Source organism: Rutilus rutilus, assembly GCF_951802725.1.
Source record: "Rutilus rutilus genome assembly, chromosome: 7".
In the NCBI taxonomy this organism is placed as follows: domain Eukaryota; kingdom Metazoa; phylum Chordata; class Actinopteri; order Cypriniformes; family Leuciscidae; genus Rutilus; species Rutilus rutilus.
In genome coordinates, this window is record NC_140221.1 from 37,116,138 (window position 1) to 37,234,909 (window position 118,772).

Genomic DNA, 118,772 nt, shown 5'->3' on the forward strand with positions numbered 1-118,772 from the left:
GTGGCTCGCTGCCTCTCCCATGCATGCAGAATCGAAAAGGACTGAACAACAACTATATGAAACATCTCTTCGCTGTCTCAGAAAGTTTTATTGTTTTAATAAACAAGTGTTTAAATCAAAACCCAAGCAACTTGTCCAGCTCAATGGACGGCACACCATGGAATCAACTTCTATGGGAACAATTTGTCTCAAGTAAAGAAGTGGATACTCACCGATACTCCTGTGACTGCACCGTAACTCCAGGACAAGACCACTCTTTGTTGGATGGATGGATGTTCTGGCTGAGTTCTGCTGGCAAATGGGCTTTTATTACTCTCATGATGTCACAGATACATTTGCCTAATGCAGTAAGTCAGTCCTGTCCCAGTAGAAGCACAACAACTTTCAGATTCAGGAAGATATTCAAAGAATAGTTCACCCAGAAATGACATTTTTGTCATCATTTACTTACCCTGTATGATCTCCTTTCTACTGCGCAACACAAAAGGAGATGTTTAGCAGAATGTTCACACTGCTATTTTCCATACCATGAAAATGGATGGAGACCAGGGAGGCGAAAAATGAGGAAAAGCACCATAAGACATGACTTGAAAATAAGAAATGAGAGTCATTCCAACACTGTAATGAAGTTCTTTTTCGAAGATGTAAATAAAACAGATACTAGTTTTTCTACTTCGAAATTTCTTTGTAATTGTGTAATTTGTAATTTGGTAATGTGACTTTACTTTACTTTTCATTTATTACTTATAGCCCACTTTAAGTTCTTTGATACCACAGAAAAAAATCTTGCTTTTAATAATTAAACATTATTAAAATCAAGTGAACAGTCAGTAATAACATAATAACAAATACACAAATTACAAGCATAGATAAATACAACATAAAGTTACAAAAAGGTCTAACAGTAGTAATCGGGTACAGAAATGTAAGATATAAAATAACTCTTAAGTGTTCACTGTATAAATTAAATATAGATTAGTCTTTGTTAAAGATGTTTTGTTGTTTGATTAAGATTAATGACAGCAGCAGATATTTATACGCTGCTGTCACTTTAAGACCTAAAGAACGGATCCAATAAAATGATATACATCCGATTTACTTAAGACATAACCGACTGTGTTTACGTGAATACTTGCCGAGATGGGTATTTATTTTAACATAATTTTGTGTGTTGGAGGAGACGCAAATGAGGAATCAATTCGGTGTTCGTGCGCTATCTAAAACGCGCCTCTGTGTTTGCGCGTGCTTCGGGCACGTGTGGCTATACTCTCAGATAACAGTGCACGAATTTGGCTCTCTTTTTGCGCTTTAATGGTTTAAAATCGCTTGAAAGTGTAAAATTGTCAAGAAAAAACACGTGCAAATGATAAACTTTCACTAAACTTAAATGATGGTTAAACGAACCGTGAGGCCTGGACCTGTACCGATCATCCTGCAATCCGTTATACAGTTTGAAATGACATGAGGGTGAGTCAATTATGACAGAATTTTCAATTTCAGGTAAACTGTGCCTTTAAAGAAATGTATGACTTATTAGTACTATTATTAACAACAGATCTGCCACCGTCCTAAGGCCTTCATTTCATTTTTTCTCAAAGCAAAGGCCTTTATTCAGCACCAAAACATGACATCACCATACTCCTCTTTTATCCCAAAGCAGGTTAACTGAGCTGTTATCTGAACAGTTTATATCCTCTTACAGTTAATGTGTCAACTTCGTAGGCATTCTCAGTTTAATGTCCTTAAGAATCGCTCCCTCTGTGTTTAATTTAGTTCTTTGTATTTACAGATTAAATTGTTCAGGGAGCTTTTTTAAGCTACGCTCCTTTGATCAAAACCTACACACATTCCACCAAGGGTGCAATGATACAAAGTAATAGTGTGACTGTCTTGCGGCTCTGTGCTTTTCTCAAAATAGCAGTGAACGTAAAGACAACTGGACCTCTAGTGTAAACTGAGACACTGACTGATAGTCATGGTAACAGAGATACAGGACGTGAGGAGAGCATGGTATCAGTATGGTACCACTTTATCAGTTTTACAGCTGTGTACCAGTCTCCATGGCCAAAGTTTAGAAGTTTCCTGATATAATTCACAGAAGGGGAGTAGAAACTGTGATCGCATAGAGAGATACCGACTAAAGTTTGCACGAAAAGAAGCTGCAAATACATGGGAACAAAGCCTTATAAATCTTCCTGTTATGCGACTGGTCACCATGGCAATGATCATAACAGGATGCTCTCGTTTTCTCTTAGATAATAAAGGAGAAATGACTTCAGCACACAGTTCACCAGACATTGAGACTGAAGAGAGAAAACAGGCCACACAGAGGTGGAATCGGAGGCTTCTGTGGAAGAACTTGGTGACTCCTTCTGAAAGACCATCAGGAGGACATATTTATTTCACAGGTCCCAAAAAATATTTGGTCATTTCAGCCACATGTCACTATACATTATATAACTAAATATCAAACCAAGTGGAAATTATAATAAGTTAATAAATTATTTATTTATTTATTTCTAGAACTAGAAAAAAGATCTAGAACCCTAAAAAAATTTATCATGGTTTTCACGAAAATATAGAGCACCAAATCAGCATATTATAATGATTTCTGAAGATACACGATACACTGAAGACTGGAGTAATGATGCTGAAAATTTTGCTTTGCCAACACAAAGTACATTTTAAAATATATTATAATAGAAAATATTTAATATTTAAATTTGCAATATTTTACAATATTACTTTTTTTTATTTACAATATGTATTTTTTTTTTTTTTTTACTGTATTTTTGGTCAAATAAATGCAGCCTTTGTGAGCACAAGCACACATTTGAATCAAAATAGGTTTTGTTACTGTAGGTTTTAAAAGATAAACACATACATTATTGTTGGATATTTTCTGTGTCATCAGACATTTTTTAATTGTGACAAAAGTGTCCATGTACTTGTTAGGGACACTTAATTACCTTATCAATAACTAGGGCATCAATACAAAATAAAATCATGATCATTTATCTCCATCTTTTGATCATAAAGGATCATGCATTTTCTGCTTCCTCACTGATATGTCCACTTGCATAACTTTATTTCTTTACAAAAGACCAGTTGTAAAGTACCAGCTGCATTTCACCCCTATATTAGCGAGAAAATTTTATTCACAGACCGATCATATGCACTTATTCTGAGAAGACTTGAAGGCCATTAACCACCCTCTTACAACCTCAAAGCCTGCAATAAAACCTCTGACGTCATGCGAGCAAGGAGGTCTAGCCTGTAGTTGCATAAGCTGGCTGATCTAACTGCACAACCATGCCAGAATATACTGAGCACAGATGGCACACTATGATGTCATAATACTATACTAGAGTGCATTAACCAATCAAAAAAGAGTCTAAAATGGCCTAGATTAAAGTATTTTGCCAGTAAATGTAGCAAACATGACAAGAAAAACAAACAAAGATTGCATGAAAAAGTTTATTCCCATAATAAACACATACAGTACATCAACAAAATGTACAAAGTGCAATATGCATTGAAACTACAGCAAATCTGCAGTACAAAAAAAGAAGAAAAAAAATTACTGCATACTTAATAATGAAAACAATGGTGACCTGGTGAGGAGAAGCGAGCGCTCCTATTTTGTGAGCATCGCAATTAATCAGCATCGCTAATTCACAAAATGACGCTCAATATCCAACTAGAGGAAAGTCTACGGATGATTTGGGAACAGAACCAATGTAACATTCTCAACAAAAACAAAGCCACTGTCTCTCCCATGCAAATAGCTTGAATCTATGGTGGTTCCATAAGCAACAGCATCAACAAATGTGGTATTTAATATTGATTCTCAACACAAAACTTTGGTTATCACTTCATACTTAAAAAAGCATAAAATCCTTCCTTGCTCCTTTGGAAAGGATAACCTCCCCAAACTTGACAACTCTAACGGCTTTCATGAGTTTGCAGTGTCTTCATCTTTAATTAAAATGAAATAATACCAAATGTCAATGATCTGTTTCTATTTTCTCTTATACAACAATCAAATTTAGGAGTGTACAGTAGGAAAATGTCTGCCAGCTTTAAAATGTGCCCATGTAACCCATTGGCCTCAACATTATCAAATGGGAGTCAACACAGAACAATGCCTCTAGTGCTTCTGGGTAAGGCACTTGATGTTGATGACACAAAACAATGCAGGCAACCAATAACATTTCATTTGTAATCTCTGACTCACATTTGACCTCAATATGGCATCAGACACAAAATGGCAAAGACTTCGGTGAGAAGAGGAGGGTTCAGGGCACATTCAAGAAGGATGCATGTAACGGTTCATGACAGAAAACTGCTTTCTAGCTTATTTTTCCTCTTAGATTTTATATTCAGGCCCCAGAAGGAACATTAAATAGTGTTGATACTTGTCCAATCAACCAAAAATCATTCAGGCAGCCATCTACAGGATAGAGAAACTGATTCAAGTTGACTTTCAGATGGGAAGTACCATGAGCAATTCTCTGTTATATGACCAACATACATATTTACATACAGTGTACTGCTGTGTATATGTGAGGAAGCGGAGACGTGTGCATGTACTATGAGCCTGCTCATGTTTTTAACATTAAAACGCACACACATTTTCTCTGAAAGGGTTTTGTGTTCATAAATAGTTCACAGTAATGGTGTAGCCGCTGTTCAAGGCACCGCTCACACGCACACACTCGCAAACTTCACATTTCTGTTGCTCAAACTCAATGTGATAGCATAGATACATGTACAAAATCAGTTTAAAAAATATTGGAAAAGTATGCTGCATAATAATGAACCTCAAGTACTTTAACTCAAGCTGTAATCAGCCGACTGATTGGTAAATAAAGGGCTGTTGACACCAGGATATGAACAAACAGTTGGATTGATTCATTGGTGGGTTTATCATCAAAGCTTGTGTGATCACAACAACTGGTATGGCAAGTGTCCTCAGACACAGAGGTGGTTATCACTATCAAGAACATGTCTGGTACTTTTTTTTTTTTTTTTTACCCCAAATATCACATAAAATCTATAAAATCAAAAACAAGGAATTATATTTTGCTTAAATGCTTCAAATGAATCCTATTTTTTAAATTACCATTACTGTAATGCTTAAAAATATATATACATATATTTTGTTACTTTATTGCAAAGCAGTATATTCTTGATGTATTATTTAGATAATATTTGTTGTATGGCTTTTATTTTATGCCAATTCAAGTAGTAGTACTATAAGCAGTATTTGTATTACACTGCATTAGTATGAATTTAAAGGGAATTTCCATTGAGAGCAATGAGAATAAAAAAGACAAGTTATTTGTATGTTCATAGTCATAAAAATGGGGTTCAGTTCCTAAATGCACAATATAATTTAATATAGTTTAAAATGTATTTTTTCTCTTCTGATTTTTTGGGGCGAAATGTGACCTGGACATGCTTTTGTGAGACTCACCCACACAGACACACACTCACAGTTTAACAGTTATTGAAACCCATGCCACACCTTTGCCTTGTAATTGTTGTCTGATCTTGTACCAGAGCGACCATCTTCAGTTCTACCTATGTATAGATCTGGTTCAAAAGGCCAATCTACCTTACTTTGATTTCATTATGGAAAACTGACAGCGAGTACAAACAGGAAAAAGAGTTAGAACAGTAAAGCCATAACATGGTGGGAATCATCAGCAAACTGCAAACGCTTCAGTTCAGGTTGGCATAAACAAGCCACTGCCTCAGGAACAAGTCTTTAAAAATAACAGTCACTCTTTACATGGGTAAATGATTCATTTGTATCACATTTGGAAACATGGAGCAGCTCTTCTGCTAGAGAAACTACTATGGAGGAGTTTGCAATGATATAAAATCTCTACAAGAACAAGTATGTGCTATTAGAGACTGTAACAGTAATAGTGACCCAAACATTTCCCCAAAACCCTACCGCTATTTTGACAGCAACATGGACAGTCACATTCGTAAGAACAGAAACCGTATGAGCGTTTCAGTGGATTGAAAACAGCAGCTTGAAGTTGCCTCCGATTTTCTGATTGTCTTTCAACACCATCATCAAGTATTAAAAAGATGGAAGAATCCCAAACAAATCTCCTTTTGGTGGTCCTCCATCAGCTTTCCCAATGAGCCTCCACACACACTGCGATGTGTGTGAAGACTGAAGTGTTTACGAACAACAGTACTGTACTGGTATGAGGTACTACTTTGAAACCTGTGAGTGAATCATCAGTGCTCTGTGAATGATAAAAAGAGTCAATCAACATAGTAAAAAAAAAGAAAAAAAACCTTTCCTAGTCACGGCAAAAAGTCCATTTCCTTTCACCATCCAGCCAGGAAGCATGAGCACAGCAGGGTGTATGATTTAAAAAAAAATCCTTTTCAAATGTGTGACCATGTCCGAAGGAATCTGTGACTCATACCGGGCGACAATTAAGTGATTTATGGTGCGATAAATGGGTGGGCTGATGGAAACATTACACAATAGTCTATTTTGACGCTTTCAAGTAATGGCCTCTGGGATGGCGAGTGCTTATTTTGCTTCAGAACAGCAGAGAGGAAGAGCAGTGAAAACCTCATGAACTGTTCGTCACTCAGTGCAATACACATCTATTGAGCCTGTCCAGAAGGTTTTGGATTCATTGAATATTATTTTTATATTCATAACAGAAAGCAATTCTTTTGTAGAAGACACTGTTTACCCAACTTGTTAGATCTGTTCACCTCAAGAACTTCTGTGAATGGCCAATTTTCCCCATGTGGCTGAAATGTTTAAAAAATATATAAATATAAATATCTCAGTAACATCGCTGCAGAACTGGTACTGTTGCTCTAAAACTGTTGCCCGCTGTCAGCTCTTGGACTCTTCAGGTCCAGCTTCGCCTTGGTTGAAGACCTCCATGTTGGTGGAGGTCGAGGACGAGGAAGAGGGCCACGGTCTGGCCCACTCTGGGCTGAGTGAGTGCTCAGGTTCTGGGGACAATGATAGCATGAGAAGGGTCCCTGCATCAGAGGAGCATGCGGAGCACAAGTCCTCAGATGAGAAGGTGAGGCTGCCTAGTTTGGCGAGAGAGTTGGAACGCTTTAGTCGAGAAGGTACAGTAAGTCCTGCAAGTCGCATTCGGGCTTCAATTTCTTGGGTACGTTGACGCACAAGGCCTGGTTTGCCGCGTACGCTGCGGAGGCTGTCGCTGCTGGAGCTGCGGGTGAGCGTGGAACCATGCGGGGAGGAGACCGGTGTCTGGCCACCTGACCCGAGGACCGCCAACAAGACTTCATTCGTCAGTGGCACTTCTGCTTCGGTAGCGAACTCTGCCCGTGTTCCAAAAGGCCTGTGGAAAGGGTCGGTTGGATCACTGGAATTGTTTGTTGCATCCTCGGTTTTGCTTGAACCTGCTCCCCGTTGCTCATTTGCACGTGCACGCTCCTGGAAGAGACCGGAGAGTTTTTCCAAGCGCTCTTTTCGGCGACGAACAAGGCCAGAGCGTTGCAGCTGCATCAGAGCCTCTTGTTGTTGTGGAGAACAAGCGGCCTCCGCATTTTCCAAGCCCTTCATCTCTCTCTCGTTCCTGGGTAGTGCAGAGGAACCTTGTGCATCAGTCTCTTTCTCTCTGAAATCTCCTTCCCCTTTGGCCTCAAGCATCGGAGTCCGGTTCTCAGTTTCTTTGTCAAGAGATTTGCCATCTGGCTTATCTTTATGCCCCGAGGGCATTGCATTGGCATCAAGGCACAGATCTGAGGCAAGCTTACCACACTTGGCTGTCATTGGCAAGTTGGCACAGGGTGGCGTCTGAATAGAGATATTGGGCACACTATTGAGGGGTAAAGGGGTAAGGCCTTGTCTGTTAGTCTCCAACAGAGCACTCTGGGTGGGCTTGGAAGCGAACAACAAACCAGGAGCAAGCCTCGGCTTAGCATGCTGCTTCAGATGGGCACTTTCCTGAACAAGAAAAGACAAGAAAAAACTATGTAAAGCAAATAATATGTGATGCAAATGGTGCAAGGTGCTAATACTTGGTGCGATCATGCGAGAAACTTACAGTGAGCTTTTGTTGCGTTCTGAGGTGGTTATTGTTGTTGGAGTTCTCATTGCACAGATGGTTCAGGCTTGCAAGATCAATCCCCTTTTCATTTGACAACTCCTCACTATCCTTCCTTTCTCCCTCATTTCCATCTCCTCTCTTCGCTCCCTCTGCTAACGCCTCCATTTCTGCTTGCTCTTTCTGAGCCTCCTCTTCATCCTCCTCCTCCACCGTGCTGAACTCCAAGCGTAGACGTAGTTCCTCCAAAGGCTCCGCCCCTCGAGAACAAGTTCGAGCGGTCGTACCCTCTTCTGGGACACCGAAATGGGGTAAATTAAGGCCGTCGCGCCCCTCGATGGTTTCATCGTCAAGAAGCGCATCTTTCTCCACATCGGCAACCTCGATGAAGACCCGATCTACATCCACCAGAGGCGGTGCATGGACAGGCGTGGAAGGGTTGCTGTCGAGGGCCGAGTCAGACAGGCGGCGGAAGTAATAGTGGTAGTTTTGTGGGTGGCCGGGGTCAAGATCTAGGCTAATTGGAGAGGAGTGGGCGGTAGGCTCACAGCATACGGTGACCCTGGGGTTTGTAGGGTCAGGGGTGACGTGATCCACAGTCTCAGCATTCACACAGCAAGGGGAAGCAGCTTGCTCACAGTCAGGGTGATCGCAATCTGAATCAGGACGCCACAGGCGGTTATGACGCTGCTTACTGAAAGGAAAAAAGACAAAGCTTTAAAACCTATGTCGTTTCAAACCTGTGTGACTTACTTGATTCTCCACAACTAAAAAAGAAGATAGTTTCAGGAAAGAATGTTTCTTTGATTCTTTTTTTTTGGGATTATTTTATATAAATATTTTATTTATTTATTTACAATTACTTCTTCTTTTCTTTCGTTATTTATAAATGATGTGTCTTGTCTATACAGTGAAAGTCAATGTGGTCCAAAAGCAACACTGGGCCCTAACTTTTATTGTAAAAAAGAAAAAAGAAACAGACATCTTTAATATCTGGTACACAGAAGAAAGAAATGTGTACAAAAAAATGTTTACATGTGTACAAGAAATACACATAGCAGATTACAATAAAAAAGGAAATTTCTCTTGTACCTGGCATCCAGTATGCCCTCATACTCCGCCAGCTGTCTCATGAAGCTGGCATTGGGACGGGTGATACTGCGCTTCTGTTTGACGAAGTTATATGCTTTCTCCAGAGTCCAGCCGTTCTCTTTCATTGCATATGCTATTACAGTAGAGGCCGAGCGGCTTACACCCATCTTACAGTGAACCAAGCATTTGGATTGATTCTTTCTGTAGAGTACAGAACAAAACAGCAAGGAGGGTGTGAAAAATGATAAGGAAAGAGAAAAGTCTGTTGCTTATTTTTTAAGATAAGTGGCTTACTTTGCTTTGACAATAAAGTTGTAGGTTTCGTTCCAGTGAGCCAGTAAGTCTGTGGCCTCGTCGTCGTACACTCGGATATTGTGGTAGCAGAATGTTCCTGGGAAAAAGTTGTCTATTTCCCTTGTAACATTTAAGATGTAGCCCACCCTAAAAATAGCAATGAATTTAAATGAGGAGATGCCAGAAATTACATCTGGACAACAATAGAAATCCATACTGCATGCAAGTTTATTCTTGTTCCTTACATAAGGTACTAAAAATACACCCTTCTTCTTGCTGTGCAAGAAACAGCTTTGATTGCTTTACTCTGAACTTTAGCTGAAATGGGAGAAAATGTTGCCCTTTAAGAGGTGATATGATACATACTCACCTTAAACTTTCACATTTACCAAACATTAACCCATTTACAGAAGAAGTCTCTTGAAAAAACAGCATGGGAGGAAAACAAACTGTGGATGCCAGTAAAAGGTAAAACTCACCCAGTTTCCTGAAGTTCCTCTAGATTAGAAGCATTCCATTCAGAACCCTGAAAAATGAACGATGCAAATCACTGGCTTTTTAGGGAAATTGGCATCTAGTGCCTCATATATGACAAATATCATCTGCTCTTCTACAGAACTAACAAGCTTTACATTAATACATTAATACTAACTTCCATGTCAAACTTCTTATCAAACAAGTGCTTCAAAAAAAGCTTTTATTTGCATTTTATTTTGTATGTATTTAACCAATTGGTTATTTGATGTCATTTGTTATCATTTTTATATTTTGGATAATTAATTACCTTATTTTTAAAGATTATTTTTAATTCTGGGGTAGGGTCTGCTGGGGGGTGATGCGATTTGCTCATCATTATATGATAAAACCAATAAAAAGAGGTGGAAACGGTGGTGGTAGGGTTATTAGTGGCTTTCTGATAAAAGCAGCACTAACCAGATAAAGGTGGTCAAAGATGAGAGTGGCTTTGTCCATCTGCCCAAGGATAAGCAGCATCTCATTGTCTATGAACTCTTTGTACTCTTTCAGGTTGCGGTTCATCTGTTGTTCCAGCTCACTACGAATCTAAGGAAAAACACACATCATTATTGACTTGCAGACTCAACAACTGTTATGTCATAGATCCTATTTACAACTGTAGTTAAGATCAGTCTCCTGAAATCTGATCACAAGAGTTCAGCCGAGACACATTGCTGGATCCTGGTAGCAACGTGTCTCAAATGTTTCTCCTGTGACCACTTATGATTTTGAGCCTGTCGTGAAATATATCACTCAGTATGTAACTGCGTTTTTATGCACTCTGCATTTCCCGCTGACCTCTTTGGACGTGACATTTTCAAAGTCCTGGTACATCATGATACTCCTGAGTCTGGATTTGATTAAACATTCTGTCCTCTCCCTCTCTGTTGGCCTGAGAAACAGAAACAGAAACAGAACACAATGTAGATCAAGGGTTCAAGAAAGAGCATAATTTCAAGGTGAAGGTTGTTGTTTCATTTGTTTGACTTTTTTATTAATATTATTACTGTTTGGGGGAAATCATCATCTTTAAAAAATTCTAAACAATAAACATATAAGCCGTAGTGCAAAAAAACTACCCACACAATATATGTTTAATTTGACAAAGAAATCACATGTTTGTTTGACCATCATGATTAGCTCAACACAACAACACTAGCTCAACCAATTGCATTGCACCCTTTACTCAACTTTACTCAAAGTGCATCTCCTCAGTTCCTACAGATACATTCAATTGTGACAACCCTCAACAAATATGTCTGGTTTTGCTCATGGTCTCAGTTGGTCACAAAAGGACAATGCAAAAAAAAAGAAAAAAGTCACTTCCAAAAAAACAAATCAAAATGTAGAATTAAATCTGCCTGTGGTTTTCACAAGTGCCAAGGACTCTGCACTCACTTGTCAACAAAGACTGCAGGAGAGTCTGGTCGCAGTGTTTCCAGGTCCTGCATGGCATTCCACTCGTTGATGCAGCTCTGTTCAGAGCCGATACAGCTCTCATAGTACCCCGTCCACGTCAGCGCCATGCCGCCGGGGAAGTAGTTGTACCTTCGTGACACCTCACATGCCTTGTGTAAAATCTGCAGTGCAGACCTGAAGGAAGAGCAGGTTAAAGGTGAGCAAGATGGAGAGGCCTGTGCAAATGTGTAAATGATCACGATGCGAGTTGCTCTTTTTGGGGTCCATATGCTATGACTTCACAATCAAGAAAGTATAATCTTAAAAAGGATCAAACGGTGTCTCAAATTGAGTTAAAAATGACACTGGTGAAACAAAACACTAATCTCAGTTGATTAAGGGCATTTTCCCACCAGGCTCATTTGTTTCGGGACCTTGTGAGTTTTCTCCCTTAGATTCAGTTTGCTTAGGGATATATGAACAGCAATTGCGCTCAGATCTGCACCAAAATAATTGCAACATTGCATTCCCAGCTTCAGAACAAGCAAAAGATCTACAGGTCTAAATGCTATAAAATTGCATTGGAATCAGCACTCATAACTTCTGTTCACTAAAAAGTACCATGGTATTACTGTGTTTTTTGGACAGTATGTTGGAGATCCATGCAGTGCGTGGTGGATATGGTAATCGTTCAGTAATCATTGTTATAGTTTAATTTATTGGTATATCAAGGTGTCATGTTAAACATGGTTTATCTGATATTCACTACCATAGTACTACCACAGTACTTGTTTGAAAGTCACCAGATGGCAGTGTGGCGCTCTATTATATTTAAAGATGTCAAACTCCCAAAGCACCTGTGGTCCATTTGAAAAACAGTCCACTCGTGTCATCTCCAACCCCCTGAGGAGATGTTTTTTTCTACCCCAGTAACAAACAAGTGAATAAATTCACCCAGCCAACTAGACAGCGGCTCTTGGTGAAAAAAACTATTTAACTTCACCTGATTAAGAGAGTTGATTGTAAGAAAAATGTGGGTGCTTTAGGGTGAATTAAGCACTTAAATGACCTCTTACAGTTTTAAGAAGTAAAACTGTTAAAAGGAGACCCATTGTTGAACATGACCACAAAATCCTTCTAATAGGTCAGCATGTACTACAGACTGAAATTTCTAAAATGTGAATTTAAATTGCTCTAGTACATTAATTATTGACTTTATTTTCTCACCACATGGCCTGGACTGACACCGGCTTGAAGATGTGCGTGCGCCCGACGGTAGTCATACTGAAGCCTCTGGAGACAGGAGAAGAGAGGTTAACTAAGGCCATCACACGTCATAAAAGAACTACAACATTTCTAAATAACAAATGTAAATAATGAATGCTTGTTAATATTGTCATAGTCTTCATTTTCAGTGGGCAAATCAAATCAAAATTGTTTTTAATTAATGCCATCTAGATCTGTGCATTCAATGCTGAAGTGGCCAGCAGCAGCATTTCCTCTCCATTCCCAGAGGGGGCAGTACTCACCCATCACCATCTAAATGAATCTTGGTGTCACTCCACAGTGGCAGTACCATCCCAATAGAGCAGTTCTTACTGTGAATGAAAGAAAAACAGCCTTATTTTATGTCCTGTAATGTCCCTGCAGGAGGAAACAAAACTCCTAAACGGGTCTGTTTGATTTAAGTCACCTGTCTTTGTTGCTAAAGTCCATCCCCAGCAAGATGTTTTCCTCAGTGTCTTGACGGCCATTTGTGTAGACTACCACCATGTACCGCACGCGGTCTGACCACGCACTCTCTAACCGCACCGCCTGCACATAACAGTTGACGTAAGTTTTTTTTAGTGCAAAAACAGAGCCCACAAACACAATATATTAAAATATATTAAACATTTTAACGAACTGAATTGTCTTACAAAAATAGATCACCTGAAAATGAAAACTCAGTCTTTATTCACTCACCCTCATGTCTTTCCAAACCCGTATGGTTTTATTTCTCTGAGTAACACACCTTGTGAAGAATCTTCACGCAGCTTTTTTCCCCATACGACTGTCAAGCTCGTAAAGAGCTATAAAACTATATTTAATTCTTCTAAAGCAGTGGTTCTCAACCTTTTTGAGAGCTATCAAAGCTATCAAAAAGACGTATAGACTGTAAAAATGACATCATTTGACACCAAACGCCATAGGTTTTTGTGATCAAAATCATTGAAGGGAAAATGTTCAATATAGAATAATGATATAACTGTCACGCAAAGCTATTTTATGGTTTCAGAAAACTTCTTGATCGCAGATATTTGAAAATTGAAACTTTTGTGTTGGGTTTGGAATGTCATGAGGTTTAGTTAACAATGACAGAACTTTCATTTTAAAGACGGATGCAGATGCACGCACAGAAATCGACACGTCACACGTGATTGACACTTGTATTAGTATATTTCACCATTGAACCCTCAGTAACAGCTAGTAAGACATTTAAACGTGCCTTTACACACACAGCAAAAGAAAACAAGCTTCAGGCAACACGTTGACAATAAAACCCATTCAGCCTGACTGCACGTAACTCACTGCCAAAGTGTTAGTCATTGACAGCGTGTGTGTTCTCTCACCAGTTTGATGCGGTCTTCAGATCGAAGAATGTTGATCATCACCTGTAGATGCTGAGGTAAGTCACCTGTTGAGTGAAACCATTGTTACAATCCAAACAAAACCATGACGACTATTTTCTTTACATTGACACCAGTGGCGTCTCAAACCCATATCGGAAATCTATTGAAGAAAAACAACCATAACAGTAAACGAGTTGATTTAAAAGTGATGTCATGAAAGTCAGAAGTGAATTAAGGTTTATAAGAGCAAGCGTGCCAAGAACGCCTGCTGAGTGATGCGAATCAGTCTTTAAGTGTTGGGTGGGAGGACAACGGTATGCTTTTGATTAACGTTCTTATAGCGCTGCTGATTTTACGAGAATCCAGAGTACAAGTGTCCAAATGCAAGGTAATGTGCTTTGTAATAAGAAAAATGTGTTGCTTCTTGCGTTTACATGTCTCATATAATCCTATTTCATTAAACGATAAACTTTGACATGAATAAGCAACTTTCGGCTGCATTGTGACCAGGTATGTGTAAATAAGTTCCACCCTTTGTGCCAAAGGTATCAATAATTATAAATCTGACAACCTGAAAGTCATCTTATTCTAGCCCCGCCCCTTTTGATGCAAGTCAATAAGAGATTCCAGTCTTGAATACACACAATCTGTTTACATTTCATTCTCCTCCTGAACACAGACAGACTAACTCCTCTGACCTCTGACTGTGGTGTGTTCCTACCCAAACAAACCTCCTCCTACTCTTGTAGGCTTTGGCAGAATCAATGAAGCTATGATGTAACTGCTGTGGGACATGTGAGAGGCCAATCAAAGTGTACGAGGAGGTTAAGAACAAAGCCAGAAATGTGAAAACCAAATAAACTCAGATGAAAAGACAAATCTTGTCATGTATACTTAACAAAACAGATGATGTTCTCTATGGTTTATTGGCTGCTTTGCATTTGGGACATGTATGAAAAGAAGGGGTATGTTTTCTCCTCCAACAGAACAAGCCTCTTGGTCTTCTGGGTCTCTGTGACAATAATTTACATAACTTTACATGCTTATCTGATAAAAACTGATATGTAAAAGGAATCACTAAGGCAGCACAGGATCCCAGGGCACAGCTTTGATCAAAAAGCATGCAAGACTGAGAATCATCGTTAAAGGAGTAGTTTACTCCAAAAATTACATTTCATCATCTTTTACTCACATTCATGTCGTTACAAACATGTTTGAGTTCCAAGAAACACAAAACAAGGAATTCTGTAGAGGTCCTTTTCCCTCCATGCAATTATAATGAATAGGGATTTAACCTTCAAAAGTACCATGAAGGTTATATTAAAATGATCCATATGATTTGTGTGTTATAATGAAAGTCTTCTGAAATCATATGCAGCACAAACAGAGGGACACTGTTAACTGAAGAATCATTGTGATCAAATCATTGAGTCAGGATTCAAGAGCCAGATCAACCAACTCATGAACAAACAGACTGCTTTTGTGAAGCAACTCAAGTTTGATTCATTCACAAACTGTTGACATTGCAAGTCATACGGATCACTTTTGTTACATTCTTTTTCAAGCTTAAAAAGTCCAGTCCCAATTCACATTACGAGCACGGAAAAAAAGCGACCAGTACATCGTTTACAAAAAGAATTGCTTCTTTTTCTTTACTGAAGAAAGTCATGCAAGTTTGGAGCAACATTATGATGAGGAAATCTGGACAGAATTTGCATTTCTGCATGAGCTATTAGTTAAATAATTATTCTGACTGATTGAGCACAGTTTGACACGCAGCTTTCTCCAACAGTTATGATTTTGACAGTGATTCATCGTTTTAATTTCACGTTTTTTTGTCATGATCTGTCAATATGACCGAAACTGAAATGGGATGTGTTTAAAATGAAAGTAGCCAAGACCTTATACTAAAACAAATCTGCTCACAACAACGATTTAAACAAGAGGCCAAACAGACACAACACTTTGTTTAATAATGCACAGTCATTTAAAACAGTACAAACTCTTAGTAAAGGGGTTTGAGTACTGAAATTTATAGTATACACTACCATTCAAAATTTGAAGTCATGAAGATTAAAAAAAAAAAAAGCAAGGATGCATTAAATTGATCAAAAGTGACAATAAAGACTTTGATACAAAATGTTCTATTTCAAATAAATGCTGTTCATTTGAGCTTTCTATTCACCAAAGAATCCTGAAAAAGAATGTATCTTAGTTTACTCAAAAATATTAGAAGCACAACTGTTTTCAACACTGATAATAATAAGAAATATTGGTAACACTTAGTATTGGGAACACATATTCACTATTAACCATGACTTTTGCCTCAATAAACTCTTAATTTATTGCTTTTTAAGGTAGATTTTGTAGCATTTAAGTTTACGTATTGGGTAGGATTAAGAGATGTAGAATAAGGTCATGCAGAATAAGGCATTAATATGAGCTTTACAAGTACTAATAAACAGCCAATGTATAAAATGTTTCTTAAGCACCAAATCAGCGTATTAGAATGATCATGAGTCATGACCCCAACCTTTTGAACAGTAGTGTCTTTTTTTAAGCACATTGAACTATTTCATCTCAAAAGGTTAGGAGAAATCTAATTCCTCATAATACGACCCCTTTAAATTTGCCTTTGTGCTTTACTTGGACCTCTAAAGAACCTTTCCTTTATCTCATTATTTCACTCTGTCTGCATTTATGGCACAGTTGCAAATATTTATGGTGTGTCTTGCTTTAGGAAGTTGGACAGTGTTTAATACAATCACACAACTGATACTATTTTAGACTGTCTGGCTCCTGGCACCATAAGAATGCAAATAGAGGTGACTGATGACGTCAAAAAAAAAAAAAAAAACCTGACAGGACCTAACATCTAAAAGCAAGGATATTTAAAGAGAAGATATTTTAGAGCTTAATTTACCTTCAGAATGAGTACCAAGGATTTGCCTCATGAATAAATGATAAACCGTGACAAGGTCTTACTGAGAAAAAAGCAGAGCTATTCTTACTGTCAGAGAACATTTTGTACCCAGACTGCAACAGAGGAAGAGAAACCGTGCATCGTCTAGTCTAACACAGACATCCGCTGTTTCTCAATGGAGACAGCTGACTTCTCTACCTTTGAGTGCTGTGATGCAATTGTATTTTTTCAAATGATCTAATTCTTGTAATCTAATTCCAGATCTTCTAGACTGTCTGCATAAGTCACTTTATAGGAAGTGTTTGTCATGTTCATCTTGTGATTGATGGGCAGTTAATTATTCGTACATTTCACAAAAAGCTCATGACTCAAACAAACCCTACGTGCCCCGAGACAATGTAAAAACAAAACCACTCGTCCAACCTGTGGATTAGCACTATACCTGACACATCAAATCGAAACCTCACATCCCAACAAGACGACAGCGTAATGCTAGCCAACTGACAAAACAGATGCTTGATAATATCAGATGATATGAGGGGCCATTAAAAAAAAATCAGTCTAAACCTGCTGTGATATGAAAAGCTGTCTGAAAGCGCGGCGAGATAGTCAACGCATAAAGCCTGAGGGTTTTTTGTGTCTGCATGGTGTTTAGTTTCTCTCATAACAGATTCAATTCACCCGAAGCAACACCCTTCTGTTTAGCAGTAAACATGTTTAATAAATTCAACGTGTCACACGTGTTGGAAGGTGCTGGACGGGTGGCAGCTGGGACATCTGTTGTCATGCATTTGTGTTTGCGTTGTTGCCGAGTCTTTGATCGACTGATTAAACGTGTCAGATGAATGGCACAAATGCTTGTTTTTCTAGCAGTGGTTTTGTATTGTAGTTTTAAACTACTGTAAATAAAAATGGTTTGTGAGTTCTGTCTTCCAAACTAAAATCCCAAATATCATTCGATTTTTTTATAACTGTATTACTATTTGTTGACATTTACCCACAATAGGTTGTTTAACAGGCAACCACCACAGATAATGAGAAAACAAGCTCCACTTTTGGTATGCATATCTAAAATATTTAATGTAAAGTATGTGTCTATACAGACAGCCTCTCTACAAATGCGTTCAACTGTGTCAACTGTCCCATAAATTAGATTAACTGTATGAACATACATTTATGCAGAGTTAACAGTTAACTGTGCATCATAAACCACATAAAAGAGAGATGTCCCATTCTGTGTGCCCTGTCAATAAGAAGTGATGTTCTCACAGTCCCAACTGCTAATCTGGCTAATCCACATACAAACACACACACTTGTCTGGGACACGCTTAGCCAGACAGCATCTGCTGCAGAATTTCGGAATTTCTCTCTCAGGACAGACGGTATGATTTTGTCAAAGGTTTAATAGACATAGCCGAATCGTTGTCATTTAGGAATAAGATTGTGTGGGTTTTTGAATCGAGAACTTTTAACGATTAATCGTGCTGCTTTAAAAGTCACCCTTACAAAAATTACTATAGTAACCATTATTTCCACCAAAACACCATAATTCAAACTGTTATTGTCTGTAATGTAAAATGACATAAACTTCCTATCTTAATTATTGACTTAACATTTATTCCTAAGTGAAATTACCACAGTAATACAGGCCTTAAAGTACAGTTAATACAGGATCGTATTGACTCAAATAACAGTGAGCATTCAAAAACGTCACCTGTACTTTGGCTGCTTATATAAATTGAGGGACACACTGACGTGTGATGCAAGGGAGGAGACAAGATTGTATACAAACCCCTCAATCCCATTCAAGTGCATGCATGGACTGACCTGCATGCTTGTGGTGAGGATGACCTCTCGGACCCTGTGGACAACTGCCCTGCTGCAAAAACAGAGCGGCCCCCTTGACCATGAAGAAGCTCTCACTTAAACTGTAAAAGATGGAGGGAAAGAGAGGGTAGAGAGGAGACCATGTGAGAAACGACAGCAACAATCGACCAAAACATGCCTCCATGACAGTTTAGACAACAAAACCCCAGAAACTAAAAGTTGTGGAGTTGGGTTTAGCGCAAGCATGTGGGTTTTTCTTTCTCCACTTTTATTAAAAAAAAACAAAAAAACATTGAGTCCTGTTCACTGGTTCATATATTCATATACTCTCATTCAGCTCTTTGCTGAAGAGAAAGTTGAAAAGAATAGCATTTAAATGAAATAGAAATATTATGTAACATTATAAATGTCTTTACTGTCACTTTTGATCAATTTAATGCATCCTTGCTGGATAAAAAGTATTAATTTCTTTTAAATAAATCTCACTGACCCCAAACTTTTCAACGGTTGTCTACAAATATACATACATTTCATTATGCGTGCATAAATGTAGGATGATGTCAATAATCTAAGAAGTTGTCAGTGTGTTTATGATAAATACTTATGGCTATGTGTCCATTCTTTCCATATGAAAACAAAACACTTTGAGTCCATCTTTAATCCTCTGGGATTGAATTTTGCATATTATACTACCCATCTCACCATCAGTCACCTGACCCGTATGCTCACGACATGTGCTTTAGGTCTGTGATTTTAGGTGGGGCTATAATTAGCCTTACATGCAGTTAAACACACTTATAGAAATGTGAACCACCTGAGGCTTATTATTATTCTAATGCACTGTGGCAAAAGTAAGTCTTAATGGAAACTCAGTGCTGGGAAAACCAGGACTATAGCTGGTAAGGTGAGAAATGTGCTCAATATCTTGCCGAGAAGCTACTGAGCTGTAATGAAAACACACTCGTCTGTTATCCTACTGTCATAACAGGGTAGGGATGGTTCACATCAATTAGTCTAAACATGGTGTTGTACATGACTTTGGTTGACAGTTTAATGAACTGTGTGTGTGTGTGTGTGTGTGTGTGTGTGTGTGTGTGTGTGTGTGTGTGTGTGTGTGTGTGTGCGCGTGTGTGTGTGTGTGTGTTTGTGTTTGTGTGTGTGTGTCTATGTGTGTGTGTGTGTGTGTGTGAGAGAGAGAGAGAATGGCCTCTTCCTTGCATGTGGATTTATTGTGTCTATATATACACTTACAAACAATACATCAGAGACAGAAAGAGTGAGCAAAAAACATTTTGTGACGAATGCAATACTCTTATACTACTATATTGTAAACTACTGTACAACTGGGCACTTGAAAGCAGTTGTAGAAACTACTAGCCACTGCTAACAAAAATAACTAACCCATAGAACCAGTTTAAATAACACCAAGGCTGCAATTATTTGATCAAAAATACAGTAAAACAGTAATTTTGTGAAAGATTATTTCAATTTAAAATAACTGTTTTCTATTTTAATATATTTTAAAATGTAATTTATTACTAATTTTCAGTCTTCAGAGTCACATGATCACTCAAAAATCATTCTAACATGGTGATTTGGTGCGCAAGAAACTTTTTTTTAACTGTTGAAGACAGTTCTGCTGATTCATATTTTTTGTGGAAACTGTGAGATCTTTTTCATGATTCTTTGATGATTAAAAAGTTCAAATAGAAATGTAACATTATAAATGCCTTTACAGAATCAATTTAAAGCGCACTTGCTGAATAAAATCATTCTTTTTCTTAAAAAAATTTTGCATTTCATAACCTGAAAATTGATGCGCGTAACATTAGTGCTTGACAAGAACAACGAGAACAAGAACAAGAACACACGTGCATGATGTCATACGACTTGTCAGGCAACTAGTTGTTGACTGTGGCTTCATTCATGCAGCACACTTCATCTAAATATACTCTCTAAATCACTCTCACTGTCTTGAAAATGAGAACATTACAGAATGAGGTTGTCAATCTCTTTTATAAGTGAACTGTTTGTGAACAGAACTGTAATCAACTGACAACTGTATTCTGCTTTTGTGTGAATACAGCCCAATTACAGTGCAGTATGTAGGCCACTGGGCATTGTTCTCTCTAGTTACCATTATTGAACCTTTAAAAAGATATCAGTGGACCACTACGGAGAACACAGAATTCATGCTAAATAGGCAATAAGACCATCATTTTTCTGAGCTTCCTTAAGACTAACTAGTTGACTAATTCAGACAACACAAAGGGTTTGACAATTTCTAAAATAAGTAGTTTTTCACAACTCTACACTAATCTGGAATCTCATTTTCAATTAAATGGTTCACGTAAAAAAAGAAAACGGTGTCAAACTTCATAAAAGTAAAGTAAAATAATCCCTTTCTCAAACCCACAGATGCAACACAAAGTATGGCATGTACAGCATAGACTGGCTATTTAGGACAGGCTCCTCAAAACCATCATGCTCTAGTCAGGACAAATATTTCAGGGTCAGATTGTTTTCTCGCCCTGCTATGGCTGTGACCCTCTGCTGACTCATCCCTCTCATTTTCCCTGACTGGACTTCCAGTGTCTCAGCATTCAGAGAAACAACCATCACATGATTAGCAACCAGCAACAAAACTCGCATTGTGCCCCCACCCAACCCTTCTCTTTATTTCTCTCCTACTTCCTCCTCCTCCCTTTCTCTTATTCCCCTCTTCAACTTTCTCACCCTCCCTCCAAAGGCCTCGAGGGTGTCAGCGGATCACAGCGCCTTTTGTTTCCATCCTCCTCTCTTTTGTTTCTCCTCTCCCTGCTGCGCTCTCTCTCTGTCCGCCCCTCTGAGCGATTTATGTGAAGGCTGGAAGCAGCTCAGCACCGTTGGGCTGATGGATTGAGTCATGACTGAGAGACAGACAGCTGAAAATGACGATACACAAGCCTTGAGCAGAATACGCTCATCTCCAAGGGTGTAATTATGATGTGAGTAAGAGTTTTGAGAAGAAACCGCTCTAAAACGTCTCTGTCCACGTTTCAATTGTATGTTTAGAGTCGCCCCAGATGGATACTTGGCACCTGGTGTTGGATGAGCAGCCCTTTGGTAGAAATTCTGGAATCAAAACTACAGCAAAAATATAAACTTGTCAACTTATTTTCCTGATGAATGTCACAGAAATTAACTTAGGTATACACTTTTCTGTAACAGAAAAAGAGTAAAAACCTGTTAATTGGTTAGCTATAAAAGTTACATGGTTTAATATTGCATTACATGTCATTTTACTGTAAAATAATGGACGGATAATGGATTTTGGAAGTAAAAACTTAATTTACAGTAAAAAAAAAACGGTAAAAGGACATTCCCAGAATTCACTGCATGACAATATATAATTATATTTACATCTTTAATGAACATGTTGCATTTTATGTTATTTAGTTAATGTTCACTGCATCATTTAGTGTCACTTAATTAATAGACATAAAGAGAGCAGGCAACATATGTTTGGCAAAGACTGAATAAATCACAACTGAATAATATGTAGGCCAAAAAGAGACAGCAAAAACTAATATTTTTCAGCTTTCTGATATTCAAGATACATCCAGTATAAATCAATCAATGTGTATGCATTTGCTCTTAATAGCTTATTTCCAATTAGAGGATCAATCACTTCGACCAAAAAAACTTAGTAAAGTACATTCAAATTGTTCAAAAGCAAGTAGTAGGCTAAAAATGTAAAAAAATATATAAGGTAATAAACGGCAATACGTGAGCGATGATGCTAAAAATATAATATATTAATTGAATCCGAATGATTCTTGGATTCAAACAGACAGTTTGAACTGAATAATGAAATTAAATGAATTTATCTACTAATACTGTTTTTGCTACTAAAGTTTAAACTATACATTTTAATGCTCATATACTCCTGAGTCAGAAGACAAGGAACGAACTACAAATTAGTATACCAATAAGGGCAATTGTGACCAAATAAAGTTCATTTAAAAGTTGCAATATATGCACACCCCAAAGGGACAACTTTTGAATAAACTCTTACTCATTTTCTCCAAAAAATACTTTTCATATCACAGCAAAGCACAGTATTAAGCACACAGGCCGAACAACTCCACATGACAGTCAGTAAATTTATCTGAAGGTCATATTTCATTTGGCACAGCATCATCTCCATCTGATAGTATTTTGATAATGGCCATCTGCAGGAGTGGTATGTCCACTCTTACATAATGCACACAACCTAAGGCAAATACAAAACACAAAATCGGACAACCGCATGCCAATCATTCAAATATGCAAACATCACTACCTCTCAGGTAACACTAAGAGCAATAATAAAAAGAAAGTTTCTGATGTGGCAAGACCAGATTTTACAGGTCAAAGCAAATCAATAGTATGTGACCATGACCAACATAAAGAGCAAACACACATGTAAGCTGAAAATTATACTCATCTTCAGGCCTCAGATAAATATGCCAGCCGCTATAACTGGGTCAAACATCACCTGTAGTCCAGTGTATCATGAAAAAAAAGTGTATCATGGTTTCCACAAGCAGAACAACTGGTTTCAACAATTATAATAAGAGGAAATGTGTCTTGAGCATCAAATCAGCATATTAGAATGATTTCTGAAGGATCATGTGACACTGAAGACTGGAGTAACGATGCTGAAAATTCAGCCTTGTCATCACAGGAATACATTACATTTTAAAACGCATAAAAAAAACTGCATGTTTATACTGCATATTTGATCACAGACCCCAAACTGTACATTATTAGCAACAATGTGAGCAAAAATTGACCATTTCCAGATTAATTAGCAATTAACATAATGCCTTAGTAGTTGGTTCGTCTACTTTTTACTTTAATGACAGCAGCACACAAGACGGAAATTCAATTTACACAATGAATTCCATTAGTTTGTGTAAAACCTGATGATCACGTTTTCCAGATCGGTTTAAGAATGACCCATGTGACCTGGACCATGTGTCTGTCCAAAGAACTGATTATCAAAGTCACAAATATGCCTAATTATTGACTAGAAACAGTACAGAATATTAAATACTTCATATTCACTTCACTTTCAAAATCCTAAAACAATCTGTTCACTTCCAGACCGCAAACTAGAATCGCAACCTGTGATTTTCAGACTTCTGGATCTTACTGTACAAGCCATGCGTCACAATCAAAGATATAAACGGCACTGCAATCCACATCAGCTCTGATTTGACTTAAGACTCCTGCGCCAATTCATTGATTCACTCACATGTGGTAGATCTGGCTCTGCGTGACGAATGCATTATCCACAAAGTACGGTAGCATCTTCAGCACAACTTCCTGACAGGAGTCTAAGACCAGATGCATCCTGCTGCTGGCTACAGGGAGCTCTCCCTCGCCCGGTCTGCAGGACGCTTCGGGCAGATCGGGAGAAAAACAGCATGCAGAGGAGAGGAGGAGAGTCTGCAGCCCCTACCTCAGTCTGACGCTGTCCGCGAGTGTGTGAGCGAGTTCCTACTGACGCACTCCCTCCCTCTCTGTGTGTGTGTGTGTGTGTGTGTGTGTGTGTGTGTGTGTGTGTGGGTAAATAGAGAGAGGAGGAAAAACCTGTTCCCTTCTCTTGCAGTTACAGGGAGGGACGAGGCGCTCTGTGTGTGCGCATGATGAGATCTCGCCTCTGAAATTACACTGACAAAAGCTTATTGGAGTAAGTTTCACAAGAAAATTCACTTTTAATTAAATGTGTAACTTGCTGTTTCTTTGTAATTGTTTGTGAAATCAACTTGCAATTAAAAATGTAGTGCACTCCAAATCGCTATGACACTGCAAAAAGCCCGGCAGGCCACAGAGATCCTGGTGGCTCTCTTGGAGAAACAAAAGTGCTTTACACCAGCAAATCTGACAGAAAAAAATAGAAAGGATTCCAGCAGTAAAAAGAGTATCTTGTTCTGGTTCAGTACTACAAAAACTACTGGCTACTAACAGCTGGAACAAATGTGTTGATCTTCTTAGTTGGGGCTCCTGAATGCTTGCCACACCCTAAAATGATCTGTCCCAGAATCCTCTGTGCCATCCTCACAACACTGTCAGACGAATCAGGGAAGCTTCTTTAAAATCTCATTATATATGGGGGATGAGTAGAATGCAGTAAGTGTAGGGACTGGATGACCGTCTGTTGCCTGTCAACACCTTGACTGAGGAGGGCTGACTCTTTCTGTCTAAAAGCTGATAAAACAGGACAAAGAGAAAACTGAGACACCAAGGAACAGAAATAGCTGGGGGGAATCTGCAAAAAAGGGGGAGGGGGAGATATTTAAGAAGGAAGGAAGGATGAACAGAAAGGGAGATGAAGAGAGCCGTCTTAAATAACTAAAGAAGCCAAGTGAACGGGACTTACTAAAGGGCATTTGGAATTTTTACTAGCGAGACCCATGGAAAAACAAAAACAGGAAACAAACAAAATGCTGCCAGGTTACACTTTTTAAAAGGAATTTTCTGGGTTCAATACAAGTGGAATGCTGTCAGTTACCACTAAAATAACTTTGACTTGTCCCTCAGTTCATAAAAATAAGCAGAAACCATGTCTACAGTAAACAACTTACGATGGAAGCAATATATGGGACGAGGAATTGCAGAGGGTTTCCTCATAAATGAGAGCAGAAGAATATTTTTGTTTATTATTATTAAAACTATAAGCTATACTGCAAATCATCTTTTGGTGGGACAATTGTTCTAGGCAGATAAACGTATTTAAAAATATATATATTTTACTAGGACATATTTTTCCCCTGTTTTTCAGTAAATTTATCAAAACATCTCTTGAATTAAGTTTATTTTTCATTTTAAAAAAAAACTTTTTTTGAAGCATAAATCAAATAAATTTGATTGAGGTTTAGGTTTAAAACAAACAAACAAAACAACCATGGGGTGATAAAAAAATTAATTGAAGATATACACTATCGTTCAAAGGTTTGGGGTGAGTAAGATTTATTAAAGAAATTAATACTTTTATTTAGAGAGAATGCATTAAATTGATCAAAAGGGACAGTCTAGAGTTGAGCTGTTGAAAATTCTGCTTTGCCATAAAAGGGATAAATACAATTTTAAAATATATTAAAAAAGAGAAGTTATTTTAAATTGTAATAATATTGCAATATTACGGTTTTACTGTATTTTGATTTTATGTTGATGAACATAAGACACAAAATTTCTAAATCTTACCGAATCTTACCTCAAACATTAGTGTTAGTGTAAAGTATTCTTTGAAAACAAGTCCCAAGCAACAATTTACTTAAGTAAATTTTACTTTTTTTTTTTTTTAAAGGTGCAGTGTGCGATTTTTAGCGGCATCTAAGAGAAGTTACGGTGGCCGACAGGAAAATATGTCGTCGTCTGCGACATCAGAGAGTGGCCAGTTAACCTGAGGCATTCCTCAACTATTCATTGGTTCGATCAAATGATTGGGTTATGTTCGTAACTTCTCGCAGATCTTTCTTAAAGGTCCCGTTTTCCCTGTGTTTTTGAAGCTTTGATTGTGTTTACAGTGTGCAATATAACATATGTTTCGCGTGTAAAAAAAACAGTATTTTTCACACAATTTACTTATCTGTATACCGCTGTTTTCACTGTCCTAAAAACGGGCTGATGACTTCCTTGTTCTATGAAGTCCCTCCTTCAGAAATACGTAACGAGTTCTGATTGTGCCAGCGGTTCCTGTGTTGTGATTCGACAGCAGCTTAGCGCACGTTGCCCGGAAAGGTCACGCCTCTTACCATAACGCGGAGATGCATGCGCTCAATGTTATTGTAAACACGTCTTTAATATTACCTTATCAGTTTGAGCCGGAATCAGACCCGGAGAACATAGATGAAGAGGATCGATTAGAACCTTTCACAATGGTAAGCTGTTTATTTAGTAGTTGTCATACTTTTACGTTTGGCTGTTACCTTGCATTGGTTAAATTGTAATGTTAAATGTTCCAAACTGTTATAAAAGCTTGTGGTATATGGTTTTGTCCGTCAGTCGAATTAACGACGGTGTTGTTGAATTTTTTAAATAAGTGCATTGTTTATTCCTACCTTAGTTACACGTGAGCACGAGTTTTGATTAGTAATATATGTTTTATATTTTCGGGAACCAAGTTAAACATAAATTGTAACCATTGATATCTAAGTACAGCGTCCCTGGGAAGGCCAAACAAAGGTGATTTGACTCCGGGATGAAAATAACAACGTCTCGACGACATGGCGACAAACACACTCTACAAACGCAACTCTTCCTCTTCTCCGTGGGAGCGCAACAAGACCACGCCCCTTTTTTTTGTGTATTCCTGTGGGCGGAGGTTAGTCAAAAAACTGTTCTAGTGACGTCATTAAAGCAGGAAGTAGAGGGATGTAGTCCAAACCGGCCGTTCGCTGTAGGCTTTGAAAGGGGACTTCTGTTAAATAAAATATCTCGCTTGGCATTGAACTTTGAGCTTTATAATTTTACAGGTATTATTTATGCTCTAACAGCAACATTACACACTAACTAAAGTTTGAAAAATGGGATCACGAAGAACAGGACCTTTAATCTGGAACGATTTACCATAAAAACATTAAATTGAATGCTAATGACTTCCTTTGATAACAATCAAACAGTTTTTCAGAAGATCACTCTTGCTTTTTTCTTATCACAAATGTACATATCCTTTAAAGTTTACTGAACAGCAGTTCTGTTAAGCAAAAATATCCCCTACTTCTTTACAAAATCCTCTTGTAGATCACCACAGATGGGCCTGTGCTACTCAAACAGACCTCCTTTCTTGGGCATATGTGCTACTGCAATATATATGACAGGTGTGTGAACATTTAAACGCATTCATGATGTATATCCTAGACAGATCAGCCTTACGTGCTCACACTTTGACATGCCAAGCCATGGAGCACATGACTACACTTACAGAGCTTCCCATGTGACTCAGCATAACCATGGCAATGCGATCAGGCAACCTCCAGAACACCTGACAGGTGTCCCGATTCAGGACGCCTGCATGTGGAGCTCTAAGCAGATCAGGCGTGTGTGTGTGTGTAACGTAAGGCGTGCGTTTACTGGATTATTCCAGTGTGCTGAGACTGCACTGGTACACAATAGTGCTACGGTTGTTTTTTGCACGCACAGGCACAAAAAGATTAAAAGCTTCTTTTCTGGGAGCAAATGTTACATAACATTTCCATTATATCTTCGCCGAGCAACGAAGGAAAAAAGAGGGACAAAAGGAGGGAGGGGGGCAAACAGCGCACCAATCTTTTCTCGGGTGTCGAGGCGAGAATGATGAATCGCAGATTACATCAGTGTTCTTCAATCTATTGGCCACATGCCTGTATTTGCTCCACCTCTCTATTAATCATACGAATTGCCACATGTACCGGTCTTGGTCTGAATGATGTTGAACGTACTCTCAAGAATACATACATGTTCATGCATCTTGTGCACTTGTAATAGAACTTGTGATTCTAAGAAGAGAGTTATTGTTATCCAAACTAAAACAGACAGCAAAAGACTTGAGAATGGTTGTTTTGTGACCGGTGAAATGAAATTAAAGGCACACTATGCAAGATTTGTACCTTAATATAACTGCTTCGAAATCATTTCGATGGTGAACAAACTCGTAGTAGGGCGAATCATCCCGATAGCAAAGGGGGGGGGGGGGGGGGGGACACCGCTGGCAAAACCAGCAATGCAAGTTTGAGAGGTGGCTCCCGACAAATCTCGCGAGAATCACGACTTGCTTTACGGCACGACGTCACATACATCAACAACATATGAAGCAGCCTCTATGGAAGACACTAGCACGCATTTCAGACGTGAATCATGGCAGAGTCGACAAAGACTCTGCTTGAGTGGCATTTACGACAGTAACGTTAAATACAAGTACTCCACAGCGACTCTAGGGGTCGCTGTTTGAGAAAGACGGAAACTACATAGTGTGCCTTTAAAAAGTCAGCAGCCATATCACCCTGTAGCCCAAGTCCACTGAAGCTAAGCAGGGTTGAGGATGGGAGAGCTCCTGAGAAAACTAGGTTGCTACTGGAAGAGGTGTTAGTGAGGCCAGCAGGGGGCGCTCACCCTGTGGTCTGTGTGGGTCCTAACGCCCCAGTATAGTGATGGGGACACTATACTGTCAAAGAGCACCTACCTTTGGATGAGACGTTAAACCGAGGTCCTGACTCTCTGTGGTCATTAAAAATCCCATGGCACTTCTCGTAAAGAGTAGGGGTGTAACCCCGGTGTCCTGGCCAAATTCCCTCCATTGGCCCTTGCCAATCATGGCCTCCTAATAATCCCCTTTTACTGAATCACTCGCTCTCCTCTCTCCACCTTCAAAAAGACTTACAAAAAAATAGCAGCATCATTATTTTATTTTTTCTAATGTAATTTTTGCCAAGCTGTAATTTGGTTCTAAATCTCAGGTGAAAATTGGTATTTTGACACCCCTCCACAAAATAGTGGATAACTCTATAAACTATAACTCCAAACTCCAAACAACGATAAACTCTATAACTCCAAAATAGTGGATAGCATTCAATTTATTTTTGGCTTTAATCACTATTAATGTTTGTCTTTCTTCAAAATAAAATATTTACAAAATCAAAAATTGTATCCAAGGAAGTTTCCAAATTTTGGTTGATTTGACACGGAATGACCCGCATGATCATTTTATCTTTGCTCAATTATGCAGATGCAACTGGAAATATGATGTACTATCAAGTTCTTCCTGCTAAAAAACAGCCTAAGCTGGTTTGCTGGTTTCAAGTCAACATGAAATAAACATTCACTCTATTTTCTAAATGCATGTTAGAGATCTTATTGTGACTAATCATCCATGCATAGGTTTCATTTTTAAAAACGTTTGACCTCATCATTTTTCATCAAAATAATGTCATAAAAGGACCTTCTGGTGAAAATGCAGGACTTCTCCAATCATTTAATCCACAAAAAGCCAATTTTATTATTTTTTTTGTTCCACTCGAATGTACGTCACAATACGGAAGAAAAGATCTGCTGCTGCTTCTGTTTCATTGCAACTTTAAAGAATGTCTTCCGGACTGACCAGCTAAAAAGTGTCCAAAACTGCTCTGAGACCAGAAATGTTTTTTTTTCAGCAGGGTTGGTAGCCAGTTATAAACCTTATCGTTGGCTGAAAGAACACCTGAATATATTTTAGGTGATCCATCCCTTTAAACTTTATGTTTAAACTAAAGCACCAATATAGACTAAATTATTAGAGATGCACCGATTGATCGGCTGGTGACCGGAATTGGCCGATTTTCACGTGATCGGCCATGACCGGCGACCGGCCGGTCAGTCTGACATATGCCGATTTTATGCCGGTCAAATGCACTTGCACTCGGGCGCCGCATGATTAACCTTTTGAGCGGTACGGTCTCATATATGGGATTTTATTTCTGTGCCCCGAGAGTACGGTGCTACATTTAGAATGATCAGTGACGTCGCATAACTGCCAGATTCAAACTGTGCTTTCGCGCGTTGGCTGGCGCTGAGCCAGAGTCGGACGCGTTCAGCGCTGTCATATATCACAACTACCGTTAGCAGTGTTTTCAACCTCATAATGTTTATTTTAAGTTTCAGATATTTAAATACACATAAGCATGATTAAAACAATACATTTGGAGTTTGTAAAATACACACTGATGTCTGTGGAAGCAGCAATAACAATCTATTCAAATATAATTAGCCGACATGTGTTATTCATATCAGACAAACATAGTGGAAGTAACTATAAAGTTTACTCTATTCTTCTCAGTTCACCGGCCACTTTCTTGCATTTATTTCGGGAGAAACTGATGAATTCACGTGCTGTAAATCTGACTGACAGGACAACATTGCGGCGCCCATCTCATGTTATAGATCAAGATTATTTATAAAGGTTTTTAAACGACCAAGCACACTCACTTACATGTATTAGAGGATCGGAATATCAGATATATCAGAAGCAAGTTTGTGAATATTTTGAATAAAAAAGGAAAAGCGAAATAAAAGCGACACATCTGTCATACAGTATTATTGTGGCTGCGGTGTATCGCGTGACGCGTCGCCATGGAAACATTAAAGGGAACGTTCGCCTTGAAAAAACTCACTCTGGGAGTGGGGGTGTCAATTAGAATATTTTAAACTTACGTGTGAAAGGGTTAAAGAAAAGATCGAAAATAAATATTTGTGTGTGCTGTAAAGTGGTTAGAAAAAAATAAAATCGGAATCGGCTAAAATCGGTATCGGCAGGTCAAACTCAATGAAAAATCGGAAATCGGAATCGGCCTAGAAAATTGTAATCGGTGCATCTCTATAAATTATGCTTTTTTATTCAGGACAATATTGCATAATTTTAACTTGTGTGTTCTCTAATGGATCTGAGATGTTCACACACCCAAATACTCAAACCCTGATATGCACTACCACTACCACTACACCTAAACATAAACACAGATTGCTGTGCTTGGCTGCTCCTGCCTCTGTTTCTGTTTGGTGAAATCACCAACTGGCTCACCGCTGTGCCACCTGGTTGATTTCACAGGGAAATATTTAGGCCGGTTCAGCAGGCATTCCAGAGTGCATCTCGAAAAGGCTAAGGTTAGGGTTACAGTTATTAGAGGGGTCCTGTTCTGTCTCTGATAAGGCAAATATGAACATTTGCGGGGTTAAAACTCCTCTAACTAGCGTGTTTATTCCTACAGATCGCACAAATGGCATTCTTATCCAGCTATGCATGTTTCAAAATTCCTAAAGAGATAGTTCACAGTAGGGCTGCACAATTTGCGGGGGGGGTCTAATTGTGATTTTTCTAATTGTAAAAAAAAAAGATGAAGAAGAAAACAGAGGAAAAGGTTTGCTCTGCTTGTTTGTATAAAGGCACAATTTTGTGATTACATTTCAATGTGACTAAATAATAATAATAATACATTTTTTTTTTTACTATTGTAATATTTCACTCAGAAAATTCTAATAACAATACTAAGATTTTGCAGTAAACCTATAACAATACTAATATTTATTAATTATCCAATTTCAACAAATATTGTAAATAAATGTAAAAAAAATCTAACAATAGACAGTAATTGATATGATATGCATCCCTAAAAGTAAAAATGTTCATATACAAACTGGGCTATTTAAGCTAAACATGCCTGTAACAGTATGAATATAAAAATCGCAATAAATACAAAGAAACTGTGCTCTCTTTTGTATGAACATGCTATAAACTTACAAATAAAACAAAAACATTCAACATTCATAAAACATTCAAAGCTATTATATACCATATTATACCAGCTATAATCCTCTAGATAGAAAGGTCATCTTGGACTTAAATTGAAGCTTATAAACTTGGGAAGTTTTTCATGTACATTTGAGGCAGAGATATATATAACAAAATGCTTGAAAATGATCACTTTTGACGACAATTTGTCAGGCGGACAGCCATTTTTTTGTCTTTTGGGGTATGTTGAGGGTGATATTTGACAGAAAAAAGGCAGCAATGCCCAGAATCTTTTTCTGCTAGTTTCCCCTATGTGTCAGGATACACTATGCAAAATTTTAGGGTTATATGGCCATTTATGTAGCTGCAGTACCTTTATATTCACAATTACATCATTCCGCCAAAAGCTTTTCCCAAAAAGGGTGTTTTTTGGCCCCTGAGACCAAAACGGGGCCGGGTTGGGGGTGGTCATTATCAACTTGTGATGGCCCAAGGTATAAGATAATAGGAAATAATAGTGAAAAAAAGGTAGCAAAAACATCCTGAGGAGTGGACCTGGCTCCCGGCCTATATGGCATTCATTAGCACTTTCCACACAAAACGACCAACTGCACGTAACAGTATTGCAGATTCTGCAATAGCACATATTTCAACATGATTTCAGGAAAATGCATGGCAACAAGTCAGCCTTAGGTAAGAGAAAAGGAATCTGTCAGGTTCAAACAGTTTCTAGCAACAGGTGTTACTTCACGAATCAATGAGCTCAGGCAAAAGGACAGGTCTTTACACGTGTGCATCAACAAATTAAATCAAACACTGGGAGTCTAAACATGACATATCACATTCTGATAATTGCACAACGACAGACAGAACAAGCTGGAATGCTCAGTCCAGGATTTCTTTAACAACTAGTAGTTCATATCTTTAAAACAGTAGCTAGCTTAGATGATCCCACTTTATCTATCTGAGTCTCTAACTACTATGTCCTAACATTAAAATTAATCGTTTGATACAATGTTTTTATATTGTAATTATATTTTTTTTAAATACCTGCATGTAATTAATTTTTGTAAATACATCTAAAATTACACTGTTGACCTTCCCTTCCCTTTTAATCCACCCTTAAACATACCCATACCAGCAAACCTGTCCCTAACCTGACCCGTATCCCACCAAGTGTTTTGCAGAACAATATGAACACAATAAGTTCTATGTAGGTCTATGTAAGTAAACAGTAGTTAAGGACACCTATAAAGTGTGACCGCTCAGACTCTTAACTTACCTACTCTAAAAACTGGTGTGGTTTTTTGGTTCATTCTCTCGTCTAAAATGTCTGTTTGTGAGGAAGTCGTATTCTGTTTTGCTGATGTTGCTGTTCTGATTGTGTTTAGCTCCGTGCATCTATTGCACTAGTGACTTTATCCTAACCTTGTTTTTCCTCATTAAAAGAGGATTTGTTTCACATGAGCCTCTAGGACATCCTGTTCCCAACACACACAACTTTTCTGTCAGTTTTCTGCAGTCAGTCTTTAGAATAAGGGTCAAACATAACATGTACATTCAATTGGAATTGCTGACTTGTAGGATACAGTGGCCTCAAGATGTATTTGGGCAATTAAGCAACATAAATATGTTTGAATGTCATTGCATTAGATCAGGGATTCCTCAACTTGTTTTGTCAGCTGAACCCCTTTGACATAATAATTTAACAACATATTTACATGTTGGTTATGGTCACATGACATGCAGGTAAACAAGTAAAATATTTAATCTTTTTAGTACACATTTATTTTGTTTTGTTTATATAATTTAATTAATTAATTATAAGAACCCACAGCAGTTCCCTTGCAAACATCCAGGGGTTTTCAAATCCCAGATTGGGAGATCCTGCATTAGATAAAATTATCAAACCAAGCATGCATTTTTCAGAACAAACTTCACTTTTCTCAGTAACTTTTGCAATGACTTTTAACCAACTGATCTCCAAGTGATTTTTAAGTGTGGCTGAAGTGCACAAATACTTTTTGGGGCCACTGTATGTTCTTTCTAACTGGTATTTGAAGGAAACTGTTTGGTGCTGAGGGACAAGAGTCTTATCTATGAGTCACAGGAAGATACAAAAATCAGACACAGCCTCCATTGTGTTTGCAATCGCTAAAGCTGGAATCTCAGACTCCTTTTCTCATATCCTGTTTTTACAGAAACACTGAGCACTGCCTTCTGAAACGATCACAGGGACAACAGAGCGGGATAGAGACGGAGATGGACAGAAAATACTAAAAGCACTTTAAATGAGCTGAGGGAACAACTGCTCTTTCCCTTATCAGATGACCTTATGTAGGTCACACACGCCACATGTGCTTCCATCCAGCAGAAAACAGACAGACGGCATTAGTGGGTTCATTCGGGTAACTGGAACAGTAGTTCCTCAGTCCACACCCTATTCTAAGCTCGATCTGAAAAAAAATAAACAACCCGTTTCCTTTTACTCTGTAACAAAGTACTCATTATCGCGGCGTTCACACGTTCTAGGGATTAGCTTGTTTGAATGTGCTTACTGGAAGCCATTCATTTGGAGATACTTTTACCAAAAGCCCAAAACAAACACTTCATTATAATACTCTACTGTCATTTAGACAGAAAATGCTACATGAAAAACAGAAAATGCTGTTGATTCAACTTGTGTTGAGTTATAGTCAACACGAGAGCGATTTCCTGAGAAATGTGACCTTTGAGGATGTCATGTGACCTTTGCGATGACAAATATTCCTCTGTACACATCCCCTTCCTCTAGCTCCTCAATCTGTAGCGTACATAATATTTCCGACTGTCCTCACGAGTTGTTATTCGACCATGTTTGGCCATTACCTAGATGGCAACACTGAAATACACAGCAAGAGCGAACAACTTGTCTCTTAAGAACTTTTCTTTTGCTCTTACTGGTGACCTAGATTCAAAGTTTGAAAAGGACTGGGACATGAGTCCAATCCCAGTAGACACAAGCCCTAGTTTAATACGTCCTCTAAAAGACTGAATGAAAAAGTGCTGAATCTAAAAACAGTCTGGACAAATGTCCTCTCTACTTGAAAAGCATTTGGCCTTACTAGTAAATACTAAGGCTGTGATGACGGTACAATTATATTATATATATATATATATATATATGGTAACACTTTAGTTTAGGGTCCAATTCTCACTATTAACTAGTTGCGTATTAGCATGTATATTACTATGATATTGGCTGTTTATTAGTACTTATAAAGCAAATATTAATGCCTTATTCTGCACGACTTTTTTCTACATACCTTAACTCTACCCAATACCTAAACTTAACAACTACCTTACTAAGTATTAATAAGCAGTAATTAGGAGCTCATTGAGGCAAAAGTCGTAGTTAATAGTGAGAATTGGACCTTAATCTAAAGTATGACCATAGATATTGCATTGATACTTTAAATACTTGCATCAACATATACATTTATTGGTCAATTATAGCTGAAGTGTGTCATTTCTCCAGAGATTTAAAACTATTTCCTCTCTTTTATGTGTTTGCTGCAGTTTTAGTCATGATCCAAGTATGATATCCTGATGAATCACAAAGTACTGAATCGACATGAATCATGTCATAACATATCAGGGCTTCGGAGTGTGAGTGAAATGGTTGCAAATGCGACAGAAAAAATACAAATTGACAAAAAATCTAGTCGGCATTAATGACAGACAGGATTCACAAACAAATGAACCGGTTGTCAGTCAAAAAGATTCACAAAGCATCCACATACTTCCTTGCAATTTCGCAACTAAAAAACCAAACAAGGTTGACAACATTTCTGCAAAAATGGTATTGCGTTGCTTCTTGCATGTGTTCAGTTTTATCCGAAACTACCACCTGAACTAAGCCCTACCCTAAACCTAACCAACAGCGTTAACAAAAGCAAAGTGAGATGACAGTGCATTTGCTGATTTAACTTTGCCATTTCAGCTTGCATACAAGTCTTTGAGCTCTGTTTGTTATAGTCAAAGTGTCTTACTTTTCAAATAATACACTATGCTAAAAGTGTTTTGAGGTCACAGCATTGTGCAAGGAACCATGTGAAAATAAATCAATCTGCCAATGTAATCATAATTTGTGGGAAAAGGAATAAAAGTTGTTGGTGTTTTACTGCCACTAATGTTCATTTCAGTTAGAAATCGCAGTGAATTGTATGTACAGGTAAGTTTTACAAATATGTAGGTAGAGGCACATAAGGTAGCTCTACTAAACACCACTTCATCCATCTGTCTTCTACAGTCATTGAATTACAAGGAACCAGATAACGCTAATAAGAATATTCATTAGGAGCGATACAGTGTCCAATAGGTGAAAGCCAGCAAGATGTTTGCATCAAATGAAACTCACTTGACCTCTCTTCAGTCGAGGAGGAACTGAAACTGTAATAAAAAGCCACTCTGGTGTTAAAGCTGTCGTGAAAGTAGTGATCAGACGCCTGGCCTCAGATAGCCTTGATTATATGTGTTAGAACAGTGGAAAAGAACCATCTCTCAAACTACAGGGTGCGATGAAGACTCCTCCCATCATGGAACTGACACACTCTTCATCATCTGCTTCTGACAGATTGGACCTTGAGAACACACTCACACACACCAACAATATACAAAAACTTGCATTCAAAAGCCAGTTGTTACCTCTGATTTAGCCGGCGCTCATCGTCACTTCCAAAGTCCTGGGAAAAGAAAAAGAAATGAAAACAGAAGTTAGTTATCTAAAACAAAAGAGCACTAAGACATGTCCACACTATTCTATTTTAAATTGTATTGCTTTGAGCCTTAAGATAAAGAACAGAGCAGGATGCATCTTTTCTGATGTGATAAATCAAATGACGTCTTCACACATCTTCTACCAAACCAAATTATAAGTTAGAAATTCAGCATCTGTTTGAAAATGTCAGCACAATACCGGAATAAATAACGGAGAGGCCAAAATCCCTCAGGCCTCGGAACTTTTCCAAATTCCACAACCTCACCCGACTCAAACCCAGCGCAACGCACAACAATCTGGCCTAAACATGTTTCTTTTTTCCCTTCACATGATCTATCGCTCTCTCTCTCTGCTTAATGTGTAACATTTAAATACAATACAAGACCTATGTGTCCTAAATAACAAAAAAAGCTTTGATATTTCACTATTCACAGCAGCGTAATATGACAAAGGAGAAATGTTCTCTCAAAGCTGAAACGTGAACAACGGGGCCTCTCCTTGAGATAATGTTTCATCATAACAAAGAGTTTTTTTTTTAAATAGTTCCTCACTGTATGTGAAAGTGACGGCCCTGGTTATTAGGTTACTGATAGTGGTATGTAGCACTTAATGGAGGCAGGGCAGTGTGCCATGGTCAGATGTGACAGATGCCTGCAGGGGAAGAAACCGTGACAGGGGAATTGGTTGCGCCAGGGTTTCTGTCACGTACCAAAATCTGTCCCTTCAAGCAGAAGCTGGGCTTGTAAAACTTTATAAGCAGGGCAGAATGAGGAGAGGAAATACTGGGATTTGTGAACAGAAACAGACTTTATGGAGGCATGAGGGTTTTCTGTGATTTACTAAGTGGAAGAACAGACAGCGTGGGGCGAACGCTGAAAAATAAGAATGTAGAAATCAATATTGCGCTCCTGAAGATTCGCAAACCTATTTTAATTCTGTAATTCAAATATGCACAATAAGAACGTGAATTAAAGGACTAGTTCGAATGTTGCTCCAAATCTGTAAGAATTTAGGAAATTCCTGGTCTTTCCAATATACTGAAAGTGAATGAAGACTGGGGCTGTCAAACTTCACATAAAGCCCCATAAAACATAGGGGTGTAACGATACATTGATAAAGATCTAATTATGACAAATGATGTGATGTATTGATAGAGCGTTTAAGAAAAAAATCAATATACCTTTTTAAGATGCACCTATATTTTGACACACTTATGTAAGCCACATCTGCATTGTCACTGAGCTCAATATTTGATGAGTTTTAACAACTTTGTTTTGTAACATTTCTTTTTCGTATATATTTTTCTGTATAAACTTTTTTCCACAACTGGAATACCTATTTTTTTGGTGCATGTCTTAAAGGGATACTCCACTTTTTTTGGAAATAGGCTCATTTTACAACTCCCCCAGAGTTAAACAGTTGAGTTTTACCGTTTTTTGAATCCATTCAGCCGATCTCCGGGTCTGGCGGTACCACTTTTAGCATAGCTTAGCATACATCATTGAAGTGGACAAGACCATTAGCATTTCTCTCAAAAAAATGACCAAAGAGTTTCGATATTTTTCCTATTTAAAACTTGACTCTTCTGTAGTTACATCGTGTACTAAGACCGACGGAAAATGTAAAGTTGCGATTTTCTAGGCTGATATGGCTAGGAACTATACTCTCATTCCTGCGTAATAATCAAGAAACTTTACTGCCGTACCATGAGTGCAGCAGGCGTAATGATATGACGCAGCGCCTGAAAATAGTCCCCAGCTCGGTAACTTCCAACGCTCCCTGTGCAAGCAGGTTGTCACATTGGTTATGTTGACGGAAGGTAGCCTATTTTCAGGCGCTGCGTCATATCATTACGCCTGCTGGACTCATGGTACGGCAGTAAAGTTTCTTGATTATTACGCAGGAATGAGAGTATAGTTCCTAGCCATATCAGCCTAGAAAATCGCAACTTTACATTTTCCGTCGGTCTTAGTGCACGATGTAACTACAGAAGAGTCAAGTTTTAAATAGGAAAAATATCGAAACTCTTTGGTCATTTTTTTGAGAGAAATGCTAATGGTCTTGTCCACTTCAATGATGTATGCTAAACATATATATGATATAAATATATGATAAAAGGCCTTGTTCATTAAGCATCTGACTAACCGTAAGTATTCCATAGTCATACCAAGTCTAATTAAAGATAGACTTTTTTTTTAACAAGATATCTCTATTATTCCATATAAAGTACCGATGTGGTGAAAAGCTATGTTTATAGATTAATTGTCAAGCCAGCAGTGCCTGCTTATGGATTTTTGCCAGTTTATTTGGGGTTTCTTCAATAGCAAAATTACATTTTTAAAAGAACATTGATGCCACCGCCATTTTTCACTTTCTCTTGTCAACTAGTAAGAGATATGACGTCATGTATTACTCACCGATACAACACATATCACCCTGCTGAAATAAAAGAGGTAACTTTTCTCCGCCTTGTCTATAAGCAAGGACTAAAATAAAGCAAATTAATATGACTTAATATAGATTCTGTAATAAAAATTTACATTTAAATTTAAATCATTTTTTAAAAATAAATCACGATAGTTAGGTGAATTGATTTTTCCCCCCAGCCCAAGTAGACTCCCGGTCACTTTTTCTTTTAGAATCATCATTAGTTCAGTAAATTTTTGCTATTAAAATAAAGTAATGTACAGCGTCATCAAGAGCACTCCAAGCCCCCCAAAACCCTGTGTAATTTTCAGCAAGTTCTGTAGTGTTGGCAAAAATATTGATATTTTAATATGCATCAACACTGAAATATCTGAAACTGTTCCAATACTCCTTTTCTGCAGTATCGATCCAACGATACCAGCTGCACGTTCTCACTCTCTCTACGGTGAAGTGCATAAGCTCTTAAAGTGACAGCAGCCCAATAAACCTGCTGCAGTTTGTCATGTTAAATAAAGAACAAAAGACAGAAAGAAAATCATTCGCTGCTCTTGACCGAATAACTTTTGTAACTTTAATTGTAAGCATTAATGTGTTTGCAATGAGAACTATCCAGTTTTATTTAACATTTGATTACTTTCATTTCTGTAGTATTTGTTACCTGAAAACTACTGATAGACCCGCCTAGAAGATTTAAAGCCATGTTTATTGTCTCTATATTCTATTGAATTTTTTTTTTTTTTTTTATTCATCAGAAATTTGCCTTAAGTGTTTTCGTGAAAAAAGATGCTCATACGACATAAAGAATGTTTTGATTTCATGTTGAATTTAACCTGAATCACACAAAGCTTGCACAGATTTTTACCCTTGGAACATTAAAACCAAACTTACATCACCGTAATTATTCCTCAAAAAATGAGTTCTCTACACCTTCTTTCTATTTAGCCTATCCCTCTATCCCTCTCTCTCTCTCTCTCTCTCTATCCCTCTCTCTCTCTGCATGAGATGACATCACTGCAGCTGCATGTTCCCAGTCCTCATGTTTGAGGTTGTGCTGTGAATTCTAAATAGTGTGTGTCCTCACTAGCGTAGCGCATTATGCAATCATTCTTAGATTTAAGACTATATATATCTAAAGATTAAAGATAGGAACAATCGGGGGGAAAAACGAAGGTCTGGTCCAACTAAGAAGAAAAAGACCACATTTGCTAAGAGGTTCAAGAATGTTGTTAATCTGACCCTGGTACTGCGACAGAAACCGAATTAAAGCATGATTTATGCCCTGAACTGTGTGTATATAATAAAAATAGTACACAAATATCAATAATTCATAAAGCAAGAGTTAGTACTCTCATAATACAACAGTATCTGATGGAAGTGTTTTGTGCTCTATCATTCAAATGTGTAGAGCTAGCGCCTCCTACTGGTTATAACTAGTACAATGGTTTTTCTAAGACAACTGTGATGTCAGAGGAACTATTAATTTATGAAGGTGGGGTGCTCATGTAGGAAAGACTATTTAAAACCTACAAGACCATTCCTAAAAAAAGCAGGGTTTTCCTGACACTTTTCAGAACCACCTCCTGAGAAGCACTAACTAATAAAGGCCATTCAGCTCTCCTAGTGAGACCGGCTAAAAGGGTCCCGCTCCTAATGAAAAGGTAAAAACAGGAGGCCTTTCATTGCATGAGAGGAGCTTAGCTGTGCCACGACACAATGACTTAGATTTAAATTTCTGTTGAGAAGAAATGCAGTCATCGGGGAGGGGAGACCTTTAACTTTCACACAAAGAACAGCAGCTCATGAAGGGCTAGTGTAACAAAAATTGACCGCCTGCAGATTAGCACCACACAGATACGGTAGCGAACTATAACACTAATTTGTGGAAGCACAAATTAGGAACTATGGGGAACAGGGAAGGCAGTGTTCAGTATTTCTGTTGTTGGACAGTTTCATTGTATACAGGAGAGACCATGACCAAAAAGCTCCCCCCTTTTTGACAGTTCCCCTGTTAAAATGGCTTGACCAAATGAATGGAAGCACACAGTCCAACACAATACCATGAGATAAAAAACAAACTCCTCCATTTACTAATACATACAATGACAAGAGCAACAAGCCATTAGCCTATATTTTCAATAAAAATATAACCACAGAATGCAGTGGCATAACCTGTGTGCTTATGTTTGTATCTTGCTATCTAATCTGTCCCATTAATTCCAACTGTTATGACATGTCTGTATATATAAAATGTGTTTTGTTAAGATGTGCATGTTTTATTAAGATAGTGGTATTAAGATGGTATTTTTATTATTTAACTATTCCAAATAGTTGCAATACCATTTGGAACATGGTCCATGAAATATCTCATCATAGCCCAAAATTAAAAAGACATACATAATTAGTAAGTATAATCAAAGAACATAGCTTATATTACTTTTATGTTTATGCGTTGCAAAGCACTTTGCACGCTGACTCACTCAATAGCATGACATGGTCGGTCATGTGATGTCAACAGCGGCACCCATAAAGTGACGACCCGCTTCATAACAGCTTTTTATAGGCTGATATGTCTGAAGTTTACATCTTTTGTGGGTGTAAATAGTTTCAATGATTTATTCCCAAAAGTGTCATTCATTTGTATAAAGTTGTAGTAAAACATACTGAGTGCCCCTTTAAGACTTGGCATGGTCTCCACGATTAATCCTTAGTTAAACCAGTCTGTACTCTGTACCAAACAAAACGCAGTGTTTTGTGGTTCGTTTACTAAAATTAGACGCATTCTTTCACAATCGTTGAACAACAAATCGCAGGACAGCCTGGAAGCAAGCCATTAGCTCAATAAAGTACAACAGCCCTGTCAAACTCTCTCTCCTGGTGACAGAATTGATCAGGATCCAAATCAAGAGCATCACACCTCATCTAACCACTACCATAACACCAGCAGAGATTAAGCAAAACCACAAAACACACAAGATGAAGGTGATTGATCAAGAACAACTCAACAACGTATATGTAAGTTATGTATGTGTGACTAGTTTATGTATATAATATACATAAGTATGTAGGCTATAGTGCATAAAAAGCCCCCAAGGCGAATCGTGTCATCTCACAACAGAGTGACACAGCGTTCAATCCTCCATCAACCCTGATGGCATCCCGCTAGTTAACGTTAGCTCTACAGCCTGAGCTGTATTAGCATTGGGCCTACGTGACTAAATTATATGCGTCCCTTTATGGATTTTATAAAACATTACATCATCTCTTCTCAGCGTGTTTATTTCCGCTTACCTCCCCCGCGTTGGTGGTGGCGGTGCTGGAAGTGGACGCCGCGCTGGGAGTGGGCGAGCGCTGCAGGGTTACCAGAGCCATGGATGGAAATCTCCCAGCACAACGGCCAGTCTAACTGTCACAAGCTAAACCGACTAGCGGATTTTCCCCTAGCAGCAGCAGCGCCAGATACACGGGGACTGTGCTGCAACTCCACGCGCTCGGTGGGGCCACTGACTGTTAAAAGGCCATATGGCTGAGCCGCTGATCGGCGTTGTTTGTGTCGGTGAATCCGCTTTGACATGAGCTGGATGATGTTTGGTGCCTCTCTCTCTCTTACTCACCTCTCTCTCGCTTACTCACCCCCACCTCTCTCTCTCTCTCTCTCTCTCTCTCTCTCTATTACTCACTGCCGCATGTGGCTGAAACACGGACTACTACTGCTGCTGCCTGTAGTGGAGTTTGCGATTCAATGTTTTTGAATGAATCTTTTATGTGAACGAATCATTCTTGTTCACCGAATCTATCTCTCTTTCGAAGCGAGAGCCTGCTTTCAAGACTTCAAAGACTGACTTCTACATGGACCAATAGCATTCGAGTATGGGCTGAGAATGGAGCAAATCATTGGTTGGACTGAACGAACACGCCTTTACTGAACGAGTCAGTGTTTTGAATCTGAATCTCTTTGGATATATTGAATTAACTGGGTGCACCTCTTGTTTGTGGGAATGTAAGGGCAAGGAGGAGGTTACTGAAACTCAGTTTAATTAGGCGATCTTTGTTTTGTTTTTTGCCTGATAAAAGCCATGTCATGCAGTAAGACAGATAGGCATAATCCACCGCGATATTTTTTTTCCCAGGATGGTAGGGGAAGACTCATCATGAATATTCATTGGGGAAGTCATCCCTGATTGGTCTTAACCCCAGTGACGGGTAGGTTTAGGGCGGGGTTAGGGGTAGGTCATCAGACCCCCAGTGGCGGGTATGTTTAGGGGTGGGGTTAGGGGTAGGTCATCAGACCAATCAGGGATGACTTCCCTAATGAATATTCATGAGTCTTCCCCTACCATCCTGAGGAAAAAAATATCGCCCACCGCCCCAACCCTAATGCACTGTTTCATGTATGTTTAAAGTAATTTTGCAGTCGTAAATCACTCGGTCCAATTACAAATCGGTTGAATGGGTGATTCAATGACGTTTTGTTACCCTGGCAACTTATTTGTGTCTGTGTATATATTTTTTTTCTTTCTTTCTTTTCTCTCTCTCATGTTTATCTGTATTGCTTTAATGCTTTGTAACGTTTAATAAAAAATAAAAGATTCAAAATATTGGAGCCCCTGAACTGAATTAAAACACTCACCATAAAGCATAAAATCCACTCAAGCCAAACATCCGGGTGGTATGGGGGAGGAAAGAAATTTTAGTTGACAATAAGGTGTTGTATATGTTTATGTGCATCATTTTGTAAATGACCAAATAAAGCTAACAGAAATATTGTTACATGCATTTAATATATGTATATATATATATATATATATATACACACACACACATATATATATATATATATACATATATACATATATATACCGGTATACCGTATACGTGTCTGTGTATATATAGCCTATATAATTCCTTTATTGTATGCATTATTTATCTTGTTCTGTGTGTGTTTTTATGTTAACATAACATTAATATTAGGCTAACTGGTAATATTTACCAAGTTTTACCAAAGATGATCTATGAATTTAATTCAAAAACGGATTTGCTCAAGTGTAATAATTAACAGACATCAAGAAGTGGCCACTAGAGGCTGGTTCTAACATAACCCAGTGGACTTTACCCCGTCCTCCAAGATTTGTGCAAAGTCTTAACGAATTAAAGCAGTTAAAATTCTGGTTTCTGCTTAAATCGATCGGTCATAAGGCAGTGCATGTGAGAGAGAGGCAATAAGAGCATATGGGACTTTTCCTAATAGTTTTTTTGAGAAAACTTCTGGCCAACTTAATTCAGGTGAGTGAAACTGTGTTTCTGTGCAATGGATTTTTACATAAAGGTGACCAATAAGGAAAACAGTTTGCATATATGTATACATTTGCATGTGCAGATTTCTTCAAGATTAGTCACATGGCAGCATTGGTGATAATGTTTAAAATGGAAAGGGATACATTTTATTTGCACATAAGATACAAAGACAAAGCCGAAATTAATTGTAGAAATAAAAAGAACTGTTGTACAAAGAACTTTCCAACATTTGTAATCGAAATTATTCAACCCCCATTGCAAATCAGGTTTATCTGCAAAATGTACAGACTTTCAGCTGTTTTCAATATACAAATCAAACAAAAGTAATTGAAATAGCTCAACACAATGGTTCATCAAGTGGTTTCTAAAATTTCAACTGAAAATGCAACTTTTAAAGGTGTCCGCAGTCTCAAAATGATTCAACCTTCTAAATGGAATGCCTCACAACAGCACAAATCTGCAAAACAAGTGTTGTCTCTAGCACACCTGATGCAACTAATCAAGGGCTTCATTAGTTGCACCAAGTGTGCTTGAGCTAAAACACATGAAATATCTAAACTGGCTAGGTTTGTTGAGTGTCACGTTTGACTGCATGTTAGAAATATGGCTAAGTCAAAAGAATGGTCCAAAAAGTTAAGAGAAGATATTATCACCCTTCACAAACAAGGAACAAGATACAAAAAGGTATAGCGAAGGCACTAAATGTTCCTAGAGACACTGCTGGGAGCATAATTCGCAATTTCAAAGTTAAAGGAACAGTGGTTACACTACCTGGACGGGGCAGAAAAAGGAAGCTATCAGCGGCTGCAACCAGATTTCTGAGAAGTAAAAAAAAAACCCAGAGTGACTACAAAAGACCTGCAGCAAGATAAAAAAAATGAAGTGTTCAAAGCAGCACAAAGAGTTACAAAAAAAGGTATTCGCCTGTTATGGCATTTTTTTTCTGCAGACATGAAGGTGTGCATCATTGGAGCGGGGGTCATCGGCCTCTCCACGGCTCAGAGCATCTACCAGCACTTCCACGGCCGGGTCACCCCCCTCACCATAGAGGTGTATGCTGATGTCTTAACTCCACTCACCACCAGTGACGGGGCAGCTGGACTCTGGCAGCCGTATCTATATGACAAGGGGAACGTGCAAGAGACGTGAGCTTTCATTTGAGTGAATCCAAAAGTGCATATGAAACAGTTGAAGCTTCAGAGATGCTGTATAATCTAGTAGAGAATAAAATGTTTTTATTTTATTTTTTACAGTAAATGGAACAAAGAGACATTTGATTATCTACAAAGTTTCCTCAGCTCTCCCGATTCAGTGAAAATGGGAATCTTCCTCCAGTCTGGCTACGACCTGTGCACTGAAACTGTACCAGTGAGAAGCTTCTCATTTCCCTCCTTAAAATGCTTGATAGTAGTGTGAAATTTAATGTAGCTCATATAGCATGCAGATGGTATGTCATTGAACGGAAACAATGCTAAATTTTCAGGCATATTTTGTAGCTGTCTCTCTGCTCCTCTCAAACAGGACCCCTCATATAAAGACGCTGTGTTGGGCTTTCGCCAGCTAACTAAACGTGAACTTGATATGTTCCCGGGATACAGGTACATATCACCTGCATGATCTAATCACAAGTTTAATGATACTGCTGATCATATCAACTGATATTGCTGACATTGTTTTAAGTGTCAAAGTCCCGTACAAGACATGGAGTAATATTCAGCTTAATTGGACATTCAAATTGAGTCAGGGCAGACCTACTGTATTATACATTTTTAAGTGCTGATGTTTAAGGTTCGGTTTGATTGATTTAAGTTCAGTTCAACTGAAATGTAATTGATCTCAGTGTCGTATATGTCCATTTCCCAGCTATGGATGGTTCTACACCACTACCATGATTGAAGGAAAGACATACCTGCCATGGCTTATGGATTGGTGAGAGATCTTAACAGTAACCTGAAGTTGGATGAAGTTGCATACTGTATGCATATACATATAGATGTCTAACATATACATTTTAATAATTTTCTGGTGTTCTCTATACAGGTTAAAACAAAGAAATGTCAAGTTTCATCAGAGAAAGATTGGTTCATTTAAAGAGGTTTGTGCATGTTTTTGGACTACTTTCAATCATTTCAATAATTGAAAAGCTTTAATATAGATGTTCAATTCAAGAAATTATAAATCAATATTAAATCCACAAGAAAAGCTACATTTGATTTATTTAAAATAATTCATATTATACTACGGGGCTGTTGAATGCTTGAATCTGATTGGTTGACGAATTGTTCTAAGGTGTGCAATTATTTTCAAGGAAACGCACGGCTAAAGTAGTTCCAGGCAAGTCTTAACTGCATTACTGCATTATTGTCTAATAATTCACCGGCCCGTTGTCAATTATTCCTTACTTAAACAGTTATAATATCATAATATAACAGTTATAGTTTTCTGTATCACTCATACTAGATGCAGTGGAACTTCATAGTTTAGTAAGACAAGAATAGCAACCAGTTTTTGACCCACTTATAACTGAGAACCTCATCTATCCAGTTGTAAAGTGATTGTGCTCAAAGTTTGCAAAAAATTGTCCTCCAGCTGGCAGATAGTGGTGCTGATGTTATCATCAACTGCTCTGGTGTCCGATCAGGAGATCTACAGCCTGATCCTGAGCTCAAACCAGGAAGAGGACAGATCATTAAGGTGAGGTTTAGTGGATAAAATTCAATCAGGGTTTGAGTTTTAGACAAAACAGTGTCATCTCAGATTCTGTGCTATATGTCAACAGGTAGATGCTCCCTGGATAAAACACTGGATCTGCACAAATAATTTCTCGTCTGGAGATAATTCGTCGTACATCATACCTGGGTGAGTTTCTTTATGGTCACAGTCAATGTATATTTGTATTAAGACATACATAGATAAAGGCAAACATGCTGTGTTTGTTTACCTAATCTCTGAGTTATTTTTATTATGAAATGCAAAATTTGTCCTAGGTCTGATTCACTCAGTTTGTTTCTGCAGGAGTCGTTTAGTCACTGTGGGTGGAGTTTTCCAAGTAGGAAACTGGAATCTGCAGAACAGTTCTGTTGACCATAAAAGAATCTGGGAAGATGCCTGCAAGCTTGACCCCAGTCTACAGGTAGGAGAGTTGTCTAGATTTGTTATCTAAGGAGTGTTTTTTTTATACAGATCTGCTAAATATTTTCTCTGTAGCATGCCCGGATAGTAGAGGACTGGACTGGTCTTAGGCCCGCACGCAGTAAAGTTAGACTGGAGACAGAGACCATGCGATCTGGACCACACACATTTGAGGTGAGCTTGTAGTGAAGAGAGCACTATTTTATTGTCTTAACTCTTTTCACACATGCTGTTTTCATTCACCTCAGGTCATCCATAACTACGGACATGGAGGTTTTGGACTGACCATCCATCGTGGATGTGCTGAGGAAGCTGCTCGACTCTTTGGACAGATCCTGGAGCAGAAAGGCTTGCTAGCACACTCTAAATCACGCCTGTAATAGATCTGGGTTTCTGGATAGTGTAATCCATAATCTCATCAGACATCAGCAATGTTATTCTTAATCTCAACTTTGTCATACTTCTGTCACGGGGACACACAGGAAAATAGGTAGATCCAAAAGCAGTGTGATGGTAATGATTTATTAAAGCGTAATCCAATTCGTCGTCATCAGGCAAGGTTCAAAATCCATGTTAGCAATCCACCAGAACCAGAACCAGAACCAGAACCAGAACCAGAACCAGAACCAGAACCAGAACCAGAACCAGAACAGAACCAGAACCAGAACTCAGAAGTGTAGTGACAATATATGATGACTCCATGACATGGACTGAAACAGACAGGGCATTTATACACAGAAACTAAACACAGAAACTAAACAATGTAATGGGAAACAGCTGCGTGCAATGATGAGTGATGAGAACAGACAAAGGATCGTGGGAAATGCAGTTCCAGAATGAATGGTGACAGTAAGGGAGAGAGACCTCTAGTGGACACCTGGGGAAACACAAACCAGACACTGTGACAACTGATTCTAAAAAGTTTAAGAATCCTAAACTACAATGGAATAAATGTTCATATACACGTTTTATATTTTTTATAAAAAATTTTTTTGATTGTTTTAAAAATATGACACATCATAACAGAAGCGAATTGTCAAAACTTTTTTTATGTTAATTAGGGGTGTAACAATATATCGTGTCACAATATATCGCAATACAAAAATGCTAGTTTTCAGAGTTTTAGTGTCAGTCCTACAAGTAACTGCTAAATATAATGTTGAATAATATAATGTACAATAATGCAATGGGGGAATATTTGTGGGTCCTGATAATGCCAAATGTCTTATGTTAGCAGTAAAAAGTGACAACATTGTTTTGTTATACATCTAGTCAGACAAAATTATTTAGACAACATTATTTATACATCTAGTCAGCTAAAATTATTCTGTATTTTCATCTTTAGAATCATGAATATTTTTATTCTGGTGTCACTATTGGGTTTCCAGGACCAAGTCCAAGCCTATTCATTTACACCCACAATGTAAAACCAAATGTAACATTTTGATCAACAGTACATTTTTGTTAACCTTTTACCATATGTCTTGGAGTATCGCAATAATATTGTATCGTGAGTTCAGTATTGTGATATGTATCGAATCATGACGTGGGAATCGTTACTCCCTTACTGCTAATGTATAATAAAGAATCAGATGCAAGCATGATTTATTTAATGCTTTTATTTGAATGCTTTTTCTAATTTATTTTAAGCATTATTGTTTACATATTTACATTACCTGTAGTGGCAACACTGGCAAGGGCTCTCAGGGTTCCCACTTTGAACAAACTTTTTTTTTTTTGCTCAAAAGAAATCTGCACAACCTTTGAATCAACTACCTATGAATTTAAATGTGTGCTCACACTTTTTTAATTATTCAAATAAATTAGCAGTTTTATAAATTCATAAATATTACACAAATGCATGAAAGGAGATACATGATGCATGTACAACCTGAAGGCAAGACTGATTCAATATAATGTATTATTTAAAAAAAAGCATGGTTTCTTTCCTGTGGATTAGCATTTAAGGATATAGAATTTAGCCATCAAAATAAAAAGTTAATCAAATATGATAAATAAAGATGCCAATAAAAAAGTAAAGTAAATAATAATAATAATAGGCTAAGACAGTCAGTAAAAGTTATTTTATTTTTTTCACCAACAATATCATATAGCTACCTCCAGACAACTGCTCAACTACAACTAACTAAGCAGAGCTGGTATCTGTGTGAAAGTGTCGTGTTCTGAGAAGAGTTTTTTTTTTTTTTTTTTTTTTTACCACTTAATGCAATGCAAACCACAAACATTTCATGTCAGTAAGAATCACTATCTTGTCGCCATCTAATGGAGTAACGAGGTCTGAACAAATCATTGAACGAATATGAACAAAACTTTTTAGTGAGCAGATTCAAAAGATTCGAAGTCACTGAAGTGAGTGACTCAAAACCAAAACCAAAACTATGGCTGACTTGGAAAAAGCATGAGGCTATTTCTTCCGTGTAAGACTATTTCGAATGCAGCCCATACTGAACATTTTCTGAAGGCGAACACTAATAGCGCTCAACGTGACAGTTGACGTTATGTAATGTGAGATAAAAGTTAATTTTTAAATTTTGCGTCATGTCATTACGTTGCTTAAGACTTGTGCATACACAAAAGAAGATAAGGACCTGTTTAGGACAACGTCGACTTCTTTTTGGAAGTAACAAGAAGTTTGGTGAGTGAAGCTGTTCTTTTTATAAAATAAACTAATAAAGTGCAGTAGGCCTAACGTTATACCGCGAATTCAATGTAAAACCGTCTTCCAAATGCACATGTAAATGTTGCTATTTCCAGGCTTGACATTACATGCAATGCATTACTTTTTTAAGCTATAGAAAGCCCACAAGAAGGCAACCAATAAGAACAACTCAAGCTCTCTAACCCTGTTAGTTAGTTGTCGTTGTCGTTGTCCATGTTTAATCGTGTCCATATGGGTTTTTATAGACATAAGACTTATTAATCAAATAAAAGAAGCCCTTCACAAACATATGGCAGCATTGGACACATGTTTGCATTGAAAATGTTTTCAAATCAAATTGCAACATTTTATGAAACCGTGCATTAATATTTACACTTGAATTTAGAGGGTTTTTTTTGCATAGAACATACAGACATCAAATAGTTTAAGAGCATACAGCATATCATTATTAAAATAGAAAAAAAAAAGGTATTTATGCATTTTTCTGCAGACATGAAGGTGTGCATCATTGGAGCGGGGGTCATCGGCCTCTCCACGGCTCAGAGCATCTACCAGCACTTCCACGGCCGGGTCACCCCCCTCACCATAGAGGTGTATGCTGATGTCTTAACTCCACTCACCACCAGTGACGGGGCAGCTGGACTCTGGCAGCCATATCTATATGACAAGGGGAATGTGCAAGAAACGTGAGCTTTCATTTGTTTCGATTCAATTCTGTGGCATAAAAATAGGAAATATATATCAGTTGAAGCACATCTTTGTTCGTTATTCATTCACAGTAAATGGAACAAAGAAACATTTGACTATCTACTAAGCTTCCTCAGCTCTCCAGATTCAGTTCAAATGGGAATCTTTCTCCAGTCTGGCTACAACCTGTGCACTGAACCTATGGCGGTGAGAAAATTATCTTTCGTTTGCATGTAATGTCTTTTTTTTTTTTTTTTTTTTTCAGTGTACAGAATGTTATATAAACTGCAAGTATTAATTGATTGAACATACTTCAGGTCTCTGCCTGTGGGCCCTTAACTATTGCAGGGCATGATCAAAATGGCAGAACAGAACATAATGAACCTTATTGTATAGCTGAACAAAAGAAAAAGTGGTCAGAATCAAATAAACTTAAGCATCCACTTGATCCAACTGCTGAGCCCCCTCTCTCTGGCATGGGTTAAAACCAGCATGAAATTAGAGTGAAAATAACTAACCGATCTCACTTATCCATGAGAGATAATTTTGAAAATGACTGCAATCTCTCTGCTCCCCTCAAACAGGACCCCTCATTTAAAGACGCTGTGTTGGGCTTTCGCCAGCTGACTAAACGTGAACTAGATATGTTCCCGGGATACAGGTACAGTACTTGTTAGCTGTATCTAATCATAAGTTATTTCTATAATTTGATGCTGCTGACTTGTTTTCAAAATCAATTTGGTTGGTCTACCCCTTAAATTGGATTTGTGAATGTAGTGTGTTGTGTCACCTTTCCTTTTTTCCACAATCCTTTTCAGTTTTGGGTGGTTCAACACTGCTCTCATGATTGAAGGAAAGACATACCTGCCCTGGCTTATGGACTGGTGAGAGACTTCTGTTATCTTATCAGTAACCCAAATTAGAATGGGAATGAAATAAAGTAGGGTTCAAAAGTCCACAATAAAATATGAGATTCAAGGTCTGGTTTAACTCAGAAATAAACAGGTTTCGCATTTTGAAAAATTTAAAACAAATAAACATTATGACGTAAAATGAATAATTAGTGTTTCAGATTTCTAGATTTTCTCTATAAGTTATAAGATATTTTGTATCTACACATCTAACACATGCATATGTGTGTGTTTAATTTTTATATGAATGTACTTTTTCTTCTATTTTATATGCACTGTTATGCATTTATATAATTATGTAAAATCTGTAGTGGATGTGTTACTCATTTACAGCATTTTAACTTTTTCAGATCTAACAATGATTAACACAGTCTTTGGCAAGTTGGTCATGTTTCTTTGTTTTTTACAGGTTAGGACAAAGAAAGGTTCAATTTTATCAGAGGAAGATTGGTTCATTTCAAGAGGTTTGAAGAATTCCATTGTCATTCTCACACTTTATAAATGAAAATCTCAAGATCTTAAAATTTACATTACCTTTAAGAAGTTTGTGGTTAGTGTGATTTTAAAAAAATTTTTTTTAAAGAAATTAATACTTTTAGTCAGAAATTATACTTTAAATTGATCAAAAGTGACAGTAAAACAGTTTCCACAAAAATACTAAACAGCACAGTATTTTTAACATTGATAATATAAAGAAATTTCTTGAGCAGCAAATCAGCATATCAGAATGATTTCTGAAAGATCATGTGACACTGAAGACTGGAGTAATGATGCTAAAAATTCAGCTTTGTATGAATAGGGATAAATACAGGAATAAATTACATTTTAAAATATGTGAAAACAGAAAACCCAAATTTTTCTGTTAAATTCATGCTGAGAGTCTGTCTCTGTACTGTTGCAAAATGGTTTCAGTCATAGAATGTGTGCATTTGTAATGACCTCAAAATTGTCCTCCAGCTGGCAGATAGTGGTGCTGATGTTATCATCAACTGCTCTGGTGTCCGATCAGGAGACCTACAGCCTGATCCTGAGCTCAAACCAGGAAGAGGACAGATCATTAAGGTGAGGTTTAGTGGATAAAAGTCAATCATACTTAGAGTTTTTGCATAGAACTATGTTGATCTCATGCCTTTTATATCAACAGGTAGACGCTCCCTGGTTAAAGCACTGGATCCTCACACATGATTCCTCATCAGGAGTCTACAACTCACCATACATCATTCCTGGGTCAGACTCACTGAAATAAAAGTTGAAGTTGAAGTACAAAAACTTAAACTTAAATAAAAATAAATTAATAATCTAATAATTAATAATAATAAAAATGACAAACCACATAACAAAATAATTAAAACTAAAAAGAGTCTAAATGACTTCATGACTAAAATGAAGTCTTGTCTTAGCAGTTGCACATGACCTCAGGTCCTCAGTTTGTTTCTGCAGGAGTCGTTTAGTCACTGTGGGTGGAGTTTTCCAATTAGGAAACTGGAATCTGCAGAACAGTTCTGTTGACCATAGAGAAATTTGGGAAGCCGCCTGCAAGCTTGAGCCCAGTCTACAGGTAGCTTTCAGGCATTTTAGCCTTGCTGAATTATTGTTTGCTTGACTGGCATGAGGGGATTTAATCTTCTTTCTCTCTCTAGCATGCCCGGATTGTAGAGGACTGGACTGGTCTCAGGCCCGCACGCAGCAAAGTTAGACTGGAGAGAGAGACCTTGCGATCTGGACCACACGCATTTGAGGTGAGCTCTTAGTGATCATTGAACTGAAGATCTTATGGCATCTTCCATTGAAGAGGGGTCGCTATAAACAGCTAGATGATGTATGAGTTAATGCAGAGCCCCTAATGGGACATGGTAATAGAAAACATATATATATGAGATGGGAGAAAAAAAAACATTCCCCCAAAAACCATTGCATTCGCTTGCAAAACATTTGCTCACAAAACTGGTGATGGAAATAATATGAAATAGGAGGGAAAACAATTTTCATGCTTTTGCTAGTTTCTTGGGGGAACAGAATGCAAATGTTTTGCAAGCAAATGCAAAGTTTCTTAGAGGAACGCAAAAGTCTCGCATTAGAACGCAAAAGATTTCTAAGCACACGGTAAAGTTTCGCAAGAGATCACAAAAGTTTTATGCAAAAGAAAATGCAAATGTTTTGCGAGTGTATTCTTCCCATCTTATATAGTTTTTCCATCACCCTGTGCCTTTAGGGCTTTGTAGATTCTCCTCTTTTCACACATGCTGTTTTCATTCACCTCAGGTCATCCATAACTACGGACATGGAGGTTTTGGACTGACCATCCATCGTGGATGTGCTGAGGAAGCTGCTCGGCTCTTTGGACAGATCCTGGAGCAGAAAGGCTTGCTAGCACACTCTAAATCACGCCTGTAATAATAGATTTGGGCCTCTGGACAGTGTTATCCATCTCTTGAATTGTCGCTAATCTATTAACCGTTGTCAAATTGAGATGCATAATACATTTGACTACATTTATCTGCACTAATCTACAATAAAGACACATACTATTTTTCTTTTTTCGAATCATAATTTATTGTTATCATACATGTACATCCAGTGCAGTGGCAAGAGATCTGTGCACAGAGACACAAAACGCGGCACTAAATCGCAAAAGGCAGGCATAGGAGACAACTCTCTGGATTCACAGGAACAACTGCACACTTCCCATCATGCCACACACATACCCACTGTACGGTTGAAAAGGCATAAATACAAATGACCGAATATATCATTGAGAAGTCGAGCTGAAGAAACAAAGACAGTATGACAGTAATAAAAAATATACTTGATCTACAGACCTGTTCAGATGAAAGCCACTTGCTATTGTTTTATTGTTACTGAGCTGTCTCTTAGGACTCAGTAACCTTTGATATGCCAGATTATAAGGGAACAACTGGAGTTTTGTACATGAATGAGAATTTTACATGAGTGATTGCAGTTGGCAGCCAGTGAGAGGACAAAGAGAGGTGCTGAGTGGTACAAAATGAAGACTTTGATGCCCACTAGATAACGTCACTGGTGTCAGCGAAAGTCTAACACTATCAATGGCTAACATTTAACCAACTTAAAGTATGGTATATGGTTGAGAGAGAAAAAGGAAGATAACAGAGACCACAAACTGGTGCAATGTCTGATTTATAGCAGCATCCGGTCTCTGCTTCGATGAATAGATAAAAGTTGTCATGACCTACCCAATGGAATGCTGGGAGTGGAGTGTAAGGCCCTCTTAAAGAAATAAAAAATTAAATAAATCTTTCTACTCGCTCTCATACTAAACCTGTCACAAACACACAAACCCTTGTGCTATCTATCAAGTTCAAATCTTTCGTTCTTCTCCTAAACACCCCCAAATGCTCTTCAAATCCTTTGAACATATGAGAGTGATGATGGTTTTCATGTGTTAAACTGCATAATGCAATTATAGATATATTTTCAACCCATTTACTGTTGTATTACCTGAAAATGAGGCAAAAGGGGAGTTTTATGTGATGGAAATCTATTCCCCTTTATTTTTCTGGTCCGGAGGTTCATAAAGAGAAACCTTGCAACCTTTGGTGGAGGAACGTGTCATTAATGGACTGATTTAAATCAAAACCAAGCAGTTCTTAAAACAATTAAAACTGCGATTCCTTTGTGGACACACATTTTATTTTACAGATAATATTCCCCACTTCCATCTAAGACCAATTTCTTCTACAAAGTCTTTCCAAACCCCTCTGTGGTGTTCCCTCAGTCCTGTGATCCAGAGCTCGAATGTGGAATCCCTCCCGGGCTGTGGTCTGAGGCCCGTCCCATCATCTCCTGACCCCACTCTCTGTGACTGGACTCCTGGAGGCCCCGTCCTGTGGTCTCTATGGGCAGTGCACAGGAAGCAATAGCAGCCAGCAAACAGCAGCAACAGTACACTGACAGAGTCAGATACACTGATGATTCCAGCATCACCTTCAGGAAGGAAGCAGAGATGGATAGAATGTCAAAGAATCTCACATTTGGGTTAGTAAGAGTTTTTTACTGTTTTGAAGGAAGTTTCTTATGCTCACCAAGCCTGCATTTACTTGATACAGTGTAAAAACAGTAATAGTGTGAAATATTATTACAATAAAAAATTCCTGTGATGACAAAGCTGGTGTCACATGATCCTTCAGAAATCATTATAATACGCTGATTTGCTGCTCAAGAAACATTTCTTATTATTATTATCGCAGTATTTTGTGGAAAATCAGGATTCCTTGATGAAAAGAAAGTTTAAAAAAGATGACAGTATCTAATAGTTCTGTATAGACAAAAATGTGAACTAAAACTTGTGCTTTAAGTTGGCTATAGTTTTCTTCATACACTTAGTAATGAAGTAAACATTTACACACATATGCACACTTAGGGAATGAGACTCTTCTCTCTTTTTTTAAGTAAAATTTCTGGTAAGAATCTCTTTGAACTGTTGTTGTTCGTAGAGTTTTTGCGAGCTGGACTCCCGAATCATATTGCCCACATGAGCAGCACAGATCAACATATCAGAGCAGGTGCCCTAACGGATTTACAATAAATTAAGACAAAGTAAAGAAAGTAAGTATATTGGATCTCCAACATTAGGGTTAGAGTATTCTGTATTTTTAAGTCTTTTATCATTTTCTAGATAGTCTTTCCACACCTGTGCCACAAATGGTGTGATGAGAGCTCCAACTCGGGCCATCCCACTACTGGTGCCCAGACCCAGTGCCCTTGTCGCTGTGGGATACACCTGTAAAAGACACCAAGAGGGAGATAACCATTATCTTCTCATTTAAAATTGAACTATTACTTAACCACTGAGTGAATGGACTTACATGATCTACATGGATTCATTGTTTCCCTAAAGTTTCTTCAGCATGATTTTATGCTATAAACACTTTCAAACCCAGTTAAATATCCCAGACAAAGTTTAATGTAGTTAAGAAAAATGCCTCTCTCCTTTAGGTAATATACAGTGTAACTACGCAATAAAATGACCTCAATGACAGTAATGTCAAAGTCAACATACAGACACTGTGTGTAATATTCAACCCTCCAATCATTTATCTGGAGATGAACTCCAGTAGTTTATGAAAAAACGTAGGATGACAAAGTGGCCTGTTTTATTTCAGGTGAGTTGTTGCAATTGCTGCCAAGTGGTGGGAGTGAGACAGGAATTGGACATTTCCCAAGGTCAAAATCCTTCTCTAGTGCAGCTGTTGCCTTGAGAGAAACATTTAACACCACATTGACAGTCTACAGGCTTTACTCTCCTTACAATTTATCTGCCAAGAGTGTCACATTTAGCTGTGTTTCTATTTCACATTCTTTTGACATGGCAAAGAAGGATAGAGCTTTGCCTTTGAGCCTCAGTTCTTCCAAGAAATAGAAATGATATATTAACTGAGTTCTCACCTCAGGAGTATACACATATGCAGCCTGGAAACCTCCAGCGATGAAGGCCCTCGCAATGAATATAAATACAGTCAAAGAAGTCCTGCAATAAAGGGAATAGTTAGGCTATATGGCATAATGTATCAAAGATGTCACATTAGAAAGAAATACTAGTTTGATTTTCCATGACATGTAGATGTAGATGTATGTTCACATTTGAGATTAACACAGGCTCGAGTGCTCTAGAAAAATGTCCATAATGGATGTGCTTTCTGACCTTCCCACACAGCCGTAGAGCGGCACAATGCAGAGGGAGAAGACAAAGAAACACAGTGCCATAGTCTTCCTCCTTCCTAAGCGATCAATTGCCCACAGGGTCACCAGCAGGCCTGTGATGCATCAATCAATACGTTCATCACATTTTCTTTTTTGCCTGCCATACATGTTAATGGTGTTATAATTCAAAGATGTACCTGGAAACTCAGAAAGTGTGGTCCATAGAAGGTCTTTGTAATCATCTGAATTCAGATATTTGCACTCCAAACTACATCCTGGGTCCCTTTTTCTGCCCTTCCCCCCTAGGGAGTGATACAAGACCAATACATGCATACAGAATACATTGGTTGTATTGAGTTAGTTTTCTACCACACTATAGTTTGAAATGTATTACACATACTGATTTATACTGATATAGTATATACAGTATATTAAATATGGTATTCTATTCCATACTTGGCCTTTACATTCTCACTATGCTGCTCCAGTCTGTTTTAAAACACACAATATCTGTCACTCACCACCACAGGCGCCTCCCTCCTGGAAAAGCTCGGTGGTCAGCAAAACCACACCATAATACGAGAATGCGTTAGAGAACCTGCAACAGGAAGCGCATAATAATGTAATAAAATAAACAGAATATGAATGCAAGCAGCAAGAACTAAACATTGTGAAATATTTGAGTAAAATTGTGAAATAAAAGAGTGAGATCAGACAAATCTCAAGGAACAAAAAGTCCTTTTAAGGATTAGTGGACATCTACATTCGTGATTTAATGACTGTTTACACAGTAATTTATAGAAATCAGTATTGTTGGGACTCTTTTACCATATGAACCAGAGCAGAATAGTAGTCCAGCGCAACGGTGGAGAGAAAAGATCCCGAAGTTTTCCCCTGTCCTCCTAAACACAGAAAACAACAATTATACTCAAAATAAGGAGAGATGACATATAAATAACAATATTTATCACTATAAATTGTGTAAACATTTTTTGTATATATTTTTAAAATGTAATTTATTTCTGTGATGGCAACGCTGAATTTTTAGCATCATTACTCCAGTCTTCAGTGTCACATGATACTTGATTTGCTGCTCAAGAAAAAAATCTTATAATAATCATTGTTGAAAACAGTTAATATTTTTGTGGAAACAATGATGCATTTTTTTTCAGGATTCTTTGAAGTATAGATAGTTGTAAAAGTGTAATAGTATATATAACAGTATATAATAGTTCTGTATAGACAAAAACATGAACACATGTGTGGTTTAAGGTAGTTCTAGTTTTTTTTTTTTTCATTTAGAATAATTTTATGTACAAATATGTTAATGAATCATAATTTATGCATGAAAACATTTAAACACATATGCAGTTGTCTATTCTTTCTCTTTTTTTTAATCATATTTTTGGTAGGAAACTCTTTCAATTATTGTTGTTCGTAGAGATAGTTTTTGCGAGCTGGACTCAAAATCATATTGTCCACCTGAGCATATGGGCAATCATATCAGAGCAGTAGCCCCCAACTGCCACAGATTCAACTGCATTGTATTATAGGAAGTGTTTAACTGTTTTCCATTAAAGAAAGCCATACTGATATACATAAAGTAATATACAAATATATAAGTGTATTTAACTAGTACCTTACCTGTCTGGCCACTATGAGTTTCCCCAGTGGCATTGGGACATTATTCTCTGTAGCAATGCGTTTGAGTGTGTTCAAAGCCTTCTCCTGATTTCCTGTCAGGACGTCGTAACGAGCACTTTCTGGCAGCCACTGATGATGTGCATATGACATTTAGTTTACTCTATTGTTCAGACAATATATTGCTCACACCACACACACACACACACAAAAAAAGCTTTTCATATCTAGCTCTAAGAGAGAGAACTAACTGATATTTGAGAACTTCATACTTACAAAGCAAAAAAAAGCAAAAATGAAGAGTGGAATAGTGGAGAGGGCCAGCAGCCAGCGCCAGCCCAAAGTTGGCATCACCAAAATAGCCAGCAGCACTTCAAATACTGTACCCAAAGCCCAGAAAATCTACAGCAGATCAGAGGGAAAGAGATTTTTAGACTAAATCCACAAGTTATCCTAGTTATGATGACTTTTGAAACAGTTTAATAGAATAGAATAGAATAGAATAGAATAGAATAGAATAGAATAAAACAGAATAGAATAGAATAGAATAGAATAAAACAGAACAGAACAGAATAGAATAGAATAGAATAGAATAGAATAGAATAAAACAGAACAGAACAGAATAGAATAGAATAGAATAGAATAGAATAGAATAGAATAGAATAGAATAGAATAGAATAGAATAGAATATACCTCTATCAACAGAATGCAAGTGGCTCGGGACCGCATAGGGAGAAACTCAGCATACAATGTTACTCTTAGAGGAGAGAGCAAAGGTTTCTTTAAGTTTCTAAATATTTAATGATGTTGTTAGATGAAGGTGGCACATTCAGATTAATCACAGTAAAAAAATACAACAATATTGGAGAACCTACAGATTACAGTTTTTCTTGATTGCTTAAACACTAGAACCAGGCTTTTGAACTAAAATAGCAAAACCATAACGCCATTTATCAAAAAGCACACCCATTTCCCTAAACTATAAACACTATTCCCCTGTTTTGACACATGAGTCATGTTTGTGAGTCATCCCATTTTCAATGGGAAAGTGCCCAAGCAACAATCGCTCGGCAAGATTGTCCAGCAACATTACTCAAAAAGTTGCCCTGTGTATCATCACCTTAAGAGTCAAAATTGATCACACACCAATCAGAACCTTCAATAGATGGATAAAAGGGTCAGAGTCAGTTCATTCAGATTTGGAACAATGGATCCAGAAAGACATGAAGGAAGAGGTCGAGAACACTGGAGTGGAGGAGGAGGAGGAGGAGGAGGAGGAAGGTGAAGGGCAAGGGCAAAGAGACAAGTCTCGGATGAAATTCGTGCCACTCTAGTTGCCCATGTCTTTGTCCATGGTATGACTATGAGGGAGGCTGGGCTACGAGGAAGGCCAAATTTGAGTCGCTTCACCGTCGCCTCGATCATAAGAACCTTCCGGGACAAAAACAGGTAGATGTACTTCAGACTGCTCTACTGGAACTTTTGAGAGATGTACTATGTGCTGTTACAACACATACATGTACTGTAGCTGTTGCACTATACTACTGTAATAAAAAGAAATGCATCAAATTGCCTCACATACAGATAGAGTTTTCTTAATGCTTCCATTTTGTAAAAAGGATGTGTTACAGTTACAGTAATCAGGACTTAAATTTTTCTAGGACACCGAGACGATGAAATGGAAGAAGCCTGCCAAATATTTCAGTTGATGCGTGCCAGTGGGGAACAGGCATGCAAGAGGATTTTACCCCCTCTGCCTGGCTAGGGCCAATATAGCCTGTGATGTGGACGAGATTCTCTGGCTGACCCAGACCAAAGACGGGATGCTGAGGCGGAATCTTTTTTTTTTTTTGTGTGTGTGTGTTGTACTGTGAAGTACATGAATGAATAAAAATATGCCAATGTATCCATTGGTTGTGTCTTTTGTGTTCATCATGTGAAAAGATTTGTGAGGGGGGGGGAACCACAAGCAACATAACTTCCAGTTTTGGAAATGTTGTTGAATTTATTGCACCAGTGTGACTATAGTCTATGACTATGACAGACTATGTTGTAGTGTGTTTGTTTGTGAGGGCTTGTGTGTGATGTCTGAGGGCAAAGTTTGTTTTTTTCAAAAAATGTTTAGGGAACTGGGTGAGACGTTATGGGTTTGTGTTTACTGTTTTGAGAATACGAGGCATAGTTTCAAGAAATGTGTTTAAGCAATCGAGAAAAACTGTAAATGAAGCTTAAATTTTAGGTTAACATCTTGCAAATCTCTTTATCATAATTCACTCAGTGTTTGTACACTACCATTTAAAAGTTTTGGGTCAGTAGAATTGATAGAATGTAGATAGAAATTGATACTTTTATTTAGCAATGATGCATTAAATTGTGAAAAAAAAAAAGTGAAAGTAAAGACTGTGGTTCTTTCTATTCATCAAAAAAATCCTTAAAGAAAATGTATCATGGTTTCCACAAAAATATTAAGCAGTTAAAACAGTTTTTAACATTGATAATAATAAGAAATTCTTCTTGAGCATCAAATCTGCATCTGAAATGAAAATCTGAAAAATCTGAAAATCAGTTTTGCCATCACAGGAATACATTTTAAATACATATAAATAGAAAACAGTTATTTTAAATTGTAATAATATTTCACAATATTAATGTTTTTGTAAGATACTGGAGACAATAAAGACAGCAAGTGTGACTGCACGATAACTGCTTTACTGAAGAACACGGAACCTCGACCTGTTGCTGGTGTCCACACAAAGGAACTGGCCCAGCCAATATAACAGCGCGCTCTAGCGGCAAAACAATACATTACATCTCCCCTTCTTCAGCTTATTTATGGGGATACCATAGATAGCAGACTAAATAACTGAAGGTTTCTTAAGCAAATTTGAAGGTGCTCTAAGCGATGTCACACGTTTTTTAGGCCAAAACATTTTTTGTCACATCCAGCAAACATCTCCTCACTATCCGCTAGCTGCCTGTCCCCTGAACACACTGTAAAAAAACACGGTCTCTGTAGACAGCCCAGGCTCCACAAATGGCAAGAAAAACAAATTGGCCCAGACTTGGCCACGAAACATAACAAACAGTGTTTCAGCCAATAACCAACAAGAATGATTTGAGGGTGGGGGTTGGGGGGTTAGTGCGCGTGCACATGAAGGGGTGTGTGTGGGGAGTGGAGGAGAGAGAAGCATGAAGAGGGAAGTTAGCTAGAGGAGAGATGTCCTAACAACGACTAACGTTAAAATAGTATATTCTTGAGAATTTTTATATGACCGACACACGACCAAAGAGACGACGTTCCGATGAACAAATAACAAAGAATAGTGAAAAGGAGAAGGAACGCAAAGTCCCGAATCAGAAAAGCGTTCAAAAGGTGGCGAGAATTCCGGCGGCAGAAGGGCTTCCAATCCGACATTCAGGTGGCTCTGTTTTTGCTGGACAGGTGGGTAAATCCAGTTTGTTTTTTCTAAATGGTTCATGACTGTTTCAGGAATCACGGAAGGGAGGGGGAGGGGACGGGATGAGGAGGAAGGAAGGTCGAGCTAGCCTCTGTTTTGTTTGACAATACTTCGAACGTCAACAAGAAGTGACGTCACCCAACATCGCTTAGAGCACCTTTAAAGGCAAAAATAAACAATCCTCAAGGTACCTTCCAACTTATTAATGACTTTATACAAAGGCACCATACTTGACAAATTTCTTTAACTATTCAGGAGCAACTTGAGATCATTACCAACTATTGAAAGCTATCAACAAATAGTTAGGCCAACTGGATTGTTTCACTACTGGACTCATCTGACTCCTGACAGGTAGCAACTACAAATTCAGTCTTTCAGGGGGTTTAACCACTCTGCCATGCTTAGTGGTGTAGGGCAGAGAGGGCTGTGGTTGATCCACATTCAGGGGTTCCTTGGCAGGCGAAGCTTAAGTCCCAACTAGGGGAAGAATCAGTTCCTCTTGTCCTGGAAGGACATCAGGCAACTCCTCCCAAGGCTCATCTTGCATGAGGTGACGGGACTGATTCGCTCTTGCAGTGCTTTTGCGAAGGTGCTGACAGTTCTGGCGGAACTCCATGCCACCAGAGTTGACGATGTAAGACCTGGGTGTGCTGCTATGTTGCTGGATGACAACAGCTGGAGACCACTTGGAGTGGACGGGGTAGGGCTGCATTCTGACTTCTTCACCTGGCACCAGCGCAGGGCGAGTGTGCATCGCCCTGCCTTTGTCGTAGTAGTACTTCTGGGAAGCTTTGGACCTATTGAGCAGGTGTCCTCCTTTTCTCCGCTAACCGAGGAAGAAGTATCTACACTTCTCCTCTCCAGTCACCCTACCACCTGCCCTCTAGACCCCATCCCCTCACACCTTCTACAAGCCATCTCTCCCACACTTCTACCAGCACTCACACACATCATCAACTCATTCCTCCATACTGGCACCTTCCCTACAGCATTCAAGCAGGCTCGGGTTACTCCACTGCTTAAAAAACCAACACTAAACACATCATTTGTAGAGAATTACAGACCTATCTCTCTCCTACCATTCATTGCAAAAACACTTGAAAGAGCCGTTTTCAACCAAGTAACATCCTTCTTGTCTCTAAACAACCAGCTGGATGTCAACCAATCTGGCTTCAAGAAAGGGCATTCAACTGAGACTGCATTACTGTCGGTCACAGAAGCCCTACGGATTGCAAAAGCTGCTTCCAAATCTTCACTCCTCATTCTCCTGGATCTGTCTGCTGCCTTCGACACTGTGAACCATCAGATCCTTATGTCCAGCCTCTCATCACTGGGCATCACAGGAACTTCACTCGACTGGTTTGAATCCTATCTCACAGGTAGGTCCTTCAAAGTGGTATCCAGAGCACATCAACTGACCACAGGGGTTCCCCAGGGTTCAGTTCTTGGTCCCCTCCTCTTCTCCATCTACACTACATCACTGGGACACATCATACAGGCACACGGTTTTTCCTACCACTGCTATGCTGATGACACACAACTCTTCCTCTCATTTCAACCAGATGATCCCACAGTAGCTGCACGGGTCTCGAGCTGTCTGGCTGACATCTCCACATGGATGAAGGAACATCACCTGCAGCTCAACCTGGCAAAGACTGAGCTGCTCGTCCTCCCTGCCAATCCATCTCTACAGCACGACTTCACCATCCAGCTTGATTCATCATCAATCACCCCATCAAGGTCGGTCAGAAATCTGGGAGTAACGTTTGATGACCAGCTGACCTTCACAGATCACATTTCAAAGACAGCTCGATCATGCAGGTTTGCGCTGCACAACATCTATCAGGCCTTTCCTAACCGAGCACGCAACACAACTCCTCGTCCAGGCCCTGGTCATTTCTAGGCTTGACTACTGCAATGCTCTTCTGGCCGGACTTCCAGCATGTGCAACCAAACCTCTTCAGATGATCCAGAATGCTGCAGCTCGTCTTGTCTTCAACGAGCCCAAGAGGGCCCACGTCACTCCTCTGTTAATCTCTCTGCACTGGCTACCTCTCGCTGCTCGCATCAAGTTCAAGGCATTGACGCTTGCTTACAGATCTATCACAGGCTCAGCTCCCTCCTACTTTCACTCACTCCTACGAGCCTACATCCCTACCAGACGCCTACGATCAATCAACGAGCGACGTCTCGTGGTTCCATCACAGAAAGCCACAAAATCACTTTCCAGAACATTCTCATTCACAGTTCCATGCTGGTGGAACACTCTCCCCACCCTCATCCGGAATGCAGAATCCCTAACAACATTCAAAAAACAGCTGAAAACCCATCTCTTCCGTGAGCACCTAACTTCATAAAAAAATAATAAAAAAACTTTCCCCTTTAAAACCTCACTTATCATGCTTATGCTACTCTGAATAATGCCTGAACTTCGTATTTTGAGCACTTCTTGCGTTGTTGTTGTTTTTTGCCTCTTCATGATGACTCGCTTAATTTAGTCCTGATTTGTAAGTCGCTTTGGATAAAAGCGTCTGCTAAATGACTAAATGTAAATGTCTGTCTTTCAAAGAGTTGTAGGCCTTTGTGACAAGCAGTTGTTGAGCTGCAGGGAGTTTGTTTCTGGATCTTCTGCCCATGAGCAGCTGCGCTGGGGACAACTCTACTGTCTCTAGCAGGGTTGTTCTGTAGTCCAGCAATGCCAAATGTCTGTCTGGAGCTTTGTTCCAAAGTCTTTTCACTGTTTGTACTACACCCTCGGCCTCTCCATTTGAGTGAGATGTGATATGCCATAGCTCCCACAAAAGTCTCTGAACTCCTCTGACGCATACTGGGGCCCATTGTCTGTTCGTAGGACAGTAGGAATCCCATGACGACTGAACTGTGATTTCAGTATTTCAATGGCAGTACAGCTTCGCTGATCTTTAAGCTCGTCCACTTCAATGTATTTTGAAAAGTAATCCACGAGAAGAATGAAGTGCTTGCCATTAAATTCAAAGATATCAGAGGCCACTTGCTCAAATGGCAGTTCTGGGGTTTCAGTTGGCTTTAGAGGCAATCTTGGTAGTTTGTTTAGGAACTTGGCACATTTGCTGCAATTCTTCACTACCTCCTCTATCTCTGCACTCATGCCCGGCCAGTAGAGCACTTCACGCGCTCTCTGCTTGTTTTTCACAATTCCTAAATGAGACTGGTGTATGAGTTTTAACATGTGCTGTTTCATAGTGGGTGGTATTACTATACGCAGCCCTTTGTACACAACTCCATCACGTATGGTCAGTTGTCTTTTTGAGTCCCAATATGGCTGAACAGTAGTTGGGGCATCTCTCCTGTGCTCCGGCCAACCTTGCTGGATGATGTGTTGTAAGGAGCTCAGTTCTTTTTTTGTGCATTCCTGTAGTTCAGCGTACTTCTCTTCTCTTACAGCCACATAGTTCAGCATGGATACACATTCCAAATGTTCCAATTCTGGAGTATTGTGTGACAGTTGCACCCTGGATAGTGTGTCAGGCAGCTCCATACCCTTTCCTTTCCAGTACCTGACAGTCAAATCATACCATTGGATGCGCAGGCGCATCCACTGTATGCGCATGGGGGTGGAAAGCAGTGATGTCTTAAAAATGTCCTCCAGTGGTTTGTGGTCATTATACACAGTGACTGACTTTCCAAAGATATAGTGATGAAATTTTGTGAATGCATGGACGATAGAAAGCACCTCCTTTTCTATCTGTGCATAGCAGGTCTCAGCGTTGTTCAGAGACCTGGAGGAGAACGCAACAGGGTGATTGTCCTGCAAGAGCACAGCACCTAATCCACTGCTGCTTGCCTCACAGAAAATTTCAACTGGCTCTGATGGGTCGTAGTACTTCAGTACAGGGGGGTGTGAACACAGTTCTTTGAGCCTTGTAAAGGCTCTTTTCTGAGCCGGTTGACACGCAAACTCCACATTGCTTTTCAGGAGCTGACGCAGCAGTGCATCTTCCTCGTTGAGATTCGGTATGAATTTTGAAAAATAAGTCACAAACCCCAAAAAACGGCGAACCCCTTCCTTGTCAACAGGTTCCGGCATGCCCCTGACTGCTTGGACCTTGGCTGGGTCAGGCTTCAGGCCGTCTGCAGTCAGTAAATGGCCAATATATGGGACTTGGCTCTGCTAAATGTGACACTTATTGAAATTAAGCTTTAAGTTGTAGCTTGTTGGTCTCTCGATGACTTTGTGTAAGATTTCATCGTGCATCTTCACAGTGGGGGCCGCAATCAAGATGTCATCCATAATGGCCACTGCTCCCATAATGCCCTCTAGCATGCCATCCATGATCCGCTGATAGATCTCGGGGGCACATTTTATTCCAAATGGTAGCCTCAACCACCTAAACCTACCAATGGGTGTGTTGAAGGTTGTAAGGAATGATGATTCTTCATCTAACTCAATCTGGCATCGAGGACTAAGAATATTCGTGCTCGAGGCATAGATGACATGATTTCTTCAACGGTGCGCATGGGGTAATGTTCTCTCTTGATTACTTTATTTAAATCGCTGGGGTCTATACAAATTCTTAACTTGTCTCGCCGAGAGACCGCCACCATTGAACTGACCCACTCAGTGGGCTGCTCGACCTTTTTTAGAAAAGCCATTTTCTTCCATTTAATGTAGTTTCTGGACAATCTGTCCCTTGAGTGCAGCTGGCTGTCTGCGCACGGGTTTGGACAACCCCTTTAGCATTGGGCTATTTTGATTTTGTACCACCCTGGTAGAGTCTCTGTAGTGCGTATTAGCTCAGGAAAGTCACGAAGGCCTTGAGGAACAATGTCTTGTTCGAGAATGCCCTCCACAGGCGAGTCAGCTTCAGTAGCATTTTGTACGGAGTTCAGCCTTGCTATCAAACCTAAAGCTTCAACCTAAAGCTCCACACTTTCCAGTGCAATTTCCACAATTTCAAACTCTGCATCGGTGGCACACTGTTTGTAGTGCACTGATAAATCTACGGCAGCGACTGGTTTGAGCTTATGATTAGAGTAGGAGCGCAACAGCTTGTTAGAACGCTTCAATTCACCAGTGTGCACGAGTTGCTGGTAGCTGTCAAGAGTCAAAGTGTTACACTTGGCACCAGTATCTATCTTGAACTGGACTCTATGTGAAAGTATCATCAAATGCACAGACCATTTGTCCACAGTTAATGCAGCTGCTGGAAGCACAACGTCTGTTAGGCTAATGTTCAGTATTTCATCATCAGTCTCCTCCAGCGCCTCTACATTCAGTGTGTGGACAGCACGTTTACGGCACACTGCCATCCAGTGGTTGGGTCAGTGGCAGTAAGAGCACGTTGAGCCCTTGTCTGGGCACTTGCCCTCGTTCCATTTGTGATCGGAATGTTTACCGCAGCTAGCACAGAAAGCTGGGGGCTTTGACTGAGTGAACTTGCGATCTGGATAGATCGTTTTCCTGCTTTGGCCAGAAGGCTTAGGTTGAACACTTGCTGCTACAGTGGACACCTGAGAGCATGCAACATCATCTCTGACTATTTTCAATTGTTTCTGAGACATCTCTTATTGCTGAGGGATTTCAATGCCCTTCGCTAGCGTTAATTCCTCTCCTTTGTCTAGTAGTCTTTCTTGCACTCGTTTTTCACGCACGCCGGCGATAATCGCGTCAATCAACATGTCGTCAGGGTCGGCATATGCGCAATTCATTAACAGTAGCTGTAAATCTTTAACGAAATGGTCGAAGCTCTCACGTCTTGTTTCCTCTGCTTAAAACGATGGCGAGCTATCCTCTTTTTCTTCCTTGGTCTGATATACACTGTAAAAAGTGAACATGGGTCTAAGTTGGATTACTAGAACTATTTGAGTCTATTTATTTAGTATTTCTGCTTTCCTAATCGTAATTGATTATTGTACATTCATTCAACTTGAGCACAGAGAAATTCACAGACACTCAAATATCTCACTTTCACCCAAAGTATAATTTCCCTTTAAAGGGATCTCCGCGTCAGACGTTTTTTTTTCTGACGTCATGACGCACGAGCCTGATTTCAACTTCTGTTCCTCAACTGACAACCGCCATTTTCTTTCTCTCCGGACTCGGATGAAAAAGGTAGGTTGGAATTTTATTTTAATTAATATACTCGAAAATGCAACTTTTGGACGTGTGTTTTAGTTGTTTATAAGTTAATTAATGTTGTTTGTGAACATGAATACTAACGAAATCGTAATTAACCGAATTTTTGAACGTACGTTTGCGATATAGCGTTACTGAACATGTTCTATGTATACAATATGTTGCATTTACTCGTTTGTTTTATAAAAATGTGTTCAGTTTGGATCTTGGTAGTGTGTGTATAAAATTATTTTTTTAAATTGATGCCTCCTTAACCGTCTGTGCCGCGCGAGATATTGGAAATGCTTTGGGCGGGAAGTGCTCGGGGAGTGGGATAAAATGCTTGAATTTGATTTCCTGCAGTAAAATATTGAGTATGCTTTTAAAGTAAGGTTTGTCTGTTCTTTTATTTGTCTTTGAAAACGTTTGCTAGCTCTGATTTATTCATCGATACATTTTTTCGCCCAGAAATATGATGATGATTAAAGTCATTGGGTGCGTCTCAATCAGCTCCCTAGTTAAGCAATCAGGGCACTGATCAGGGAGTCAGCCCATTGCCTGATTCCCTGATCAGTGCCCTGACTAAGTTACTGAACTAGGGAGCGGATCGAGACGCACTCATTGTGCTTCTGTGCTAGCTTCATCCAGGAAAAAATGTCAGGGTTTTCTTTAGTAGAAAATTATGATTTCTATTTGTAGAAATAGTAACGTTAGTATTTTCACAATTAATTAATTAATTACTTGACTTGTAGCAAATCATTTTCTACCACTTAAATACTAACTTACAAAATTTTACTCCCCTTAGAACCGAAAGCTTTTTTAATATTTAAGGAGGACACTTTGCTATAACGTTACATGGTAAGTAATTTCTATTATTTTAAGTAATTTATTCTATAATAGATAATATTAATTACTAATGTTGGATATGTTTGAGTAAATTACATCTAATGTTATTGACTTGCATTTTATCCTCATTAAGAATTTTCCAACTAAAATTTGCATTAACTCACCCTTATGACATTCTGAATGCATGTGCCTTATTTGGTTTTCAGAAAAATATCTCTTTTGTTAGTACATACAGTGTAAACCAATTTTGAAGCTCAAAATGATTACGGTACATGACGTGACATACAGTATTGTGCATGTAAAAGGTGCACAAGTACTAGCTGATTTAATATGAAAAATACCAAATTTAAACAGTGTTTGTGTCAGTTTTTCTTGTGTCAGACTTGCATTGAAAGGAGTTTGTGTTATAAAATATTTACGTTTGCTTACAGATGGCAGGAGGTAGTGAGCCAGGAGCTCAGTGTCAGGGATTTCAGGGCGAGGTGGCCTGCGCTTTTCAGACATTACGAGGTAATTGAAAAAATAAGTTAAAGTTCTAGTTTTACTGGCTAAATACATTATTTGAGTTGATATAATACAATTTTGCATGTGCAGTTTGAGACTGTTGTTGACAGTGTTTTTTTGTTGTTGTTTTTTTCTGATTTCAGATCAGTGCAGAGTTCCATAGACTTACGGCGGTTGCACTGGAAGACACGTTCTTTGCACAGTTAGATGTATACATGAGTCAACTAATCGGAGTAATACGTTCCAAAGGAGGAGCAACCCGTGAGAAGACTGCTGCAATTTTTCACATTTTGGATCAGGTACGTCTGTGTTTTAAATTAATATCAACTACACAATCTTATTTTAGTCACAGTATGTTTAACAGTAACATTTAATTGTTAAATACTTGTTTTATAGCATAGAAATTTGAAATTGTCATCACCACCCAATCAAAATGGACAATTTAAAAGTGATAGTTCACTCATAAAATAAACAAATGCTGTTAATTTACTATCCAAGATGTAGGTGACTTTTTATGCAAGGTGACATTTAATGCAAGTCAAAAAGAGTAAAGAAAAAAAAAAAGTAAAACAGAGGCAAAACAAAATTAATACCTGTGGGTCCTGACAATTCATTGAGGTTTTAAGGCCCCGTTTACACTGCCAGTGAAATGTGACCCAATTCCGATTTTTTGCTCACATGTGACACAGATCGGATGTGTTCTATGACAGTGTAAACAGGAAAAAAACGCATGCATTCGGATATTTCCAGATCGGTTTCAGGCCTCATTCATATGTGGAAATAAATCGGATATGTGCCAATGCGACTGTCATGTAAACAGGCAGATCGGATTTTCTGAGGCATTAGGCAACGTCTCCGCGGTTTAATGACGAGAGAAACCCCGACGCACATCTACAAAGGGACGGATGGCCCGACAAAACGTTGTGTCATTGTAGGAGAGGAATGTGGAGAGGGGCACGGGAAGTGTTTTCACATGATTGTAAATTTAACGAAAAATTTTGTTAATTTACATTTATTCATTTTAAGCAATTAATAATTTATTTGTAATAAACACTTTAAGTGGGCTATTTAAATTTAAAAAGTGCTAGGACTATTTACATGTTCAATTATATTTTTAAAACATGCGCGCAGATTGTGATGTAATATTGTGTGTGCATAGAAAGAATTTGTCCGCAGCCGCTCAAAAAAGAAAAAGAAAATTGTCCATAGCTGCTCAAGTACTCCTGAGCGCAACTCCACTGTCAGTGTAAGTAAAGGCTCTAGACAGTTTTTTTTGTGTTAATTTCTATTTCTTGTCGCTGTGCAGGCTCTTTATTGTATAACAGTGAACAGCCCTTAATTTATGTGCCGTAGATCGGTCCGTTGCATTACAAATGAAAGCAGTATCAGTAATCTCAAATATGTGATGTGCAGTCAAGTTCGGGTGTGTGTATGTTGTTTTAACGAGTGTTCTCACCGATACGCTTGTGATTCGTGGATAACGAGTTTTATAGACATTGTTTCTTATTCAAAAGTGGTGTTTGGTAACTTTGCATATCGCAGAGCATGAAACATATTTTGTGTTCGTCCATTTGTGCAAGAGAATTTAACCCTTTAAGCATGCGCGATATGTTTCAGATAGTAGGCTACTAGCCATGGCAAGTGTAAACATATGAATCGGATATGGGTCACAATTTAAAGAACGTGTAAACAGACAGTCAAAAAAATCGGATTTAGGCAACAAATCAGAATTGGGCATCAAGACCTGCAGTGTAAACGAGGCCTATGAAGCGAAACAATCGGTCTATGCAAGAATTATTATTTTTGACTCTCAAAGTGACTGTAGCCATTGACTTGCATAATATGAATCACAGAGGACTTTTCTCTATTCTCTATTACAGATTTACTCTGAATTTTTAAAATAAGAAATAATTTTTTTATCAATTGCTTTTTCACAGACTGAAAACATTCACGTGAAAAGAGAGTGTGTCCTGAAGGCCCTAATCGTTTTCCTGGGGGAAAATCCGCAAGATCTTATCAAGGAGTGCCTTGTGAGTTGAAAGTCCGCATATTCTATTTTTATTTAATTTTTCAGAAAGTACAAATTTGTGTTCTGTAGTTATGAACGAAAAATGTAAAAAAAAAAATATGTACACTACTTTAGGAGAACCAGCAAGATGATTGCGAGGGTGAGATGGAGCAGCTCACCATGGCGGTGTATGTTATTCGGAAGGAGGGTGGAGAACATCACTAACCACCGGCTGACATAGGTGTCGTCATCGAGGGTGTTAAAGTTTTGAATGAACTGCCTTCGTTCACATCAGCTTGTGCCTTGCTTCTCGGGATGATATACATCATCAATCTGGCTTATCCAAAACCACTTCGCTTTACATTCGAGGTATTCCAGAAAGTTCTCTTGCAGCTCGATCAGCACAAGATGTCACCCAAAGTTCAAAGTCTTTTCAGGAGACTACAGTGAACTTGCAGTAATGTTTGAATGTGCATATGTGTTTGAAAGAATGTCTCTGTTTTAGTTTGTTTCATGTGTTCTTATGTTTGTGAGACTATCCATTTGTTCAGTCATATGTCTAGTATGAATGTGTAGTTGTTCGAATCTGTAGGTGATTGGTTCCCTTTACATTGGTGAAAGGGTATAAAAACATGGCTCAGTTTAGTGCATTACCTGTAAGCTGTTCTAAAGCACTTCTAAATACACTTAATGGTTCAAGTTGTTCCAAACCTGTATGAGTTTCTTTCTTCTGCTGAACACAAAAGAAGATGTGTTGAAAAATGTTGGTAACCAGACAGTTGACCGTACCCATTGACTTTCAGTCTGTTTTTTTCCTGCTGGAAGTCAATGGGTATGGTCAACTGTCTGGTTACCAACATTTTTCAACACATCTTCTTTTGTGTTCAGCAGAAGAAAGAAACTCATACAGGTTTGGAACAACTTGAACCATTTTTGAGTGAACTATCCCTTTAATTGTTTTTAGGTGGCTCATTTAAAGGATTGGTTCACCCCAAAATGAAAATTTCCTAGATAACAACCTCTTCTTCAGCTGTGATCGCGTACAGCCCGTTTAAACACTTCAAAGACTTTTGAAACTGCATTGATTTGGACTTAAATACGATGGTCACCCATGAAGTCCGTTGTTAGAAGAAAAATCCAGAAATGTTTTCCTCAAAAAACATAATTTCTCTCCCACTGAGGAAAGAAAGACATGGATATCTTGGATGGCATTGGGGTGAGTAAATTATTAGGAAATTTTCATTTTGGGGTGAACTAATCCTATTATAAAGGGCATAACCACTTTTTATATTTTTATTTTATATTATATATCTTTTTATAAATATATGCAGTGCAAAGACAACTTTGCAAAAAGACTGTTATGGATGTAAAGTGTGTCAGTAAATGAAATTTCATTGAGAAATCATTACAAACTGTTCATATTTGTTGTGCCAAAATTTGTAATATGGAAAACACTGTTAGCGTATAAATGAATTAATGGTAATAAATATCTCTAAAGCAATTTGAGTCTTGTGTGATTGACCTAGTGAAATTAAGTTGAGAAAATATAATTATTTAAGTTGAGGAAACATAATTTTTTTAGGTGTTACCAATTGAAGTAATTTTTTTAAGTTGATCCAACTGTATTAGAAATTAAGTTAGACTAATGTAAATAATAGGATTGAATGAACTCAAATAATATAAGTGTGATTAACCTAGTGAAATGAAGTTGATAAAACGTGATAATTTAAGTTGAGAAAACTTAATTTCTTTAGGTGTTACCAATTGAAGTAATTTTTTTAAGTTGATCCAACTGTTCACTTTTTACAGTGTATTTCTCAAACTTTTCTAGCACTTTTTCAGGATCCTCTTTCTCACCTTCAGCCCAGGTGAGCGTTTTGTAAATTTCTCTGCCTTGTCCGCCTATCCACGTACCCAGCCAGCCGGCTTGCTGCTTTGCAGTTAGTTTGGATAGTGGTCCATCGAAAAAGAACGTAACGTGGCTCCGAAAACGGTCGAATTCCTAATATAAATCTGCAGCCTCCCAGTCAGTCTTCGGGTGCTCAAACTGCGGGGTAGCCATGCTACACTTCTGACACCATGTAAGATACTGGAGACAATTAAGACAGCGAGTGTGACTGCACGATAACTGCTTTACTGAAAAACACGGAACCTCGACCTCTTGCTGGTGTCCACACAAAGGAACTGGCCCAGCCAACGTAACAGCGCGCTCTAGCGGCAACACAATACATTACAGTTTTTACTGTTTTTTTGTTTTTCAAAATAAATGCAGCCTTGGTGAGCATAAATGGCTTTCAAAAACTTTTAAAAGTCTTACTGACTTTTGAACGGTTGTGTATTTGTATCACACTTACGATTGTGGAGCCCCTCCAATACCGAAGCCCACCAGAGCTCTGAGGAACAGGATCCATCCGTATATAGGTGCAAATGCACTGAGGAGGCCATAGAACAGGGTCCACAATACACTCATCTTCAAACCCTACCACAAACACACACAGGGTTATATAATTAACATTTGTCCAGCTATATCGTTGGACATGAACATACTGCTCTTTCATTTATGAACATACTCACTGTTTTTCTCCCATATTTATCAGATATGTTCCCCCATAATGAAGAACTGATCATCATTCCAATAAATACAACCTGTTTCAGAGAAGGGGAGAAACACAGTTATTCATAACAATTTGGTTAATCAGGAAAACACATTCAGGAGCAGCTGATGCAAAGCCTAACAGAATAAGAAAACCAGTCCTACTGCCAAACTATCTAAAAAGCAAGAGAGGAGTCATTATTGACTAAAGGAGTAGTGTACAGTACCGAAGTTAGCAGTGCCACCTGCCAGCTGGGCAGTGCCCACTCACAGTGCAGTTGAGGGGCCAATATACTGAGAATCATCATCTCCATGGCGTCGGCCATCTGCACATAAATAAAATCATCGGAAATATGGAAATAAATATAGAAACTACTAATTCTGACTACACAATTGGTAGGTACGCAGAAAATGTACAGCTTATAAAAATGACACTGGCTTTCTAGAATCCAAGGTCAACTGATTATAATAGAGTGCAACAGTCAGGTTCTGGAAGTAAAAACTCCATTCATTTTCTCCATAGGGAAATAGATTTTTAACGATAACTTACAAACCTTTAAAGGCAGACCTACTGTTAACTACAAAGTTGTTAACCCAAGGTATTTACTTCTGCTGTAGCCGTCAGCCAGCATTATTTCAACTTATTTTTAAAACAATTGCGTTTAACAGCAGAATTTGTGGTGAAAACTACCTTACCCGTGATGCTGTACAGAAAATTACACCATTCAGAGAGTCGCCAAATTCAAACCGCACCAAAATAGCTCTTTAGCTCCGCCTACTCCCATGAAGCACTGCGAATGACCTAATCGAGTCGATCTCCCTATGCACACAAAATACTTGAATATTTGTATACATGTGCTGTGCATATATTGCAATAAACGTAAAATATATTGTTTTTATATATATAATTAACATTTGTTAATAAGTAGTTTTATATTTCTTTAGTTTTATAAGCCTCGTGGGATTGTAGTTCTTTCAGTCACTAAAGCAGTTAAGTACACAGTCTTTTGCCTTTGTGTTTTTGTCTGATTTTCAATAGTTTGCTTCAAATCAAATTTTGTTGTTGATTAGCTTGGTTCATGGTAGTCTCGCGTAGCCAAACCTTCAACGGACAGCAGAAGGTCTGGACTCTATCGCAGCTTTTCTTGGCCAAGGACCGCCCAAGAGGATGTTTGACAATATAATATCGATGTCCATTCAATAACAGGCCAGCTGAATCTAATAAATTATTCATTCAAGGACGTTGTGCAAGTTTACTGCAACAATGGACCCTCGAACTTCACGTACTTTTGAAAATCCAACGTTTAGTTGATCCTGGTATAAGTGCTCATTGTCACAGTTGTAAACACAACAGCTTTCTTCTTCCACGAGGGGTTTTGGCGTCACGGCATTTGTTTCCAGGCGGACCGATAAAGAACGCGACACACACGTCTCCCGGATATCCTGTAGAATTCAACCAATCAGATTGCGACTTCGAAGTGTTTCCAGAAAAGTGTGCCATATGCATCAGACGTTCAGCCAACGGTTCGTAGACGTGACGTCTGAGGCTGAGACTAGGTTCATGGCTATAACGCTTAAAACAAAAAATACTTCCGGAACCAGTGCCTCTGAAGAATTGGACGAGCCCTGTTGCACTCTATTATACAGTGTTGTGAGGGTACAACAGTTATTCTCTCTCTACATTTCGTTTAAGTATTGTTACCCATGAAAGTCCTGTCAGGATGGACAGTTTCCACTGGAATGTCCCAAAGCCAATGGCTTCCACTGCATCCTCAACCATGAAGGTATCTGTTGAAAGAGTAACATATGGAGAGTAGTTTAGCCTTAAAGATGTTCAGTGAGCTGTCTGATAATGCAAATCCACTATCCTTTGTAGGAGGCATTAACATGCTCACAACAGTGTTATTTCAGTATTATTTATAAACTATTATAGTATTTATTAATATTGTGAATCAGCTTTTATTTTTGTATATACAATTTTCATTTAGTTTTAGCATTTCCTATGTGCATTTGTCATTTATTAGTTTAATTTTATTATATTTCTATTTAGATTTAGTTTATTTTTATTTCAGTTTTAATCATTTTAGTACTTCAGTTTAAACTTATTTTTATTTCAGATCAAGGAAAACATCTTGGAGCGCTGCTTGCTGGAAGGACCTTTGTTAAATAGTCTCGGAAGGTGCTCTTTGGTTGGGTTTCAAACTTGTATTTATAGAAAAAGAGATCCAAGGCACTTCTTCTGGTTCAAAAAAAGTTTAAAAGCCTTCAAATCATGGCTCAATCTAGAAACATTAAAAATAACTAAAACACTGCACACTGATGCATTTCGGCCATTCAGCCTTCCTCAGAGTGTTTTCATTTTTGTTTATTTCAGTTAGTTGCCAAGGCAATGTTTCTCATTTACATTTCAACTTTTTCATCTAATATTAATATTTCATATCAGCTTTATTTCATTGACAAAAACTATTTTTAATAGTTTTAATTTACAAGAACAAAGCCAGATCAAAATCTCCAATAAATATAAAATAAATAAATAAATAAATAACATATTTAGAAAGAAAAGATGTGCTTTTTCTTACAAAATTTTTTTTAATTGGCTAATCATACCATCAGTGGGGTTGGCAAATTCCCGAGGCACCGGAGCACCATCGGCCAAGGAAACAGACTCCATATCCGTCCGTCCTCCCTCCACCTGCAAAGCCTCTTCCCTGCTGCCATACTCATCCTCTGAGCGAGCGCTTTCACCTGTACGCCGAAATTTCACCACTCTGTCAGAGAGACGAACAGGCAAGCAGAAAATCAGGTACAGTATCAATCAGGTAATTCTGTAGTATTTGCATTCGGCTGCGACCCATTGACTAAAACAACCGGTAAGGGGAGGATTGATATATGAAATATATATATAATGAAATATCCTTTATATTTTTGCAGTGGCTGTTTTCAAAAAATATGAAGAAAGATCACATAATGATGCCTGGCATCTTAATCACAGGTCTAGCCATGCCTATGCATGATATAGAAGCAGCCCACACACCATGCAGCATATATACGCTATTTATTGTAAAGTGGCCGGGCAAAATAAATCATTTGACAGAACAAGCATCTTTGTGATGGAATACAGATGCAACGTGTAGGACAGAATGATGCACGTAACAAGAGACTGTTGCCAAGGAACTTCCTGCTTGTGCAATCCCTCTTCTGGTGTTCTAGAAAAAAAAGCTTGAGAAAAAGCCAGCATGATGTGTGAAGAGACAGTGGAGTCATGTTTGAAACTGTGACTCACAACCGTCAGCCTTTATAGGGCACCTGGATGACAGGCATTTTCTCACTGAATGAAAACTGCTGTTTAAAAACAAGAGTGACAGACGCTCTAGCGATAGTCAGGGGATTTTACTTTACAAATATCTCCGTGGTTAGACAGATTGGACCAGGGTAAGTAAGAGGAGCACACAGATATCCCATGGTCTGATAACTGTAATTGCAGGGCTCACAGCGACACTATGAGCAATAAAGCCTTCATGAGCAGACAGGCAGTGTAATTAAACAGACGACCTCTCCACGCTCAGCAGAGACAAAAAGTACATCGAGACTCGAGAGTGTTCAAAAAACACAAAACTAGGATGAAGATATAAATCATCAATGACAGAACAGACCTGAGCTCCATTAATGACTGCAAGCATAAAGAAAATGCTAAGAATGAAGGATGATTGTTACGATTATTTCCATAAAGCATGGAAAAAGCCAAGCTGAAGCAAGCTCTATATCAGCAATTAAGAGCGCTGCCATCATGATTCCTGCACACCATCAGATGGCGACCGGGCCTGCTGCCAAGCATCAGAAGCACAGGAATAACATCACCTTTAGCAGGCAGAATATTCAAAACTCTTATTAATCAGTGGAGAGATATTTACAGCAACACAGATGAATGAAAGAATGAATGACATTGGCATTTATATAGTGCTTTACTAATGTACTACTGTGCACCCAAAGCACTTTACAGTCATATCAGGGGGTCTCCCCTCAACCACCACCAGTGTGAAGCGTCCACATGGATGAAGCGACGGCAGCCACAGAGCAACGGCTCACCACACGCCAGCTAAAGGTGGAGAGGAGAGAGAGTGGTAGAGCCAGTTCAAAGGATGGGGATTATAGGAGGCTGTGATTGATAAAGAGGGAATTTAATTTGGCCAGGACACCGGGGGTTCCACTCCTACTCTTTACGAGAAGTGCCATGGGATTTTTAATGACCACAGAGAGTCAGGATCCATGTTTAATGTCTCATCCGAAAGATGATCATAAAAAGGTTAAAGCCCAATGACACACAAGGGCAAATTTCTATTTATTTGTAACTTGTACTGTCTTGTTAAGATGCCACAGATGCATTGGGTGATCATCGAGACCAAGATTTGTTGTTCAGGATTGACCTCATTCCATTTCAAAACAGTCAGCTGCGTTTCCATTACCCTTCAAATTGCGCAAATTGAAATTGCGAATTGAAAATACGCTTAATGGAAACACGTAATTTTCGCAAAAACTCTCATTTATCGCAAAAAAAGTGTTTCAGGCAATTCGAAAAAGAAATATTTCGCAAAACTGCAATGGAAACAGTTTTTGCGCATTTACAGATCACCTGACGTAGATAAAATACTGGATTCTAAACCTCAAAGAAATGCCACAATCAAGACCTCGAAGCAGAAATGAGGGAGAAACACCAGAAACACCTCATATGTGCCGCTCTCAAGTATAAGGGTCTTTCCTTATCATTAATGATTGGATAACACACATACGTCTCCTCTGATTAATAATAATAACCAGTGCAGTGGCTGGGATATAGTACATAAACCTACCAACGTCCGTTGCTGTGATTTTTGGAATGACTTTACTTATCGCGAGAGGAAAAAATTACGTTTTAGTCGCATAACATCGGTTAATGGAAACGCCGTCATTTCGCAATAGTTTTTTGTCGACATTAAGAAAAAAATCTCAAAAGTTTTGCGCAAATCTTTAATGGAAACGCGCCTATAGACTTTATGCTGTGCTGTAAATATGTTTGTAAATTCAAAAGAAAAATGTTACAATAAAAAGCTGATTACATAAAAGATGAAAATGACATTAGATTTAAAACATCTAGGTGTTGTTAGGACATTTTAGACAGATTTTTTTTTTTTTAAATCACTACTTCACTTAAAAAAATGGGGACTCCATTCGAATTCTATGGTGATAAAAAATTTTTTCAGAAATTACCACCATAGGAAATTAATTGGAAATACAAAAAAATATTAAAAAAGAGAGCAATTTTGGTGGGGGGTACAATCTACAAATCAGCCATCATCAAAAATAATTTGAACTGGTTTGACTACAACACAAAGCAAGTTTTTGCAAATGCGGAAAATAAAATCAATAATTCAGCCACAATGCAGTAAAAAATTAAAATAAAAATAAAACAGCAATGAAGGGGTTACACTCTAAAACATCAAGAGTACAAAACATACACTCAAACACTCATTCACTTACACACTCTCACACACAACACACTATTATACATGCATGAACTGGTGTTGCTGTAACAATATGGCAAAATTGAGCCAGAAGACTCAAATAAGAGGTTGAAATCAAATCAGACCCAGATTGATTAAGCTCTGATAAAGAATTCATTTTCAGTTTGTTACATTTTTATTGAATTTTGATGTTTTAACAAAATGTCTTTCTCTGCATTCAGGTTTGACTGTGGTAAAATTATTGGAAAAACTGACACTTCAAATCAACATATCAAACAAAAAATATCTAAACCTTGACAAAAAGCAGACGTTGAGAATGTCTAAATATATATCCAAATCCACAGCCTAATAAAAGTATGTTTTTATGTCTAAAAACAACTAGAATATATAAGCCTCTTTTTATATAGAGCAATGGCATTAAAGATGTTTTCCTTATTTTACTCCCATCAGATGACACTAATCCGTCAGAACGGTGTCGTTAATAACTAATGATCTTTGCAACGGAAGTGAATCAATCAAAACTAACTTTAGCTGGACAATAACTTTATTCTAGAGCTGCTGTAAAGCCAAAACAATCTATGTTACTTTAATTCCCTATTATCACTGTAAAGTTGCTTTGAAACAATCTATATTGTTAAAAGCGCTATATAAATGAAGGTGACTTGACTTGACTTTAATTGAAAAATAAATAAATAAATATATTTTTTTATTATTATTTTCAAATGGAAAATGATCATAATTATTGCATAAATATTGATTTGTAACATAAAATTCTCTCAAAATACACAATAAAAAAATATTATTGAACAAAAATATATTACATTGATTTTACTGAAAATAAGAAAAGTTACATTTTAGGTGTTCAGAAACAACACAAGTGTGACTCCCAAATAAACAATACCAGAGGGTTTACAGACAATAAATGTAATTTTAGTGTAAATACTGTAATACAAAATACAAAAAATAAATTAAAAAAGAGATGGGTTTTGGAAGCAAAAATAATGTATTACCATATATGTAATTTATAATAAAAAAAAGATGCAAATAACATTACATTTAACAGGAAAATACAGCAGGCTATAGTTAAAATATTAATAATGTATTTTATAATAGCTTTTTATATATTTTTATTGTAAAATTAAGAGGGGTTTTTCTTCAGCGTATACTTAACCTTGGGTTAAGATGTTTTTTAACCCTGCCACATTTGTAAAGGGCTAAGCACTGAATTTAACCCTGGGTTAAGAAGCCCTGTCCCGGAAATAATTTAAAATGCGAACAATCTGAAAAGTCACAGACAGGATTTTCATTTTCTAAAAAGCCAATCAAATTAATCTGAATAGCTCTCAAAGTGATATTGGCATTAATTGAGATCTGTGAGCAGAATGACTGTCTATATCAATAAAACACATGTATACACAAATAACCATTGTGTTATTCAATGGAAGGAGTCATGACATGTAAAAATGCAAATGACCCAAAAGACGAGGAAAATGGTCTTTGCAACACAAGGTTACTGCTTTAACATGTACAAATAAGCTGTTTAATCTACTTGAGCTGTTTACCGAACATGCACCTCTGCCAATTCATAAATCCCAAATGTGCGTATCCATATTCTACATCAAACAGCATTATGTAAGCATTGATTTTTATTTATTTTTAAAGTTGCATAAATATCAATGTCACGTTGTTTACGGCACATTCTAGTCGCTGTAGGTCACTAAAAGCTTAAATGAACGGAAGAGTGTTTGCATGATGGCTCAGGTCGCGTGCGGATGAAAGAAAAAGGATGAAAAGAACACTCACGGGAGCTGCCTTAACTGAAACAAATCATCGTCCATTATCGGTCTGTTCGTCGGGCTGACGGAGTCTTTGTCTCGTCGCCGTTACATTGCTGTCGAGTCGAGTCGAGTCTGATTTCAGCACCACAGGCGTGAGGACCGTGAAGAGCTCAGAGAGGGGCGGTGTTGTGCGGAGCTGCCATGATTCCTGCGCCTGTCGTGTCGCTCCTGCTGGATCTCTGCAAAGGCTGGAACGCCCGTGTCATACCAAAGCACCAGCAGGGAACTGTGAATATGTTCTGGAGACGATGAATCAAGACAATACACTTTTCCATCCATGTATATCATCAGGGCCGTGCACAGACCTTTTGAGGGGCATGTGCTGAAACTGAAAAAGGGCACCCCCCTCCCTTTTTTTTTTATATCAAGATTATTTAGTAAGCCTACATAAAAGGAAGAAATGGTCACATCTTCATGACAAATTCAATAACACAAAATAATAGTCTCAACAGCTTTAGATTTATTCACGATTAATAACAACCATAATTCAGCTTTGATCACAGAAATAAATTACATTTTAAAATATATTCAAATAGAAAACAGTTATTTTAAATTGTAAAAATATATCACAATATTACTGTTTTTGCTGTATTTTGGATCAAATAAATGAAGCCTTGGAATGAATTAAATAATGAATTAGCCTACATTCTGCATGATAAAATATAAAGATTTCACAGTGATCTTCTGTAATGTTTTTTTTAGTTACTACTACAACATTACTGTAGTAAAACCATGTTTTACTACATTTTACACATGTGAGGACGAGCGGAGAGTATAGAATATAGATAAATTATATATTATTACCATAACATGATTAGCCTAAATGTTAATAAATTAAGTGTATCAGCAATCACAAATCAAAGAAGACATTTCTTAGAAATATATGTTACCTAGGTGACGAGGATCACTCTTTGCTTTGTGTAAGTTCCAGTACGAAACAGCGCGGGGGCGCACCTTTTATGATTTTCCGATGGTAAAAACTAATTTTGTTGTATTACTTATCAATATATAGTTTTTGACCAGCGAATGTGTGCTGTGCAAATGTGCATTTTTTTTGTCCGTCATTAAAACGGCGCCGACGCCTGCCGGCATCACATTACATTTTCATCAACAGGTTACAAACTAGTTTGTTGTAGCTATATAGGCGGGGCGCTCAGTTTTTCCTGTTGTAAAATACATTTGGCCAAAATCGCATTTTATAAAAGATGAAATGCTACTGTATGCTCGCACAGGCTATTTAAGTGTAGGCTATGTATTGGCTATGACTATGGCAAATGCTAGCCTAGACCTCTCTCTCAGGCGACGTCCCACATGTCTCAGTCAGTGAGTCAGACATCAAATAAATAAAATATGAGCCTTTATAGACATAACGTTAGTGTTTAGTAGTACTTATTCAAACAACAAGATATTTATTTACCCTTCGCAAAACTTCGTTCAGCTGCTGTCTACTGTGTGGCTGCTGTGGAACTTCAGTTGATTCAGTGAACATAGAGGGGGCGGAGTTATCAGCTTACTGACAGCTTAAAGATCGAATAAGATTTACGCAAGCTCGGTTTAAGAACTTTCATTGGCTAAATATTTGTAAAACAGACAGACAGCCATAAAGGGTGACCAATAGCATTGATTTAAAAAATTTTTTTTTTTAAACACCACAAAAAAAAAGGGCACTTTGGAGTGTAAGGGCAAAAAGGGCATGTGCTCTGCACAGGTTGATCCCTACCTGTGCACGTGCCTGTATATCATTGATCATATATCATTCCCCCATTCATCTTATTTTGTGTATTTTTTATTTTATTATTATTTATATAGATTATTACACTGGCCTACATGTTTCCAAAATGTAAATTCTATTCATATTTTAAATATTCAATGAGACAAAAATGTCTGTAGGCTAATGGTTAATAAATTGCATTGAAACATTTAAAACTATATAAACAATTTTAGGCTTGCTAGTGCACAAGGTCATGGCACTGTTTGAAAAATAAATTAAAGCTGATAATTCCTCACATATCCAGTTTTCCGCAATTAGCTGTATGATTTGATTACCGAAGACCTGCCGACAAATCGAACAAAATATTAGATAAAGTGACAAAAGGTACTCACTTGTCCTTGAAAGGATGAATTTTAACAAGGGATATGATGGTACGACTTGATGCATAACAAAGATTAGATTTAACAGACAATAAATGTAATTTTGCTGTAAATACTGTAATAAAAAAAGAAAAAAGAGATGGGTTTTGGAAGCAAAAAAAAAAATATATATATATATATATATTATGATGAAAATAATATTACCATTATTATTTTCATGATTTATCAATTTTTTTCTTTTGTCAAATCAATTAAGATAATTTATGTGGTTCAGGTAAAAATATTTTGAGTTTCTGTTTATTAAACAAACCTTCATTGTATCAACTAAATGTTTTAATTAACCTAAAATTGTAAGGCATCCATTACTTATTTTTTAAGTTAAACCAACAATATTTTTACAGTGAGGACAATACATATAGTTTTACAGTATAGCCTAGTCAAAATATTAAGCTTGTATATTTATAATAGCTTTTTATATTTTTTAGTCTTCAGTGTTTTATTCAGTGTTGTCTTTACTTATCCATAATTAGATGTACAAAATCAAGTTAATAGATTTGAATATTGAAGAACTATCGACAAATCTAACAAAATCTCAGAAAAAGTGATAAAAATGTACTCTTTTCTTCTAATAAAGCCTTTATATCTGTTTTTAAATCTAATGAGTCTCTTCTGTCAGTTTATTACCTGATTTCACTCATTAAGACCATCATTTGGGAATTCTATCCAGCTAATTTGTTAACCCAAGAAGTGCATTTTGGCACTGGGATAGTGAACACTGAATGTTTTTTTCAATGGATTTTTGTACTTTACCATAGATATAAACACTAGATGTCGCCTTGGGGTTCTAAACATGCGTCAAAACCGCCGCCATCTTTGAACAGGGGTCTTGCCATAGGAAGTAGCTAGGTAACGCTGCTATCTCCGCCTATACTTCAATTTTATGGATGATACCGGACTTTTGTGCTGCGTATGGATGTTCACACGAACGAAATCTAAACCAGACAGCATGGGATTAGATTTACTCTGTGGATGGTAGTAGTCAAGTTGTTTTTTTATAAGTTCAGTGTACATTTCTCTGCTTGGAGGAAGAAAATGAACTGTGATTCTCGCACAGCTAATGAACTGTGAATATTCTTTAGATATTATTTGAAATAACTCTTGTGTTTAAAATGTACAATATGCAGGAGTTGATCCTCAATACCCACTTTTGGCTGTGATGTGCTGTGTTGTTCCTAACTTTTGATTTTTTACCGATTGTACTCAAACCTTTTAATGAAAAAAAAAAAAAAAAAAAACCTGTAAGTACAGTCCTAATAGTATGCTGGTCCTCTCCCTGTCAATCTTCAAACAGTACATCCATGATTATTATACATAGAATTCCGCAAATCTTATGTATGTGTGCGTTTTGCACAAGGACAGTGGGCTCAAGGGCTTGTTTCTTTTCCTTGCAAACTGGGGATGGAGGTGTGGAAGGACACTGAAATTTGTGAAAATGTCAACTGTTTAAATCCTTTCTTTAAAGTGAATTTCGTTTTGTATAAATTGTATCTTAATTTTAATACATTTTATTCATCAACAAATTGCTTGTTGATATAATCATGGAGGCGTCCGCGCGGTCACTTACTTATTGCACGTTAACTGGAGCGCATCTCATCCTAACTTAACGAATCTCAGCCTATGCCTCACACAGACAAGAGAAATACATCAAATACACAAAGCTTAAATAGTCTTTAAACGAAATAATTTAAAACGAAAGAAAAAAGCTAGGCTACTCTCTGATTATGTAATCCATTATGTGCATTTCTCTCTCTAGGCGCGTTCACTACGGAGATGGCGATCGTCAACTTCATCTCTGCAGCGAGTCCACACTGTCAGAAGTTTATTAATAAAAATCAATGCACGCGTCACCGGATTTACAAATGCACTTCTTGCTTGTTGCACGCACACATATTATGTCGAAATAACGAGATATTATGTTGAAATAACATTATTCTTAATAAAACATCTTTTAGAATATTTGATTGAATGCTGAATGTTGCGCTTGTTCAATTTAATAAAATTAAAAATTTAATTGTGATCATTAAAATAATTGAATATTAAATATTTAGTGGCCAAGTTTTGCTCATTTATATATGTATTATATAGCAATAGTTTATTCTAAGTTTACTCAAGTGGAAGAATGTGACTAATAAACGTAGGCCTACTAGCACTATGCATTATATTTTGAAAAAGAAGTAATTTTCTTAATATCAAAACCTTAAATTTCCTCTGGACTCAATGATAAATACATGACTGACCGTTGGAACGAACCATAAAAACTAGAAAATCGCATTTATGACGATTTATGGTGATTTTATTTCCGTTAGACCGTTGCCTACATTGACGCTGATGCATTAAAGAGGAGGGGCTCCCCTGTTCCAAGATGGCGGCTCTATTGACGCATTCGTTCCAATGAACTGCCGTATACAAGGCGACATCTAGTGTTTATATCTATGGTACTTTACAAACTCTCATTATAAATACAGCCTTCCATCATTTCCGCTTATGGCAGGCTCGGTCCTACTCCGCGGAAGGTCCGTCGAACAACAATGAGCAATGTTTAGTTCCGCACATGCGAGCGCAGTGAAATATGCCTTGGTGCAAACAGGGAACTACAGACAAGCTTGTTCGAGAGTTTTTACGCACTGGATCTGCTGCAAGGTTTGAGTTTGTATGGAAACGTGTGATATGACGGCTAAATAGTGAATCTGTGTAGCTCAACTAGACGCAGGAATGGACAGGAAAGTTGGTCCCAGCTGTTGCACTGGAGGCCAGCAGACATTCGCTTTTATTACTGTGTTTGTATTTCATTGATCATCACAGATGAATAAACATGCGAATCTGTCGCCTTTAGCTGGTTGTTGCTTTTAGCTGGTCTAGACCCAGTAAACATAAGTGCTGTAATAAACGTGTTCGGAGGGTTCTCTTCCTAGCTTGATAGCCAGCAGTAGCTTATTCAAACTACTCCATCTGTCTTAACAATATATGTGAAATTAACACTTATAGGTATTTAATAATTCAGTATGCAGCATGAATCTGAGCACGAAGTATGGCTTTAAATGTTTTACTTTCCCCCCAAAAAAGTGTGATGTACGTACTAATGGCTAATGGGATTTCGCTAGAGAGCTAGACTTAATGCAAACACAGCTGTCAAGGTCAGAGTTAGTTAGTCTGCTGTCTGCCACAGGTGTCCCTCTGACATGTTTGTTTGTGATCAGTCTACATGTAAGGATCTGTAAATGTGCTCTTTAACTTTGTCACTTCATTTCAATCCAGTTGTCTGTGCTGGATGCTACCAAATTTGAAAACAATTTTTTTCTTCTTTATGTTTTAGGAACAAGATGATGAAAAACTGGGGTGTGATTGGTGGGATAGCTGCTGCCATGGCTGCTGGAGTTTATGTACTATGGGGGCCAATTTCAGACAGGAGGAAGAAGAGAAAAGGTTTGTTTTCTTTGTAGTTAAAAGTCTTCAAGTAAGTTAAAGTCACTATGAATTGAAAATTGCCAATTTTTTATGGAATATTGCTGTGTTTATTACAAATGATTTATCCATGCAAATCATATTTGTACATTCATGTGCTTTAAAAAAAAAAAAAAAAAATTAACTTCAAACAACATCTCTTCACTGATGACGTGTACACAACCTGCCACTCACATGAGATTACAGCAATCAGCAAAAGACATGATCCAATCAATTCCTGATGGACAAAATTATGTCCCGTCCTAAATATTTTTTCTTGTTTAAGTAGCTGTTCACAGCAATAGCAAACCACAACAATCCAATCTAATCCCATTGGATAAAATCAAGTCTAGCCCTTGCATCTTGAACAAGAAAAAAATGTAGGGCGGGACTTGATTTTATTCAATGGGATTTGATTGAATTGTTGCGGTTTGCTATTGCTGTGATCTCATGTGATTGACAGGTTGTCCCGCCCTCGCACCAGTGAACATGTCATCAGAGAAGAGATGTCTATGCAAGAGGGATGGGCACATGAATTCAATAAAAAATTATTTATACCAAATACAGCAATATTTCATTAAAAAAAAACAAGAATTGATTTTATGGTCACTTTAAACTTTATTATATAATAGACCGTACTAGTGCTGGATGTGTAGTGTGCAGTGCCTCAAAAAAAGGCAAACTAGTGCATGTAAGGGACTACATCTTGTAGCATAAGAATGCCACTTCATGAATTTGCTTTTCACAAATGAAAATGTTTAGAAGTATAAAATAGTAACCATTTTATGAAAGCAATGAGGCTCAAGGCTCTGTTATATTATGAATATATTAATAGCTATAATAGAGTGTTGTGACTGTATTCATTGCTTAAATGAATCATGTCTCTCACAGGTATGGTTCCTGGTCTGCTTAATCTGGGGAACACATGCTTTATGAACTCACTTCTCCAGGGCCTGGCAGCGTGCCCTTCCTTCATCAGATGGCTTGAAGACTTTACAAGTGAAAGCAGTGTCCATCCAGAGAGAACAGAGAGAGAGACTCAGCTGTCCAGATCTCTGATGCAGTTACTTAAAGGTTCTTTCCCATTCACTTCAGCGCACACAAATGCACAAAATGTTAATGCACACTAAAAGGGTGCTCTCTCCATTTTCCTTCCTTTATAAAGCCCTATCAAGCCATGATCCTGGAGAAGATAATGTTTTAGATGCGGGAAGCCTTTTAGAAGCTCTCAGACTTTACAGATGGCACATCAGCTCATTTGAGGAACAGGTAGGATGTTCTCAAAGAAAATGCAGTTGCATATTTTACAGGAATAGTTCACCTAAAAATGGAGGAATTCATTAAAGACCCCCTGTGGTGAAAATCAAGTCTTTAATGTGTCTATGTGGAAATTCATCAGTCAACGCCATTGCTGAGTATTTTCTCCTTAAAAATGCAGTGTCCATGGTTTGAAATCGCCCCTGTTTCCTATCGTCACTAACATGTAACTTCGGCTGCGTCCAAAATCGCATACTCTTTTGAGTAATTACTTCATGACCGCTAAAAAAGTATGTTCTATATAATATGAGTGTGTGTAGGATAAATGTTATCAGGGATGTGCTACATTTGACATGCTGTTGTTATCATGTGACCTACGGTGTCAGTTGCGTCGCTTCACTGCCATTCACAAATTCTCTCCCGTGGCCTCATGGGATTGTAAAATCTCCATCGTATGCACACTTCAGAATCTCGCCGGAAGAAGTAAGTCATCCGGGTACTTATTGGCTACTCTTTTATGACTACTGTGAATTCGGACATACTTCTTTTGTCACTTACTGTATTTGCCTACTATATACTAGGGAAGTATGCGATACCAACGTCAACGTGTGGGGCGGGACTTTTCTCCACTGTCTTTCTATGAATTTTAAAGTGTTCAGATGCTGATTTTTAGAAAGCAGCTGTCTGACTCTGATCTGGCGAACAGGAACATGGTTTGTGTAACATTAGCAACACATTATAAGCTGATCAAATAATCAAACCAAAGGCTAATAATTTTAAGACACTTTAACATTACAACAGTAAAGTTGACCGAGTGGATCAGGTAGTCCGAGCTTGTGCGATTGAATGGAGGCGGGGGCTAATTTGCATATTCATGGTTCCGCGTATACTAAATGAAGCAAGGTTGTAGAGTTACATTTCAAGCTATTTTAAGGCTTGAAGAAATTTTTTTCAGAGGACCAAAAGTTTAAATATGTCATTTTGATTATCAAAGATAAGTTTTGAGGGAATTTTTTTTAGACTGCAGTGGAACTTTAACTTAATAATGACAATCTAAATGAGCATTTCTTGCCTTATCTCCACAGGATGCTCATGAACTCTTTCATGTTCTCACATCATCATTAGAGGAGGAACGGGAACGCCAACCCAGAGTTGCTCACCTGTTCGACATGCAAACACTGGAGGTAAACAAGAGCAGTCACCATTAATGCAATATTAGGACTTAAAAATAAATAGATATTCCATAGACATTTCTTACCACCCTACTGTTAATGCTTTCAGAAATCTGTGGAGTCCAAAGAAAAAAATATCAGCTGCAGAAGTGGAGGTAAATGAAGACTTTCTTCTTTAAACATTTAGACAATTTGCCTGAAATTAACATTTTTTTTAGCATTTAGTAATTTATCTTTTTCATCCCCAGGCCCATTACATCCGATTCCAAGTTTATGGAGGACTCGGCACCCTTTTCATGGGCGGTTAACAAGTTATATGGCTTGCAAGCGCTGTGAGCAGCAGGTGAACTTTTTCAGACTTTTTTTCATATTCAATTTTAAATAAATTTTTTAGATTTCAAAAATATTTATGTCTACGGCATCTTATTGAAACAATGGAATTGTTAACCGTCTCCGTTTTTGTTTTCAGAGTCCTGTGCACTATGATTCTTTCGACAGCTTGTCTCTTTCAATCCCTTCAGTACAGTGGGTAATGCAAACTTATTCAGTAATTCACAATTACGTTTGCAGAATAGCTTCCTCAAATATTTTGTCGTCACTATATTCAAATATGACAGTTGAATTTGTATTACTCCGCAAGCATCTTACAGACAAAAAGTATAGCTGGTGTATCATTCTTTCAGGGCCGACCTGTTACTTTGGACCAGTGTCTAAAGCATTTCATCTCTTCTGAAACCATCAAAGAAGTGGAGTGTGAAAACTGTACCAAGGTATCATATGTTAAATTTAGCAGGACAAGTTGCTTTAGTACCATTGCACCTCATCATTAATTTGCTGAACTGATTCTCTCTGTTTCTTTGTAGCAACAGGCTGGAGAGCTTGTAAATGGAGAAGTCCTTGAGAGTCAGAGGACGACATTTGTCAAACAGCTGAAACTTGGGAAGGTATACAGTACATGTTTGAAATTCTCACATTTAGACCAACAGCCTTTCCTGAACTCTGACAGTTGGCTCGTAAAAGATTAAAGGCCCGTTCACGCCAAGAATGATAACTATAACGATAATGTCCACACCGACTCACAATATCATTCTGTTTATTCTAAGTGCACACTAGAGTTTTGTCGTCTGCCGCTTTAAATGCTCGATGATGAATGGATTCTGATTGGCAGTCAATGTTTTTATCGTTCATCTGCTGGGAAAATGTTGCTGTGAAAGTGATTCCAACTATATCGTTCCTCTGTGCTGTTATTGTTGTGGTGTGGATTCTGCTATTCTTTTAAGTTCAGAACCGTTTTAAATATTATACATTTATCATTATATTTACCATCCTTGGTGTGAACAGGCATTAACAGCACTCTTAAAAAATACCCTGTTGGTTTGTGTGTGTGTGTTTCTTTTCACGTTTAGTTGCCTCAGTGCCTCTGCATCCACTTGCAGAGACTGACGTGGTCTAAAGAGGGCACTCCCATTAAGAGGCAAGAGCATGTTCAGTTTACTGAGTATTTGTCTCTGGATCGATACAAACATTGCACTGCTGGTCAAAACCTGCAGAGGACCAGCAGAACAAACAAACCCATATCTGCCAAAGCTGCCGGAGAACAAAAAGACAAAACCATTGCCAATGGTGTTGGTAAGAGATGTGAACTTTTCCATTGGTTATCAACGTGATGTGATGCTGTCGTTTAAATGCTGATGTTGTCATTTAGATCTGTGAATATGGATTTGCTCTAGATAAAAAGTAATTCATCTATAAAAACCAATCAAATATCCGTGCAATTTCTTTGCTATTTTTATAATAATTTTAGTTGTTACTATTATTATGAATTGTTATTATATATTTTTTCTATAGAATACACATATTTTTGAGTGTCTTCATTAAGATTTATTTCAATTTCTTTTGCTGATTCAGAACATTGCAACAACAATAAGCCACTGTCCAATGGAACCTTTCCCTCTGTCTTTCTACACTCACCAGGACTGAGCTCACAACTCAACCTCACTTACGACTACAGGTAGATGCATGCATGCTGTTATAAAGAGAACTAGAAAATATACTTTGATTTTTTTAAAAACTGCTTCTAAGCTGAACTTTTTTTTCATACTACCTTAACTTTTTTTCCCCAGCCCCTCAGAGTACCTCTTCCGCTTAACAGCTGTGCTGGTTCACCATGGCGACATGCACTCGGGACATTTTATCACTTACCGCCGCTGTCCTGCGGCTCCCCGTGGAACTTCTCCTTTTAGCTCGCAGTGGCTCTGGGTTTCTGATGATTCTGTGAGGAAAGCCAGCCTTCAGGAGGCGCTCTCCTCCAGCGCATACCTGCTGTTTTACGAACGAGTGCGAAGGCACAGTCTGAGGGTAGAAGAGTAACATGTCAGCTGACCCGGGTTACTTATTCTTAGTTTAAATCTAGAATGTTAACCCTTGTTCCTCTCTGTTTCAGGCCGTGCTACTCTGGCCAAGTGCAATCGTGCATCCTTGTGCATGCAGTTTGCATGCATGTTGTTTCTGATCTCTCTTTGTGAGAAAGAGAGAGGGAAGGGTTCTGTATATCATAGTTTCCGCATTAATCTTGCTCAGTGTCTACGGCGGTTATTTTTTTTAGTAAACTCCTAATTCATTATCTGATTATAGGAATGATGTCATGTCAGTCATGATTAGTTGCCACTGATATGGGATTCACATTGAGACTTTAACAGGAAAACTCATGATAATGTTTTGTTGCAAATTGACCCAGAATTATTGCCTTCCTCATTAAGCTAATGATTTGACTGAATTTTTTTACATGGTTTCTCATGCAGTTTTTTTTATATGTAATTAGCGATAATGTGTCTTTGGCAATGAATTACCCATTGTTAATAATGTGTTTATGCAATTCACATATAACGGTCTTTTGTAACATGTAAACCCTAAGCAGTTTTTCTTTCACATTTTGGAGTTAAAGAACACAAAACCATGGGATAGATCCTCATCAGGTGTTTAGTGTCTACATGTAGATCAGTTTTTCTATAAATCCTCCTCATTTTTTTTTGTACGGTTGACATATGCTATCATTTTAACTTTAGTGAATGCTTAGAAGGGAAATTTAGCAGGAATATTCCAGATCCTGAGTATTTAATACCACAGATTTTCAGATGACTTAAATATTAGTCTACGTCCATTTCCAGTGTTATGTAAGCTCCTTGTTATATGTTGATTGTAAATTATGCTATTTGCACAAACAATTGTATATTTTTATGGTATTGGTGTGTATGATTGTGTGGGTGAACATTTTTTCACAAATAAATTAAATTAATTCCGCAACAGTAATATATTTCCTTTAAACGTTTTCCACTCCTTCACATGTTTCAAGTCGCATAACTAAAAGCCTCTGAAGTTTTTCTGGTCTTGAAATTGTCTCTGAATCTTTGCAAATGAAAGCTATGCTAGAGGGGAAGACTTGGGATGTGGTGGACGACTCAGTCATTTAAAAAAAAAATTATTTTTTTTCAACACCCCGTCATCATTCATATTCATATTATTTTTAAAAAATAATTAATATTCTGCCTAATATCTTCGCTCGTGAGAACAATAGTCATGCAGGTTTGACCGAATGTTCTATCCCTTTAATAAGAATTAATGTATCTCTCAGCACGTGGACTTTAGGGCGTGGTCATGTGGAAGTAAACGAATAGGATTGCACAGAGCCGTTCTGTTCTATGACGTACACGTCCACGCACGCTGCGTTCGACCCTCCTCAGTCCTCATCAAGGATTTGCACTTTGTTAAGAAAACGTTGGTCTCTGATGACCCAAGTGCACACACGTTGTACTAGTAAAGTAAACTGACGATGCCAACGCAAAGTGTACTTGTCCGAGATCCCTCTTTTCTGGCGAGGGTACTGCAGCAATACCTGAGTTTGTTAAAGCAATATCCAATCATCACCAAATCGGTTACGAGGTCAGTTTACATTTTTGTTAAAGCTAACGTTAGTTGGCTAGCTGTATTTCGGGGAGTTAAGTTACTAATATTAACTTATCCTGCTGACAGCCAAGTTTGCATTATCGTATCGTTATCTTAGTTAAACCACTAACAAATCATTATACATTCAAACATTACACACTGATCATATAATATCAATACTCGATCTACATTGACTAATTCTGCTTGCGGTGATAGCAGACAAGTACAATTTATTTATTTATTTTGCTCAAAACAGTACTACATATAACTTTAATAACTATTTAATAACTATAATACTTTTTGTTATTTCACAAAAATCGTAAAATAAGTTTTTCCTGGTTAGTCTCGGAATTTCTTTTTAGTATTGATAACGATAGTTACTGTAACTGTTAGTTACAATTTCTTCTGGCTGGTAAATTTACACCTACTGTATGAAGATGAAATGTCCCTAATATAAGATAATGAAAAAAAAAAATATATATATATATATAGTTATTATTAATATAACAACAGGGAAATGTGAGGGCAGTTTTATTTTATATAAAATATTTTTAAAACAAGTTAATCACTAAAAATGATAAATAAATTAAAACTTAATTAAATAAACAAAAGCTTTGTAGCTAAATATCCGTTTACTTTATCCAATCCTTTTTTCTTTTTTTTTAAAGCCATGAGGCACTTTGCAATTAGTCTTTTTCCATTGGTTGTTTGGAGGGTGGGGCAAACAAGTCCTGTCAAAAGTAACCAAACACAAAAAGACAAGCGTCTTCTTCATTAGATGCAAGACCATTTGGGTACAATGATACAATGGTTGTTTTGTCCTTTCTTACAGTGGCATTCTGTCTGCTTTGGGAAATCTTCTGTCTCAAGCTTTGGAGTACAGGAAGCACAGCAAAGAAAATAGCCCAAAAAAGAAAATCAACGTTCTGGGACCGGTACACTTTGCAATTTATGGGTAGAATGATTTTTTTGAATGAGTTAATTCAATTTAATTGCATATACGTCGCAATACACATTAAGTCGTTTTACAAAAGGATTAAATATTTAATATCAGAACTGTTATACGATGAGTTATAAATGTTTAAAATATTTTTGCAGACTTTTTATCACAGGTCCACTCAGTCATTACTTCTACCAGCTCCTGGAGGTACTTTTGCCAACCACTGTCCCATACTGCCTTATCAAGCGCCTTCTGCTGGAACGGCTCATATTCGCCCCGGCTTTCCTCTTGCTCTTCTATGTGGTTATGAATGCTTTGGAGGTAATGTTTCATAACTGAACTTCTTTGTGACATTAATCAAAGTTTCTACTTCATTGTACTGAAAATATGTTTTCTTAGAGTGTTTTTTCAGATATTACCTTTCATGTGGTGTGTAATATAGCTGTTTGTGAATGTAAAAGGTCTGCAAAGTTCAAAGACCAAAGTGCATGACAAAGGGAGTAATTGTCTCTGAAAAGAAAGAACTGATTCTGTACCGCCTATATGTAGTTTTGTAACAAATTTGCCTAATTCCAGCCTTGGTCTTCATCGGCTGTCTGCAAACAACGTCTACTTTGACCCTCAAACACTGTAGTTGTAGCTCAGGCCTGGACACACGCTCTAAGCGGTGGACCAATCACAACAGACTGGGCCATCTGACCAATCAGAGCAGAGTAGGCTTTCTGAAAGAGAGATCGAATCTTTTCTCGAACTGTTTCAGAAAAAAGTTTTTGACCTTGAATGCATGTTAAACTATTGTAGCATAATAGGGGCACCTTAAATACAGCACAACAATACGTTTTAGGACATATTTCTGCGTTCTGCATTTTCTGGACATACCTCTATATGCAACTTTGTTGTTGTTACTGTTGTTGACACATTGTTTTACCATTTAATGAGAAGTTGGTAGTAATTATGGTAAGATAGGTGGAGTATGGATGAAGCAAGCATGTGATTTTCATAATGTTGTGGAGCGTAAGGCAACAGGACTGGTTGTCACTCATAGATCACGCAGATCTTATGTGAGCCGTCCTTCATGATACTCAACTTTGACCAGAATATAGAGTATAGCTGCTGGTCAATGAACTTCATCTGTTTGCTGATCCTACAGTGTTCAGTCTCTCAGCTCACGAGGTGGTTCTGATTAGTGTTATTGACAGAGGCTTTGATTTCTCTGTGAATCTACATTAGGCCAAAAGTCAACAACATTGATTCAGTTTTTTTTAAGTTTTTTTATCTTAAAGAGCTGCCAGTGTCGCACCACCTGATATGTCTGCCCTAATTACAATTGACATCTAACTAATATATTGTAATACTAAACGTTTTTCCCTGCTTTACCTTGTGCTTGAAGATTTACTGGGTCAAGACACCATTAAACAAATAAAAGGCTAATAGAGAATTTTTATTGAGTACAAAAACAAATCAAAACAGTTAGATGAATGTCTCAATGAAGAGATATTAGGGAAGAATGTTCTTTTGTATTTGGACACTCGTTTCTTCCTTGAAACAAAGTAGCTTTTCATGGCTCAACAGGTGTTAATGTCCATTCATCATTTTTTATCAGTCTGACTGTCCTTCAAGGTTACAGAGCGCTGAAGCTGTATCTTGTACAATTAGCAAACACACACACACATCCGGAGACATGCACAAGGAAGAGAACACAGAGAACAGAAGTTATTATAAAGCATATGCAGATAAACAAGTTAGAATTAATCTAAAAGTTAGGGTTAGGGTGATTACTTTTACTACGGAAGCTTGTTTCACCAGAGAATAAAAAATAAAATAAGTAATTGTGACTTTATCTCACAATTCTGACTTTTTTTCTTATAGTTGGGAGTTTATATCTTACCATTCTAATAAAAAAGTCAGAATTGAGATATAAATTTGCAATTCTGACTTTTTTTCTTTGCAGTTCTGTTATTTCTCACAATTTTGAGTTTATATCTTGCAATTCTGAGTTAAAAAAAGTCAGAATTGCGAGTGTATATCTTCTCAGAGATTATATCTCTTTTCTCTATTCTCAGAACATTTATATCTCTGAGAAAAAAGTCAGAACTGTGAAATAAAAAGTGTTTATTTTTTTATTCTGTGGCGGAAACAAGCTTTCATTTTACAGCTATAATGTGGACTAAACTTATTTTATCTTATATTTCTAATTCATGAGATATGCTGTTTATGGTGGCACAACATCCTTGTGATCCTGAAAATAATGAAAATGAGATCTTTGCAGGGCAAGACCATCACAGATGCTCAAAAGAAAATTAAAGCAAGTTACTGGCCTGCGATGAAGATGAACTGGAAGGTTTGGACCCCGTTTCAGTTTATCAACATCAACTATATACCTGTACAGGTAAGCACAAGAGCATGACACCATTTCCTCTCCTTCAGATTGATCTCTGATTCATTATCTCACTTTCGTTTCCTTTACTCTTTTCACAGTTTCGAGTGCTGTTTGCCAACCTGGTTGCCCTGTTCTGGTATGCCTATCTGGCCTCTGTTAGGAAATGAAACCACAAAACCAGTTAAAGTGAGCCTAGGTTGGTTTAAGATGAATCCAGTTTGTGCCTTTAAAGGACTAATGTGTAGCGCTGTTTTAAATATCTTCCAGAACAACTGACAGGGAATATTGGTCGTCTTCTGTAAAATAACTGTAATGTAGATCAATATTGAGATTTTACTGCTACTTCCATTGACTGTTATTGAATTATTGCCCTGAATTGAATATTTTTAGAAAAGATCTGTCGTGAGATTTATTATGCTCATACTTTGTCTTTCTGCTTGTGGAGGCACTGACAATGATGTCAGCATTTTGATTGTGTTGTATTTGATTAATAAAAAATAAAAAATCACAATTGATTACAAACAAATTTTTACTATTATTATCTTCACTCTTTAACAGAGTTTATTCTAAGATTTACATAAATAGCAGTGACCTTGCTAATATGTTTTGTATGCTTGTATAGCCCTGCAAACAAAGTTGCCTCACTCTCAAACACACTATCAGTTTGTGATTGTTATGAAACTCGCCCCCACACCGAGTTTCCTTTTCAGTGATTATTCAGCGACTTTCTGTTTCCATACTTCAGAAAACCTGTGAGCATGACAGGCCATAAACATGACGTAGGGCACAAACAGCTGGGTGTGTTCAGGGCTTTAATAAACATGCACGAGAATGTGCATCATAGTGGAATTTTGTAGATTGAGCCAATTTCAAATAGTGTACAGTATGGCCAGATCTTTGTTCCTTAATGCTTTTATTATTATATAACATTTGTGTAATATGCATTAGCCTAAATATGCAATTATACGATGTAATTTCCTTGTTCAAATAATGCTCATGTTGACTTCATTTGTTGCCGCAAAGTGCTATCAAGTGCAGTGCAGTTTACTTGTGGATATTCAACATCACAAAAATGTGTTTCGTTGACAGCTTCTTACACAACCTTCATTTTCCATTCTGCTCCTGATGAGTGAATCATTGGAAAGATATGGTATTTCCCATTGTCATGTGACGAGGGAAACCCAGGTAAGGCGAAACATGCCATATAAAGCAACCACACCCAGTCCCAATGTGCACAACAGCGTGCCAATCTGTTTTAATCACTTTCCATTCATCATTTGTCTAATAATTGTTATGGTTTCTGGAGAAATGTGATCAGTTTGTACTAAAAAGAAAGGCAATGATATGACAATGAGAAATATACTTTAACTTTGTACAGATGTAACTTTGTTCTTTTATGCAATTCCAAGAATGTCTTCCTTAATATTCTACATTCTTGGGCCAGAGAGTAAACATCTTATGATGTGCCTGGTATTCTAGGTGCAGTATTTGTTTTAAATGTAGCCTACTCTATAGTTTTTTTTTTTTTTTAAATATAGGATTATTTAAGTGACTCAGCCGGGGCCTCAGCAAACTTACAATGTAGCCTCAAGATGACTTCTAATCATTTAAAATAAAGAAAAAGAAGTATTAAAACTGGCTAAATATCAGGATATTTCTTATTTTAGTTCACCCCCTCAACATTAGATTTTCTTTTCTTTGAGGAACGAGGGTTCCGTTCTTGGAAAACCTGGATAGGTCGCCTACCCTAATTGTAAAAGCGTGCATTTAGACCTGGAAAAGTCCTTTAAATAATAAAATCTTAAATCTCCACAGACATTTTTTTTTTTACAAATAAAGAATAGGCTATAGTCTACATTTTTCTAGCTGTGCTAAGCTTTAAAATATTTTATTGGGAACTTTTTTTAAATAATTTTCCAGTAAACCACAAACTTATTGGGGATGGGGGACTATGAATGAAGATGTGGACAATGAGAAAGGCTTTGGAGTCAAAGAGTTAGAAAACCAATAAGTCGATAAAAACTGAAACTCTGATTGGAAATGTTTAGAGCATTTATTATTTTACTTACAATGCAAAATACATTGAAACATCATTCATAACTACAAAATATACAGTAATAATGCAGATAAACACTCTGGAATTACATGAGTTCTTAAGACAGTGACGTTTATCACACAATCAAAGTTACATCGTCAAGTAGGCGATGTCATATTTACAGCATTTAAATAATTTAACACGTAATGACAACGGCGCTGTTTTTGTTCCTTTTTGCACACATTCTAACCGATTATCCTCCTCGGAGACGGAGAGTCATGTGAATGGTGCTTCCTGATGTGATGTCATAGTCTTGCAACTTCATGCTAGACTCCAGTTGTCTGCCGTTGTAAATCAGTCGCTGCTGATCCTTGGGGACACTCTCTTTGCGGAAGATCTTAGTCTGGAGCTGATCTACGGTCTCATCAACATCAACTTCATAGGTTTTGGTCTGGCCCTTCTCGTTCCTGACGAACACTTGGAAAGGTGCAGGGTTCGTGATGAGCAGCATCACCACTGAGCCTGAGTGCAACCCGTAACTGCTGAGGGTTCTGGAATCATCCTCAAGGTTGATACGGTGACCGTTGACGATAGAAAGCTTCTGTTTGTGAGGAGGTTCATTGAAGTTCTGAGAAATGAGCTGCTTGAGTTCACCAACTGTGGTATCAACGTTCACCACCAGCCGCTTCACATCTCCGTTCAGCAGTTTTACTGTCAGTTCCATTATCTGCCAGGATATCAAATATAAAAGCATTAGAACTACTACAACATCATAATAGCCTACTTATTTAAAAATTAGTTAAATTTTTTAATAATTAGTTAAATAGTAAAATTAATATAAATAGATATTTAAAGGTTAGCGTTCAAATTAATGTGCAATATTTGTAGGCAATAATGCGACTTACCGAGCTGGGTTCTGCAAATAGGCTGCTACGGCTTTCGCTGAATTGCTGTCTTGAACAAGTATTGTAAGTCACACTCAAACTATGTGTCTCTGGTCACAGTGAGCAGAGGCATGAATATTTATACAAAGCGTCAACTCATGCTCCGCCTCCGCCTCAATGTTTCGTTTCTGAAAACCTGCTCGGTCACTTTCTGTTTCCATTCTCAACTACTCGCTGACGTAACAAGTCCTGAGAAAACATTGATCAACACGATGTTCAGTGCTAATAAACAATAGACTACATATATAAAACACATTTATTCCGTTAAATTTAAAAATAACGATTAGGAAAAAAAAAAAAAATCGCGTTTGCTTTAGTCTATCCATTGTTTGGATCGTAGAAGAACTTTCTGGAAAGGTAATGTTTATGTTATAAAAATAAAACCTATAGCCTAATTATTAGAGAACGTTCTGTGTATGCTATAGGTTCTTTTTAGGTTATTACAAAAACGTATGCCACCTAAGCATTTAAATTAGACCTATATGGAAACGGACGTTCTGTAGGCCTATAGGCTATTTTCTGCATGGGAATAGCAGGACTATTTGTTTATTGTGATCTACATAAACAAGAGTGCATATATAAAAAATATATATATCAACATAAAAAAAAGTTGTCCTCTTGAGTTTCATTTAGACATAACAGGAAAACTGTTCATTGGAATGAGAGGGCATTTCTCATGATCATGCGAAACACCTGTGGTGCACAATAGGCCCACCTAAGAATTTAAGTTGTACTTAATACAGTTTCAACGTCTGTAAATATGAAAGCTATAAAACAATCTAGAATTTGTACCATGTTTAATATTCTTTCATAATATGCTTTTTTTTTTGTGCCCCCACTTTTTTCTTTTCTTTTCTTTCTCTTGGCAAATAATTTTCAATAGATAAATCAGGCTTTTCCATATTATTTTTCTTGTTAACTATTGAACTATAACTTGTTATTGTCTGAAAGGTTGTCTGTCTTTGTATCTTACATTTGTTCAAATTTGCAAAAAAAAATTTTAAATAATAAAATGAGGGCCACCTGATAGGTGACAATCTTGTTTATGTGCTTAACAGTCTATTATAGTGCAGTTTTGTGTTTATTTCCTGGGATAAGCTTTTCTCTAAATGTTCTTAAGATGCTTTTGATTTCAAAACAGCTATATGCTACAAAACTGAAGTATTAAACTTTATTTATGAATTATTTTGGTTGGATTATTCAATTTGTATGTGCATGACATTAAAATGTCCTGATTTTAGAAATGTTTTCATTACGCGATTTGTTCCAGAAACAATTTTTGTTATGCTGGTTGGAAGTCTCTTCACATTCTGATAGCAATCACTAAGTTAAGTGATCTAAATTTATATGTATATTGTCTGTGGAAGGTGTAGGACCATAAAATGTTCATCCAATCATTGCATTCGGTCCGAATGCAATGGTACGATGTCCTACCTGCCTGTCAATATATATATGTATTTCCATTCCTCTACACACCCTACTCGCGCAGACATGACACATCATCAGCGTGTTCCATGTTATGCAGAGTTAGACAGACGTCAGTCACCGAGGGCCGTAAACAAACAGCAGCCACCTTTTACAGTTCCTTTTGAACCAAAACAACAAGCTTATGTTGCGTTCTCACCATAACTACTTTAATTTGGAAGAGATGGAAACCTGTGACGTTATACTCGGAGCCGATTGTGACTCAAATGTATGGGTGTCAATGGCAACTAAATTAAACACAAAGCTAATGCTGTTTTTCTTATATTTAAAATAGGTTTTACTCTAAGTGTTGAGTTATGGTCTGAGGACAGATGGTGGTAAAAAGAAAATGAATGTACATTTGTGATCAACTCCTATTCATTTCAAAATGTAAATACATAGACAACCGTATTAATACAATATATTTTAATTTTACATCCAGTGATCCATAATATGAAAATTATTAGTAGAAGGCCTACTGCTGTTTTGTGTTAACCAGTTACTCCATACTAAGTCAATAAAACATGCACAATAAACAGGACTGGTATTTACATTTTATTTACAACATAAAAATATAATGCATAACATTCATAACAACAAAGGCCAGCACATATGACCTTAAACTGACACTGAATAAATAAAATATGAATAAGAATAATCCTCTTATATATAATCACATGAATACTTTAAATCACAATTTAAATTAAATATTCCAGTATCAGACATGTTAGGCATTTGTACATTTATAGGCTATAGATAATCTTATAGAGGATGATTAAAAAGTGTCTTTCAGTAGGATTTTTATATTTTGGCATGTTTAATGTTTAGTCAATAAAAACGTTGGATCAGTAATGAATCCTGGTCGCGCGGATCTCCTTCATTATCCTCCTCGGAGACGGAGAGTCATGTGAATGGTGCTTCCTGATGTGATGTCATAGTCTTGCAACTTCATGCCAGCCTCCAGTTGTCTGCCGTTGTAAATCAGTCGCTGCTGATCCTTGGGGACACTCTCTTTGCGGAAGATCTTAGTCTGGAGCTGATCTACGGTCTCATCAACATCAACTTCATAGGTTTTGGTCTGGCCCTTCTCGTTCTTGACGAACACTTGGAAAGGTGCAGGGTTCGTGATGAGCAGCATCACCACTGAGCCTGAGTGCAACCCGTAACTGCTGAGGGTTCTGGAATCATCCTCAAGGTTGATACGGTGACCGTTGACGATAGAAAGCTTCTGTTTGTGAGGAGGTTCATTGAAGTTATGAAAAATGAGCTGCTTGAGTTCACCAACTGTGGTATCACCGTTCACCACCAGCCGCTTCACATCTCCGTTCAACAGTTTTACTGTCAGTTCCATTATCTGCCAGGATGAGATCAAATAAGCATTATAACTACTACAACATCATACACTTATTTTAAAATAGAGATTAACGTTAAAATTAATGTGTAATATTTGTAGGCAATAATGCGACTTACCGAGCTGGGTTCTGCAAATAGGCTGCTACGGCTTTCGCTGAATTGGTTTCTTGAATAAGTATTAAGGCACACTCAAACTATGTGTCTCTGGTCACAGTGAGCAGAGGCATGAATATTTATACAAAGCGTCAACTCATGCTCCGCCTCCGCCTCAATGTTTTGTTTCCGAAAACCTGTAGTCACTTTCCGTTTCCATTCTCACTTATTCACATGACGTGCCAATAAACAATAGTAGGCTACGATAGGCATAGAAAACACATTTATTCTGTTAAATTTAAAAATAAAATTTTCCGCGTTTCCTTCAGGCAATTCAACATTGTTTGGATCCTACAAGAACGTTCTGGAAAGGAATGTTTATGGTTATAAAAATAAAACATAATTATTAACCTGTTAAGCTGCAACCCCACTTTTGAAAAATCCCCAGAAATGACATAGGCTACCCAAACTGAAACAGATACAGTTCATGAACCCTTTCTACTAAAAGCACAAGTATGATCTCATTTGAAAGCTGACACCTGGCAGGAAATGTAGAATTAATTATTGGCATTGGCATAATGGCATAATTATTGCACATTGGCATAATGAACGTTCTGTGTATGCTATAGGCTCTTTTTAGGATATTACAAAAATGTATGCAACCTCAGCATTAGACTGGAAACGGTAGGGGAACGTTCTGTAGGTTATTTGCAGCATGGGAATAGCAGGGCTATTTGTTTAAATGTGATCTACATTAAGTGCATTTTTTATCAACATAGATGTTTCATAAACATATATATAGGCCTATATATATTTTTATATCAACATAAAAACAGCCGTCTGCTTGAGTTTCATTTAGACATAAACAGATCACTGGAATGAGAAGGCATTTCACATGATCACGTGATTGGGGGAAATCCAGGGCTGCGTTCAGCTCCGACAAAACGTTGCACAACGTTTTTTAAACAGAAACGGTGATGCGTTGAACACACTGTTCTGATGACGCAAGAGTTGCAACTATGGCAGCTGAGAAGGCCATTCTTTGTGTTCTTTGTGAAGAATTTTCTGAGCCTGATGAAGTCGGTATAAATATGTGTTTAATACTACAAAATATGCCCGATGTTACAGTTACTGCACTTGCCACCCAGAACAAAAGAGAACATCCCAATCGAGTGAAGGGATTTGTGGAAACTGAAATGGAAGCACTCATCTTACCTAATTCAGACTAAAACACATCTATTTAGCCTCACATACTGACTTTATTTGTAGGTCATAGCCTACTGTTTTAATACCCTGTATTTTCTTCTCATTTTTAGGAAAAGCACTTAATTACCATTGTTTATTTCTATACCAATAGGCCTACACTTGCAATGAAGCTAAAAATATAAACAACTACATCATTATGTTGATATCCTATATTTTTTACAATAAAACTTTCGACAAACATGTATTCTAATATCCTCAGTTTTTGCGTAAACCGAGCTGCATCAAACACATTTGTAAATTACTTTTCTTGAACTCATTGTGCGAGTTCACTTTAATATCGCGTGCTTTATATAGAGCTGGTAAGTCCCGCCCCCTTCGCTAACCCCGCTGGATCTCTAGGTTGAAAAATCGTCAATGCAAGTGAATGGGAGAAAATAATTATTTTCTGGTCCCGTTTGAATTGTGCCATGAATGTGAACATATGTTGTCTGTGAATTTTTTATATAATCTTTCGTGTGAAGAATGCTACAATTTAGCGGGTAGAAGTTTGATACGGTTAGACTTTGTGTGAGAGCACTTTGTGGACTACAACTCTTCGCTGCTTTCGACGCGTTTGAAACGTCACCACCATTCGCACACTAGCTCACAGATCCCGCTAAACATGGCTGTGTCTTTGGTGCACTTCACCGCCTTCTTTCAGGGAGAGGACAAAATCGTTGAGGTTGGCGAAAACCACGGGTAAGGCGACATGTAGTCTTTCTCGTTATGTCTTTTCCACAACTGCTAGCCGAAGAATCATACCATACTGTCAAACTCGTAACATGAAAGATTATATAAAAAAATCACAGACAACATATGTTCACATTCATGGCACAATTCAAACGGGACCAGAAAATTATTATTTTCTCCCATTCACTTGCATTGACGATTTTTCAACCTAGAGGTCCAGCGGGGTTAGCGAAGGGGGCGGGACTTACCAGCTCTGATTGGACTGCAGTTCTGACACACCCACCAAACAAGAGAAAACGTATCTCAAACCCCGTTGCACACCGGTGCACGCCGTTTCCAGGTAACATGACGTTCAACCCGGAAACCGTAGCAAAACGTTGCGCACCGTTTTGAACTTGAACATGCCCCAGGTAAGTGGAGCACGTCATACAGCATGTGAAACACCTGTGGTGCACAATAGGCCCAGGTGACAATCTTGTTTATGTGCTTAACAGTATATTTATAGTGCTGTTTTGTGTTTATTTCCTGGGATAAGCTTTTCTCTAAATGTTCTTAAGAGGCGTTTGATGTCGAAACAGCTACATGCTACAAAACTGAAGTATTAAAGTTTATTTATTTATGAATTATTTTGGTTGGATTATTCAATTTGTAGAGATATGATATTGAAATCTCCTGATTTTAGAAGTGTTTTCATTAGGTGATTTGTTCCAGAATTTTTTTTTATTTTTTATTTTATGCTGGTTGGAAGTCTCCTCACATCCTGATAGCAATCACTAAGTTAAGTGATCTAAATGTATTCATATGTATATACAGTGGGGAGAACAAGTATTTGATACACTGCCGATTTTGCAGGTTTTCCAACTTACAAAGCATGTAGAAGTCTAATTTTTATCATAGGTACTCTTCAACTGTGAGTGACGGAATCTAAAACAAAAATCCAGAAAATCACATTGTATGATTTTTTAAGTAATTAATTTGCATTTTATTGCATGATATAAGTATTTGATACATCAGAAAAGCAGAACTTAATATTTGGTACAGAAACCTTTGTTTGCAATTACAGAGATAATACGTTTCCTGTAGTTCTTGACCAGGTTTGCACACACTGCAGCAGGGATTTTGGCCCACTCCTCCATACAGACCTTCTCCAGATCCTTCAGGTTTCGTGGCTGTCGCTGGGCAATACGGACTTTCAGCTCCCTCCAAAGATTTTCTATTGGGTTCAGGTCTGGAGACTGGCTAGGCCACTCCAGGACCTTGAGATGCTTCTTACGGAGCCACTCCTTAGTTACCCTGACTGTGTGTTTCGGGTCGTTGTCATGCTGGAAGACCCAGCCACGACCCATCTTCAATGCTCTAACTGAGGGAAGGAGGTTGTTGGCCAAGATCTCACGATACATGGCCCCATCCATCCTCCCCTCAATACGGTGCAGTCGTCCTGTCCCCTTTGCAGAAAAGCATCCCCAAAGAATGATGTTTCCACCTCCATGCTTCACGGTTGGGATGGTGTTCTTGGGGTTGTACTCATCCTTCTTCTTCCTCCAAACACGGCGAGTAGAGTTTAGACCAAAAAGCTCTATTTTTGTCTCATCAGACCACATGACCTTCTCCCATTCCTCCTCTGGATCATCCAGATGGTCATTGGCAAACTTCAGACGGGCCTGGACATGCGCTGGCTTGAGCAGGGGGACCTTGCGTGCGCTGCAGGATTTTAATCCATGACGGCGTAGTGTGTTACTAATGGTTTTCTTTGAGACTGTGGTCCCAGCTCTCTTGAGGTCATTGACCAGGTCCTGTCATGTAGTTCTGGGCTGATCCCTCACCTTCCTCATGATCATTGATGCCCCACGAGGTGAGATCTTGCATGGTGCCCCAGACCGAGGGAGATTGACCATCATCTTGAACTTCTTCCATTTTCTAATAATTGTGCCAACAGTTGTTGCCTTCTCACCAAGCTGCTTGCCTATTGTCCTGTAGCCCATCCCAGCCTTGTGCACGTCTACAATTTTATCCCTGATGTCCTTACACAGCTCTCTGGTCTTGGCCATTGTGGAGAGGTTGGAGTCTGTTTGATTGAGTGTGTGGACAGGTGTCTTTTATACAGGTAACGAGTTCAAACAGGTGCAGTTAATACAGGTAATGAGTGGAGAACAGGAGGACTTCTTAAAGAAAAACGAACAGGTCTGTGAGAGCCGGAATTCTTACTGGTTGGTAGGGGATCAAATACTTATGTCATGCAATAAAATGCAAATTAATTATTTAAAAATCATACAATGTGATTTTCTGATTAGATTCCGTCTCTCACAGTTGAAGAGTACCTATGATAAAAATTACAGACCTCTACATGCTTTGTAAGTAGGAAAACCTGCAAAATCGGTAGTGTATCAAATACTTGTTCTCCCCACTGTATATCGTCTGTGGAAGGTGTAGGACCATAAAATGTTCATTAAATCATTGTATTCGGTCCGAATGCAATGGTACGATGTCCTACCTGCATGTCATCAACGTATGTTTTTTCATACCTCCACTACATCACACGTCATCAGCGTGTTTCATGAGCCTATGCAGAGTTAGACAGACGTCAGTCACCGAGGCTGAGCACCGCAACCAAAACTGCAGCCACCTTTTACAGTTCCTCCTGAACCAAAACAACCAGCTTATGCTGCGTTCACGCCATAACTATTGCAATTTGAAAGAGATGGAAACCTGTGACAATATACTCAGAGCGATTTGTGACTCTAATTTATGTTTTAACGGCAACACTATCAATGTCGAAATGAATCTGCTGCAGTCAGGTGATACAGGTCAGTGCTCTTTAAGTTGTTTGTTCATTATTATTGTAATGTTATGTGCTTTGAGACATGAGGTAGTTTAATGCCATCTCTCATCTCGTGGCACTTTGCTGTGCGCGATCGTGTGTTTCGAAGTGTGGCTTTGGAGAGAGTTCTGAAGGTAAGGGACTTGCTATTGCTAGCCGCTCCGAAAATTGCCTACCCTACCTTTAATACCTGACACAGAAGGGACACACCTGTGACACCCCATAAAAACAATCTTTTTATTTTTAACTACATCTTTCTGTCAAGACAAAGTAGTGATACTTTAAAATATAATTATGTATAATGCTGTTTTTCTTACATTTAAAATAGGTTTAACTCTATATGAAGTACAGAGTTATGGTCCAAGGACAGGAAGTGATAATCTAGTCACATTTTGGTTTAAATAAAGAGAAAATGAATGAACACACATTTGTGATCAGCTCCTATTCATTTCAAAATGGAAATACAATTATTAGATTTTCATCCAGTGATCCATAATATGAAAATGTTTGTTTGAAATTGTTAGAAGTAGCCTACTGCTGTTTTGTGTTTACTCCATACTAAGTCAATAAAACATGCACAATGCACAGGTCTGGTATTTACATTTTATTTACAACATAGAAATATAATGCATAACATTCATATAACAACAAAGGGTATAGGCCAGCACATATGGCCTTAAACTAAAACTGTATGAGAAAGGATTATTCTTATTCCATATTTTATCAATTTATTCAATCACATAAATACTTAAAATCTTAATTTAAACTAAATATTCTAATATCAGACATGTGAGGCCTGTACATTTATAAGCTATAAATAATTTTATAGAGAGCGACTAAAAAGTGTCTTTCAGTAGGATTTTTATATTTTGGCATGTTCAATCTTTAGTCAATAAAAAGTTGGATCAGTAATGAATCCTGGTCGCGCGGATCTCCTTCATTATCCTCCTCGGAGACGGAGAGTCATGTGAATGGTGCTTCCTGATGTGATGTCATAATCTTGCAACTTCATGCCAGCCTCCAGTTGTCTGCCGTTGTAAATCAGTCGCGTCTGATCCTTGGGGACACTCTCTTTGCGGAAGATCTTAGTCTGGAGCTGATCTACGGTCTCATCAACATCAACTTCATAGGTTTTGGTCTGGCCCTTCTCGTTCTTGACGAACACTTGGAAAGGTGCAGGGTTCGTGATGAGCAGCATAACCACTGAGCCTGAGTGCAACCCGTAACTGCTGAGGCTTTTGGTATCATCCTCAAGGTTGATACGGTGACCGTTGACGATAGAAAGCTTCTGTTTGTGAGGAGGTTCATTGAAGTTCTGACAAATGAGCTGCTTGAGTTCACCAACTGTGGTATCACCGTTCACCACCAGCCGCTTCACATCTCCGTTCAACAGTTTTACTGTCAGTTCCATTATCTGCCAGGATGAGATCAAATAAGCATTAGAACTACTACAACATCATAAACTTATTTTAAAATAGAGATTAACGTTAAAATTACTGTGTAATATTTGTAGGCAATAATGCGACTTACCGAGCTGGGTTCTGCAAATAGGCTGCTACGGCTTTCGCTGAATTGGTTTCTTGAATAAAGGCACACTCAAACTATGTGTCTCTGGTCACAGTGAGCAGAGGCATGAATATTTATACAAAGCGTCAACTCATGCTCCGCCTCCGCCTCAATGTTTTGTTTCCGAAAACCTGTAGTCACTTTCTGTTTCCATTCTCACTTATTCGCATGACGTGCCAATAAACAATAGTAGGCTACGATAGGCATAAAACACATTTATTCTGTTAAATTAAAAAAATAACTGTTTATTAGGCTATAAAAAAATCGCGTTTGCTTCAGGCTATTCAACATTGTTTGGAATTGGATCCTAGAAGAACTTTCTGGAAAGGAAATGTTTATGGTTATAAAAATAAAACATTATTATTAAAGAACGTTCTGTGTATGCTATAGGCTCTTTTTAGGATATTACAAAAATGTATGCAACCTCAGCATTTAGACCTGGAAAAGCAGGGCTATTTGTTTAATGTGATCTACATTAACAAGTGCATTTTTTATCAACATAGATGTTTCATAAACATATATATATATATATATATATATAATATATATTATATCAACATAAAAACAGCCGTCTGCTTGAGTTTCATTTAGGCATTAGGAAAACAGATCACTGGAATGAGAAGGCATTCCTCATGATCACGTGATTGGGGGAAATCCAGGTAAGTGGAGCACGTCATACAGCATGCGAAACACCTGTGGTGCACAATAGGCCCAGGTGACAATCTTGTTTATGTGCTTAACAGTCTATTTATAGTGCAGTTTTGTGTTTATTTCCTGGGATAAGCTTTTCTCTAAATGTTCTTAAGATGCTTTTGATGTCAAAACAGCTTGACAAAACTTAAGTGTTAAAGTTTATTTATAAATTATTTTGGTTGGATTATTCAATTTGTAGAGGTTTGACATTGAAATCTCCTGATTTTAGAAGTGTTTTCATTAAAGGCAGTGTAGGCAGTTTGTTCCAGAAACATTTTTTGTTTTGCTGGTTGACAGTCTCTTCACATCAGCGCATTTCATGCTAAGCAGAGTTAGACAGACGTCAGTCACAGAGGGCCGTAAACAAACAGCAGCCACCTTTTACAGTTCCTATTGAACCAAACCAATGAGCTGATGCTGCGTTCTTGCCATAAATACTGTAATTTGGAAGAGATGGAAACCCATGACATTATACTCAGAGCAGTTCGAAACTCAAATTTATGCGTGTCAATGGCAACACCATCAACACCAAAATGAATCTGCAGCAGTCGAGTGATACAGGTCAGCGCTCTTTAAGTTATTCATGTTCATTATTACTCTAATGTTATGTGCTTTAAAAGATAATTATTTGTAATGCTGTTTTTCTTACATTTATTCAAATAGGTTTATGAAGTGTTGAGTTATGGTCTGAGGCCAGAGATGGGAAGCAAGTGATAATCTAGTCATATTTTTGATCATAAAAAAAGAAAATGAATGTACATTTGTGATCAGCTCCTATTCATTTAAAAATGGAAATACATAGACTACTGTATTAATACAATAGCCTATATTTTACATCAGTGATCCATAATATGAAAATGATTAGTACTGCTGTTTTGTGTTTACTCTAGTCAAATCACCTGTATTTGTATAGCCCTTTTTACAATGCAGATTGTTTCAAAGCAGCTTTACAGTGATAACAGGAAAATAATGTAACAAAAGTCAATATCGTAAGTCGATAAAACATGTACACTGCAGGACTGGTATTAACATTTTATTTACAACATAAAAATATAATGCATAACATTCATAACAACAAAGGCCAGCGCATATGACCTTAAACTGGAACAGTGAGAAAGGATTATTCTTATTCCACATTTTATCAATTTATTCAATTACATGAATAAATTAAATCACAATTTAAACTAAATAATAATCTAATATCAGACATGTTAGGCATTGGTACATTTATAGGCTATAGATAATCTTATCGAGAGAGCGACTAAAAAGTGTCTTACGGTAAGACTTCTATGTTTTGGCAGTCTTTAGTCATTAATAAAACGTTGGATCAGTAATGAATCCTGGTCGCGCGGATCTCCTTCATTAACCTCCTCTGAGACGGAGAGTCATTTGAATGGTGCTTCCAGGTGTGATTTTGTAGTCTTTCAGACTCTTTCCAGCCTCCAGTTGTCTGCCGTTGTAAATCAGTCGCTGCTGATCCTTGGGGACTCTCTCTTTGCAGAAGATCTTAGACTGGAGCTGATCTACGGTCTCATCAACATCAACTTCATAGGTTTTGGTCTGGCCCTTCTCGTTCTTGACGAACACTTGGAAAGGTGCAGGGTTCGTGATGAGCAGCATCACCACTGAGCCTGAGTGCAACCCGTAACTGCTGAGGGTTCTGGAATCATCCTCAAGGTTGATACGGTGACCGTTGACGATAGAAAGCTTCTGTTTGTGAGGAGGTTCATTGAAGTTCTGAGAAATGAGCTGCTTGAGTTCACCAACTGTGGTATCACCGTTCACCACCAGCCGCTTCACATCTCCGTTCAACAGTTTTACTGTCAGTTCCATTATCTGCCAGGATGAGATCAAATATAAAAGCATAAGAACTACTACCAGCGTTTATAGAGATTAGCGTTAATATGAATGTGCAATATTATCATAAATAAGCTATGCAACTTACCGAGCTGGGTTGTGCAAATAGGTTGTTGAATACGGCTTTTCGCTGAATAGTCAGGTAAATTACGCGGAATTATGTGTCTCTGGTCACAGTGAGCAGAGTCATGTCATGAATAGCCTATATTTGCATCAACTCAAGCCCCGCCTGAAAATAATGTTTTTTTTCCAAAAACATACTCAGTCACTTTCTGTTTCCATTCTCAACTAATCGCTTAAGTATCGACAGGACGTTCAGCGCAGCTTTCTGAATAATCAACAATACATTCCTGTTCAGTAACATCAAATCAAATCCTGAAACTTTCAGTAGGCTGCATATATTTACCTTAAAAAAGTACCGTTGTAATTTATAGGATTCATATAATTTATATATATATATAGGATATAATTTATATATTATTATATATAATATTAATATATATTATATATTTATTATTTGATATACCCTTCTTGTTGGTTCCTTAGTTTATCCTGTGTTTGATTTGTAATTTGTTTTTGTTTTGTTTTATCTCTATAAAGGGAATGTTAATAGTTTCCATAAAACTTGTTTGGAACATTACCACACTCCAGATACAGCACAATTCATATACTAAATAAATATTTATTATAACGCAAAGTCAGAGCCAGTGTTACAATTCAGAGTGTTTAAGCATAGCAGATCTCTCTTCTCTCTTTGGTAGTGGGATGTTTCCTACATTAAAAAGAAAGATTGATTATTTATGAGTGTTACACAGATTCGGTTACTTAGAAAAAAAAAAAAGTACAGCGCAATAAAGTTAACCAAAACACCTTTGTTCTACTCAGATGGACAAACAGTTAGAAATTTAAACGGTGAATCAAAGTGTCTTCCATCTCTGGTTAATTCCTTTTTTCTTTTTCTTTTTTTACCTGGAGGTGCAACAAAGTACTCCTCTACTGTGTTTTTGGCCAGCTGGAGCAGCTCCTCCGCACATTCACCCTCTGTTACAGTATCAGCTCTCAAATACAAGTCTCTGTACACAACATGGAGTTCAAGGAAAAGTTTAGCTTCTGTAAAATGGTGACATGTACATGTTGACACTGTACTATGAGCAAACATACTTGGAGTGGTTGGGCAGATCAGGGCTGTAACCATCATTTTGCATTGACAATATTATCAGAAAACCAAAGAAAACACCATCAAAAAAAGTATTGCGTTATTTCACCAGTCTAAACTGACTGGGAGTCGTATCGGGAACAAACTGCTATGAATTGATCTGAGCTTCGTTGAATACCTGTCCTCTAGAACTGAATCCATTGGATCTACACCTTCAGTATTGATGACATGAAGTTGATCAGCAAATCGAATGGCTTTCTCCAGACAGTCCACCCCTTCTTTACTGCCGAAGTCAACAAGGGCTAATCTCTCCAACTTGTCCACAAGGTCTGGTGAGACTCTTGTTGCCTGCAAAGAAAAGTTAAACATGGTTACTAATTTTGGGAAAATAAACTAAATCCTCAACAAATAAAGAAAATTATTATTTTTATTACTAATAAGGCAAAATTGTGTCACACTATAAATGCTCTCATAATTAAGAAATAATATTCTTACTATATTAATACATTTTTCTTTTGCCTATTTTGGCTAAGTACATTTACTATTTAATATTAAATGGACTCAACATTATTTTCTAGTAATTGTAGCAAAAGCATTCACATAAAAAAAAAACACACAAAATGCATACATTCGGATTTAAATAAATGTATAACACAGCTACAAATTATAAATAACTTTTTACTCCTTTTAGAATATATTTTGCACATGAAGAAATCAACAAGATGCAATGATTAACACCTGCTCGTATCATATCAGATAAAGTATGGACATTAAATGCTAATTCATAGTCGTAGTAGTCTTGAATACACTCTTGCTTTTGATTTGCCTTAATATTCTTGCCTCAATTGTAATTTTTAGCCATATGTTACAGATCATATATGTGAAATATTGTAATGTGCCTGATCAACCCCAGGTTTCAGACCCAGGCCTGGTTTCACAGACAGGGCTTAGATTAAGCCAGGATTAAGCCATAATTCAACTAGGACATTTAAGAAGCTTTTATATATGTGCCTAAGGAAAAAACATTACTGATGTGCATTTTGAGACAAAACAATGGCACTGACAGTGTCAGTGCAAATTGCTTTCAGTTAAAACAGCTTAAACATGCATTTTAGTCTGGGACTATGCTTAAGCCTTGTCTGTGAAACCGGGGCATAGAGTGCCTTGCATATGACTTTGACTTAAAGAAAAAAAAAAGTTAGCCCAAGGAAGCTACTTTTTAATTACAGTTTGTCCATATGGTTTGAAACTGGGGGCCAATGAGCTGGCTTGATCATAAGATTAATATTTCATTGTTACAACAACATGTAACATACAACATGTACTAGGTAGCTACTACTGAGAACAATAACAATATATATATTTTTTTTTTTACATTAAAACTTTGGTTTAAATGTGACGTTGAGTGCTGCTCACATTCTGAACTGGTATTCTGCTGCCCTCTACTGTGAAGTTCAAAAAACGTTGTACAGAATACGTCAAAATAAAGCTAGATAACAAATGTATTTCTCCTGCGCCAGTCGTGCTACATTTTTGCCACACTGCCCGCTAGCCTACTGTAACGTTAAGTGTACAGAAAAAAACGTGTGTGCAAAAAAAGGCATTACCGGTGGAAGTTGATTTTCATCTATGGGCTCCCATGAGGGTATCTGAGGAACCTGAAGATTGGAACAGGGTGCGAAATGTTTATAAGCATTGCATAATATGTTAAATAAAACAAATATTTGTTAACGTATCGATGGGTTCATTTATTTCTTAAACATTTATTCATCCCAACACAACGGTCTGAAAATGAATCACGTTTTACCTTGGAATCACAGGCAGAGTTACTTGATTCCCGTTTTAATGTCAATCGGGACCAGGACGTTCTGCTGGCCGATACAGTGGCGCTTAGAGCGGACAGCTTCAATACTCCACACCGAGGATGCGCAGGCCGCAGCGCCCTTGAAGCTCGTGCCGCACATTTACAGAACATGTTTAAATCACGTTCCTAAAACTGTCACGTTGCTGTGTGAGGTCAGTTAAAACGCGATTATATGGATGTTAGTATTGCTAAGGACCCCTAACTACAGACGTCCTCACCCTAACAACAGCAACAACTACATTTCTATAGGCTATTTCCGGAAGTTGTAGTTTTCAAAGTTGACGACGTATGTTTTGACAGGAGATGTGTTTGCAAGACTGCAAGAGCCCGGATAGCTCAGTCGGTAGAGCATCAGACTTTTAATCTGAGGGTCCAGGGTTCAAGTCCCTGTTCGGGCGGAAGTTTTTTTATTTGCTTTTTTTGAAAAGCAAGAACACACAATTCAAAGGTAAAGATGTTTATGAATGGATGACTAATATTGTATTATATACGTCGAGAATATGGGAGCTTGTTTCCACCACTGAACAAAACAAAAAGGTAGCCTAATTGTGATTTATCTCGCAGTTCAGACTTTCAGACTTTTTCCCCTCGCAATTGCTAGTTTATATCTCGCAATTCTGACTTTATCTATCGCAATTGTGAGAAAAAGTAAGAATTGTGCGATAAAAAAAAATCATTTATATTTTAAATTGTTTTATTCCGTGGTCATAATCATTATAAACTTGTTCATTTAAATACAAATAAATAAAAATAATTATAATTATAACACATAATATTTTTATATTAAAATAAATTAAATTCTAATAACATTTTTATTAACATAAAATAGCACACACACACACACACACACACAAGTCTGGTTCATTATCTTTGTGGGGACTCTCCATAGACGTAATGTTTTTTTATTCTGTACCAACTGTATATTCTAAACCCGTATACTAACCCTAAAACCTACCCATCACAGAAAAATGTCAGCATTTTTACATTAAAAAAACAAAAAAATATTTTGCATGATTTATAAGCTTGTTCCCTCATAGGGACCACAATTTAGGTCATCACAGTGACACGAGTCCCCATGAGTCAGTGTGCATTCAGGTTGAAGTCCCCACCGGGGTAGATCAACATGTACACACACACACACACCCTACAGAGGCAGAAATACGACGATTAGATTTGTTGGAAAAATAAGAACAATTCCATTTTATTTCATTTTTTAAACAAGTACATTTACCATTTAATATATATTTAGAATGTAACACTTTGTAGTAATTGACCACAGTGTAGCAAGAACATTCACATAAAAAAAACAGACAAAATGCATACATTCAGATTTAAATCAATGTATAACAACAAATTATATATCACTTTTTACTCCTTTTAGAATATATTTTGCACGTGAGGAAATCAACAAGATGCAATGCAGGACAATGATTAACACCTGCTCATATTAGATCAAAAATCATGTAGAGTAGATGCTAATTCATAGTGTTCAAGTAATCTGAAATACACTTTTGATTCTGATTTGCTTCTTGGCTAAATAGTCATTTTCAGCTTTACGTTACAGATCACATAAGTGAAAAATAGCCTATATACTTGTGATTTGATACACATTGTGATTGCACCTCATTGTGGATATACCCGATTAAACACAGCTTTCAGACCCGTAGCTGTACTGGTTTGATCACAGAATCAATACTTCATTGTGATTACAAGATTTTATAAGGTACTGAGATTTACGAGCTATAACAGAGGATAGCGTGTTTGGAGGATGAAGAAGCAACAATGTACATTTTATACAACAATCAATTCCAAAAATGAAAAAATAAATAAGAGCACTGATGATATTCATTTCTTTGTGTGGATATTAGTGTCCATTCTGAAAACCATGTAGCCACCGACACCAAAGTTAATAATATAGATTCTCTCTATATAATAAATATAGCATGTATTTGTCTGTACAGTCCACAGATAACAAGAATACATTAAGCAGACAAGGCCTTGCGGTAGTGATTGTGAGTTGTCCTGGTCCACACACACACACACACACACACACACACAAAATGGAAGCCCATTTCTGCCACGTAAAAAAAAAAAAAAAAAAAAAAATCATGCTTTTGAAAATCATAATTATGACAAAATATTGACATACTAAATCGAGATTATGACATGTAAAGTCTTAATTATGATGTTGAATCACATAATTATGACTATGTAATAACTATGACTTTTAATGTCGTAAGTATGATTTACTTGAGCACGATTCTTTTTTTATAGGTGGTGGAAATGGGCTTCCACAGACAAACATCAAATCTGAAAAATAAATCCTAATGTCAGATTTTCATAAGATGACTGACAACAACGCACTGAAACACAAGACTGACTCGAACACTACATAAACCGAATGAAAAACACAAATCATTAATCAGTTCCATAACACAAAGAGAAGGAATACACTAACTACTAACGGACTTCATTTTCTGTACTAAATCTAATACCTAGAGGCATTCCTTGGTATTGTCCAATAATATACTGTGTGATACAATAACCTGATCTGATTTAGTGAAACAACTCACAGTAAAGACACTGACTTGGAAATAAGCAGGTTACAGAAACACATGCGAAAGGTCAGCCGACTGAAAGCACAGCGCCCCCTACTGCTACATTTGTACACAGGAAAATCTGGATAACCTTTTCAAAGTGGCACATCAGAATACAGAACAATAATTAAGTGTGCAGGTCATACAGGAGCATTAAGAGGGCGGTCACACTGGATTTTAAGCATGCGGAATGATCCTGAATTATTTCAGATGCCACAACAAATATCTGAATATATAATTCTTTAGGTCTTCTGTTTTTAATAAATAATACATAACGTTTAAACATACTATCTACTCTATAAATATCTATTACGGTTTCCCACGGCATTACAAACAAAGCAGCTTATCTTTTTCATTTCAGCGCAGGATGGGATCTTTATGAATGTACACTACCGTTCAAAATTTGGAGCAGTTACGATTTTTAAAAAAGAAATAAATACTTTTATTCAGCAAGGATGCATTAAACTGATCAAATGTGACAGAAATCTTTTGTAACGTTTTAAATGTCTTTACCATTTCAAATAAATGCTGTTCTTTTTAACTTTGTTCATCAAAGAACCCTGAAAAAAACATATTAGAATGATTTCTGAAGGATCATGTGACACTTCAAAAGTGAAGACTGGAATCATGGCTCCTATAAATTCAGCTTTGCCATCACAGGATTAAATTCCATTTAAAAATATATTTAAATAGAAAACAATTCTTTTATTTCACAATATTACGGTTTCTATTGTATTTTTGATTAAATAAATGCAGCTTTGGTAAGCATGAGTCTTCTTTAAAAAAAAAAAAAAAAATCAGAGAGAACCCAAACCTTTGAACGACAGTTTGTGTGCATCCGCTCTGTCACCTTCGTATGCGCAAAAAAGGAAGCGAATGGATCACGGCATCTAGTGTGACCGCCTCTTAGCAGTAAAACGCACCCACCTGACCTTCTATTGCTCCGTTTCCAAACCTAGTGAGCTGCCTACATAGGCAGCATTTTAAGGCATCATAGGCACATCTCTGCAACATTATGCTGCCTTCTAAGATACGTTCTTTTGGTCAAATTCTAAGGCAGCATCG

At 37.7% G+C, this 118,772-nt stretch overlaps 12 protein-coding genes across 17 annotated transcripts; 5 read left to right on the forward strand and 7 right to left on the reverse strand.

Annotated features, from left to right (window-relative positions):
• Positions 1–5,446: 5,446 nt before the first annotated feature.
• ssh1a (slingshot protein phosphatase 1a) lies at positions 5,447–42,983 on the reverse strand. 3 transcript variants are annotated; one of them, XM_084413560.1, is made up of 15 exons: positions 42,477–42,983; positions 36,689–36,726; positions 18,736–18,836; positions 13,985–14,049; positions 13,066–13,187; positions 12,902–12,970; positions 12,600–12,665; positions 11,373–11,567; positions 10,773–10,866; positions 10,392–10,520; positions 9,938–9,984; positions 9,459–9,605; positions 9,165–9,365; positions 8,073–8,766; positions 5,447–7,972 (listed from the first exon to the last, which is right to left on the reverse strand). In XM_084413560.1, the coding sequence occupies exons 1-15, from the start codon at positions 42,555–42,557 to the stop codon at positions 6,884–6,886; spliced, it is 3,138 nt and encodes a 1,045-aa protein (XP_084269686.1). In that variant the 5' UTR covers positions 42,558–42,983; the 3' UTR covers positions 5,447–6,883. The 3 variants fall into 3 exon arrangements, with proteins under 3 accessions (XP_084269686.1, XP_084269688.1, XP_084269687.1); XM_084413562.1 differs by lacking the exons at positions 36,689–36,726; positions 42,477–42,983 and adding an exon at positions 28,925–29,027; XM_084413561.1 differs by lacking the exons at positions 36,689–36,726; positions 42,477–42,983 and adding an exon at positions 24,017–24,252.
• A 1,381-nt stretch (positions 42,984–44,364) lies between these two features.
• On the forward strand, positions 44,365–48,082 carry dao.3 (D-amino-acid oxidase, tandem duplicate 3). Its single transcript, XM_084413586.1, has 11 exons — positions 44,365–44,468; positions 45,430–45,625; positions 45,734–45,848; positions 46,002–46,078; positions 46,344–46,409; positions 46,521–46,575; positions 47,070–47,174; positions 47,260–47,339; positions 47,496–47,613; positions 47,688–47,786; positions 47,861–48,082. The coding sequence occupies exons 2-11, from the start codon at positions 45,432–45,434 to the stop codon at positions 47,990–47,992; spliced, it is 1,041 nt and encodes a 346-aa protein (XP_084269712.1). The 5' UTR covers positions 44,365–44,468; positions 45,430–45,431; the 3' UTR covers positions 47,993–48,082.
• Positions 48,083–49,976: 1,894 nt separating this feature from the next.
• Positions 49,977–54,423, forward strand: LOC311293361 (D-amino-acid oxidase-like). The gene is made up of 11 exons (XM_084413584.1): positions 49,977–50,268; positions 50,783–50,978; positions 51,072–51,186; positions 51,564–51,640; positions 51,798–51,863; positions 52,300–52,354; positions 52,848–52,952; positions 53,035–53,117; positions 53,331–53,448; positions 53,531–53,629; positions 54,153–54,423. The coding sequence occupies exons 1-11, from the start codon at positions 50,172–50,174 to the stop codon at positions 54,282–54,284; spliced, it is 1,143 nt and encodes a 380-aa protein (XP_084269710.1). The 5' UTR covers positions 49,977–50,171; the 3' UTR covers positions 54,285–54,423.
• A 7-nt stretch (positions 54,424–54,430) lies between these two features.
• On the reverse strand, positions 54,431–83,547 carry svopa (SV2 related protein a). Of its 3 annotated transcripts, none has more exons than XM_084413576.1 (17): positions 83,467–83,547; positions 82,015–82,237; positions 77,321–77,481; positions 76,416–76,501; positions 74,941–75,039; positions 74,695–74,766; positions 74,475–74,599; positions 59,904–59,967; positions 59,487–59,612; positions 59,214–59,342; positions 58,398–58,471; positions 58,091–58,167; positions 57,767–57,871; positions 57,571–57,682; positions 57,315–57,396; positions 56,560–56,649; positions 54,431–55,853 (listed from the first exon to the last, which is right to left on the reverse strand). In XM_084413576.1, exons 2-17 carry the CDS (start codon positions 82,047–82,049, stop codon positions 55,641–55,643), a joined length of 1,650 nt encoding a protein of 549 aa, XP_084269702.1. In that variant the 5' UTR covers positions 82,050–82,237; positions 83,467–83,547; the 3' UTR covers positions 54,431–55,640. The 3 variants fall into 3 exon arrangements, with proteins under 3 accessions (XP_084269702.1, XP_084269701.1, XP_084269700.1); XM_084413575.1 differs by having other exon boundaries at positions 82,015–82,275; XM_084413574.1 differs by having other exon boundaries at positions 82,015–82,288; positions 83,467–83,538.
• Positions 69,821–72,483, forward strand: LOC311293374 (uncharacterized protein). Its single transcript, XM_084413599.1, has 4 exons — positions 69,821–70,118; positions 70,256–70,411; positions 72,050–72,142; positions 72,256–72,483. Exons 1-4 carry the CDS (start codon positions 69,939–69,941, stop codon positions 72,343–72,345), a joined length of 519 nt encoding a protein of 172 aa, XP_084269725.1. The 5' UTR covers positions 69,821–69,938; the 3' UTR covers positions 72,346–72,483.
• A 3,137-nt stretch (positions 83,548–86,684) lies between the features above and the next one.
• usp30 (ubiquitin specific peptidase 30) lies at positions 86,685–93,560 on the forward strand. The gene is made up of 13 exons (XM_084413577.1): positions 86,685–86,840; positions 87,514–87,623; positions 88,533–88,715; positions 88,807–88,910; positions 89,984–90,082; positions 90,180–90,225; positions 90,319–90,413; positions 90,540–90,599; positions 90,754–90,840; positions 90,934–91,014; positions 91,477–91,699; positions 91,979–92,081; positions 92,194–93,560. Exons 1-13 carry the CDS (start codon positions 86,770–86,772, stop codon positions 92,438–92,440), a joined length of 1,509 nt encoding a protein of 502 aa, XP_084269703.1. The 5' UTR covers positions 86,685–86,769; the 3' UTR covers positions 92,441–93,560.
• A 253-nt stretch (positions 93,561–93,813) lies between these two features.
• On the forward strand, positions 93,814–97,718 carry pxmp2 (peroxisomal membrane protein 2). Its single transcript, XM_084413596.1, has 5 exons — positions 93,814–94,009; positions 94,845–94,967; positions 95,111–95,273; positions 97,222–97,341; positions 97,431–97,718. The coding sequence occupies exons 1-5, from the start codon at positions 93,900–93,902 to the stop codon at positions 97,497–97,499; spliced, it is 585 nt and encodes a 194-aa protein (XP_084269722.1). The 5' UTR covers positions 93,814–93,899; the 3' UTR covers positions 97,500–97,718.
• Positions 97,719–99,366: 1,648 nt separating this feature from the next.
• On the reverse strand, positions 99,367–100,384 carry LOC311293377 (uncharacterized protein). The gene is made up of 2 exons (XM_084413603.1): positions 100,273–100,384; positions 99,367–100,094 (listed from the first exon to the last, which is right to left on the reverse strand). Exon 2 carries the CDS (start codon positions 100,089–100,091, stop codon positions 99,621–99,623), a length of 471 nt encoding a protein of 156 aa, XP_084269729.1. The 5' UTR covers positions 100,092–100,094; positions 100,273–100,384; the 3' UTR covers positions 99,367–99,620.
• Positions 100,385–102,317: 1,933 nt separating this feature from the next.
• LOC311293378 (uncharacterized protein) lies at positions 102,318–103,361 on the reverse strand. Its single transcript, XM_084413604.1, has 2 exons — positions 103,246–103,361; positions 102,318–103,129 (listed from the first exon to the last, which is right to left on the reverse strand). Exon 2 carries the CDS (start codon positions 103,124–103,126, stop codon positions 102,656–102,658), a length of 471 nt encoding a protein of 156 aa, XP_084269730.1. The 5' UTR covers positions 103,127–103,129; positions 103,246–103,361; the 3' UTR covers positions 102,318–102,655.
• Positions 103,362–108,865: 5,504 nt separating this feature from the next.
• LOC311293379 (uncharacterized protein) lies at positions 108,866–109,612 on the reverse strand. The gene is made up of 2 exons (XM_084413605.1): positions 109,505–109,612; positions 108,866–109,388 (listed from the first exon to the last, which is right to left on the reverse strand). Exon 2 carries the CDS (start codon positions 109,383–109,385, stop codon positions 108,915–108,917), a length of 471 nt encoding a protein of 156 aa, XP_084269731.1. The 5' UTR covers positions 109,386–109,388; positions 109,505–109,612; the 3' UTR covers positions 108,866–108,914.
• A 1,848-nt stretch (positions 109,613–111,460) lies between these two features.
• On the reverse strand, positions 111,461–112,318 carry LOC311293380 (uncharacterized protein). The gene is made up of 2 exons (XM_084413606.1): positions 112,179–112,318; positions 111,461–112,069 (listed from the first exon to the last, which is right to left on the reverse strand). The coding sequence occupies exon 2, from the start codon at positions 112,064–112,066 to the stop codon at positions 111,596–111,598; it is 471 nt and encodes a 156-aa protein (XP_084269732.1). The 5' UTR covers positions 112,067–112,069; positions 112,179–112,318; the 3' UTR covers positions 111,461–111,595.
• Positions 112,319–112,657: 339 nt separating this feature from the next.
• On the reverse strand, positions 112,658–115,390 carry gatc (glutamyl-tRNA amidotransferase subunit C). Of its 2 annotated transcripts, XM_084413598.1 has the most exons (5): positions 115,054–115,390; positions 114,854–114,904; positions 113,425–113,594; positions 113,060–113,163; positions 112,658–112,862 (listed from the first exon to the last, which is right to left on the reverse strand). In XM_084413598.1, the coding sequence occupies exons 1-5, from the start codon at positions 115,219–115,221 to the stop codon at positions 112,801–112,803; spliced, it is 555 nt and encodes a 184-aa protein (XP_084269724.1). In that variant the 5' UTR covers positions 115,222–115,390; the 3' UTR covers positions 112,658–112,800. The 2 variants fall into 2 exon arrangements, with proteins under 2 accessions (XP_084269724.1, XP_084269723.1); XM_084413597.1 differs by lacking the exon at positions 112,658–112,862 and having other exon boundaries at positions 112,869–113,163.
• Positions 115,391–118,772: the final 3,382 nt, after the last annotated feature.

Bases quoted from the DNA above. Each gene is read 5' to 3' on its own strand.
- ssh1a (XM_084413560.1), bottom strand. From the start codon at position 42,557: ATGGCTCTGGTAACCCTGCAGCGCTCGCCCACTCCCAGCGCGGCGTCC. The intron at 36,727-42,476 runs GTAAGCGGAAAT...TTCTTTTCCCAG, and splicing joins CCACCACCAACGCGGGGGAG to GACTTTGGAAGTGACGATGA. The intron at 9,985-10,391 runs GTTAGTGCTGCT...TTCATTTTTCAG, and splicing joins TCTTTGACCACCTTTATCTG to GGTTCTGAATGGAATGCTTC.
- dao.3 (XM_084413586.1), top strand. From the start codon at position 45,432: ATGAAGGTGTGCATCATTGGAGCGGGGGTCATCGGCCTCTCCACGGCT. The intron at 46,079-46,343 runs GTACATATCACC...TCCATTTCCCAG, and splicing joins GATATGTTCCCGGGATACAG to CTATGGATGGTTCTACACCA. The intron at 47,614-47,687 runs GTAGGAGAGTTG...TTTTCTCTGTAG, and splicing joins AGCTTGACCCCAGTCTACAG to CATGCCCGGATAGTAGAGGA.
- LOC311293361 (XM_084413584.1), top strand. From the start codon at position 50,172: ATGTCATTACGTTGCTTAAGACTTGTGCATACACAAAAGAAGATAAGG. The intron at 50,979-51,071 runs GTGAGCTTTCAT...ATTCATTCACAG, and splicing joins AAGGGGAATGTGCAAGAAAC to TAAATGGAACAAAGAAACAT. The intron at 53,118-53,330 runs GTCAGACTCACT...TTGTTTCTGCAG, and splicing joins TCACCATACATCATTCCTGG to GAGTCGTTTAGTCACTGTGG.
- LOC311293374 (XM_084413599.1), top strand. From the start codon at position 69,939: ATGAAAAATACCAAATTTAAACAGTGTTTGTGTCAGTTTTTCTTGTGT. The intron at 70,119-70,255 runs GTAATTGAAAAA...TTCTGATTTCAG, and splicing joins CGCTTTTCAGACATTACGAG to ATCAGTGCAGAGTTCCATAG. The intron at 72,143-72,255 runs GTGAGTTGAAAG...ACACTACTTTAG, and splicing joins ATCTTATCAAGGAGTGCCTT to GAGAACCAGCAAGATGATTG.
- svopa (XM_084413576.1), bottom strand. From the start codon at position 82,049: ATGGACGATGATTTGTTTCAGTTAAGGCAGCTCCC. The intron at 77,482-82,014 runs GTGAGTGTTCTT...TCTCTCTGACAG, and splicing joins TTTCAGTTAAGGCAGCTCCC to AGTGGTGAAATTTCGGCGTA. The intron at 74,600-74,694 runs GTGAGTATGTTC...TGTTTGTGGTAG, and splicing joins ATAAATATGGGAGAAAAACA to GGTTTGAAGATGAGTGTATT.
- usp30 (XM_084413577.1), top strand. From the start codon at position 86,770: ATGCCTTGGTGCAAACAGGGAACTACAGACAAGCTTGTTCGAGAGTTT. The intron at 90,414-90,539 runs GTGAACTTTTTC...TTTTGTTTTCAG, and splicing joins GCAAGCGCTGTGAGCAGCAG to AGTCCTGTGCACTATGATTC. The intron at 92,082-92,193 runs GTAGATGCATGC...TTTTTTCCCCAG, and splicing joins AACCTCACTTACGACTACAG to CCCCTCAGAGTACCTCTTCC.
- pxmp2 (XM_084413596.1), top strand. From the start codon at position 93,900: ATGCCAACGCAAAGTGTACTTGTCCGAGATCCCTCTTTTCTGGCGAGG. The intron at 94,010-94,844 runs GTCAGTTTACAT...CCTTTCTTACAG, and splicing joins ATCACCAAATCGGTTACGAG to TGGCATTCTGTCTGCTTTGG. The intron at 95,274-97,221 runs GTAATGTTTCAT...AGATCTTTGCAG, and splicing joins TGGTTATGAATGCTTTGGAG to GGCAAGACCATCACAGATGC.
- LOC311293377 (XM_084413603.1), bottom strand. From the start codon at position 100,091: ATGGAACTGACAGTAAAACTGCTGAACGGAGATGTGAAGCGGCTGGTG.
- LOC311293378 (XM_084413604.1), bottom strand. From the start codon at position 103,126: ATGGAACTGACAGTAAAACTGTTGAACGGAGATGTGAAGCGGCTGGTG.
- LOC311293379 (XM_084413605.1), bottom strand. From the start codon at position 109,385: ATGGAACTGACAGTAAAACTGTTGAACGGAGATGTGAAGCGGCTGGTG.
- LOC311293380 (XM_084413606.1), bottom strand. From the start codon at position 112,066: ATGGAACTGACAGTAAAACTGTTGAACGGAGATGTGAAGCGGCTGGTG.
- gatc (XM_084413597.1), bottom strand. From the start codon at position 115,221: ATGTTCTGTAAATGTGCGGCACGAGCTTCAAGGGCGCTGCGGCCTGCG. The intron at 114,905-115,053 runs GTAAAACGTGAT...TCCAATCTTCAG, and splicing joins ACTCTGCCTGTGATTCCAAG to GTTCCTCAGATACCCTCATG. The intron at 113,595-114,853 runs GTAATGCCTTTT...TTTTCTTTGCAG, and splicing joins ATGAAAATCAACTTCCACCG to GCAACAAGAGTCTCACCAGA.